The following is a 126,040-nucleotide window of genomic DNA, read 5'->3' on the forward strand; positions in this document are numbered from 1 at the left end:
CCTCACATTGCTAGGAAGGCTCATTTCTAGGAAGTTTTGTCCCATGTCACTAGTAAGGCTCATTCCTACGAAGTTATGTCCCACAAAGACAAAAAGCAGGGGGAGGAAAGAAGGGGAAAAGGAAAGGAAGAAAGAAAGAGAGAAAAGAGAAAAATATATAGGGACCTAAGCCAGGTTTATAGCAACAAAAGGAAAAGAAAACTGGAAGCTGGATCATGCTATATTATTGCCTCCTCAATTAGAGCAATTCTCTGGGCAATCATTACCCTAGCCCTTTTAGTTGTGTTTTGGCTTATTTGCAAACATATATAATAACAGCATTGTAAGCAAAAACAGGACAAAACACAAATTATTATCATTATTCCTATGATAAGCAATAGTTTCTGCCACCAAGTTCCCCAGGATCCAAACCAGCTGCTCAACCAATTGATTAGTGAGGGTTTTGAATCTGACAGGTTTGTTATCTGGGTTTTTATATCAGTCATAAGCTGGGTTACGTTCTTCAGTTCATCTGGAATGAACCCACAACATTCAGTTTTTATGATGGTGCAGGTCCCCCTTGTGCGGCCACGAGTGTATCTAAAGCCATACAGTTTTGCAGCACATCTTTTCTCATAAGCATGAGCTTATCATTTAGCAAATAGGTCCTCATGCAGCTATCATTCAGGGCCTTGGGGTGTAACTCATTAAGGCCTCTATATGCCATATAACATCTTAAATAGCTATCTGCAAGGCCACTGTGGCCAGACTGCCTCTCTTGATTCCTCCTCTCTGGGCAGGGCATCTCTGAAAAAATGGTAGCAGCCCCAGTCAGGGGCTTATAGATAAAACCCCCATCTCCCTGGGACAGAGCACCTGGGGGAAGGGGTGGCTGTGGGTGCAGCTTCAGCAGACATGAACATCCCTCTGATGGCTCTGAAGAGAGCAGAAGATCTCCCAGAACAGCATTTGAGCCATGCTAAAAGTCAGACTGCCTCCTCAAGTGGGTCCCTGACCCCCGTGTATCCTGACTGGGAGACACCTCCCAGCAGAGGTTGACAGACACCTCCTACAGGAGAGCTCTGGCTGGTATCTGATGGGTGCCCCTCTGGGATAAAGCTTCCAGAAGAAAAAATTCGCAGCAATCTTTGCTGTTCTGCAGCCTCCGCTGGTGACATCCAAGCAAATAGAGTCTGGAGTGGGCCTCTAACAAACTCCAGCAGACCTGCAGCAGAGGGGGCTGACTGTTAGAAGGAAAACTAACAGAAAGGAATAGCACTTACACTCAGAGACCCCGTCTGAAGGTCACCAACATCAAAGACCAAAGGTACGTAAATCCATGAAGATGGGAAGAAACCAGTGCAAAAAGGCTGAAAATTCCAAAAACCAGAATGCCTCTTCTCCAAACTGTCACAGCTCCTTGCTAGCAAGGGAACAAAACTGGATGAAGAAGGAATTTGACAAATTGACAGAAATAGGCTTCAGAAGGTGGGTAATAACAAACTCCTCCAAGCTAAAGGAGCATGTTCTAACCTAATTCAAGAAAGCTAAGAACTTTGAAAACAGGTTAGATGGATTGCTAACTAGAATAACCAGTTTAGAGAAGAACATAAATGACCTGATGGAGCTGAAAAACACAGCACGAGAACTTTGTGAAGCATACACAAGTATCAATAGCTGAATTGATCAAGCAAAAGAAAGAATATCAGAGATTGAAAATCAACTTAATGAAATAAAGTACGAAGACAACATTAGAAAAAAAAGAATGAAAAGGAACAAATGAAGCCTCCAAGAAATATGGGACTATGTGAAAAGACCAAATCTATGTTTGATTGCTGTACCTTAAAGTGATGGGGAGAATGGAACCAAGTTGGAAAACACTCTTCAGGATATTATCCAGGAGAATTTCCCCAACCAAGCAACATCAGCCAACATTCAAATTCAGGAAATACAGAGAACACCACAATGATACTCCTCGAGAAGAGCAACCTCAAGATACATAATAGTCAGATTCACCAAGGTTGAAATGAGGAAAAAAATGTTAAGGGCAGCCAGAGAGAAAGGTCGGGTTACCCACACAGGGAAGCCCATCAGACTAATACCGGATTTCTCAGCAGAAATCCTACAAGCCAGAAGAGAGTAGGGGCCAATATTCAACATTCTTAAAGTAAAGAATTTCCAACCCAGAATTTTATATCCAGCCAAACTAGGTTTCATATGTGAAGGAGAAATAGAATCCTTTACAGAAAAGCAAATGCTGAGAGATTATGTCACCACCAGGCCTGCCTTACAAGCTCTTGAAGGAAGCACTAAACATGGAAAGGAACAACTGGTATCAGTAACTGCAAAAACATGCCAAATTGTAAAGACCATTGATACTGTGAAGAAACTGCATCAATTAACGGGCAAAATAACCAGCTAGCATCATAATGATGGGATCAAATTCACACATAACAATATTAATCTTAAATGTAAATGGACTAAATATCCCACTTAAAAGACACAGACTGGCAAATTGAATAAAGAGTCAAGACCCATTGATGTGCTGCATTCAGGAGACCCATCTCATGTGCAAAGACACACATAGGCTCAAAATAAAGGGATGGAGGAACATTTACTAAGCAAATGGAAAGCAAAAAAAAAAAAACAAAACAAAACAAAAAAAACCAGGGGTTGCAATCCTAGTTTCTGATAAAACAGAATTTAAATCAACAAAGATCAAAAGAGACAAAGAAGGGCATTCTATAATGGTAAAGGGATCAATGCAACAAGAAGAGTTAACTATCCTAAATATATATGCACCCAATACAGGAGCACCCAGATTCATAAAGCAAGTCCTTAGAGACATACAAAGAGACTTAGACTCCCACACAATAATAGTTGGAGACTTTAACACCTCACTGTCAATATTAGACAGATCAACGACACAGAAAATTAACAAGGATATTCAGGACTTGAACTCAGCTCTGAATGAAGCAGACCTAAAAGACATCTGCAGAACTCTCCACCCCAAATCAACAGAATATACATTCTTCTCAGTACCTCATCGCACTTATTCTAATATTGACCACATAATTGGAAGGAAAACACTCCTCAGCAAATGCAAAAGAATGGAAATAATAACAGTCTCTCAGACCACAGTGCCATCAAATTAGAACTCAGGATTAAGAAACTCACTCAAAACTGCACAACTACATAGAAACTAAACAACCTGCTCCTGAACTACTACTAGGTAAATATTGAAATGAAGGCAGAAATAAAAATGTTCTTTGAAAACAATGAGACCAAAGACGCAATGTACCAGAATCTCTGGGCATATTTAAAGCAGTGGCTAAGATCAGAGCAGAACTGAAGGAGATAGAGACACAAAAAGTCCTTCAAAAAATCAGTGAATTCAGGTGCTGGCTTTTTGGAAAGATCAACAGAATAGAAAGACTGCTAGCCAGACTATAAAAGAAGAAAAGAGAGAAGAATCAAATAGATGCAATAAAAAATGATAAAAAGGATACCACCACTGATCCCACAAAAATACAAACTACCATCAGAGAATACTATAAACACTTCTATGCTAATAAACTAGAAAATCTAGAAGAAATGGATGAATTCCTGGAAATATACACCTTGCCAACTCTAAACGAGGAAGAAGTCGAATCCCTGAATAGACCAATAACAAGTTCTGAAATTGAGGCAGTAATTAATAGCCAACCAACAAATGAAGTCCAGGACCAGATGGATTCACAGCCGAATTATACCAGAGGTACTAAAAGGAGCTGGTACCATTCCTTCTGAAACTATTCAAAGCAATAGAAAAAGAGGGAATCCTCCCTAACTCATTTTATGAGGCCAGCATCATCCTGATACCAAAACCTGGCAGAAAGACAAAAACAACAAAAAATTTCAGGCCAATATACCTGAATAATATCAATGCAAAAATCCTCAATAAAATACTGGCAAACCAAATCCAGCAGCACATCAAAAAGCATATCCACCATGATCAAGTTGGCTTCATGGCTGGGATGCAAGTGTGGTTCAACATACACAAGTCAATAAATGTAATACATCACATAAACAGAACCAATGACAAAAACCACACGATTGTTTCAATAGATGCCAAAAAGGCCTTCAACAAAATTCAACACCCCTTCATGCTAAAAACTCTCAATAAACTAGGTATTAATGGACTGTATCTCAAAACAATAAGAGCTATTTTTGACAACCCCACAGCCGATATCATACTTAATGGGCAAAAAGTGGAAGCATTCCCTTTGAAAACTGGCACAAGACAAGGATGCCCTCTCTCACCACTCCTATTCAACATAGTGTTGGAATTTCTGGCCAGGGTCATCAGGCAAGAGAAAGAAATAAAACGTAATCAAACAGGAAAAGAGGAAATCAAATTGTCTCTGTTTGCAGATGACATTATTCTATTTTTAGAAAACCCCATCATCTCAGCCCAAAATCTCCTTAAGCTGATAAGCAACTTCAGCAAAGTTTCAAGATACAAAATCAATGTGCAAAAATCACAAGCATTCCTATATGCCAATAACAGACAAGCAGAGAGCCAAATCATGAGTGAACTCCCATTCCCAACTGCTACAAAGATAATAAAATACCTAGGAATACAACTTACAAGGGATGTGAAGGCCCTCTTCAAGGAGAACTACAAACCACTGCTCAAGGAAATAAGAGAGGACACAAATAAATGGAAAAACATTCCATGCTCATGGATAGGAAGAATCTATATCGTGAAAATGGCCATACTGCCCAAAGTAATTTATAGATTCAATGCTATCCTCATTAAACTACCATTGACTTTCCTCACAGAATTGGAAAAACTACTTTAAACTGCATATGGAACCAAAAAAGAGCCCACATAGCCAAGACAATCCTAAGCAAAAAGAACAAAGCTGGAGGCATCGTGCTAACTTCAAACTATACTACAAGGCTACAGTAACCAAAACAGCATGGTACTGGTACACAAACAGATATATAGACCAACAGAACAGAACAGAGCCCTCAGAAATAATGCCACACATCTACAACCGTTGGATCTTTGACAAACCTGACAAAAACAAGCAACGGGGAAAGGATTCCCTATTTAATAAATGGTGTTGGGAAAACTGGCTAGCCATATTTGGAAAACTGAAACTGGACCCCTTCCTTACACGTTATGCAAAAATTAACTCAAGATGGATTAAAGACTTAAATGTAAGACCTAAAACCATAAAAATCCTAGAAAACAAACCTAGGCAATACCATTCAGGACCTAGGCATGGGCAAAAACTTCGTGACTAAAACACCAAAAGCAATGGCAACAAAAGCCAAACTTGACAAATGAGATCTAATTAAACTAAAGAGCTTCTGCACAGCAAAAGAAACTATCATCAGGATGAACAGGCAACCTACAGAACAGGAGAAAATTTTTGCAATCTATCCATCTGACAAAGGGCTAATATCCAGAATCTACAAAGAACTTAAACAAATTTACAAGAAAAAACAAACAACCCCATCAAAAAGTGGGCAAAGGATATGAACAGACACTTCTCAAAAGAAGACATTTATGCCGCCAAGAAACAAATGATAAAAAGCTCATCCTCACTGGTCATTAGAGAAATGCAAATCAAAACCATAATGAGATACCATGTCTCCCCAGTTAGAACAGTGATCATTAAAAAGTCAGGAAACAACAGATGCTGGAGAGGACATGGAGAAATAGGAATGCTTTTACACCATTGGTGGGAATGTAAATTAGTTCAACTATTGTGGAAGACAGTGTGGCTATTCCTCAAGGATCTAGAACTAGAAAGATCATGTGACCCAGCAATCCCATTACTGGGTATATACCCAAAGGAATATAAATCATTCTACTATATATGCACAGGTATGTTTATCGTGGCCCTATTCACACTAGCAAAGACTTGGAACCAACCCAAATGCCCATCAACGATAGACAGGATAAAGAAAATGTGGCACATATACACCATGGAATACTATGCAGCCATAAAAAAGGATGAGTTCCTGTCTTTGTGGGGACATCGATGAAGCAGGAAACCATTATTCTCAGCAAACTAACACAAGAACAGAAAACCAAACACCCCATATTGTCACTCATAAGTCGGAGTTGAACAATGAGAACACATGGACACAGGGAGGGGAACATCACACACCAGGGCCTGTCGAGGGGTGGGGGGCTAGGGGAGGGATAGCACTGGGAGAAATACCTAATGCTGGGGGTATGGGTTGATGGGTGCAGCTAACCACCATGTCATGTGTATACCTATGTAACAAAACTGCATGTTCTGCACAAGTACCCCAGAACTTAAAGTATAATAAAAAAAGAAAAAGAAAAAATACCTATCTGTGGTACAAATATTGAAGCTAAATGATCATACCATTGGATTACTGAATGTATCCAATGAGATTGTACATGAAAAAGGTTTGCTGACTTGGGCAGGGTCTGAATTACTCATTCTTGTGCCCAAACATAACCTAGGGATTATTGTCCTAACCACCCCAAAGGTAACCACAGCCATAAATTAGTGCCACATAGCCAATATATCCCATTTGGAGCTAGTCAGTAAATACCTGGTTGCTGCACCTAATCAGTGGCATGCTAGTAAGTGTCTTGTAATAGGATAATGTGGTCACAATGTTCTGCAGGTATCCACCCCGTATCTCTTGTACTGTTTGGCCATAGGTCCTTGGTGTAATTTCTTTGCTCCCAGTGTAAAAGAGTATTCTGGCTGAGTTGGCCAAAAAAGGGGTGAGCCAGATAAATCCATCCCAAATTTGCATTATTCCATTTTAAAAATGGGCCATTTTGGGGGGCATGGTCACCACCTTCTGTTTTAGTTGGGGGGATGCTAAAGTGAGAGCTAATGAGCTGGTCCTTTCTATTGAAAAATTTTTCCATTGTCCCTTGTTCTTAAAAGTGTTTTTAATGGGCCAACTATATATATCCTGTTTTGTTATGCCAGCACTAAGAATACCAGACCATTTCTGTGATGTAATATATTTTTGCTAGTCTATCCTGTCCTGACCTTGGAAGGGGGATACCCACCATGGCAGGTCAGAGACACTGGAAAGAGGCATGAGTCTGCATATCCAGCAGGTATCATTTTATAATCTGCCCACATAATCCTGAGCCCATTGTAGAAACAGTTTCGTTTCATGGGCATCAGTGAGTGGCAGTGGCAAGAAGGTGTAGGGATACATGATTAATAATAGCAAAGTTGTGAAATTCATCTTAGTTACTAAAGGGTGTTAAATCAGACAAGGCAAGTGCCCTGTTTTTTATGAGACAACAGTTGACACTATATCTAGGACAATAGTTGTAATGGTTATTATAAAGTAAACATAGGTATTTCTTTATATATAGGCCTGGTCCTGTGTCTTGGGGTTAAGCAGTCCACAACAGCTGTTGTCTACTTCTAATGCTGGGTTGAAGGTTGATGTTTAGTGAACTGGAGGTGAAGGTCTTTGGTGGGAGTTGCAGTATATTCAGGAGATTGTGCCTTTTTAAGATGAGAGATGTGAATCCATGAGTCTATACCCTCTAATTTTGCAGTGCATGGATTAGTCAGCTGTGTCTGGTATGGGCCCTTCCATCGAGGTTGAAGGATGGATGTCCTTTCCAATAGACAAATGTCTATTGGATGTCTATTAGATGTCTATTAGATGTCTTTTCCAATAGACAAAATCTCAGGGTTGCAGGTTGTGATCAGGCACCTTATCTTCAGGGAATGCACTGTGAAAGAAATTCTTTACCAAATCTTAGCTTTTTTAAAGATAATAAATAAGTCCCTCACAATATTGTAATCTCCCTTGGGAAAAGTTGGGTTGATTATGTTTGTTCCCATACACATGGGCCTTCCCATTATTATTTCCTAAGGAGACAGTTGATGTTTTTCAAAAGGGGTGGATTGGAGTGTAAGCAGCACTGTGGGGGGTGCTTTGGACCAGGGGAAGTGAAATGCCTCCATGAACTTAGCCAATTACCTTTTAAGTATTCCATTGGTCCTTTCCACTAGGCCTGAGGATTGGGAATAGTGGGCACAATGGAAATGTTGAAATATGGACCAATTTTACAAATACTTTGAATAATCTGGCCAGTAGAATGAGTTCCCCTGTCACTGTTAAGTTCACAGGGGACTCTTCACCATGGGATAATTTTTTCTAGTAAGATTTTTTCCAACTGCCATGGCTGTTGCTTGCCTGCAGGGAGAAGCTTCAACCCAATGGGAAAACATGCAGACCATTACTAAAACATACTTTTAACCTTGAGATGATGGCAGCTGAATAAAATCAAGCTGCCATACCTCAAAAGTTTCAGCCAGAAGGGGAAAATGACCCTGGGCCCCATGGAGGGGACTTCCTGGGTTGTATTTGGGACAAATAACACATTGAGAGTAAACCTTTTTTCTCACTGTAAAGGATGGCTTCCAGTAATATTGTTTATACCAGGATATAATTTTATCTGGATTCTAATGGGTTAGATTATGGACATATTCCATAAGGGGCACCTGACATCCTGTTGGAATAATGAGTTTATTATTAGGTCCACACAATATTTCAGTTTCAGGAGTCAAGTATCCCCCTGCCTGTTTCCAAGTAGATTTCTCTTCTGTAGGAGCTATGCTATGGGTTTCTTTCAAGATGTTTCTAAGCATTTCAGGTTTTGTGGCCATTTCCTGGATTGGAGCTGGTGGCTTGGACGCTGCTGTTTTAGCTCTGGCATCCATCGGTTGGTTACCCCAACTTTCTGTGGTGTCTAATTTTGAGCGACCTGGAATTTTTATAATTGCCAAACGTTTTGTTTTAGAAAAGCTTCTAACAGCTCTGATACTTGTTGTCCATTTTTTATGGGCTGCCCCAAGGAGGTCAAATGTCCTCTCTCTTTCCATAGCGTCCCAAAGTCATGAGCAACCCCAAAAGCATAGCGGCTGTCAGTGTAAATATTTGCAGTCTTGTCTTTTGCCAATTGACAAGCTCTGGTCAGGGCAATCAATTCAGCCACTTGAGCTGATCTGGCTTGGGGAAGAAGACTGGCTTCAATTACCTCCAGTAAGGAAACCACAGGATATCCTGCTCTAAAATTTCCATCCTCTCCCTTTAAACAAGACCCATGTCTATACCATTCTATCTCATCATTATCCAGTGGTGTCTCCTGTAGACCTGTCCTGGGAGTGAGAAGTCAGTCCAGTCATCAGAACACAGTCATGAGGGGTTTCGTTGGAAGGGCCCAGCAAAGAGGGTAGCTGGATTAAGATTATTACAGTGGGAAATAGTAATATTTGGAGATGATTAAAGCAAAATTTCATAAGAGGCTAACTGGTTGATGGACAGATGTTGAGTATGATGAGAGTTTAGAAGGGTCTTAAGAGAATGTGGCACAAAAATGGTAAAAGGGGAACCCATAATTATTTTTTCAACAGACTTGTATGAGGGGCAATGGCTGCTATTGCTCTCACACAAGGAGGCAGCCCTTGAGCCACAGTGTCCAGCTGTGGGCTATGATAGCCTACAGGTCTCTGATGATCACCATCTTTCTGGCTCAGTACCCCAGATGCAGGACCTCCAGTTTGGTGTATGAAAAGAGAGAAAAGCAATTTGTAGTTTGAGTGCCCTAAGGCTGGGCATTAGTTTGAATTTCCATTATTTGTTGTACAGCTGATTGTCCCTCTGGAGTCCATATGATGGGATCAGGCTGTTCATTTTTTAGGTGTGATACAGGCTGTTCATTTTTTAGGTATGCATACAGAGGTTGAGCCATAAGGGAGAAATTTGGTAACCAGTTTCTACAACAGCCTGCCAGGCCCAAAAATTCTCTAAGTCGTTCCTTTGTAATGGGCATTGGGAAAGCTAAAATTCCTCTCACTCTATCATAGTTAATATTCAGTCCTTTGACCAAGATAATATGCCCCAAATACTTAACTTGCAGTAAGCATAGCTGAAGTTTGTCTTTGAATACTTTGTGTCCCTTGGGGGCTAATTGTTTGAGCAAATATAGACTAACTTCCTAAGAGAAAGATAGTGTGTCTGAAAAAAGGAGAACATCATCTACATACTGAAAGAGTGCTGAGCCCTGGGGAAAATTAAATCCTCTAGATAAGCTTTTAATATTTGGGGAAAGTAAGTGGGACTTTTTGTATACCCGTGGGGCATTACCATCTACACATATAGCCATTCTTTCCAAGTAAAGGCAAACAAATACTGGCTGCCTGGATCTACAGGAATACTAAAAAAAGGCACTGCAGAGACCCACAACTGAGAAATACTGGCTGGTAGTGGGTATAGCTGATAGAAGGGTATGTGGATTGGGGACTATTGGGTGCCTGGGTATTATGATAGTTTATTGTCCTCAATTCCTGTACAAATCTCCATCCTCTCCCACTTGGTTTCTTAACTGGGAATATAGGGCTGTTGCAGGGGCTTGTGCAAGGAATAATGAGCCCCTTTTTCAGATAATCTTGTATGATAAGAGTAATTCCCTCTATGACTTCCTGTCATAGATTATATTGTTTAAGGTTGGGTAGGTGGTTCTTCAGGTTTATCTCTACCTTTATCTGGAGTGGCTGAGAATCTTTTCCCTATATCTGTATTTGACGGAGACCATAAGTGGGAGGGGACATCCTTGAGCAAGTGTTCCACTTCTGGTGTTAACAGAAAAATTGGGTAAGCTAAAGGTAGTTTTATTGTTTTCTGCTTTTTATTCCAATGTATTCTCTTCTCTGCTAATATTTCCTCCTCTGTCTCTATTTCATTTTCCTGGTCACAAGATGATGTTTTAACATTACTAGCATTAAATTGTGGTACATTGTCAGGACGTTTTTTAATTTGGTATATTTGGTCCCCTGGCTCTAATTCTTGAAAAAGTTCACCTTTTGATGAAAAAGAGATATGGGCATTATGGATGTCGAGGAGATCATAGCCCAAAAGATTGACAGGGCCGCAGGGCATGTAAGAAACACATGGGACCTACTGAGCATGTGACACTTAGAGCCTGTGGTGGGGGAGATGAACCCAATGAAATGATAAGGTATAGGTTTTGACTCTAAACATAAAGATCATTTTATTAGACACACCCACCATGGTAATTCTTTCATTACTTTGAGGAATGGGGTTTCTAAATAAGGTGGTATTTATCAGAGATATAGTTGTGCCTGTGTCAAGGCAGTTGTAAGCTCGTGGCTTATAATTATATTAATCTCTCCAAATTTGCTTGTCAGGGTAGAATATTTGGAGAGAGGTGAAATCCCTGTACTTCCTTGGAGCACCCCTAGTCTTCCTGAGTTGCATTTTCCTGCCTTTTCTTTCATTTCAGCCCAAGACAGTACCTTTTAAGGTGTCCCAGTCTTTTACAGTAGTGATATGGCTCCGATGAATAGAGAAACACCAGGTTTTTGTCTTGAGTTGAATTGAAAAAAAACAACACGGACACATGTGGAGTGGTTTTTAAGGACTGAAGAATTTAATAGGCAAGAAAGAAGGGAGAAGGAAGAAGTTCCCCATACAGAGACAGAGGGAGGGAGGCTCCAAAGCCACAAAAGGAGACCCTGCATACAGAGGATACCAGCCAGGTATATGACGAGGCTGGAGGAGGTGATGTCTGATTTGCACAGGGCTCAGGCGATTGGTTTAACCAGTCATATTACCCACATAGCCCAAGAAAAAACTGGCCCTCCCACCCTAGGTTTTAATATGCAAATGCAGGGCTCCATGATGTTCTACACATTGGGGGATATGTGGGGGTGGCCATGCTGCCAGGCACATGTGGGGGCAAGAGCAAGAGAACAATTGTGGGAATCGCCATGTTGGGTGGACTCAGTTTCTAATGGCTGGCATTAGAAACACATCTTCCCATATGCTACCATATGACTCAAGCATCCACCCATCTTTACCTGCATAATTTCTACTTGTTCTTTGGATCTGTGCATAGAGACTGCCTACTAGGAAGCTCCCCCTGAACCCATGGCTGGGTGAGCTTAATGTATACATGTGGGTTTGTGTGTGCATGTGTTTGTTCCATTATTGTGTTCACCACATGGCATTGTAATTTTCTCTATTCTTACCTCTCTCTGAGGGACTGTGAGCTCCAGAAAGTCAGGGAGTTGGTCTTGTCCAATTTATCATTCTAAACAGTGTCTGGCACATACCAGGGGCTTACCTGTCTGCTCTGTGCTTGTGGAATAAATGGTCCTAAATTGTCAATCATCATATCATATCTTCCTAATTTGCCTGAATTCCAAGGGAGAAGCCAAGAGCAACCCAACTATGAAAAAAAAAATGTGTATCAGCAAAATCACTCTAATCTTTTAGAAACACTGTCAGAGACATTCCTCAGTGCAAGTCCCATACATACATCCAGGAAGAAGGTCTGGATTTGGTGCCCCAATTTCTGTGACGAGGCCTGACTCTGTCTTGTACTAACCATGAATTAGTGAGAGTCTTTCAAGTTCGCTAAACCTCAGTTACTTATCAATTGAGGAAGAATAGTACCTGTTCTCTCCTTACCCAAGACTAACGTTTATGGGAGTCAAATGAGGTGTATGTACAAAAATGCTTTCTTGCTCCCTAATGTTTCCCCAAATGTGAATCTGGAAAATTTCTTTCAACTCATTGAGATACAGCTGAAACTCACAGTTTCATCACTCCTTCCTTAAATGCCCAGGAATGCTTTGTCACTTCCTCCATGACTGCTCAGCATATCATATCATACCAATATTGACAGTGTTGTCCTAACATTGTGTTCATCTCCCTGCATCACTCATAACCACTCTGAAGTGGAGTGGGGCACTCTTGTTTGTCTTTGTGTTCCCCATGGCCATCAGGGTTGCAGAGTCAGAGAGAATCCACTTATTTAATATTTTAATTCATAACTAATGTATATAATGCTATGAACTTATAGGAATGTAGTTATCATTGTAGTGGAATACTCTTCTAGAGTATTTATTCTGAGTCTTATTTTTCTCTCCTTGGCTTGCTTCCCTCTCCTTGATTTCAGATTATCTCTGTGGCCAGAAATGCCAAGGATTGCCTAGTGTCTTACTACCACTTTCACAGGGTGACTTCCTTATTGACTGACCCTCAGTACTTTGAGGAATTTTATGAGAAACTGACATTAGGAAAACGTGAGTGCAAAATGATTTTGTGTTACCCTCTTTCAGAAAATTCTAACAAAAAGCGCCACTAGAATCTGGAAGAGAAAGGTACAAAAGGCCATCCTGAGTGAGGAGATCCTATCTTGGGGACCTGGGACTGGAGAAGTCAGATAGAAGAGATATTTTTCCAAAATTGAATACAAATGTAAATTGAGGTCATCTGGGATATGTCATAAGTGTTGAGACAATGGTAAAAATCCCCAAATCCTTGATTTGAGTTTCATACAATCAACTTCAAAATAAGAAGAGGAGACATTTCCTATAGAAAGACCTGGCAGTGGGGGGCATGAGATGATTTCCTGCTGGTTTGATCTAGCAGTTATTGGACTACCAGGCTGTGAAGTGTTTCACAAAAGTCATAAACTGCACAGCCACAGAGAGTGCCTTTCTTAGTCAAAGTGCACAATCTTAGACATGCTCATCTCCAGACTGGATTAGAATTAGCAGCCATGGCCCCTCATCCACTTACTAACAAGATCACACATTCCAGAGCACAAGTGAACACAGTTAGGGACACACTTCTCAAAAAAAGCAATTAACTAGAATTTACCAGGTGTCAAATCAGACTGAAAAGGATCTCAGAAGATTCACAGAATAATAGTATCTCAAGGAAACAGCAATCTTTAGAACAAAAGACTAGATGTTTACAAGGAGTGCTTTAAAATGTAATAACCATCTTCACATATTTTTAAGGGCTTTAATGAAGAAATACAGTATTTCCTTATTGCTACATTGGGCAGAACACAGACAAATCGATGAAAATGACATCGTGTCTGCCCCATTTAATGCATTTCTCTCAAATAATTAGAACTTCCATAAATGAAATTGTTGTATTGTGATGTTGAGAGCTCTCAGTTTTTGGTCAATCTGAGAGTCCCTAAGCAAGTGTCTGTCAGGGAACTAAGCAAAAGTTCTGTTCTCAGCAGGAAATTGGACCAGGTGACATGTAAAAGCCCTTCCTGGTCTTAAGAGTGAGGAGAGAGGGCAGAGAACAAAAACAATATATGCCAAAGTGTCAGGATAACAATATTTCAGAGTCCCTACTGACAATCCTTTTTGTTTGATTAAACTATTTAAGTCCCAAATTAAAAAGTACTTTGTGTTGCTCCTATGAATTTATTAAGGCCAAACCTAACCACAGCATTCATATTCTCTTGAGAAAAGAAAATGACCAAAATAAAATAAAATCTTCAACACAATTTGGTTAAAAACAGATACACGTGGAAAAATCAGATTTCAACATAAATAACAGAAAGTGATTCTCCAAAGATACTGAGTTTCTTCGGGAATATGCAGGGAATTTGCAAATCTAGAAGATATGGGCTATGTGGATCCTAAGCATGTCAAAGGAAGTTAAGGCAAGAGGAAGCTTTTAATTTCTTTTGGAACAAATATAACATTAGTTACAGGGGCTGTTGCAGGACTTGACACCAGTTCATTAGTGGAGACAGTGTTTTGGGCAAGTGTCCATGTATACCTACTCAGCTATCCTGTAACTCATGTAGCAAGCCCCAGTTTGAAAAGTCCTTTGCAAAAGCTTTTGTTGCAGACATATGTACATGAAAGTCCTTCATGGAGCCTTTGTGATAGTTCTTATCACAGGAATGTGTGCATGAAGACCCTACCTTCTGAGCCTGATGGCTTTATTTCTATATTTTTATCAGAACTTAACACAAATGACTCCATTTTAATTCTGGCAACTTTATCATTTTCCCCTTTTGATCAACATTATTCTTCAAAAGCATCACTGCTCATGCACCTTGTAATTAGGTTTGTCTCCCAGTGCTGGGATGGACCTGTTCTGATTGTTTGCCTTGTCCATGTAGGGAGAATGGCCAGCAATTCTGAGTAAGTACCAAAACCCTTTCAGTTGCATTTGAACAAGGAGGTTTTGAAGTAATATCTCTCAGGCTAAGTCTGCCTGGCATTTCTTGTTGAGTTCAATGTCATCAGTTTCAAAGGTATTGGTTATCATTTTGAAGCACTGGTCCAGCCTTACTCTGTTAAGAGTGTTGTTTCTGCAGAGGTTGAACAGGCAACAGGTAGAAAATTTTAAGGAAATAATACAAAACACCAAGAGCATAGCAAATCCAGTCTACACAATGGTTCCGAATCAAGAGCCTTAGCCAAAGAGTAACCAAATAAACAAAAGGCCACAGGGAATTAGGTGAGGCCTATGGCGGTGATTGAGCCTGTTGTCTTATTTTAGAAAACTGGGTTAACAATTCATAATTGGGTTAAATTAAAGGAGTGTCATAAAAAGGGACTATTAGGACAATTTAAAGAAAATGTTGCCAAAGTTACCCACTAGGTGTACTAGTGGGTACACTAGTTACCCACTACTAGTGATACTAGTACTAGGTGTAGCCAAAGTTACCCACTAGGTGGACTAAAGGATTTCTTAGGTCATATAAGGAACTAGATTTGGCATGACAGAGCCACAATTTTATCAAGTCACCCACAGAAGCTATGAACAATGCAATTATAACTACGCCATTATCCTGTCAAGTAAAAAAAAAAAAAAATTTGGCCTTGAAATAGATAAGAGTCTCATTGTCATATGGAGTCTTGTTCTGATACCTTGGCAAAAGCTGCCCACCGTGTGACACCATCAAATTATCACACTGGTTTACAGTTTGAATGTCTGTGGTTATGGCATTGGGCAGTTTGGTGAACTTCTGTGTGGCCCATGTTATCAGGAATAAGATTTGTTTTTAAAATTCATTTAGTTTTAGCTTCAAGGGCCTCAAGAATAGAGTGGCTCTTATTAGTGAGGTGTAGCCAGATATTGGAGGAAACGGGGAGAATTTAGGATCTGGTTCAGGCTACAGGTAGCTAACAAGGACTCAAAAATAATATACAAGGCTACAGTTTAATACCAGTTTTGTAGGTTTTTTAAAAAAGAAATATAACATTTTTCTCCACAGTTATCCCAACTTTTACCACAGATAATCAGAGTAAGACTAATTTCTTAGTAAAATAAGTTTACTTTTACCAAATTTTGCCTAATCCTTTATACTGGTGCAGCAAGAATAGTGACTGGCCACATAGAAATCCCAGATTCAAAAACCTTTTGAGGCTAGGAGACCAAACTAAAGCAGACTTCACATTTTGCCTCAGTGCCTATAAACAATTTAAGTGTGACATCCTAGTCAAAATCTTGATAATATAATCAATATTTCCAATTGTATCCTGTTATAAAGACAGCAGATTCTTATTGAATTTAAGCAAGCAACTATATTGCCATAAAATAAAAATATTCACAAAAAGTTTCCAAATTTTGGAGGGAAGGAATATGGAGAAAAAGTAAATGCTTCCAATTTTTTTCACAGAATTATACTTTACCAAATTGCTATAAACTATAGATAGCTTAACAAAGTTTCCTTAAATATGGAAAATAAAACATTTAAGTACAAGAAGACAACGTTTAAAATAAAAGTCATAAAAACATTATCTTCACCATATAGTCAATGTCATATGAATAATTTTTGCTTTGCATATTATTAATTAGCAGTTTCATTAACCTACCAGTTTCTTCTAAGAGCTTTGAAATTTTTACTTAGTCCACTGACCTTCAAGTTATTAGAAACTTGTTTATAAGAGAACTTGTTAGAGTCTTTTCCATGAATCTGATTGTAAATGCTTTTAGAAAAAAAAATCAAAATGATAACAGTGGGTGACAAAAGCTTAGAATAGTTATGGTTAAAATCTGATTAAATTTCACAGTTGACAAGGAAATTTTAGTAATTTCTATTACATACAACATTTTAAGATAATAACCAAAATTGTGACTAACAGTATCACATTAAGGCTTTGTGTCTGGGGTCACAAATGGAGACCACACCACAGCCACTGCCAGCTGCCAAATAGGTGTAGTGTTCAGCCACTGGCCTGGCATGTCCTATGGCTATGGACTACATTGCAGCCTAGAAGCAAACTGCAGTGACTAACATAACTGAAAATCCCAAATGCTGGGACTGGAACATCAAAGGGAAGCAGATCCCACTCCTGCCTGCCAAGGATGTGGTCCTGGGACCACTCACTCTTCACTCTTCACACTGAGACAGTACAGCAGTTATCACCCATCATCCAAACATTTTGCAGGGGCCTGAGGACTCCCTGACCACCCCTATCAGGGATGAAGCTTGCACCCACTATTGGAGGGCCTGAATACAGGCTTCCCTGATCTGGTTTCGTCAAGCTCCACCACCCACTACAAGATGGACAATAGGACCCAGGCCCTTAAGTGTCCCAGGGCCCAACTCACCACCTGGGACCCCCAAGTACTTCTCCTCGATTAACAAGGTCATTAATAAACCCTACTGCTATACCCACAGCTGGCTTTTACCTGCGAATGCCACTTATTGACCTGGAGGTCAACCTGCACAGCCCATTATAACATCTCCTGGCACAAGTGCACAGTGCTCAGGAATAAGACAAGCTTCTTATTATGTCTGCTATCACCATTGGCCATGCCATCGCAGCAACCCAGGAGGTAATGAGCCCACTTACCCACCCACTACACTGCTACTACAATCAACATTTGAGAAAGCCACTGAACCAAGTCTGTTTTATAGCAAAGAAAATCACAGAGTTTTAACCACCAAATGCATCCAAAAGCAAAGCCAAGTGGCCCTACTCAACATATATCATAGTCACATCCTAAAGTGAAAAAAAAAAAAATCTGCCCTGTTGAAAGTAAAGTCAAAAATAAGAACAAACCGTTTCTGCAGATGTGAAGAAATCAATGTAATAATACTGGAAGTATGAAAAAGCGAGGTGTTATGACATCTCCAGAGGAATAAGTCATGTCCTAACAATAGATCCTAATTTTTAAAAAATTCAAAATGCCAGATAACAAATTCAAAATATTGATTTTAAAGAAGCTCATGAGAAACAAGAGAAATATAAAAATCAATACAAATAAATCAGAAAATCAATTCAGGATTTAAATGAGCAGTTTACCAAGGAGATGGATAGCTTTAAAAAAAAAACCACATAAACAGAACTTCTGGAAATGAAAAATCCACCACAGGATAATATTGTTCTGATTTTGGCTCCTCCAAATGTCATGTTGAAATGTGATTCCCAATGTTGGAGGTGAGGTACGGTAGGAGGAAGTTGGATCATGTGGGCAGATCTCTCATGAATGGCTTAGCACCATCTCCTTGGTAATAATGAGTTGTTGCTCTGAGTTCACACAAAATACAGCTGTTTTAAAGTGGGTGGAACCTCTCCCCTTACCCTCATGCCTCTGCTCTTGCCATATGATGTGCCTGCTGCTGTTTTGCCCTCCACCATGTGTAAGAGTTTCCAGTGCCCTCACCAGAGGTAGATGCACCATGCTTCCTGTAAGGCCTGCAGAACTGTGAACCAATTAAACCTTTTTTCTTAATAAATTGCCCAGCCTCAGTTATTTCTTGTAACAATGCAAAGGTGGCCTAATACAAAGAAATTACAAAATACAATTGAAAACCAAGCAAAAGAGAATCTCATAACTTGAAGATAAGTCTTTTGAATAAATCCAGTCATACAAACATAAAGAAAAAGGAATAAACAAGGCTTTTGAGAACTATGGGACTACATAAAGAACCAAACTTATGAATCATTGGTATTTTCAAGAGGAAAAAAAGCAAAAAGTTTAGAAAACGTATTTAAATAAACAATTGATGAAAATTTTGCTAGTTTAGCAAGAGACTTAGACATCCAGACAGAATGAGCCCTAATGAACATTAGGAAAAATACATTGCAAGATGGACCTCACATGACACAGTTATCGGGCTGTCTGAAGTCAACGTGATGGAAAAAATCCTAAAATCAGCAAGAGAAATGCATGCATGTAGATACCCCATCAAACTAATAGTGGACTTCTCAGCAGAAACCTTATAAGTCAGAAGAGATTACAATTCTATCATTAAAGTTTTTTTTTAAAAAAACTAACAACCACAAATATTATATCCTGCCAGAATAACCTTTACAAACAAAGCAGAAATAAAATCTTTTTCAGACAAGAAAATTGCTGGGCAAATTTATTACCAATAGACTTACACTACAATAAATCCTCAAAAGTGTTCTAAACATGGAAACAAAAGATTAATATTCACCATCATAAAAATATATGAAAGTATAAAACCCACAGGTCTTATAAACCAATTACACAAAAAAGAGTAGGAGACAGAAATCAAATGACAACATGGTAGGACTCTACTAAAACACAAAGACAGAGAAAAAAAAGAATTCACCAAACAACTAGATAGCAACATTGTGACAGAAACAAAACCTCACATGTCAATATTCACCTGTATGTAAATGGTCTCAATGCTCCACTTGAAAGATATAGACTGGTGAAATAGATAAGAAAATATGTTCTAAGTATATGCTGCTTATTTAAAAAACTCACCTTACTGGTAAAGACACTTACAGACTGGAGGATGGAAAAAGATATTTCATGCAAATGGGAACCAAAAGCAAGCAGGAATAGTTATGCTTACATCAGAGAAAACAGACTTTAAATCAAAAACATTTTTTTAAAAAAAGAGAGAAAGAAGGTCAAAATAAAATACCTAGGAATATATATATATGTATGTATTTGTGTCTGGGGTCACAAATGGAGACCACACCACAGCCACTGCCAGCTGCCAAATAGGTGCAGTGTACATATATGTGTGTGTGTGTGTGTGTGTGTGTATATATATGTATATATGTATTATATATGTGTGTGTGTGTGTATATATATATATATATACATATATATATATATATATATATATGTCACCAGGCTGGAGTGCAGTGGCACAATCTTGGCTCACTGCAACCTCTGCCTCCCGGGTTCAAGCAATTCTCCTGCCTCAGCCTCCTGAGTAGCTGGGACTACAGGCACACGCCACCACGCCCGGCTAATTTTTGTGTTTTTTGTACAGACAGGGTTTCACCATGTTGGTCAGGATGGTCTCAATCTCTTGACCTCATGATACACCCACCTCTGCCTCCCAAAGTGCTGGGATTACAGGTGTGAGCCACTGCACCCAGCCTACCTAGGAATATATTTAACCAATATGGTAAAAGCCCTCTACAAGGAATACTGCAAAACACTGATGAAAAAAATTGTAGATGACACAGATAAATGGAAAAACATACCATGCTCATGGATTAGAAAATTAATATTGCTAAAATGACCATACTGCTCAAAGAAATCTACAGATTTAATGCAGCCCCTATTAAAATACCAAAGTCATTTTTCACAGAATTAGAAAAAACAACTCTAAAATTCACGTGGAACAAAAAAGAGCCCAAATAGCAAAAGCAATCCTAAGCATAAAGAACAAAGTTTGAAGTGTCACACTACCTACTCTGAAATTATACTGCAAGGTATAATTAAAAAAAAAAAGTGCTAGGATAAAAACCAACAATACAACAGAATAGAAAACTCAGAAATAAAGCCTCATATCTATAGCTAACTGATCTTTGACAAAAATCAACAAAAACATACACTGAAGAAAGGATACCCATTTCAATAAATGGTTCTGGGATAATTGAATTGCCATATACAGAAGAATGAAACTGGACCCCTATTACTCACCATATACAAAAATCTACTCATGATGTATTAAAGACTTTAAAGTAAGATCTGAAACTGTGAAAACACTAGAGGAAAGCCTAGGAAATTCTCTCTTCTTGCCATTAGTCTAGGCAAATAATTTCTTACTAAAGCCTCAAAAGCACAAGAAATCAAAACAAAAATAGGCAAATGGGACTTAATTAAACTAAAAGGCTTATGCATAACAAAAGAAATAATCAACAGAGTGAGCAGACAACCTGCAGGATGGGAGAAAATATTTGCAAAATATGCATCCAACAAGAGACTAATATCCAGAATCTGTAAGGAACTCAAACAACTCAAAAACAACAAAAAACTAATAACCCTATTAAAACATGGGCAAATGACATGAATAGACATTTTTCAAAAGTAGACATAGAAATGACCAACAAGCATATAAAACAAAACCAACATCACTAATTATCACTGAAATGCAAATTAAAACAATGGGATATCATCATACCAATCAGAATTGCTATTATTAAAAAGCTGAAAAATATCAGCTATTGCCAAGAATACAGAGGTTCTTATCTTAAGTGAAACAATTGAAACAACTCAGAAACAGAAAGTCAAATACCATTTGTTCTCACTATAATTAGGAGCTAAATATTGTGTAGGCATGTACAGAGTGTAGAGTAATAGACGTAGGAGACTTGGAAGGGTGGGAGGGTGGGAAAGGGAGTGAGATGCAAAATTACTTAATGGGTACCATGAATATTATTTGGGCAATGGTTACACTAAAAGCCCAGAGTTCACCACTGTACAATATACTTATGTAACAAAACTACACCTGTATCCATTAAATTTATACAAATAAAAAATAAAAAAAGAAGAATGTCAGACTTTTATAAATTTCACATAATCTTCACAATAATCACATCAATTACATACTCATAGAAATATAACTTTAAAGATTTAACATTAAAACAAAAATTATGACTGATGACATATTAAATTTATATGAATTTATACAATTTTTAAAGCACATATTAATAACATACCCATAAATGTAATTGAAAGAAAAAAACTAGCATCACTTATCTTTTGCATTCCATATAATTCAACATTTCAAATAACCCTTATTTACCTCAGTATCTCTCTTTCATAAAACTTTCAGAAATTCTGAGGTCCTCTGAAATATTCCAATATTAGTTCAAGTTAAAAAAAAAAAGAAGAAAAGAAAAAGCCTTAATTTAAAATTTTATGCCGAGGAAGCCTGACAAAGATGTCACAAATTTGAAAGCATTAGATTTAACAAGAACCACAAGTCACTGTGAAACCACAACAATTTATTTAACCAGAGTGATAATCAAAAGCTTTCCAAAGCAATACAGAAAGTTACATGGATGTTTGAAATTTAAAAAGCTTAACTCTTTCAAAGCCCAGTCTTTCTAAGTAATCAGAAAAGCTAATGATTGCTTTTGCTTATGGGAAGCAGTTTAGATATCTGAGAAGCCTCAAGAGGCAAAGTCTCCCTCAAGAAATAAAATTACCATTCTAAATGGACAAGACAATGTTTCCAACCTGAAATTATGAAAATTATATGGATTTCAGGAAGAAATAGAAACTGCAAAACAGAAAGAAGATGAACTGAACAAAAGTTCAGATGATGGCTGAAAAATTTAAGAAATACATTTGTGAATTAAAATAAGAAATTTTTGCAATTCTTTATGGTAAGCAGATAAATACTTCAAGAAACCCTTGTTCTAACATAGGGAACAAAAATTTAAGTTCTGTGTCAATGGATTTTTAAGTAACTAAGCTCAATCTTTATAAGGACTTACAAACAATTTTCTTCTAATTTGGATCAATTTCCTTGATCACACATATACTTCCTTTTACAAAATTCATTCTTTGCAAATTTTCCATGACACCCTTAGGCCTTCTACAACTTCATCCAAACTTCTACAGCTTGCTTAAGTCTTCCATTTTGTCCTACACTTCTTTCTTAAACAACCAGTCATATTTGAAACAAAAAAATCCTTTCTTCCTTGTCACTTTAACCTCACATTTCTTCTAATATAAAAAATTATTATCTTGTTTTTAATGTTCCTTTATCAAAACATATGCCCTCATGCTTATAACTTTCTTTGTATCTCCCCCTCCTACTTACTGATTCCTTTTTGCATTGTTTCTATGTTTTTCTATATTTACCCTTTGAATAACCTTTAAATAACTCTCAAAATTAGACAAAATTATTTATTTTTTCTCAATAAAAGAACATATTTTATGCATTATAATTTTTCTCATTTAAAATACATCTTAATTTTCTTTTTGTACACTTTGTATAGAAAATTACGCACACTGACTAGAATTCCTAACTCTTAGCAACCTTAATTTCTAGGAGAAATCTAGCAAGTAAGCAATTTTGAATTCTGTTATATACCAACAATTTATTAATATACATTTTGTAATTTTTAGAAACGTGTTTTCTCATAAAATAGTACTACAATATAGAACAGGATAAATTTATTAATAGACCCAAATATTTGTGTTCCTTTGTAATAAGAAGCCAAAAGTAGACACATTTAAACTCAACATTCAGCAATTTAGGTTTAGTGTTTTTGAGTATTTTGGAAATGATCCAGATATTTTATGAATGTCTATTGCTTAATTAAACATAACAGTAAGATCTCAAAATATATGAAAAGTTTATTCACAAATATTTATTCCCTTTATATTTGCTTAATTTATTATAACAATTAGACAGATTACTTATGAAAATTGAGATATTAGACAAAGCTAGTCATCCTTGGGAGCTATTTTCCTATTAACCATCTTTACAGCCTATAAATGTGAGAGGTTCACCTAAGGAAGAACCTTAAATATATGAATATTTTGCTGATAAACCAGAAGATAAAGCTGTTTTCATTAAACCAACAGTATCAAATTAATCTTAGTTTTCAAGAAGTTACATAAACAAAGATTATAATACTTTTAATCTGGATTTGGAATGACCTTACAGTGTTTTTCAGGGGCAAATAAAATACTGACTGACTAGCAAACCCAGGCAAAAAATGGTAATGGTATGCTAACAATTCTGAAGATATCTTTCTTTTTTTCCTAACAAATTTAAAGCCAGCTTACATATCAAAGATTTGCTAAAATCATGTGAACTTAAAAGGCACTTTGGTTCATTACTATATATTTTAACAGTTCTAAGTATTAATTTATAGAAGTTAAAGAGAAGTTTTTAAAATAAATTACAGAGGTCGATATCCTCAGCAAACTAACACAGGAACAGAAAACCAAACACCCCATGTCCTCACTTATAAGTGAGAGCTAAATGATGAAAATACATGGATATATAGAAGGAAGCAACACACACTGGGGCCTTTTGGAGGGTGGAGGGTGGACGGTGGCAAGAGGGAGAGGATCAGGAAAAATAACTAATAGGTACTAGGCTTAATACCTGGGTGATGAAATAATCTGTACAACAAATTTCCATGATGCAAGTTTACCTATGTAACAAAGCTGCCCATGTACCTCTGAACTTAAAATAATAGTTAAAAAATAGCAAAACCATAATTATTATTTTTATCAAATTGCTTAAAGCCTTTTTAAAATGAGTAAAATATTCAATTAAATGAAATATTGACATAGCTGAGGTCTCTTTATCTGCCAAAAGTCAAAAGCTGGTTTTCTAAAGAAATTGAAAAACATTTTCTCAGATTAACTGATAAATGATAAATCACAAATAAAACATTATCAGGAAGGAAAAGAGGGATATACAGCTTCTACAAACAGTAATGGGAAAGAAAATAATATTATAATGAAAGCTGAGCCAGTATTTGAAAATGTAGGCAAAATGAACAAAGTCCAAGAAATATAACTTAATAAAACTAACTGGAGAACAATTAAAAACCTAATCTTATAATCAGCTATGGAGGTTTCTATTTCCACAGATCCTCCAATACTTTACAATTATGTGACCCTTTCAACTTTGCTGATAAAAATAACTTAAAAGAATTTGCAGCTTAAAAGTTCTTATTTCAGTATAACTCAAATTGTAGTTTGGTGGTAGAGTGTAGAGTGGTGTCTGGGAGTCTTGCAAAATGTTGGACTGACAGATGCAAACATATGAGATTTTTAAAATAAATTTTGTGTAAATATTTACTTAAATATAGAATACAGAGCAGTTCTGGCTATAAGAAGAGTAAAATCAACAACGAGGTAAGCTCACTAAATGGAAATTTAATTAAGCACCAGATGAGGGGTGCAAGACCAGAAGCTCTGGAGACTGTCCTCTCATTTCCACACCCACACTGACACCACAGTGTGTTCCACTGCATCTAGCAACTATGACATTCTTTCTATGGAGCACACACACACATGCACACACACACACACCTACACACAGTGGGACATGGGAGACATTTGGTTTGGTTATAAGCCTTGTGGCTCCTTAAAATGAATTCTGCCCTCACCCAGTTCTACAGTGGGTTTGGGGAAGACACAGTAGCATGTACCTTGCCCATGGTTCAGTGGGGACAGGCTGGAATTATGCCTGTTCCCTTCTAGGAGCTGAGCTGGAATTGGAAGCCCTTTAGTTCAATTAAGGGCCCACTAGGATAATTAAGGTTAGTTGCAGAAGAGGAGCAGGGGTCCTCTACTTTGTGGTGGCTGCAGAGAGGGCTGGGACTAGATTGGAACCCGGGGGAAAACATCAGGGTCAAGTGGAGGCAAAACACGGCAGCAGGCGCAAAGTCCTCCCCTGGCATCCTCCTACTGCAGGCCTTAAGCAAGCCTAACACCCCCACTCAGTGCCTTCTGTCAGTTTTAAAAGCTCTGGACAGTCAAAAACATCCTCACCTGCTGTGCTCTTGCTTGCACAGTGTCCTGGACCTGGCACTGAGTCTTCAGGAACCTGTGTTGACTGAGGGCACCGGGACCCTGAGATACCAGGTAAGCCTCGCCAGCTTAGAATCCCACTCTGGTGTCTGTCCACCACCAGAACCTGGAAAGGGTGAGAACATTAAATGCTCATTAATCATATAAAAAACAATGGCCTAAGGTTTGGGGTCTTAGCCAGGCATGGTGTCAAGTGCTTGTAGTCGCAGCTACTCAGGAGGCTAAAGCAGGAGGATTGTTTGAATGCAGGATTTTGAGGCTGCAGTGAGCTATGATCGCACCACTGCACTTCAGCCTGCGTGACAGAGGAAAACTCTGTCTCTAAGAACAAACAAACAAAACAAAACAAAATGCCATGAGGTCTTCAGGCTTTGGGGCTCTACATTCAATCATTTATTTCACATAGAGTAGAAACTCAGGTAAGGTATGATCTGAACTTCCCACGCACCTTCAGAAGGTATTCAGTGTTCCTTGCAGAAAAGGTGGCATTAAACCAGAAACCTATCCTTGTTGGTGAGTTCACCTCATGGGCTGAGAGGATGAAGGAGATGCTGAAGGCAGGACTGTACTTTGCAATTCCATTTTGCTGGAACAGCAGGCTTAGAGCTGCCCCCAGTATGAAGGGGTCTCTCTTCCCCTGGGGACCATGCAAAGCTTTCCAGAGCTTCACCTATGGGGGAACAGGCCGGGATTCAAATCTCAGCCTTGTCACTTATTAGGTGAATGACTTCAGACCTAATTCATTATCTGCAAAACAGGTGCCTACCTTTTGTAGTTACAAGAACTAAAATAGGATTATCTGCAAACTCTTCAGCACAGATTAATCCTTCATGAATCCTTTATAGCTATTGAGTTGTTACTTTATTTAATATACAAATAAAATGTATGTATTGGTGATGAACAATATGATATTTTAAAGTATGCATACATTGTGGAATATCTAGATAGAGCTTATTGACTTACACATTATCTCACTCAACTTATTTTTGTGGTGAGAACACTTAAACCTACTTACAGCAAATTTTAATAATATATTGTTATTAACTATACTCACTGTGTTGTACAATTACCTCCTGACTAACTGAAACTTTTTATCCTTTCAGCAAATCTCTCAACACTCCCAGCCCTTAGGAACCACCACCCTAATTTCTGCTACTATTAGTTCAACATTTTTATCTCCCATATGTGATGTCATATGGTATTTTTCTTTCTATACCTGGCTTATTCCACTTAACACTCATTTGAAGAAGAAATTTCCATTACTTGGGGATGATATTCCATTGCGAAGTCTCATCATCAGGGCAGTTAGTACCCTGAAAGCAGTAAAGGAAGAGATGCCTGCAGAGGTTTCTGGAACTTCTCACCACCAAGCAGGGCTGCTGTAATTTACAAGGTTCCTTCCACAGAAGCAGGAGGAAACTCCTGAAGGCACCTCCAGACAAGGAACGTACTCACAGAGCATTTCAGCATATGAACTTTGAAGAGCAAACTTACCTATTAACTTTGACCAGAGATGCATATTAATGTTGAGCAAAGCTGCATATTAACTTTGGAATGTGATTATTCTAAATGGCTACTTCGCAATTTGAGAACAAGTTTCCATGCCACATACTTTGTATATATTAAAACAAGCAACAAATCATGGCCTCAGTTCTGTATAACATCTTCCTGAGAATCCAGCTGAAGAAGAGATCCCTTGGGTTGGCTCCAGACAGGCCAGGAGGGGTCACAGCCCTAGCAGCCCTTGACAGGTGTCAGGAACCAACAAGGCCAGGCAAGCTCTTACTCAATGGGGTTTAGCTCAGGTTTAACATTTACCTTCTGGGAGTTAAGACTCCACCTGCTGGGCTTGCCTGTCCTGCTGTCCAGCAATCTGGGCCTCTGAGCACCTTGAGTGGAGAACCCCAGGGAAGAAAGCCCTACTCAAAGCACAGGGTGTGTCTGGGAAGGGGTAGAAATTACCCACAGCAGGGCAGGGCTCTGACAAGCTCTTAATTTGTAGACGTACCCCAAACTGCAGAATGGTAGGTCACTGCTGCAGGAACCTCTAAGTTTTGCAGTCTAATTCTACCCACAATTTGATGGGCCATCGATCCTGGCATTAACAAAATTAGGTATAATACTAATTTCTGTTTTGAAGTTTAAAACAGGTAACACATAAATGCTGGAAAATGGGAAGTATGCACTTTGGTAATTATTATGACAACTGCCAAACCCAGGATGACCCACACCATTTGTGCATTGTCAGAACAGTCTCCTCATACTGACAGGGGCACTTCCACACTGGCCTCATCCTGGAGGGAACCGAGGCAGGGTGGTATCGCCTCTGACTTGAGGGAAGGAAGCTCGTTATGACCTCACCACTTCTCTAAGGCCCTGAGCTCTGGGGAACACATGGGCACCTCACACCTCCTCCTGGCATGACCTCGGTGATACTGTCCTTTCCTGCTTCCCTGCCCTTCTCTGCTGGTCCCTGTCAGTGTCCTCACTGGACTCCTGTTCCTCTCCTGAAGCCTCTTCTGCTGATTCCTCAATGAATCCCACCTCATAAAGGCAGTATCCACTTCAGCTTTGGGGACTTCACAGTCAGCCTCTACAGCACACGACAACTTCCTGAAATCCAGGAACGGCTCTATGCATATGGGCTTGTCCTGCAGGCCCTACATGGAATCATTTTTAAAACAGAGTTCCTCCTGTCCCCGCCCCAGCCCACCCTTCACAGCTGTGTGCCTGAGCAGAGCCTCTCTCACTTCCTCCACCTGGCTGACTCTGGCCCCTGTTTACCAGCTGGAAAAGAATCACTCACAGCAGATGTCCCTGCACATGAGCTACAGCTGCCTCTTGTATTTCTTTCTTTCCAATACGTCATTGGGATACCTTTTTTATACATTTCATTTTACACTCTGTTTTTAAGTGTTTACTTCACTCTTGCCTTAGAGGACTAAGAAGAGAATTAAGGGCGGTGCATAAAAATGAATAGAAAAAAAGTATTTATTATTCAGTATTATTTGCACTGACTTCTGACATGTAGCATTTCTGTTAATGCTAAATGTAGTTGTGCCCATAGAAAACCCATATGTCTCACCACATTGCAGTTATAAAATACCATTTAGGGTCTTGACTACTTCTAGGTTACAGTAGTTTTCATAGACCTGATGCTAGCTCTTATTGTTTAATAGATTTATGAGAAGAATTTGTATGACTATGTTAAGCACATTTATTTTATAATATTTTGATACTTATAATTCAATAAATTTCCTTTGAGTTCATATGTAAAATATAAATGATCATATATATATATACATACACACACCACATATATAAATATGTTTAAAACATTATTCTGATAAAGGAGTGTTAGACTTCACCAGACTACTACAGGGTTCCATGACACATAAAAGTTAAGAACCCTTGTCTTAGAACCCTGCAAATTTGGAATTGATTTTCCTCTGTAAGACAGATCTTACTTTGATTCTTTTCATTCAATGAAATGAAGTTTTGTGATACCAGGCAGAGATGAAACACAGGGCTTTTGCCTGTGTTCCTCATCAACAAAGTCGTTGATAAGGTCAACTCCTGCCCATACTTTCACCTATCTCTCCAAAGAGAAGCATCCCTGAAGTCTGAACACCCTTGATCCTGAGCTGCCCTGGCCTACCCGGGAGGGAAGGGGGCGCAGGCAGGACGCTGGTGCAAACATTTTTACAACTTTTTTCTATGGTGGGGATTGATGTGTTCTGACCCCATGAGGTATTTGACCAGAGCAACACTGTTGGCATATGAAGTCCCAATCACTATTCTCTTTACACAGTGGAAGTAAAGCCTTGTCAGAGCATCTCCCAAAAAACAGATGCCTCAAACAAAGATTTTCCAGGGTCCCGTTCTCTCTCCTGTGTGGCAGTGGGTGGAGTTTGCTCTTTCCCAGAAAGGCACTTAGATGGCTGTGTATAATTTTGGTTCACAACAATTTCCAGTCTATTTCTTCCCTCTGTCCCATGAGAAAGGGTAAAATAATTACATAGAATGGCAGAGGGTCTTGAGATTCTTCCCTAGGTTTCCCATAACTATCCACCTCCTTCCTAGTTCTTTTCCTGTAACAACTCTTTCCTCTACTCGCTGTATTTGCAAATGTTGATGCAGTGCCTGGCAAGGTGTAGATGTAAGTGAGTACATAAATGGACGGGAAATAAACCCCCAAGAGAGACAAATTGGACTTCTGGCTGTGAGAATTTGGAAATCTAGATTTTTTGCATAATTTCCCATGTTAACACTCAGAAATTCTAGGAAATATATCACAAATCTCTAGTGGATTTGTGGATTTAAGGAATGACTAAAATCAACAGAATAAAGAAAAAGATATCTCAAATTGCCAGTAAAAGGAAAGAACTAAAAACCAGAATGAAAGTGAGCAAACTGTTACTGATTGCACCTGGGTAGTGTGTGGGAAGGGGATGAGGGGCTGTTGATTGTGCAATTCCCTAGAGCAGTGTTTCTCCAACTTTAAGGTGCATTGAACCCCTGGGATTTTGCTAAAATCTGGACAGGCCAAAATTCCACATTTCCCAAAACCTCCCGAGGGACACTCTATGAGTCACACAGATCCAGGCTTGGCTGTAGTGAGCAGGTGGACACAGGAGATGAGACCTCAAACCCAAGCCATTCAGAGGTTGAAACGAAAACCCCTACATTTTGCTGGAACTCGGAAAAGGCACGCATCCTTAGTGAAAGGGTGGGCAAGGAAAAAAAACTTAATAGTGCGAGGAGAAGGCAGGATCTTGTACACAACAAGGTATATTCCTTGTTGTGTCTTTAATTTGTGTGTGTGTGTGTGTGTGTGTGTGTTTACTTTCTCAACTTCAAATGTGATGTCATTCCTCTATGATGAAGGTCTGAATGTTATAAACATCAACCTGTGATTTCCACCCTTTTGATATAAAATCTATGAATTACTCTATTTGCTGCTTCTCTTGCTCCAGGTTGTTTTGCTAGTTGAAGATGTGTTTTACAGACTCACCTCTTTGCCTCCTCCTGTCTGGTTAAACTTACTATCATCAACAATAACAGTAACACCAACACTCATAGCACTTATTTGGTAAAAGATGACATTTGATTTGTGCAAGCATTGTGCTAACCTTCTTGAATCTTTTTCTCAGGTAATTCTTTTAATAATCCTATGAGTAACAATAAATATTAGCTTCATTTACAGATGAGCAAAATTAGCCATATATAAATTAAATAGGAAGAACTTCCCTTTTGTGGTTCAAAATGGAAGCAGCTTAGAGGTTACTCATGTTCCCAAAACAAGAAAAACTGGAACTTAAAATTCATAACTCCTCTTAGATTCCTCAGAGAATCAAGGTTTCAGGGCAACCTGCTGCACCAAAAACTGGACAAACGTGAACACAGAAAAACACAGGGGAAGAAGCCCACAGCTGGAGTAAGTGCAGGAATAGAAAAACTGAAATTATAAGTGATGAATTGCTGGAGACTCAGCATACACTAGCTTAAGAATTGACCATCTCTCCAACTACTTCTATAAGCATATAGACAGCCCACAGGAGAGCTATGAGTAAATACATTCTTTCATTCAAGGAATCTTTACTGAGCACCCACAGGGAGCTAAGCACTGTGTTGGGCACCAGAGAAGAGACATTGCAGAAAAGAAAACAAAAGCCCCTGCCTTTATGCACTTAACATTAACAATAACAGGTTAACTGATAAATATGATATATCAAGTGGTGATAAACACTGTAAGAAAAAATAAAGCAGAGGAGGCTTATTATTTAGATAAAGTTGCCAGAGAAAGGCTGCCTGGGGAGGGAGGGTGGAATAAAAGATATTTAATCAGAGACTAAAAGAAGTCAGGTTATGGGAAAGCAGAGCGTTCCAGGCACAAGAAGGAGAGGTGGGAGTGGGCGGGGTGCCCCAGAACAGCCAGGAGGCCAGTGTGGCTGAAGCAGAGCAAGCAGAGGGGAGCAAGGAGCTCAGCCAGTGCAGGAAGGCATTGACATTGGGCTGGACACAAGGTCTCATGGGCACTGTAAGGACTTTGGCTTTTACTCAGAGTGAGAGTGGAAGTTACCAGAAGGCTTTACCAAAGGAAAGACATACACTGACATATGGAAAGTTGATACTTCTGATTGTTGTATGGAGAGTAACTGTAGGGAGCCAGTGTGAGGCAGGGCAGGAAGTCTTGAGGCAATTTCAGCAGTACAGGGAAAGATGCTGGAGGTTTACTGGGAGGTGACCAGGTGGTCATATAGGAAAATATTCCTTGTTTTTGAGAGGAAAGCTTGTACAAGTGGACTCCTTCAGCATCAGAGACACCTGAGGATTTGACCAGACCACAGGTTGAACTCCTTGCAATACTAAGCTGAAGAAGTACATAGTGTTCCAGATCACAGACAGACAAGGGCTCTACTAGGATCACTGTGTACCTAGTGTCACTATCACAATACACTCTTCCTGGCTTCAAGATAGTTTATTGTGTGACTGCTAATTTGTGAGATACAGCTGCACTGAAGAGTGAGGATAAATCACTAGGAAAGTGCTAAAGCTAAGCACTCCCAAGCTGGTGGTTTCCTGAACTGAGGTGGTGAGCACCACCTCACTCAGTCTCACTTCTCATGGCAGGCATATGCCCAAGCATAATGACTGGGAACATTAGAAGCTTCCATAAGAAGTCACAAGACCTATGATGCTCTTGCTGTGTATGCTCTGTTTTATGTCCTGTGTTGTTTCTCAAAGCTAAGAAAATTGAGTGTCCAGGAAAGCTACTATTTCTTGTGAATTTGACTCTCCATCTAAACTTGAAGCCTTCTTTGATTGCTGTGCAATTTTATAGGTAGATTTGACAGAGTTTGATGATGGATTGGATGTAAGATGTGAGCAAATACAGGATTTTTGACTCCAAGGTTTTTGGCATCTTTTGTTTATTTTTTAGGAGGGGATAGAGGCTAAATTTCCTGGGTTCTTACATGCTCAATCATTTTGTTTACATTTGAAATGCAAAGTGGCTGCATATAAAATTCTTCAGCTGTACTTTCTTTCTTTGAAAGTTTTGTAGACATCGCTTCACTTCCTCTGCTCCTAGGTATTAGAATAAGAAAATCTAAAACCAGCCTAGTTTTTCCTCCTCCTAAAAGACTTGTTTGTTTGTTTGTTTGTTTGTTTGTCTGTGATGGAATCTCCCTCTATTGCCCAGGCTGAAGTGTAATGGCGCAATTTCGGCTCACTGCAACCTCCACCTCCCGGGTTCAAGCGATTCTCCTGCCTCAGCCTCCTGAGTCGCTGGGATTACAGGCACCCACGGCCACGCCTGGCTAATTTTTTGTAGTTTTTAGTAGAGACGGGGTTTCATCATGTTGGCCAGGCTGGTCTTGAATCCCGACCTCAGGTGATCCACCCACCTCAGCCCCCCAAAGTGCTGGGACTACAGGTGTGAACCACCACGCTTGGCCAAAAGACTTGTTTTCCCTGGCTGGCTCCACTTAGGTTCTTGCATTGCTTTTGACATCTAGCGACGTCACCAAGACAGCATTTGGTGGTGTTCTAGCATTCTCCTCTAGGACCCCTGCAGAGAGTGCTGCTTCCATACTGAGCATGGTTTACTTCCTTGAGGATTGCATACACTTGCCCATTTCATGGCTGGAACCCCCTCTCCATCTGGACAAAACAAATTCATTCTCCAGGTTTCAGCCCAAACATCATTTCCTCCAGCAACACTACCCTGACTCCTTCCACACCCCGTGTTTTGTGTCCCTGCTTCATGCCTTCCTAACACATCTTGCTTCTGTTTCCATGATGCTCCTCTCTCGATGCAATAATTTACTCACTGGCTTTATGAACAGACTATAGATTCTGTGAAGGTGACATCCAGATGCATTTTGCTCACAGTTCATACCCAATGTCTTTCCTAAGACTAATTTATATCTAGGTTCACATGGTGTAGGTGTTAAAAAATATTTTTTGAATGAAAGAGTGAACTGCCAAAACTGTGAAATACATTTAGAGTCTATAGTAATTATTAGGACTGTTGACTTCTACAGGAACTGCTGTAAAATGAATGTCAAAACACAGAACATTAATGCATTTTGCTATTGCCCAAAAGAATAGCCATCATTCAAGTGGAGTTCAGCAACAAATCACTTCCCAAGATTTCTCATAAAGGCAGATACACATTGTCCATGATAGGGAAGGAACATTGGTGGGAAAGTTTAAACATCTGCCCAAGGCTGCTTTCAGAGCACCTCCTGCCTGCCAATGAAAGCAACTGGGGTAGGACTGCAAAGGCGAGACACAGAAAGGAACCCAAACCTTCAGGCCTCTTTGAACATGAAAGGACTGTGCGTACATTCTGCATATTGCTGTTTATTCTTAGGTTCACCTAGCCTTACATTTGCTGAAGGAGAGCTATAGTTGTAATGGTATACAAAAAGTGTATTAATTTTGTGTTCCCAACTAGGGAAATTACAAAAAACTGACACTTTGTACTGCTTCCAAAATGACTAAGCACTGCATATGACACATTCATAGGAAAAAGCCACACTGCACCTTAAAATGAAACCAGTGAGTTCATTTTACTGGGTTCTGTTGCCCAAAGTAAATGAACTATTGAGAATTTCCTTGGATTAGGAACAAGACCGCAGGTTGAGAGTGGATCAGGGTGGCCATCTCAACACTGTAGCCATCCACTGCTTTGATATGCATAGGGTCAGAATTTTCCACAGTATATTTTAAAGAATGCAAATTCTATGAGAATTCTATTTAAAAAAAAAAAGAGTTTCATGAATGGAAAATGCTTCAAACTAGAATCTTCTCTTAGGGACTCAAAATGCCTACTAATGAATTTAAGGCTCTAAGACATTCTGAAGGAAATAAATCTGTTTCACTGTGTATTTCCCAGCAAGTGCTCAAGTTCATGTCACCATGGAATCCCTTTTTCCAAGAACACTGATTAACAAACTACAGAAATGCATTTATCTAGACATTTTACTAAATGTTATTTCCTCCCGTAATTAAGAAAGAATTAACATTTATTCAATGTCAACTATAAGAAAGGCATTGAATACTGAGCGTTTATGTATTCTTGCAGTTATTATGTCCTTCTTACCCTAAATACTCTTGTTGCCTTTTTTTTTTGTCTCAATAGTTTCTTTTCTGCCAACTAATATAAGACTGATCCTGAAAGGAATCTTCTTTTTTCTTCCAAATGGGATACAGGACTTCAGTGTAGAGTGAGATTAAATGATCTGGACATACCCCAACTTAATCTCAATTTTCCAGAAGTAGTAGACTTTTATAGATATATGAAAGTTTTTCTTGCTGTAAATCTGTGGCTGATGTTGTTGAAAAACTGATCCCCAAAATGAACAAATACTATATAGAAGCCTGTTTTTTAATTATTTCTCACTGTAAAAATAAACAAGAAAATTGACGCTAGAAAGTCCCTTAAAACCATTGCTTTGATTTTTCTTCAATACAATGATCTCATTTCTAATTATACAAAATATTATTCTGAAATTTATAAATCAATATATGAGACATTACCTTTTTTTCTACTAACGTAAAAGCAATATAGTTATTAGAACATAGATTAGGAACAGACTATTTGGTGTAAATCTCAGTTCTAACAAATATTCATTGTTTTACATTTATCAAATTACTTAATCTGTAATGACCTCAGCTTTCTCATTTAGAAAACAAAAGATTACCTATTTTATGTGGTTGCCAGGAGAATTAAGTAAATAACACACATAGAGTAACTTCTTAGCAGCTTACATATGTTAGCTTTCATTGGCTTTATGTTATTCTAATTAACAGCAATAAGTACAATGGCAACCCTAACTATGAGCCATAAAACACATTTTTTTATTTTAAATAGGGTGACAATATCAGTCCCAGATTCCCGACGGCACAGATTGAGAAGAACAGTCACACTTTGGAAAAGAAGTCGAGAGTATTGAACATTGTGGAAGTGGGTGGAGTCCCTTTGCCAATATTATCAAAAGAAATGTGGGACAAAATCGATAATTTCCAAGCCAAGCCCGATGACCTTATTCTGGCAACTTACCCAAAGTCAGGTAAGTGCATCAAAATACATTCAAATGCTCTATAATTTAACCTGAAACTATTGGGTAATCTGTATTCATCAATAAAGTATGATTGGGATTAGGGGAGAAACAATTCTTTATTATGCAGATCTGTCCTTAGTATTGCAGGACATTCAGCATCTCTGGCTCCTAAGGCACCAATTCCCAATAGCAGTCTCTCCTGATGATCAAGACACATTTCTAAATGCCTTGGGAGTAAGGGAGATAATGCCACCATACCAGAACCAATGCTTAGATAAAATATAAGGTCAATAAATTGAAATAGAGATGACATTATTCAACATAAACCCTCACTCAAGGTAACTTTCTCCTAAAATAATGCCATATTCCAGGTATTAATCTATTGTCCGAGATATAAAAAATGTGATTGTCCAATTATTCAAGTTCTTGAAAGATGTAAATTGAGAATTTTCTGCTCTTAGTTGGGATTAAGTCTCATTCCAAAAAGCCCAAGGACTTGACCTTGATTAAAAATGCCTTAAACTTCTAACAATTCTCTGAAAATTCCTGACATAAATACATCCGAGTAGCAATGTGCACACCTAATGCCAGAACTTGGTTTCCAAATATCATTTCCTACCAAAAGAAAGCATGGCTATCAGGAGAACAGATGATCCCAGTCCTGAACAGGGAATGCACAAGGTGAGTCTAAGACATGCTGCTTGCTAAGGACCAAATAAATGCTCAAAAATAAATGGGGGAATGTCAGAGGAACACAAGAGCCGGTTTGAAGGAGCTCACATTGGCCAAGTTTGGGATTTTTTGAATGTCCAAAAGAATAATGTCTCTAAGTGATTGGTGAAACATTAAATTAAAAAATCCTGTCTAGCCATGACAGAGAGACTGGATTGGAAGTGTACTCCAGCCATAAAGAAACAGAAAACTGCAAAACCTCTACGAAATTACTGTTGTTCAACATTGGAGACCAATTTTCCCAGTTTTTGGCCAGAAGATACTTTCTGAATATGGTATAGCAGCAGGAAACTAAAGGAAGTCATGTCAGACTCACTGAGTTCAGGAGCCAGATGTAAGAGTTCTAGGAGCCCAAGACAGCTGCAATTTGCAGGGAGAGTACCAGAGAAAATTAAACTACACAAAGAAGCACCTCCAGATATCTATGCAAGAGAGCCCTTGAGTCTATTGCTAAATAGTAAACTGCATTAGGATAGGACTAGGCTCCATGAGGTCATGCAAGGAGCTACCAGGAAAATATCAGCCAAATAATTCCCAGAAATCACACAGCTTTGAGATGCTTTTGTGTTCCAACCAGCCTGTGATGGGCAGAATTATTATCCCTATGACTTTAGTCCTCTGTTGTCACACCTGTGCTTATTATTATTATTATTATTATTATTTTTAGAGACAGGATCTCACTGTCTGCCCAGGCTGCAGTGTAGTGGCACAATCAACATAACTCACTGCAGCCTCCTAACTCCTGGTCTCAAGTGATCCCCCAACCTCAGCCTCCCTTTTTTTCCTCTTTTTTTTTTTTTTTTTTGTTATTGGTAGAGATGGGGTTTCACTTTGCTGATCAGCTGGTCTCAAAATCTTGGCTACAAGTAATCCTCCTGCATCAGCCTCCCAAAGTGCTGGGATTATAGGCATGAGCCACCTGGCCTGGCCTGTGTTTATTTTATATTACATGTCCAAGTGATTTGGAGCTATACATAAAGTTACTAACTAGCTGACGTTAAGATAAGGAGAGTATCTTGGTTATCTGAATGAGCCCAATGGAATCACAGGAGCTCTTAAAAGTAGAAGAGGAATTCAAAGAGATTTGGCAGAGGAGAAAGTCAGGGAAATTCAAACCAGGAAGATTGGATGCATGATTACTGGCCTGATAATGAAGAGAGGCAATATTAAGGAAACAGTATCTCAGCACTACACCCAAAAGGACCTGAATTCTGTTAACAACTGGGAGCTTGAAAAAAAAACCTGAAGCCCCATAAAGATAAAGTCATCTAATTGAAGTACTATAAAAGGGAAGGGATACAAAAATATTTTAACAATTTATTGCCAAAAGTTTACCAAATTTGAGGAAAATGATGAATTTACAAATCCAAGAGGCTCAAAAAAACTTAATCAGGAGCTACTCATGAACACCAAACCTCACCCGTAATCAAATTGCTAGGAACTAATGGGAAAATATTAAAAGCAGATATAGAAAAAAAAGATACATTGCCTAAGAGGAAACAATGTTAAAAATAACCAAAGCCCTCTTTTCTAAAGCAATGCAAACAAGGAGACAGTAAATAACACCTTTAATGTGAAAATTTTTTAAAACTGTCAACTTAGGATTCTATATATTAGTAAAAATACACTTTAAAAATGAAGGTCTAACAACAACTTTCTTCAGTTAACCAAAAGCTGAGAGAATATGTTGCCAGCAGATCTGCACTAAAAACAATGTTAAAGGAATCTCCTCAGTGTGATAGAAAATGATAGTAAATGAAAACTTGGATCTGCTACACAAATGAATAAGGAATGTCAGAAATGATAATAATATGTGTCAATAAAATAAATTATTTTCCTCATTTTTAAATTTTGTAGAGATAATTAAAGCAAAATTTTTTTAATGTATTAGAGTTTATGACATATGTAGAAGTAAAATGCATGACCAAAATAAGACTCAGACTAAAAGTAAATATAAAAATGTACTGTTGCAAAATTCTTACATAACAGAGGAAATAACATATAATATCAATTTAACATAGATGGTGACAAAATAGAGATGTATACTGTAAACCCTAGGGTCCCTGCTGGAAAATTAAACAAAAAGATATTATCAAAAGCCAAATGGAATTCTAAAAAGAAGTCCATTCAAAAGAAGGCAGGAAAAGAGTAACAAATGAATAAAGATGGGAATATAGAAAACAAATAGCCTGGCAGCAAATTTAAAGCTAGTTATGCAGACAAGTATCTTAGAGATAAATTTTCTAAACACTGCAATTAAAATGAACTTCACATATAATACCACGATAAAGTGAAAGTAAAAGATGGGAAAGATATACCATGCAAATAATAATTATAAGTCAACAGAAATGACTATATAATATTAGAACAAGAATTATTACCAGAGATAAAGACAAATATTTCATAATGATAAAAGGGTCAATTTATCTAGATAAAATAATTCTAAATATCTATGTCCCAAATAACCAAGCTTCCAAATACATAAGGCAAAAAAAGTGATAATTTAAAGGAGAAAGAAGCAAGTCCACAATTATAATTAGAGATTTTAATACTCTTCACCCAGTAATTGCTGGAACAAGTGGACGAAAAATCAGTGAGAATATAGAAGACCTTACTGCTGTTATCAGCTAACTTGACTTAATAATAATTTTAGTTCCCTTTATCCAATAGCATCAGAATCTACATTCTTTTCAAGTATACATGGAATATTTTTAAATGCAGACCATAAAATTGGATTTAAAATAAGTTCTCAAATAAATCTGAAAGGACTGAAGTTATGTGCAGCATCTTCTTAGAAGAAAATATTAAATTAGAAATTAATAAAGTTATCTGAAAATCTACAAATATTTGGGAATTAAACAATATAATTCTAAATATATTACTGTAAAGGAAATTAGAAAACACTGTTAATTAAATGATAATGAAAGAATAACGATCAAAATTTGTGAGAGGCAGCTAAATCAGTGCTTAAAGAGAAACTTTGCAAAATTTTTAATTTATAAATATTTATATGTGTGTGTAGATATATGAAAGATCTAAAACAAATACTCTAAATTTCCAACATAAAAAGCTCAAAAAATTAAAGAAAAATGCAAATTGAGAACTTTCTCAACATGATAAGGAACATTTATGAAAAATCTACATCATTTAATCATTTAAGGGTAGCATAATGAATACAGAAAATACTAAGGCTAAGGCAACTATTTTCTATTAGACCTAATAGGTAAACTTAATAAGGTCACAAGAGGATGTAAAGTCAATAAACAAAAATATCTATTGTCTTTTTAATATTTTAGCAACAATTAGAACACAAAATTTTTAAAATACCATTATAATGAATAGTGTTTATAAACATGAAATACTTAGAAATAAACTTAACAGAAGCCATCCAAGATTTCTACATGAATACATTACTGATAGGAATTTTAAGACTTAAATAAGTAAAGAGGTATACCAATTCTGTGGGTCAAAAGACTCATATTGTTAAGATAAGAGTTCCAGAATTGATCTATGGATTCAATGCCATGTGAATCATAAACTGAGATATTGATTCTAAGATTTACATGAAAATGCAATTGACCTGGAGTAGCCAAAGTATTTTTATAAATAAGAGTGAAGTTGGGGCCAGGCATGGTGGCCCATGCCTATAATCCCAGCACTTTGGGAGGCTGAAGCAGGTGGATTGCTTGAGCTCAGGAGTTGGAGCCCAGCCTGGGCAACATGGAGAAACCCCATCTCCACTAAAAATACAAAAAAATTAGCCAGTCGTGGTCGTGCATGCCTGTGGTCCCAAATATATATATATATATATATATGGAAAGACTCCATTGCTTGATTTCAAGACCTTCTTCTATTCAGCTTTAGAATTCAAAACAATATGGTCTTGGCATAAGGATAGAAATAGAGAATTGAGTTCTAAATCTTGAAACAAAAGATGTATATGCAACAGAATGGAGATCCCTGAAAGTATAAAATTCACAAGTCTTATAAAACAAAAACACAATGAAGAAAAATGTCACTAGATAACAATCAACATGATGACTGGAACAATACTTCACATCTCAATATTAACGTTGAATGTAAATGGTCTAAATGCTCCATTTAAAATATACAAATTGGCAGAATGGATAAAAAATCACAAGCCAAATATCTACTGTCTTCAGGAAAGACACCTAACACACAAGGATTCTTATTGAATCAAGGTAAAGAAATGGGAAAAGATATTTTACACAAATGGAAACCAAAAGCAAGCAGGAGTAGCTATTCTTACATCAGATAAAACGGGCTTTAAAACAACAGAAAAAAGGAAGTCAAACTCTGTTAACTATACGATTTTATACCTAGAAAATTCTAAAGATTCCTCCAAAAGACTTCTAGATAAATCGGTGAAGTCTTAGATTACAAAATCAATGTACACATGTCAGTAGCACTGCTATACACCAACAACTATCAAGTTGAGAAACAAATCAAGAACTCAATCCCTTTTAAAATAGCTACAAGAAAATAATAAAACACCTAGGAATATATTTAACCAAGCATGTGAAAGATCTTTACAAGGAGAACTACAAAACACCACCAAAAGAAATCATAGATGATACAATCAAATGGAAAATACATCTCATGTTCATGGATTGGAAAAATCAATATCATGAAAAAGACTATATCGCCCAAAGTGATCCACATATTTAATGCAATTCCTGTCAAAATACCAATATCTTTTTTCACAGAATTAGAAAAAAAATCCTAAAATTCATATGGAACCAAAAAAGACCCTGAATAGCCAAAGCAATCTTAACCAAAAAGAATAAGTCTGGAGGCATCACATTACCAAACTTCGAATTATACTACAAAACCATAGTTTTGGCACTAGTATAAAAGTAGATGCATAGACCAATGGAAGAGAATGCAGAGCCCAGAAATAAAGCCAAATATTTACAACCAACTGATCTTTGACAAAGCATACAAAAACATAAACTGGGGAAAGGATATCCTATTCAGTTAATGGTGCTGGGAAAATTGGACAGCCACGTGTGCAAGAGGAAAACGATCGCTACCTCCCACCATATATAAAAATTAACTCAAGATGGATTAAGGGCTTAAATCTAAGACCTGAAGGCATAAAAATTCTAGAAAAAAACATAGAAAAAAATCTTCTGGACGTTGATCTAGGAAAAGAATTTATCAATAAAACCCCAAAATCAGATGCAACAAAAACAAAAATAAATAAATGAAACCTAATTAAACTGAAGATTTCTGCACAGCAAAAGAAATCATCGCTGGAGTAAACAGACAGCTTACAGAATGGGAGCAAATATTTGCAAATTATGAATCTGACAAAGGACTAATATCGAGAATCTACAAGGAACTCAAACAATGCAACAAGAAAAAAAATAAATAATCCCGTCTAAAAAGTGGGCAAAAGACATGAATAGACATTTCTCAAAAGAAGACATACAAATGGCCAATAAACATCCAAGAAAATGCTCAACAACACTAATCATCAAGAAAATTCAAGTTAAAACTACAATGAGTGATCATCTTACCCCAACCAGAATGGCCACTATTAAAAAGTCAAAAACCAATAGACGTTGTGGATGTGATGAAAAAGGAAGGTTTTTGCACTGCTGGTGAGAATGTAAATTAGTACAACCTCTCTGGAAAATACTATGGAAATTTCTCAAAGAACTAAAAGTAGAAGTACCATTTGATCCAGAAAACCCACTACTGAGTATCTACACCAAGGAAGAGAAGTCACTATATCAAAAAGTCACCTGCACATGTATGTTTACCACAGCACAATTCACAATTGCAAAGATATGGAACAAACCTAAGTGCCCATCAACTGATGAGTGGATAAAGAAAATGTGATATTCCTCCCAAGACTGAACCAGGAAGAAATGGAATCCCTGAACAGACCAACAATGAGCTCTGAAATTGAGTCAGTAATAAATAGCCCTATCAAGCAAAATAAGTCCAAGACCAGATGGATCCACTGCTGAATTATACCAGATGTACAAAGAGCTGGTACCATTCCTGCTGAAACTATTCCCAAAAAAATTGAGAAGGACCAACTCCTCTTCATCTCATCCTATGAGACTGGCATCATCCTGATGCCAAAACGTGGAACACACACGCAAAAAAACTTCTAGCTAATATCCTTGATGAACATTTATGCAAAAATTCTACAAAAAATACTTGCAAACTGAATTCAACAGCACATCAAAGAGCTTACTTACTAAGATCAAATAGGCTTTATCCCTGGGATGCAACGTTGGTTCAACATACGCAAACCAATAAATGTGATTCATCACATAAACAGAACTAAAGACAAAAACCACGATTATCTCAATAGATGCAGAAAAGGCTTTAGATAAAATTCAGCCCAGCTCTATGTAAAAAACACTTAATAATCTAGATATGGAAGGAACATACCTCAAAATAGTAAGAGCCATCCATGACAAACCCACAGCCAACATCATACTGAATGGGCAAAAGCTGGAAGCATTCCCCTTGAAAATTGGCAGAAGACATGAATACCCTCTCTCACCACTCCTATTCAATGTAGTATTGGAAGTCATGGCCCAGGCAATCAGGCAAGAGAAAAAAATAAAGGCACTCGAATAGGAAGAAAGGAGGTCAAACTATTTCTGTTTGCAGATGACGTGATCCTATACATAGAAAACTCCATAGTTTTAGCCCAAAATCTCCTTAAGCTGATGAACAACTTCAGCAAAGTCTCAGAATACAAAATTGATGTGCAAAAATCACTAACATTTCCATACACTAAGAGTCAATCTGAGAGTCAAATCAAGAATGCAATCCCATTCACAATCACCACAAAGAAAATAATTAAATGCCTAGAAATATAGCTAACTAAGGGAGTGAAAGATCTCTACAAGGAGAACTACAAACCACTGATCAAAGAAATCAGAGCTAAGACAAACAAAATGGAAAAACATCCCATACTCATGAATAGGAAGAATCAACATCATCAAAATGGCCATACTAACCAAAGCAATTTATAGATTTAATGCTACTCTTATTAAACTGCATTGGCATTCTTCACAGAACAAGGAAAGAAACTCTGTTAAAATTCATATGGAACCAAACAAAAAAAGCCTGAACAGCCAAGGCAATCATAAGCAAAAAGAACAAAGCTGAGGCATCATGATACCTTACTACAAACTATATTAGAGGGTTACAGTAACCAAAGCAGCATGGTACTGGTACAAAAACAGACACATAAACCCATGAAACAGAATAGAGAACCCAGAAATAAGACTGCACACCTACAACTATCTGATCTTTGACAAAGCTGACAAAAAGAAATAGGGAAAGGACTCCCTATTCAATAAATGAGGCTGGGATAACAGGCTAGCCATATGCAGAAGATTGAAACTGGACACTTTCCTTACACCGCATACAAAAATCAACTCAAGATAAAATAAAGACTTAAATCTAAAACCCAAAATTATAAAAGCCCTGGAAGACAACCTAGGCAATACCATTCTGGACTAGGAATAGACAAGGGTTTTATGACACAGACACCAAAAGCAATTGCAACAAAAGCAAACATTGACAAATAAGATTTAATTAAATGTAAAAGCTTCTGCACAGCAAAGGAAACTATCAATAGAGTAAACAGACAACCTACAGAATGGAAGAAAATTGTTGCAAACTATAAATCTGGCAAAAGTCTAATACCAAGCATTTATAAAGAACTTAAATTTACAAGAAAAAAACAAACAACCACATTAAAAAGTGGGCAGAGGACTTGAACAGACACTTTTCAAAAGAAGACATACATGTAGCCAACAAGCATATGAAAAAAGTTTAACATCACTGATCATTAGAGAAATGGAAATCAAAACCACAATGAGATGGGATGGCTGGCAAGATGGCTGAATAGGAACAGCTCCCGTCTACAGCTCCCAGCAAGATCAATGCAGAAGGTGGGTGATTTCTGCATTTCCAACTGAGGTACCTGGCTCATCTCATTGGGACTGGTTAGACAGTGGGTGCAACCCACAAAGGGCAAGCTGAAGCAAGATGGGGTGTCACCTCACCCTGGAAGTGCAAGGGGTCAGGGAACTCCCTCCCATAGCCAAGGCAAGCCGTGAGGGACTGTGCCCTGAGATTTGGTGCATTCTGGTCCAGATACTATGCTTTTTCCATGGTCTTTGCAACCTGCAGATGAAATTTCCTCGGGTTCCTAAACCACCAGGGCCCTAAGTTCCAAGCAAAAAAACTGGGCAGCTGTTTGGGCAGACACTGAGCTAGCTGCAGGACTTTTTTTTTTTTTTCATAACCCAGTGGCACCTGGAACACCAGTGAAACAGAACTGTTCACTCCCATGGAAAGGGGGCTGAAGCCAGGAAGCCAAGAGGTTTAGCTCAGCAGATCCCACCCCCACAGAGTCCAGCAAGCTAAGATCCACTGGCTTGAAATTCTCGTTCCAAGCACAGCAGTCTGAAGTCAACCTGGGATGCTTGAGCTTGGTGGCGGGAGGGACGTCCACCATTACTGAGGCTTGAGTAGGCAGTATTCCCCTCACAGTGTCAATGAAGCCACTGGGAAGTTCAAACTGGGCAGAGCCCACCACAGCTTGGCAAAGCTGCTGTGGCAAGACTGCCTCTCTAGATTCCTCCTCTCTGGGCAGGCCATCTCTGAAAGAAAGGCAGCAGCCCCAGTTAGGGGCTTATAGATAAAACTCCCATCTCCCTGGGACAGAGCACCTGGGGGAAGGTGCAGCTGTAGGCATAGCTTCAGAGACTTAAACGTTCCTGCCTGCTGGCTCTGAAGAGAGCAGCGGATCTCCCAGCACAGTGTTCGAGCTCTGCTAAGGGACAGACTGCCTCCTCAAATGGGTCCCTGACCCCTTTGTCTCCTGACTGGGAGACACCTCCCAGCAGGGATTGACAGACACCTCATACAGGAGAGCTCTGGATGGCATCTGGTGGGTGCCCTTCTGGGACAAAGCTTCCAGAGAAGGAAGAGGCAGCAATCTTTGCTGTTCTGCAGCTTCTGCTGGTGATACCTAGGCAAACAGGGTCTGAAGTGGACCTCCAGCAAACTCCAGCAGACCTGCAGCAGAGAGGTCTGACTGTTAGAAGGAAAACGATCAAACAGAAAGGAATAGCATCAACATCAACAAAAGGGACGTCCACACAGAAGCCACATTCGAAGGTCATCAATATCAAAGACCAAACGTAGATAAATCTATGAAGAGTAGGAAAAACCAGCACAAAAAGACTGGAAATTCCAAAATCCAGAATGCCTCTTCTCCTTCAAAGGATCACAGCTTCTCTCCAGCAAGGGAACAAAACGGGATGGAGAATGAGTTTGGCAAATTGGCAGAAGTAGGTTTCAGAAAGGGGGTAATAAAAAACTCCTCCGAGCTAAAGGAGCATGTTCTAACCCAATGCAAGGAAGCTAAAAACCTTGAAAAAAGGTTCGATGAATTGCTAACTAGAATAACCAGTTTAGAGTCACATAAATGACCTGATGGAGCTGAAAAACACAGCACAAGAACTTCATGAAGCATACAAAAGTATCAATAGCCGAACCAATCAAACATAAGAAAGCATATCATAGATCGAAGATCAACTTAATAAAATAAAGCATGAAGACAAGATTTAGAGAAAAAAGAATGAAAAGAAACGAACAAAGCCTCCAAGAAATATGAGACTATGTGAAAAGACCAAACCTACACTTGACTGGTGTACCTAGTAGTGACAGGGAGAGTGAAACCAAGTTGGAAAACACTCTTCAGGATATTATCCAGGAGAACCTCCTCAACCTAGCAAGACAAGCCAACATTCAAATTCAGGAAATACAGACAACACCACAAAGATACTCCTCAAGAAGAGCAACCCCAAGACACGTAATTGTCAGATTTGCCAAGGTTGAAATGAAGAAAAAAATGTTATGGGCAGCCAGAGAGAAAGGTCAGGTTACCCACAAAGGGAAGCCCATCAGACTAACAGCTGATCTCTCTGCAGAAATCCTACAAGCCAAAGAGGGTGGGGGCCAATATTCAACATTCTTAAAGAATTTTCAACCCAGAATTTTATATCCAGCCAAACTAAGCTTCATAAATGAAGGATAAATAAAATCCTTTACAGTCAAGGAAATGCTGAGAGATTTTGTCACCACAAGGCCTACCTTACAAGAGTTCCTGAAGGAAGTGCTAAACATGGAAAGAAAAAACCAGTGCCAGCTACTGCAAAAATGAACCAAATTGTATATACCATTGACACTATGAAGAAACTGCATCAACTAACATGCAAAATAACCAGCTAGCATCATAATGACAGGATCAAATTCATACATAACAATACTAACCTTAAATGTAAACAGGATTAATGCCCGAATTAAAAGACACAGACTGGCAAATTGGATAAAGAGTCAAGACCCATTGGTGTGCTGTATTCAGGAGACCTGTCTCACGTGCAAAGACACATATAGGCTCAAAATAAAGGGATGGAGGAATATTTACCAAGCAAATGGAAAGCAAAAAAATGCAGGGGTTGCTATCCTAGGCTTTGATAAAACAGACTTTAAACCAATAAAGACCAAAAAAGACAAACAAGGGCATTATAAAATGGTAAAGAGATCAATGCAATGAAAAGAGCTAACTATCCTAAATATATATGCACCCAATACAGGAGCACCCAGATTCATAAAGGAAGTTCTTGGAGACCTACAAAGAGACTTAGACTCCCACACAATAATAGTGAGAGATTTTAACACTCCACTGTCAATATTAGACAGATCAATGAGACAGAACATTGATAAGGATATTCAGGACTTGAATTCAGCTCTGGACCAAGTGGACCTTATAGACATCTACAGAACTCTCCACCCCAAATCAGCAGAATATACATTCTTCTCAGCACCACATGGCACTTATTCTAAAATCAACCACATAATTGGAAGTAAAACACTCATCAGCAAATGCAAAAAAAAAAACCAGAAATCATAACAAACAGTCTCTCAGACCACAGTGCAATCAAATTAGAACTCAGGATTAAGAAACTCACTCAAAACTGCACAACTACATGGAAACTGGACAAGCTGCTCCTGAATGACTACTGGGTAAATAACGAAATTAAAGCAGAGATAAATAAGTTCTTTGAAACCAATGAGACTAAGGACTCAACATACCAGAATCTCTGGGACGCAGCTAAAGCAGTGTTTAGAGGGAAACTTACAGCACTAAATGCCCACAGGAAAGATCTAAAATCGACACCCTAACATCACAACTAAAATAATTAGAGAAGGAAGAGCAAACAAGTTCAAAAGCTAGCAGAAGACAAGAAAAAAACTAAGATTAGAGCAGAACTGAAGGAGCTAGAGACATGAAAAACCCTTCAAAAAAATCATTTAATCCAGGAGCTGGTTTTTTGAAAAGATTAATAAAATACATAGACCACTAGACAGACTAATAAAGAAGAAAATATAGAAGAATCAAATAGACACAATAAAAAATGATAAAGAGGATATCACCACTGATCCCACAGAAATACAAACTACCATCAGAGAATTCTATAAACACCTCCCTCTATGCAAATAAACTAGAAGATCTAGAAGAAATGGATAAATTCCTGGACACATACACCCTCTCAAGTCTAAACCAGGAAGAAGTCAAATGCCTGAATACACCAATAACAAGTTCTGAAATTGAGGCAGTAATTAACAGCCTACCAATCAAAAACAGCCCAAGACCTGATGGATTCACAGCTGAATTCTACCAGAGGTACAAAGAGGAGCTAGTACCATTCCTTCTGAAACTATTCCAAACAACAGAAAAAGAGGGACTCCTCCCTAATACATTTCATGAGGCCAGCACCATCCTGATACTAAAACTTAGCAGAGACACAACCAAAAAAGGAAATTTCAGGCCAATATCCCTGATGAACATCAATACAAAAATCTTCAGTAAAATACTGGAAAACCAGCAGGACACGGTGGCTCATGCCTGTAATCCCAGCACTTTGGGAGGCTGAGGTGGGCGGATCACAAAGGCAGGAGATCAAGATCATCCTGGCTAACATAGTGAAATCCTGTCTCCCTAAAACTACAAAAAATTAGCTGGGCATGGTGGCAGGCACCTGTAGTCCCAGCTACTCAAGAGGCTGAGGCAGGAGAATGGTGAGAACCCGGGAGGCAGAGCTTGCAGTGAGCTGAGACTGTGCCACTGCACTCCAGTCTGGGTGACAGAAAAAGACTCTGCCTCAAAAAAAAAAAAAAAAAAATATGGCAAACCAAATCCAGCAGCACATCAAAAAGCTTATCCACCACGATCAAGTCAGCTTCATCCCTGGGATGCAAGTCTGGTTCAACATATGCAAATCAATAAATGTAATCCACCACATAAACAGAACCAATGACAAAAACCACATGATTATCTCATAGATACAGAAAAAGCTTTTGATAAAATACAACACCCCTTCATGCTAAAAACTCTCAATAAACTAGGTGTTGATAGAATGTATCTCAAAATAATAAGAGCTATTTATGACAAACCCACAGCGAATATCATACTGAACTGGCAAAAGCTGGAAGCATTTCCTTTGAAACCCAGCATAAGACAAAAATGCCCTCTCTCACCACTCCTATTCAACATACTATTGGAAGTTCTGGCCAGGGCAATTAAGCAAGAGAAAGAAATAAAGAGTATTCAAATAGGAAGAGAGGAAATCAAATTGCCTCTGTTTGCAGATGACATGATTGTATATTTAGAAAACCCCATCGTCTCAGCCCAAAATCTCCTTAAGCTGATAAGCAACTTCAGCAAAGTCTCAGGATACAAAATCAATGTGCAAAAATTTCAAGCACTCCTATACATCAATAATAGACAAACAGAGAGCCAAATCATGAGCGTACTCCCATTCACAGTTGCTACAAAGAGAATAAAATACCTAGGAATACAACTTACAAAGGATGTGAAGGACCTCTTCAGGGAAAACTACAAACCACTGCTCAAAGAAATAAGAGGGGACACAAACAAATGGAAAAACATTCCATGCTCATGGATAGGAAGAATCAATATCATGAAAATGGCCATACTGCCTAAAGTAATTTATAGATTCAATGCTATCCCCATCAAGCTACCATTGACTTTCTTCACATAATTAGAAAAAACTACTTTAAATTTCATATGGAACCAAAAAAGAGCAAGTATAGCCAAGACAATCCTAAGCAAAAAGAACAAACCTGGAGGCATCATGCTACCTGACTTCAAACTACACTACAAGGCTACAGTAACCAAAACAGCATGGTACTGGTCCCAAAACAGATATACACACCAATGGAACAGAACAGAGGCCTCAGAAATATCACCACACATCTACAACCATCAGATCTTTGACAAACCTGACAAAAACAAGCAATGGGGAAAGGATTCCCTATTTAATAAATAGTGTTGGGAAAACTGGCTAGCCATATGCAGAAAACTGAAACTGGACCCCTTCCTTACACCTTATAAAAAAATTAACTCAAGATGGATTAAAGACTTAAACGTTAAGACCTAAAACCATAAAAAATCTAGAAAAAACCCTAGGCAATACCATTCAGGACATAGGCATGGGCAAAGACTTCATGACTAAAACACAAAAAGCAATGGCAACAAAAGCCAAAATTGACAAATGGGATCTAATTAAACTAAAGAGCTTCTGCACAGCAAAACAAACTATCATCAGAGTGAACAGGCAACCTACAGAATGAGAGAAAATTTTTGCAATCTATCCGTCAGACAAAGGGCTAATATCCAGAATCTACAAGGAACTTAAACAAATTTACAAGAAAAAACAAACAACCCCATCAAAAAGAGGGTGAAGGATATGAACAGATACTTCTCAAAAGAAGACATTTATGCAGCCAACAAGCATATAGAAAAAAGCTCATTATCACTGGTCATTAGAGAAATGCAAATCAAAACCACAATGAGATACTATCTCACACCAGTTAGAATGACAATCATTAAAAAGTCAGGAAACAACAGATGCTGGGGAGTATGTGGAGAAATAGGAACACTTTTACACTGTTGGTGGGAGTGTAAATTAATTCAACCATTGTGGAAGACAGTGTGCTGATTCCTCAAGGATCTAGAACCAGAAATACCATTTGACCCAGGTATCCCATTACTGGGTATATACCTAAAGGATTATAAATCATTCTACTATGAAAATGCATGCACATGTATGTCTATTGCAGCACTATTCACAATAGCAAAGACATGGAACCACCCCAAATGCCCATCAATTATAGAATGGATAAAGAAAATGTTGCACATATACACCATGGAATACTATGCAGCCATATAAAAGGATGAGTTCATGTCCTTTGCAGGAACATGGATGGAGCTGGAGGCCATTATCCTTAGCAAATTAATGCAGGAACAGAAAACCAAATAACGCATGTTCTCACTTTTAAGTGGGAGCTAAATGATGAGAACTCATGGACACATAGAGGGGAATAACACACATTGGGACCTATGCGGTGAGGGTGGGTTGTGGGGAGGGAGAGAATCAGGAAGAATAGCCAGTGGATGCCGGGCTTAATGCCTGGGTGACAAAATAATCTGTACAACAAACCTCCATGACACAAGTTTACCTATATAACAAACCTTCCCATGTAGCCCTGACCTTAAAATAAAAGTTAAATTAAAAAAAGAAAATGTGGTATATATAGATATACCATGGAATTCTACTCAGCCTTAAAAAATTATAAACTAATGTATTTTGCAGCAACTTGGATGGAGCTGGAGGCCATTATTCTAAAGGAAGTAACTCAGTAATTGAAACCCAAATACCACATGTTCTCACTTATAAGTGGGAGCTAAGCTAAGGGTACAGAAAGGCATACAGATTGGCATAGTGGACATTGGACACTCAGAAGTGGGGAGGTTGGCGGTGAGGGATGAAAAACTACATATTGGGTGCAATATACATGACTCAAGTGATGGGTGCACTAAAATTCTAGACTTCACCACTGAACAATTCATCTATGTAACCAAAAATAACTTTTACCCCTAAAGCTATTGAAATTTCAAAAATTTATTGAATAAAAATAAAATATAAAATAAGAAATAATAAATTTAATTTAAAGAGAAAACAAAAACATCCTAACACTAGAAACAACTCAAATTTCCATCATGATGTGAATGAATAAACAAATGGTAGACTATCCATAAAATTAAGTACTCAACGGTAAAAAACAATGAACTACAGATGTACACAATATGGATAAATCCCAAAGTAACTACCTTGTGTGAAACAAATTAGACACAGAGTACAAACTATTTTCTTCTATTTATATGAAATTCTAGAATGTGTAAAACTAATATATCGACAGATATTAAATCAATGGTGGCCCAGAGCCAAAAGTAGGGATTACTGATTGCAAATAGACACAAGGTTCTAACCTTGACTGTGGGAATGGTTGCATGGATGTAGGCATTTGTCAAAATCCATCAAACTATACATTTAAAATAGGTTCATTCCATTGAATGTCATTTTTACCACAACGAAGCTGATTTCAAAAAATTACAGTCCATAATGAGGGTAAAAGAAGAAAGAAAAAAACTCATTTACCACCAGTGAAGATAACTATTATAAATCTCTTAGCCTGTAAATACATAATTAAGGAAAATAATCTAGAGGATTTGTAGTTCTTCTCTAGTTTATGAGAGGAAAGTTATTCTCTACATAAGATCTACAAAATAAATAGAGGAGAAATAATGGCTTTAAAAACTTAATAATTTAAACTCACATTGAAAATTCATTTTAGCAAGATCATCAATAGATCCTAAACTAATCAAATAAAACTTGAAAAGAACTGATTAGTCAAATGGTATTGAAATGTCATCACAAGTTTAATTCCTAATAGCAAATGGAAATATGAACCTTTACAATGAGAAATTTGATGGTCACCTACTTAATGCAACGATCAAAGTAGTACCACTAATAGTGGGACGATCTGACATAAACACCTCTTGGTATGATGCAAAATGAAGTACAAAGCATGGTCTGAGAAATCTCCTGGCAAAAAAATATATATATTTTATCTGAACCTAATCAGGTTCTAATTTCCATTCTATGGAAAATAAAGGAAATAGCGCAACAATTTTACATACTGTGAGGAAATAAGGAGATAAATCCAGAATGTGGAGCATAATATAAGACAGCTGGCTGATCTGTTCAAAAATCAATTGTTAAGGAGGAAAGAAAATTAATGTCATGAAGAAGAAATATGGGAGAAACAAAAATGACAACAAACGTCATTGAACCCATGAACCTTAATTGGGAAAATGACTGTAAATGACATTATTAAGCAACTGAAGAAAAGTTAATGTAGACTGAGTATTTAATGATATTTTGAAACCATTATAAATTAGATAAGATGAGAAACGTGTAGGAGATACGGTAGGAGAATGTCATCTTGGGACATGCAGCATTTTTAGGCATAAAGTGTCAAGACATCAGAAACATTCTGAAATGGTTCACTAAAGCACAGTAATGATAGATTTGAAGAGCTACAGAGAGAGAGATGAGATAGATATAGATGGATAAATGAGAGGGTAGAGAGATAAAAGTCAACAGAGCAAACTGTTCTTTAAAATTTAAATTTTGGAATGCTTTTTTTGTCATATTTTCAAAATTTTCTCTAGTTTAAATTTTTTCATAATAAAAGTCAGGAAAAAATGCTCGAAGTCCTACCACAGGCAAGTTTGTGACCCTCTCATACCTAAGGGTAGGTGTAATACAACGGAAGTTTTCTTTTATACCTCCACAACATTCATTCAATTTCAAAGGATCTCATTTTTCTGCCTTTCTTCAACTATTCAATACCTGGATTAAAAAAAACAGTCCACTAAAATTAAATAACTACTGTTAATGTTTTTAGGTACAACCTGGATGCAAGAAATTTTAGACTTGATTCGAAATGATGGTGATGTGGAGAAATGCAAAAGAGCCACTTCTACAGAGAGACACCCTTTCCTTGAACTAACATTTCGCCTTGGAGAAAAACCTGGTGAGCCATATGTAACAAGATTGAAAGGGCCTTCACTGCAAGATACCAGAGCAATGTGCAGTGTCTTGGTCAAGTGCCTCTATGGTGGCCTGAATTACCCTGTTTCTTTCTGGAGATCAATTTGGTCACCAGTCAAGAAGTCATACCCTAGATTGGGTCCTCAGAGCCTCCTGGTGTTCTGAGTGGATGGCCTTCATCTTCTCAACAAGTTATTCATTTTATTTCTTTACTTTTCCCATTTCAAAGAACTGATACACAAGACCCTTCTCTTTTTTTCCTACTTCCCGTGTTTGAATAAATGGAAAAGCCAGCAATTAGTGTTGAGCTATCATAAAATGATGGAGGTGATTTCTAAGGGAAAAGAAGGAGGATAAGTAGAAGGGGATATTCTATAGACACTCCCAGAATCAACTGTGGTAGCTAAAGAGCTTTCCTCATGGTGTAAAAGCTCAGAGAGTAAGATTAGATAAAGAAAGGCCACCTAGAAGGCTTTCAGAAGAAAGAAATGTTTACATGTTCTTGTGGATAGACAGCTATTGTCTCCAATGGAAAAATTTTTTTAACCATTCTTTAGCCTAAGTAACAAATGTAAATTCAAGGATTTCCCAAGAGTGGCAAGAATAAATGAAGAATATGACTTATTTTTCTAGATTTGGAGATAGCTCTTGAAATGCCCTCACCACGAATGATAAAAACTCACCTTCCTTCGCATCTAATGCCACCATCTATCTGGAAAGAAAACTGCAAGGTAAAAAATGCTCACTTTTCAAACTTTTCTTAGCTTGGTAATATAAATTATATAAGTGAAGAAATCCTTCAAAATACTAAAAGTGTTAATGTTTTTAGACCTGGAGTCCTTAAAATCAAAGATTACATAAATTTGAAATCTGTGAACATCCATGTTTTCTAATACTGTTTTCTCCAATCCTACTTCATGAAAACTTCTTGGTCAAATTTTCCAAAATTCAGCCTGTATTGCTACAGACTGAATCAGAGAGTGGATTGGGAGCTAGAACGGAGGGGAACACTTTAAAAATAAAACCCTGTTGCTTTGCTCTGCCAAAGTACTAGCAGATGCTCTCCTGGTCCCACAACCAAAAGTATAGGATCTACTCCTTGCCAAGGCTTCCACACCTCCGTAATCTACTTGGTAGATTAAGCTCAAAGCCTGTCCTCATTTTTATCTCCCTCACCTCTATATCTGATCTCACAAAATCCAGTTCACTTTTTCCATCCTTCTAATCTGTGCACTATACTGCACCACTACCACCTGTACCCAAGTCAGCTCACTGCTCTCTTTTGCCTCCCAGTTGCCTCTAGTCCTGCCCCCTCTAACCCCTCCCCTCTGTAACCTCGAATCTTCCTAAAACACAAATCTGACTAAGGGATTTCCCACTATAAACACTTCCACAGGTGGATGAAGATCCCTCCAAATCCTCTATATGACTTCGATGGCCTTGACAGTCTGCACCCTGCTCCAGCTCCTCCCCAGTGTCTTCCCATTCCCTGATCCTCACTACAGTCCTCCTGAAATCCTGCAAGTCCTTTCACACACAGAGCATCCCCACACCTTCCCACATGCTCCCATCTGACTCAAGCATACCCCATCTTTACCTGCATCATTCCTACTTGTTCTTTTGGTCTGTGCATAGAAACCACCTACTGGGAAGTTCCCCTGACCCCATGGCTGGGTGAGTTTCATGTATACATGTTGGCATATGTGTGTATGTTTGCCCATTCATTGTGTTCACCACACGGCATTGTAGTTTTCTCTCTTCTTATCTCTCTGATAGACTATGAGCTCCAGAAAGGCAGGGACTTGGTCTTGTCCAATTTAACATTCTAAACAGTGTCTGGCACATAGGAAGGGTTAACTTCTCTGCTCTGCACTTGTGGAATTAATGATCCTTAATTCCCAATCATCACATCACCATTCTTTTTTCCATAATATGCCTGAATTCCCAGGGAGAAGCCAAGAGCAATGCAACTAATAAAAAAATTATATATCAGCTTAACCACCCTATTCTTTCAGAAACACTGTCTGAGACATTCTCCGTACACTTCTCATTGATATATCAAGGAAGAAGCTCTGGACACAGTGCACCAATTTCTGTAACCAGTCCCAACCTCATCTTGTACTAAGCATGTATTAGTGGCAGTCCCTCAAATTCTGTAAATCTCAGTTACTTCATCATTTAAAGGATAGGACCTCTTCTCTTCTTATCTAACCCTAATATTTCTAGGAGTCAGATGAGATGGTATGTACAAGAATGATTTCTCATTCATTAATATTTTCCCAGTTGTGAAGCTGGAAATTCCTATTCACCTGTTGGGATATGGCTGAAACTCACTGTTTCCTGACCCCTTCTCTGAATGCCCAGGAATGCTTTGTCACTTCTTCCTTCTGTGACTACTCAGCATATTATATCATATTCCAACCATGATTGACAGTGCTGTCCTAATATCATGTTCATCTTCCTGCATCACTCATAACCACTCTACAGCTGGGCACTCTCGTTTGTCTTTCTCTTCCCCAAGGCCATCGGGGTTGCAGAGTCAAAGAGGATCCATTTATTTAATATTTTAGTTCGTAAATAATGCATATAATACTATGAACTTATTGGGTGTAGTTATCATTGTATTGGAACACTCTCCTAGAGTATTTCCCCTCAGTCTTATTTTACTCTCCCTGGCTTCCTTCTCTGTCCTTGATTTCAGATTATCTATGTGGCCAGAAATGCCAAGGATTGCCTCGTGTCTTACTACCACTTTCACAGGATGACTTCTTTATTGCCTGATCCTCAGAACTTTGAGGAATTTTATGAGAAATTCATGTCAGGAAAAGGTGAGTGCAAACTAATTTTGTGGTACCCTCTTTCAGGAGATTCTAAGAATAAGTGCCTCTAGAATCTGACATAGAAATGTTCCAAAGGCCATCCTGAGTGAGGAGGTCCTATCTTGGGGACCTGGGAACAAGGAAACCAAGTAGAAGAGATTATTTTTCAAAATTGGATACAAATGTAAATTGAAGTCACATGGGGCCATAAGTGTAGGGAGAAGGTAAAAAGCCCCAAATCCTTGACTTAAGTTCCAAACAATCAACTTCAAAATAAGAAGAGGAGGAATTTCCTATGGAAAGACATGGCAGTGGGAAGGCATGAGATGATATCCTGCTGGCCTGATCTGACAATGTTATTGGACTACTGAGCTGTCATGTGCAGTCAAAAATGTCATACATTGCACAGCCATAGAGAGTTCCTTTCCCATAGGTCATAGTGCACAATCTTAAACATGTTCACCTGTGGTGACTCCAAATTAGAATTAGCAGACATGACCCTTCATCTGCTTACTAACAAGATCACACCTTCCAGAACACCAGAGAACTAGTTAGAGCCACACCTTTCAAAAAAGCAAGTGGCTGGTATTGACCAGGTGTGAAATCAGACTGGCAAAGACCTGGCAAAAAGCCCTTCAAAGAAGAATATCTCATGGAAACAGCAATCTTTACACAGAGGAAGAGACTAGAGGATTACAGAAGATGATTTTTGATGTGAGAATAATTTTCACCTATCTGTACGAATTTAGTGTAGAAACATGATTATAGATCTTCATTGTCACTGCAGTGAGCAAAACGCAGACAAATGGATGAAAATTACATGTTGTCTGCTCAATTTAATGCATATCTCTCAAATAATTAGACCTTCCATAAGTGAAATGGCTGTGTTGTGATGCTGGGAACTCCTAGTCCTTGGACAATCCAACTGTCCCTGAGCAAGTGTCTGTCAGGAAACCAAGCAAAAGGACTTCTTCCCAGCAGGAATTGGGATCTGATGATACCTAACAGCTCTACCTAGTTCAAGAGTAAGCAGAGAGGGCAGATACAAAATAAATCATTGCCAAAAAGTCAGTATAACAGTATTTCAGAGCCCCTACTGACAACCCTTTTATATGATTAAATTTAATTAAATTCTAAATCAAAAAGTAGTTTGCATTGCCCCCATGAAGTCATTATAACCAGTCCTGACCACAGCATTTATAGCCTTTTCAAAAAAAAAAAAAAAAAGGAAAAAAATAAAATTACTTCCTCATGACAACTTGGTTAAAAACAAATATCTGTATAAAGATAACCCTGGAATAATACCGGTCAACAAACTTGAAAAGAGGGGAGAGTCAGAAAACACGTACCCGGAGACCTTACCATTGAGACTGAAGACTAGTCATCATGAACCCACACTCAGAGTGCACTTAGCCAAGGAACAAAGAAGGCCACATTGGGTGCCAGATATTGTGGGATCTGGCCAGCAGCCCACAATGCAATGGGGCTATTTCTTTGTTCACAGGTGGATCAGCAGGTCGAGAAATAATAGACACATGCAAGATAGTGAAAGCTGGGTCTAGGGGGTCACCGCCTTCTGGTCCTGCAATGCCGCCAATGCACTGGATATATCAGCATTATTATTAAGTTTGGTGAGGGTGGAGGTAGGTTAGTGAGGGATTTAGGGTCATTTGATTATGAGGTGAGATGGTCACATGGGGATGAAGTAATTCTTTAACATAACATCTGTATGCAGAAGTACAGTATGCAGAGATAAGAATTTACAATATAGTCTGTGGGTCAGTAATTTCTAACAGAGCCTTAAAACAGAAATATAGTCTTTCCATAACCTATGATTAGCAAGATATTAATCAGCAGTAACAGTTGCAGCAAAAGCTGGTTACAGACAATCCATAGAAACAGGACGTGAAGCTAAACAACTGGTTAAACCAGAAATTCTCAGAAGGGAGTATGCCTTCACCCTAAAGAGGCCTAGAAGAGCCATGGCAAGATGGGGGTGTTTAAAGCCCTATCTTATCCATATGAAGAGGTGCCCCTCATGCATCCATTTATAGGCTCTCCACAAGGGTCACATTCCATTCCCGGAGGCATGAACATCTGCTTTTCTGGAATAGGAATCTTGGTGATGTGAAACCTCCCTGACTGCATGTCCGTTCATAGGCTCTCTGCAGGGAGAAGGACATCATGTGCTGTTGGCTCATTCTGGCAGCCCAACCTGGCATTGTCTTTACACAATCCCGCCTGCAATTTTGTATTTACAATAATCAGGAGCATTTCATCTTTTATTCTGTAGCAATAGTTTCAGGGAGTCTCCCTACATCAGAGTTTTTATAGGCATAGTATTGGGGCATGGTAGTCCAGGATGGTCTTGGAAAAATGCAACATTTGAGCAGGAAATGCCTATCCTCAGCTAAGTCTGTGGGGTGGGGTCTCTGGTAGCCAGAGACCAGGCCCTCCTCGACCCAGCAGTTCCTTCCCCCTTTGCATAGCATTTAAAGGAACCACACTCTTTTCTACCCAGCACTAATATATCATTATTAGAAGAGATGGTTCTGAGAGGCCTTAGTGAGTGGCTGAATGACAACAGGACAGATGACCTCAGAGAGGACAGCAAGGAACATGTCATGAAAGGGAGAAATTTGGAGAGATTTAAACTCAGAGATAAAATTAGAGAAATCTAAAAAGACATTTCAATTAGTGTCTTGAAAGGGAATCAGGAATATACACAGCTCCCAATGCACAGAACAAAGTAAACTCCCTGTGGTTGTGATCATTATCTCTACCTTATTTTAGTAAGAAAAGCAGTGCTATTGTTACCCCAGGCAAAGGGGAAATAGCATCCTACCCTCTAGCCAACTGGAAGGAAGACAAACTCAATGGTAAAGAATAGATGATGAGATCTTAAGAAAAGAGACCAGCTAGTCCCTAGGGCCTGCTATGAGGTAGAAGAGAGAATGAGGATGGGGAGTCTAAACCAGCCCAGGGGGGACCCTGGGTGAAGTTTCCCCATCAACCATCACCCCTCTGACTCCATCTGGCCAGATAACTCAACCAACTGAAATACAACCTTCATGTCTAGTTGGTGATCCAGAGAGATTTCCTCTAGTACTCCTTAAAGGCATAGCAAGAAAAACAGAGATTCATTGATCACCCCTGCCTTGTCAATGCACTCAAAGACTGGTTCACAGGGCTAGTATACTTTGCAATTGGAGAAGTGACAAGCCGTAATGAGTAGAGGGCTCTGGTTCCCAGGTAATGTCAGAGTCAAAAGTAGACCTCAGAAGAGGAAAAGGAAGACAAAAGGAAAAGTGAACCTCATTTGCCTACTCAGAAATGATTCTCTAAGCAACTGAATGCTGTCAATAAAAACATTTCCTGTACCACCATTTGGACTCTCAGTGTTCATGACCAACTATACAAAAGTTGTTTCTTTCATGCAATGGGTGATAACTGCCTGGAGCAAAGCTGCTGTGCGTTTCTATTAGGTTGGTGCAAAAGTAATTGTGGTTTTCAAAAACCCCAATTTCTTTTGCACCAACCTAATACATGGAGGATTTGAGCTATTCTTCATCCTCCAGAGCCATGACTTGGCTACAGGCTGTTGAGAATCAGACAGTTCACAGATACAGAGTGCCCCACGGCCCCCCATAGAGCTTTACCCAGTGTGGCCTCCAACAAGAATGCCAGTTTTCTCACACCTTTCCCAGCAATGGATATTATCATTGCTGTTTAATTTTTGCTAATTGGAGAACCAAAAGGTTTTTCTCATTTTTATTTTGTGTGTTCTGTTTAGTTAAGTTTCTGCTATTGTACCTTATTCCTGCTTTGGAGATTCTGTGTGTGGGGCAGAGGAGTATGTGTGTGAATGTCTTGCCTGTTCATAGTCATTGACTCTGCTGTTTTGAGGTGTTTATCATGCTTCTTATCGGTTTATAAAGCATGGATATGTTTATGTATTACATATAATTGCATGCAGATATTTAATTTCCCCAATAGTCTTTGTTTATATTTTATCTTTATGCTATATTTCATAATGTAGATAATTTTGTCTTTTCTAAAATTTTATAGGATTTGTAAACAGATCCTAAAATTATTTTCTTTTATGTCTTTTGATATTTATTTCAAGACTAAGGAGGCATTCCTTCATCTATTAAGATATTTGTGGGTTAAATCTTCAATCCATTCATAGTCATATATAGTATCACACAGAGATCCAACTAAATTTTTTCTAATATTCCCAAAAACATTTATCAAATAACATCTTACTTCCCACCAATTTGGGGTTCTACTTTCATTCTTTCTAAAGTTATGAATATATATATGTTTTATCTTACACTAAGCTACTTATCTGTGACAATGCCAACCTTCAAATAAAGTAAGATCGCTTTTTCCCTTATTTTTCTTTTTCAAGTTGATTTCTATTTAGTTAAAAGAATTACTCTGTCATGCGAATTTTAGAAGATATGCACAGATTTAAAAAGAAATCACAGGCTGGGCGCGGTGGCTCACGCCTTTAATCCCAGCACTTTGGGAGGCCGAGGTGGGCAGATCACAAGATCAGGAGATCGAGACCATCCTGGCTAACATGGTGAAATTCCATCTCTACTAAAAATACAAAAAATTAGCCAGGCGAGGTGGAGGGTGCCTGTAGTCCCAGCTACTCTGGAGACTGAGGCAGAAGAATGGCATGAACCTGGGAGGTGGAGCTTGCAGTGAGCCGAGATCGCACCACTGCACTCCAGCCTGGGTGACAGAGCGAGACTCCATCTCAAAAAAAAAAAAAAGAAAGAAAGAAAGAAAGAAATTACAATTGGATTGAAATCATATTTCATTTCCAAATTATGAAATATTTTTTATTATTGATATATTTATAACAAATCTTCACTTACAATAATGGAATATTCTTGTATATGTTTATATTTTGTAAAAATTTTTCTCTATTTTTTATATTGACATAAACATATTTTGATAAATTTTCTATTTTTAATTATTGTTGCAACCATAAAAGGAATCTTCCTTCCTACTTCACATTTTCCAAGTCTTTTATTTAGCACTAGCTCAAGGAAAGTAATTTGATTATATGTGCAATTTTGCATGTGTATATATTTTATATATATGTTTTATATACACACACACATTTGTGTATGTATACTGACCATATTACCAATAGTGAATTAGTTCCAATAGCTTTCAGTTACTTTTCTTACATTTTCTTTGGACATATGTGTCTTCATTTGGGCCCCCCCAGAACCTAGAATCAGACACTAGAACAGGAATTTGTGTGTGAGTGATTTATCCAAATCTGCTCTGCAGATCTCCAGCAGAGCAGTGGGTACCTGATTTAGGACAGAAAAGGGAGAGAATGAAACTCAATCAGCTCCATAGAAGTTGACTAAATGTGAGTCCCACAAAGACACCCTGGGGAACTATGTAAAGCACAAGCTTTGGGATTTTCACACTGGAGCGTTGATAGAGGCAGGACACTTATACTCCTGTCGTCATTGCCTGAGGGTTACCCTTCCACTCACAGGCAGAGCAGGCTTCCAGAAGAAACCCCTAGACACAAAGAAAAAGATACTGGCATTTATAAGACGTCAGTGGAACACAGAGGAGCTGAGCACTTGCCAGTGTCTGCTACAGCCCCCTTTGCACCAGGGATCTGCTTGCACTTTAGGTGACATTTGCAGCCTGCCTTTCACTTTTTCAAGATCAGCAGCAATTTCTACAACAAAAACAAATCTTACAACAGGAGTGTTAATGGAACAAGCTATAGCCCCAACTGCTGCAATTTGTACTGAGCCTATAATATATACTCATCCTCTCCCTCCTCTTTTGCTCTGCTGATGCCCCCTAACTTCAGCCAGTACTTGTGCTGGGCAAGAGGGCCTGCACAGCAGCATAACACAACTTGAATCCCTGAAGAGTCTGAGCTCCCTGGTTACCTTGCCTTTGTCAGGCTGTGGTTGTTGCAATACACTACTTATGGTTAGTACTGGAAATGAAGGCACTAAGAGGAGTCCCAGTGAATCTCCCAGATCCAGACATATTCCTCACTGCCCCCATTATGTGGCACCAACTCCATCCCCTCATGGAAATCAGGGCCAGTTTCTGCCAACATAGTAACTCCTGCTTGCCTTTGCCTGCAGTTCTATAGGCAGGAGGAAGCAAAATTGACCCAAAATAACCATACTTTTAAGTTTGGTTGGGCCCCTATTGAGTCCCTTGGTAGAAAAGTTCCTCCCCTGGGCACCAGGACACCTGCTCCAGCAAAGCCTAAAGATTATAATCACAAATCCCTCAGAAACATCACAAAGGAACTAATGACTGGGCCTGTACCTACCTGCCACTTCCCCTGGCCTCCTGTAATCTACCGGTCATGGACATAGTACCATATAATGGTCATTCATTTAAAGAACGCCCTGTAACTTGAAGGAAAGCCCCTGAAACTTGTAAAGTGTTATCTCTAAGTTGGCACCACCTTAGCTAAAACTTCGAGAGTTCATTCCGTGTTCCTTAAAATGATCTGCTTCTGGATCAATTGTTCTGGGATAAGACAAAGAGGTCTTGCGTCTTAAGCACATTTTCCCACCTTCTTTGCTGTAAAGTGTCCCATTGGCGGAAGGGGATGATAATTCCGTGGGATCTCAGAGAGTAGTGCTGGCCAACACACTTCAGAGAGGAAAGGTAATCATTACTTCTCCAAAATGGAGAGTGATGCAATCAACCAGTCACTGTGTGTACAGCTGGTTCCTTCAAGAAATAGGACCATGATCAAAAGGCTCATCATCATTCCCTGCTGCTGCAAGATCAGATGTTCACAACTCGATATGCCTCTGTGAGAGACAGCCCATGCCATTGGGCTCATGTAAACATGATGATGGCTTAAGAGAGAGGCTAGCTTTGCTTAACCAAAGAGTCATTTCAGGCTGAGCATGGTGGCTTACACCTGTAATCTCAGCACTTTGAGAGGCTGAGGAAGGAGGATAGCTTGAGTCTAGAAGTTCAAAACCAACCTGCGCAACATAGTAAGACCCTGTCTCTTAAAAAACAAAACAAAAAAATGAAAGATTCCCTTCTGCTCTCTGGTTGTTCAGTGCTTCCTGTTGTAGATCCTCTTTGTTGGAATTTGCTGTGAGACACAAAAATCCACAGGATTCATTCCCACCCCTATATGGCCAAGCACGTAGCTCTGCCACTGATCTCTGTGTCTCCAGTTCATTAATTTTGCCCTTCCAGGATATCAGTCAACCAGCTGGCCCTTTATCCTGCCCAGGAGTTCATGTGTATCCTCAACTCAGGCCACTTGTTCCTCCACACAGAGAGAATGACCAGACATACTGCACATAGTTCTACTCACTCAGAGGACCTACCCTTTCCACTATCCTCCTCACCACCCCACCCACTAATATGGAAAAAGTCTATTATTGGATCTTACTGACACAAGGAACACATAGGCAGCAAATCCATCCTGATATTTCCTCCACTGTCAGATGGTCATAGGGAACTCCCCACAGGCTCCAAAGGAGGGATGTTGGTGCAATAGAGGAAAGTGTGGGTGGTGAGGAATGTGGAGTATCTCATTAATGAGCTTATGTCTTCCAGATCTGCTCAGACCTGATCCCAATGTCCATTAGTATCATAAAACAAATCACTGTTTATGCAACCTTATGATTTGGTCTAACAATTCCCATCTATGGTGAGAGGCACTAGCTGCAGAGTCAATTGGTGTCTCATATTCCAGTGCTTAATCCCTACTATGACTGAGTACTCTGCCAGGGGCTTGTTTTCAAATGGTCAGCAGTTCTCTTTAACAAACAACATGGATTTGCTTGATCCAGAACCTTAGGAGTGCACACTGTGAATCTCCTATTAGGACATGCCAGAAGCTCCACACAGCATCTTCCTCTTACATGGTTAGAAAGAGCATCTTTCTTTTCCTCTAGAGCAGTGGTCCTCAATTGGGAGTGATTTTGTCCCCATGCTCTGGAGACATTTTTTATTGTCACCACTGGGGAGATGCTATTGGCATTGGATGAAGTAGAGACCAGGAATGTTGCTAAATACCCTACAATGCAAAGTACAGACTCCCACCCCCAATGAAGAATTATTGAACTCCAATGATCAACAGTGAAAATGTTGAGAAACTCTGCTGTGGGCCCACTCCCTCTGACACAGGGATGCTTCTTACCAAGTTGAGTCAAGAGGAGGCCAATTTTGCAGCCCCAGAGTTGCTGAGGAATCAAGGGGCTCAAGGTTGTTAGGATGCCCCAGGTTTCGGAGTCCCAGTCTTTCCCTATCTGGCTCTAACTTTAGCAAAGTAGAGTCATCAGAGCTGCGCATTCCAACTCCTTTGCAGTTCTGCCACTCAATAAAATCCCAGGCTTGCTTTCCTCCAGTGTTCCCTCTAGCACAGGGAGATGAGAGTCTCCTAATTAAATGCTGCTAAAGAGGGCTTCTACTCCACATTTTCCTGGAATTACTGGGTGAAAATTTTTGGCATTTAACAACAATCAATAACCCAAAAGTCCTTATAATTAGCACTGCTATTTGTAGTTGAAGATTGCCTCTATAGAGAAAAGCTACTGATATTTTGTATTTATCTTAGATACCATCATTAACTAGAAATGAATATAAAAAATATCCCATTCACAATGGCCATAATCAAAAATTGAAAAGCAATAGATATTGGAAGGGATGTGATGAAAAGGGAGCACTTTTACACTGCTGTTCGGAATGTAAACCAGTACAACCACTATGGAAAACACTACGGAACCACTATGGAAAACCACTATGGAAAACACTATGGAGATTCCGTAAGGAACTAAAAGTAGAAATACCATTCGATCCAGCAATCCCACTACTGGGTAACTGTTGCGGGAAGTCAGGGACCCCAAATGGAGGGACCGGTTGAAGCCATGGCAGAAGAATGTGGATTGTGAAGATTTCGTGGACATTTATTAGTTCCCCAAATTAATACTCTTGTAATTTCTTATGCCTGTCTTTACTGCAATCTCTAAACATAAATTGTAAAGATTTCATGGACACTTATCACTTCCCCAATCAATACCCTTGTGATTTCCTATGCCTGCCTTTACTTTAATCTCTTAATCCTGTCAGCTGAGGATGATGTATATCGCCTCAGGACCATGTGAAAATTGTGTTAACTACACAAATTGTACAGCATGTGTGTTTGAGCAATATGAAATGTGGGCACCTTGGAAAAAAGAACAGGATAACAGCAATTGTTCAGGGAATAAGAGAGATAACCTTAAACTCTGACCACCGGTGAGCTGGGCAGAACAGAGTCATATTTCTCCTCTTTCAAAAGCAAATGGGAGAAATATCGCTGAATTCTTTTTCTCAGCATGGAACATCCCTGAGAAAGAGAATACACACCTGGAGGTATAGGCTTATAAACAGCCCCCCCAGGTGCTCCTGTCTCTTATGGTTGAGGCTGCAGAGATGAAATAGACTCCAGTCTCCCATAGCACTCCCAGGCTTATTAGGAAGAGGAAATTCCTGCCTAATAAATTTTGGGCAGACTGGTTGATCTCAAAACCCTGTCTCCTGATAAGACGTTATCAATGACAATGGTGCCTGAAACTTCATTAGCAATTTTAATTTCACCTCGGTCCTGTGGTCCTGTGATCCTGTGATCTCGCCCTGCCTCCACTTGCCTTGTGATATTCTATTACCTTGTAAAGTACTTGATGTCTGTGACCCACACCTATTCACACACTCCCTCCCCTTTTGAAACTCCCTAATAAAAACTTGCTGGTTTTTGCGGCTTGTGGGACATCACAGAACCTACTGACATGTGATGTCTCCCCCGGACACCCAGCTTTAAAATTTCTCTCTTTTGTACTCTGTCCCTTTATTTCTCAAGTTGGCCGACGCTTAGGAAAAATAGAAAAGAACCTATGTGAATATTGGGGCAGGTTCCCCAATAGGTAACTACCCAGAGGAAAAGAAGCCATTATACAAAAAAGATACTTACACACACATACTTATAGCAGCACAATTAGCAATTGCCAAAATATAGAACCAGTCCAAATGCCCACCAATGAACAAGTGGATAAAGAAATTGTGATATATATATATATACACACACACACCATGGAATACTACTGAGCCATAAAAATGAATGAAATAATGGTATTTGCAGTGACTGGATGGAATTAGAGATTATTATTCTAAGTGAAGTAACTCAGGAATGGAAAAATGAACATTGTATGTTCTCACTCCTAAGTGGGAGCTAAGCTATGAGGATGCAAAGGCATAAGAATGATACAATGAACATTGGAGACTCTGGAGAACGGGTGGGGGATGAGGGATAAAAGACTACAAATTGGGTACAATGTATACTGCTCAAGTGGTGAGCGCACCAAAATCTCAGAAATCACCATTAAAGAACCACCTGTTCCCCAAAACCCTATGGAAATTTTATATATATATGGGATATATATATACATACCCCATTCACAATAGTAACAAAAAAAGTAATACTTAGGAATGAATATAACAAAGAGATACAGAACCTACATTATTAATAAAATGTATCAAAAATGTGAAACATGATAAGAAATATCATATTCTTAAAAGAGAAAACTTAATATAAAAATGTTAACTCTTCCAAAATTTACATATAAATTTAATGTAAAGCCAAATTTACAACCAAATTATATTAAAATTATATTAAATTATTTTAAATTTTATATAGAAGTCTAAATGACTGATAATACCCAAGAAAACTTTTAAAGGGAATCTGGAGAACAGTCATTATCTTTCTAGACATTGAAACAAACTATAAACCAGAGTAATTATGGTGTTGGCACAGGAATAGATAAGTAGATAAACAGGAAAAGTTTTCAAAGTATAGGTATGTTTAGTAAATTTTTAAACAGCACTAAATTTAAGTATTGAAAAATAAATTATTTAACAAATTGTGTTAGCAAAATTGACACACCAGCTGAAAGAAATTTAAATGGGAATGTCATCTCATATCATATGCAAAAATAAATTCCAGCTGGATTAAAGCCTTAATTGTATGAATATTAAGCAATAGAAAAATTAGCAGAAAAAACAAGACACTATATGTACAAGGTAGGTTCTGGGAGAAAATTGTATTACCAAAGTAGGAAAGAAAAAGTAATAAAGGGAAAATAAAAGTAATAAAGGGAAAAGACATGTTTAAATATATTTTCAAAAATTTTAAAGATTTTTTTTGTCAAAAGCTGACATAAAAATTAATAAACATCTTTTCAGAAGTGTCTGTTCATATCCTTTGCCCATTTTTTGATGGGGTTGTTGGTTTTTTTCTTGTAAATTTCTTTAAGTTCCTTGTAGATTCTGGATATTAGACCTTTATCAGATGGGTAGACTGCAAAAATTTTCTCCCATTCTGTAGGTTGCCTGTTCACTCTGATGTTACTTTCTTGTGCTGTGCAGAAGCTCTTTAGCTTAATTAGATCTCATTTGTCTATTTTGGCTTTTGTTGCCATTGCTTTTGGTGTTTTAGTAATGAAGTCTTTGCCCATGCCTATGTCCTCAATGGTATTGCCTAGGTTTTCTGATAGGGTTTTTATAGTTTTACATTTAAGTCTTTAATCCGTCTTGAGCTAATTGTAGAAAGTGTAAGGAAGGGGTTCAGTTTCAGTTATGTGGCCAAAAAACATTTGAAAAAAAGCTCATCACCACTGATCATTAGAGAAATGCAAATCAAAACCACAATGAGATACCATCTCACACCAGGCAGAATGGTGACTATTTAAAAAGTCAAGAGACAATAGACGCTGGTCAGGCTGTGAAGAAATAGAAATGCTTTTACATTGTTGGTGGAAGTATAAATTAGTTCAACCATTGTGGAAGACAGTGTGGTGATTCCTCAAGGATCTAGAACTAGAAATACCATTTGACCCAGCAATCCCATTACTGGGTATATACCCAAAGGATAATAAATCATTCTACTATAAAGACACATGCACATGTATGTTTATTGCAGCACTATTTGCAATAGCAAAGACATGGAACCAACCCAATGCCAATCAATGATAGACTGGATAAAGAAAATGTGGCTCATATACACCATGGGATACTATGCAGCCATAAAAAAGAATGAGATCATGTTCTTTGCAGGGACATGGAGGAAGCTGGAAGCCATCATTCTCAGCAAACTAACACAGGAACAGAAAACCAAATACCGTGTGTTCTTACTCATAAGTGGGAGTTGAACAATTAGAACACATGGACACAAGGAGGGAAACAACACACACTGGGGCCTTTTGGGGGTTGGGGGGAAAGGGGAGGGAGAGCATTAAGACAAATACCTAATGCACGTGCAGCTTAAACCTAGATAATGGGTTGATAGGTGCAGTAAAACACCATGGCACATTTACACCTATATAACAAACCTGCACATTCTGCACATATATCCCAGAACTTAAAGTAAAATAAAAAGTTTAAAAAGAAAAAAAATCAATAAACAAATGATAATTAGGGAACAATATTTGCAGCTAGATAAGTTGTTATCTATATATGAACAACTGTTATAAACAAACAAGAAAAAGGTAAACATCCTAATAGAAAAATGAGCAAAAATATGAATAGGCAATACACACACACACACACACACACACACACACACCACAAGGCCAAACACAAAAACCTTATGAAGATTCTCAATCTCATCCCCAGTTATCAGAGAACTGCAAATCAAGGTAGAAATGAACAGAAATTTCTCACCAATAAAAGTAGCAAACATTTTGAAAATGCAGAGAATGACAACACACATTGTTGGCTAGGATTGGATAAAGTTGGGGAGAAGTATATTGTTCTATATTCCCAGAGAAATCTAATTTCTTTTTTTAGTGCAGAGATCACACTATTTTATTATTTTACATTGTTTTATTTTTTTCTCTCTTCTGATCATTTATATTTATTTTTTTAAATCTTATTTTAGATTCAGGAGTACACATGCAGGTTTGTTATATAACAAGTAAAATCATGTCACAGAGGTTTGTTGTCCAGATTATTTCTCACCCAAATACTAAGCCTAGTACCCAAGAGTTCTTTTTTCTGATCCTCTCCCTCCTCCCACCCTCCACACTCAGGTAGGCCCCATTGTCTGTTGTTCCCCTCTTTGTGTCCATGAGTTCTCATTGTTTAGCTCCCACTTATAAGTAATAGCATGCAGTATTTGGTTTTCTGTTCCTGCACTTGTTTTCTAAGAATAATGGCCTCCATCTCCATCCACATTCCTGCAAAAGACACAATCTTCTTCTTTTCTATGGCTGCATAGTATTCCATGGTGTATATGTACCATATTTTCTTAATCCAGTCCGTCATTGATGGGCATTTAGGTTGATTCCATGTCTTTGCTATTGTGAACAGTGCTGCAATGAACATATATGTGCATGTATCTTTGAAATAGAATGATTTATTGTCCTTCGGGTATACACCCTTTAATGGGATTACTGGGTCAAATGGCATTTCTGTTTTTAGCTCTTTGAGGAATTGCTGCACTGCTTTCCACAATGATTGAACTAATTTACACTCCCACCAAGAATATATTAAGTGTTCCCCTTTCTCCACAACCTCACTAGCATCTATCATTGTTTGATTCTTTAAAAATGGCCATTCTGACTCGTGTGACATGGTATGCCATTGTGGTTTTGATTTGCATTTCTTTAATGATCAGTGACATTTTTTCATATGCTTGTTGGCCACATGTATGTCTTCCTTTGAAAAGTGTCAGGTTCATGTCTTTAGCCCACTTTTTAATGGGGTTGTTTGTTTTTTTCTTGTTAATTTGTTTAAGTTCCTTATAGATGCTATATATTAGACCTTTGTCAGATGCATAGTTTGCAAATACTTTCTCCCATTCTGTAGGTTGTCTGTTTACTCTGTTGATAGCTTCTTTTGCATGTAGAAGCTCTTAAGTTTAATTGGACCTCATTTGTCAATTTTTGCTTTTCTTGTGATTGCTTTTGGCACCTTCATCATTAAATCTTTGCCCATTCCTATGTCCAAAATGGTATTGCCTAGGTTATCTTCCAGGGTTTTTATAGTTTGAGATTTAAAATTTAAGTCTTCAATCCATCTTGAGTTAATCTTTGTATATGGTGTAAGGAAGGGGTCCCATTTCAATCTTCTGCATACAGCTAGCCAGTTATTCCAGACTCATTTATTGAATATGGATTCTTTTCCCCATTGCTTGTTTTTGTCATATTGGTCAAAGATCAGATGGTCACAGATGTGTGGCCTTATTTCTGGGCTCTCTATTCTGTTCCATTGGTCTATGTGTCTGTTTTTGTACCACTACCATGCTGATTTGATTACTGTAGCACTGTAGTATAATTTGAAGTTGGGTAACCTGATGCCTCCAGCTTTGTTCTTTGTCTTGGCTATCTGGGCTCTCTTTTGGTTCCATATAAATTTTAAAATAGTGTTGAATCTGTAAATTGCTTTGGACAGTATAGCCATCTGAATGATATTGATTCTTCCTATTCATGAGCATGGAATGTTTTTCCGTTTGTTTCTGTCATCTCTGATTTTTTTGAGCACTGGTTTGTAATTCTCATTCTAGAGGTCTTTTATCTGCCTTGTCAGCTGTATTCCTAGGTATTGTATTCTTTTTTTGGCAACTGTGAATGGGATTGCATTCCCAATTTGGCTCTTGGCTTAGCTGTTGTTGGTGTATAGGAATGTTAGTGATTTTTGTCATTGATTTTGTATCTTGAAACTTTGCTGAAGTTGTTTGTTAGCTGAAGGAGTTTTGTACCCAAGCCTATGGGATTTTCTGCATGTAGAATCCTGTCATCTGCAAACAGGGATACTTTGACCTCCTCCTCCTCTCTTCCTATCTGAAAGACCTTTATTTCTTTCTGTTGCCAGATTTCTCTGGCCAGGACTTCCAATACTATGTTGAATAAATATGGTGAGAGATGCCATCCTTGTCTTGTGACGGTTTTCAATGCTTTCTTGAAAATACTTCCAGTTTTTGGCCATTCAGTATGATGTTGGCTGTGGGTTTGTCATAGATAGCTCATTATTTTGAAGTATGTTCCTTCAATACCTAGTTTATTGAGAGTTTTTATCATGAAGAAATGTTGAATTTTATTGAACGCCTTTTCTACATCTATTCAGATAATCATGTGGTTTTTGTCTTAGTTCTGTTTATATGATGAATCACATTTATTGATATTCATATGTTGAACCAACCTTACATTCTGGAGATGCAGGCTACTTAATCGTGGTGGATTCGCTTTTTGATGCACTGCTGTATTTGGTTTGCAAGTATTTTGTGAAGGATTTTTGCATCAGTGTTCATCTAGGATAGTGGCCTGAAGTTTTATTTTGTGTGTGTGTGTCTCTGCCAGGTTTTGGTGTCAGGGTGATGCTCGCCTTACAGAATGAATTAGGGAGGAGCCCATTCTCCTCAATTTTGGGGGATAGTTTCAATAGGAATGGTAATAAGTTTTCTTTGTACATCTGGTAGAATTCAGCTGTGAATCCTTTTTTTTCTGGGCTTTTTTTGGTTGGTAGGCTATTTAGTACTGATTCCATTTTGGAGTTCATTATTGGTCTGTTCAGGGACTTAGTTTCTTTCTTGTTCAGTCTTGGGAGGGTGTATATGTCCAGAAATTTATCCATCTCTTCTAAGTTTTCTAGTTTGTGTGCATAGAAGTGTTCATATTGTATTTCTGTGGGATCAGTGGTACCATCCTCTTTGTCATTTATAATTGTGTTATTTGGATCCTCTCTCTTTTCTTCTTTATTAGTCTAGCAGAATATTTATCTTATTAATTTTTTTCAGAAAACCAACTCCTGGGTTTGTTGATCTTTTGAATGGTTTTTCATGCCTTGAGAGAAATCTAATTTCTTATGAACCTTTTGGAAAATTGTATCTATTAAAAATAAAACATAATCAATTTGAACCATAAACCCTCCTACTACTATTGGAACTTTTCCAGGAAAAACACAGTATATACAGATATACATATAGGATGTGTGTTGCAATATGGTTTGTAGCATAGTGGCTATAATCTGTAAACTATGCAAGTGCCTATGAAAAAGGAAGGAGGTAATAAATTGTCAGACATCCTGTTTGGTTTTTCATATTTGTCTTCATTGCTCACGAGAGGTATTCCAGATAAGGAATGGATTTCTTATTAATTAACGTACTACCATATATGAATGTCATTCTCCCTCAAACCCTCTAACTCCTAACACCCAAGCTCAGACCTATACCTGCACTGACACTATGAAAGTCAGATGGAAAACCTTTCTACACAGCAGACAGATATCCCATAGGCCAAATCCCATGAGGAAACAAATGCCCTAGTTATAAATGGGAAAGAGGCACCTGTCTCCCTCTTCTCCTGAAAGGGTCTCCTCCTTAATCCAACCCTTTGCTATGTAAATAAAATCTCTCTAGGAGCAGAGAGCACCTCTGACCTAGAGATGTCACCAAGGTCTGGGGCTCATTCCTCTTTGAAATGCAAACACCTAGGAAGATAGCTACATTAGACTCCCAGGCATCCTGGGGCTTAACCTAGGGACCTATTGTAGACCATACATTTTGGCCCTCTAGGAAGAGCTAAGGAGAAGTTTTATTATCTTTTTGAAACAGAGCAATGAACTAAACAAATGGCTGCAGATCCAATCTCATTAATGCAGACAGTCTCTGGAGGCTGGAGTTTCTTACACAAGCACTGATCCATCTGGGGAAGTTTTATTTCCCCATCTGTTCACCTTATAGAATATTATTCAGCCAATAGAATATTATAGAATAGAATATTATTCAACCAACAAAATATTATTCCAACAGAGTATTATTCAGCCAATTCAAACCTAGCCAATGAGTTGGAAGGGTTACGGTTAGGGTGAGAATTTTAAAAAATGAATGAGTATGAACTATTTATCAGCTAGCTTAGCAGAATTTACACAGGGATGAAATGCAGAGTAGTGTATAAAATGTGATCTTCTTTTTGCAAAATAAACCATAAACATGTACATATACACATTACTCACATGTCAATCACCTTTGGAAATACCGTCACAGAAGCCCCCAGAAACAATGCTTCACCAGCCATCTAGGCATCCCTCAATCCAGCCAGATTGACACCTAAAACTAACTATCACAATATGTAAATATACATATTTGTAGATATATTTATAAGGATAGATGTAAAACATTTATATTTGATTATATGTATGGATGTGGAGATGTACAAATGAAGGCCACCAATATATTATTGGTGGTTTTCTTTGCATGGTGAGATTTCAAGTGATTACCACTTCTGCCTTTATATCTTGATATATTCCTAATTTTTAAGACAACATATAGTAATTACACTGTTTACGCTAGTGAAAATCTAGTATTTGCACTGTTCATAGTGTTTACTTTTATCTTTGAAAATTCCTTTACTTTGACTGCCTTGAGGTCGTGTACAGTCTGTGCAGTTCACCACAGATCCTACCATACCTACCCCCTCCTACAATAATTTTACCAGTTTGTGCTTAAAATATTTTAGTTTATTCCCTGCTGTACACATAGTTATTTTTAACTATGTGATTTCCCAAATTCAGAGAAATATGTACTAAATTCTACCATGAAACAGAAGATTTGTTAAACAATCAATTTTACTTTGTATGATTTAATGCAATGCACTTTACTATGTAAATATTCATGTTTGTTACATCTCTTGTATTAAAAACTCCAGACATGAAAAAAGATTTAAATATTTTTTAATAATATCATGGTTTGGGGTAGAAAAGACTTAATATTGAAATTTGTCATTCAATTCTCCTTAAATTAACCGAAAGTATAATGTTGTCTCAATTTCACAATTCAAATATTATTATGATTTCTTTTTTGTTGTTAATTTTTCTTTTCTGTTCTTTTTTCTGGGGAGGAGGATTCCTTTTCTTATTTTTTTAAAATATGACAAAGCAATACTTTATTAATAAACATCCAAGAATAGATAGGGAAAAAAGAAGAGTCCCACCAACTCTTCCTCACACGCTGCCTAGGACTGCCTTCTCAAACTAGTACAAACAACAGACACTGGGGACATGCAGATAAGCCTTGCCCCAGACCTCAGGAACCTCAGTCTTTACAAAAGAGTCTAGGAAATCAATTGTGGGACAGCAATTTCCTGGGGGTGGGACTCCATCTCTCAGGAAACTGTACTTTCCTCACCTAGATTGCTATTTTTAAATTTTGTTGTTGTTTATTTGCTTTTTTCCAAATACAGATTTACCTAAAATTATAGCCCTGTCACTTTCTGAGAAGTGAATTTTACTCCATGGCATTTTTCCTCTTCACTCTGCAAGGAAGGAGGAAATCAGTGGGAGGCCCCGCCAAACCCACTGCCCACAGCCCACACATCTGTTCACAGGCACCAAACGTGCTCTACCTCCTCAGGAGAAGGTAGACAATTCTTTAATCCCTTTGTAGTCACACACGATTGAGCTTATTTCCACCAATAATGAAATCCTGTAAGTCCTCCAGGTAACTAAGTGCCATGAGTCTGGCTTCCCCCTGAAAACACTTCTATTATGGAGAGTGATAAATGATCCCTGCAGTTGTCCAAGTAGTAAGTCAATACACTACAGCAGGTGTTCTCTCTGTAATTGGGCCAGCAGGTAAGGCAGCTGGGACCCTTAACTAGTTCTTTCTCTGTGGACAACTTGGGTCTGTAATATTAACCAGAGCACATGTTCTCATCACCACTATCAAAACATTTAATCCATAACATGTCCAAGGCTGAATAAATGCCAGTGAGCAATTATTTGTCTGCAGACGAGTCTCTAAGCCGGTCTCATCATTGGAATTCTTGTCCTCTACAAATGATTCTCCAACAGCAACCAGTGTGTGCTCTGTCCAGTGGAAATCAGAGTCTTGATTTTAAGAAAGAGATCTAAACCCTTCAAAGGACCCCCCTTGAGTTAGAATAAAAACCAAACTCTCTCGCAGTCCCAAAGCCTCCTTGATCTCTACCTACCTTTCGATCTCACTTGAACCACTCACCCCTGATGACCACATGGGCTCAAGTCCCCTGTTGCCTCCAGGAGCAGGTCAAGCCCCAGGTCTTAGAACTGGGACTCCCTCTGCCTGGCATTCCCTTTCCAAGGGTCTTCTCTAGCCTGGCTCTTTCAGGTCTAAATTCACCTACCTCAGAGAGCATGTTCACAACTTCTTGGTCACCACCCCATTTCTTTTCATAATGAACTATCACTTTTGTCATAGCACAGCGTCTGCTGCAATCTTGTTTATTATTTTATTATGTGTCTCCTCATACATGATTGGAAACAACCACTCCCAACAGTTAAACAGCGCCTAGCATGTAGAAAGTGTCCAGTAACTATTTGTTGAGTGGATGGATGGACGGTTGGATGGATGGATGGATGGATGGATGGCTGGCTGGGAAGCTGGATAGACAAATGAGAACCACCTGCCTACCTATAGAGTTTAGACCAAAAAAAGAAACTCCATAGTTATCTTGTTTCGAATTATCCAAGTAAGTTCCTATAGTCTGTATGTCATTCCAGAGTAACCATAGACTCACTTATGATTTTCAGATGTTGTTGTGGTTTTCTAATGACCAAAGGACACAGATTGCCATTCACATCCTTTGGTCATTTCCCCTTTAGGATTCCATCCCTACCACTGGCTGGGTCCAGTTATGGGTACCAAGGCATTTGTACATGGACAGCAAAATGAATACAATTTTTTTAAGTTTTATTGCTGATTCACAATTAAAGACACATCTTTTAGATAACTATCACTGAAATTCTGAATGTGGGCCTCAAAAGTTGATGAATATTCATAGTGTCACTGAAAGTCTGGAACATAAAATTTCTACAAACCACCAAAAAAAGAAAATGTACTATTTCTCCCACTTCACCCTTTTCTCATAGAACAAATAGAAACATGGAGCAAATTGACCTCAAATGCATAGTATTTAAAAATTCAAAGTTTTATAACTTATAGCAAGCATCTTTAGGAGATACTTGATTTAACAACATTTTTAAACGTGTTAATATACATATATATGACTTGGTGAGCTTCTAAGATTATACATTAACAGATAAAATTTTGAAGTTCAGTTTATTTTGATAATTATATATTTGCTAATTTAACTTCTTTCAAAGTCGTTGCTTCAAAATCTGGAGAGTCCAATAGACCAAATATTCTGTATATTTAAAATGAACCTCCTGGCATTGAACCTCATTAACTTCCTTTATATTAAGATCTCTCCACCATAGGAAGAATCATGTTGACCTCAACTGCCTGAGTTCCCAAATCAGCTGTGTAACTCTGGGTAGATTATTGAAGCTCTCTAGGCCTTTCATTTCTCACCTGTAAAATGGGGGCAAAAAATGATATATCTATTTGGCACAACTGTAGTAAGGATTTTTTATATCACAAAAGACAAGTAAAGCACTTAGAAATTGGGCTTAATATATATTAGCCTTTAATGAGGGTTTGCTATTTATTGTTTGGTTTATTTCATTTGGAGGTCCACAGGTTCTTTGCATGGTAACTACCATAAGTGAATAAAAATTAACAATTATCATTCATTAATGTTAAGCCATTAATTAATATTCTGAGGCCTCATATTAAGCCTCATTAATATAATAAAATATATTTAAATCCCATTTAAAATGCAAGTAGAACAAAAACATGCAAAATAACATTAGGATAAAAGTAGCTATAACTTTATGAAATAAATAAAAACAGATAGTGATTTTAGCAAATGTGCAAGATAACCATGCAGTGTGTCCACAAGGACATTTTAGAACTGTTTGAAGTATCAGGGTAATTAAACCGAACAAGTAAAACCAAATAAAAATGGTTAGCTTGCAATTATCAATAAATGAAAAAATGGAATACAAAACAACAACAAAAAAAGACTTCTATGGCATTTTAAACCTTTGATTTTAATTCCACCAGAACATTGGGTACACTATAAACCAGGGATAACTAACAGGTCTTATCTTTTGCCAATTCTTCTCAATTGAAAGTGACTCTCTGGAAAACTATGTTAAGGAGAATTCTGAGGACACATATGGTTTCATTGGGAAACAGTTCCCTATTCATTTACTGCTGTAAACTACAGGTACAAGAGGGAATGTGATGCTGCATATGACTCCTAATGCTGGCCCTTGTAATTCCAAACTTGTAATTTCAAAGTGGTTTGCCACTGCCAAGAAATAAGTGGTCATGGGACAAAACAGTTTGGAAGCAAGTGTCAGGCTATGCTGCTGGGCTGATTGGCTGGAGTTCATCACCAGGGCTTTCATTAGTTACTACCTTGATCTCCTCCTTCAGTTGTTAAGCGCTTAGATGCAACCCAATCCCTAACTTGCCTTAAGCAGGTCCTATATCAAGGGAAGAAAAGGAAAGGATTAATGCAAGAACCTCTCCACAGGCCCTCCTCTGTATGTCAGGGCTTCAGAACTCATGAACAATCCCGGAAGAAGGGACTAAAGGAAGCAAAGTCATCAAGAGTCCACAAACAGAAAACAAAGATCAAGGTCTTGAAAACTACTTTCTCTTGGAATCTTGTGAGTACTGGCTAAAAATCCTCCCACTGAATTCCCAGGGTAGATTCCTTCAAGATGAACAGATAGCAAGGTTAGGGAAGAAAGGGAAAGAGTCACTTTCTCCAGCACAAAAGAGAAAAAAAAATTTTTTTCAAAGATATGAAGGAGGAAAAAAATGTATTTCCGGCCCTTAGTCCCAAATTTCGCAAGGCCTCTGTCTGTGGTGGCCTTATTAGATTAAAGGGAAACTCTTTCCTAAATAATTAACTTAAATTCACTCTGAGCAAGTTACTACCAGGTCCTTCCCCTCCCTGCAGGTTGGGAGACATCTTGACCCACCTCCAAGTCATATGCTCCCAATTTCAATTTGTCTGTACTAAAGCAGGGCCAGGATCTTCTCAATAGCACCCACACAGACCAAGGACATGCCCAGTCCTGGGTTCTGTGGCCAAGGGTATTAACTACAGAGCCACCTTTCACTGTCTGTTCACAGGAAATTGTTTTGAAAAGAACAGAGGAGTAAACTGGCAGCAGGTTCAGGGGTCCTGGCAAGCCGGCTACAACTCCAGGGCAGGGGTGGGGAGCAAGGCCTGAGCAGAGGCTTCCATGCCTTTCCTTTGGCTGCACAAAGGATTTTCTCCTCTTAACTTACCATCCTCACAAAGGGCTCAGGCTACACAACTACAGACACTCAGATCTCACAGTCTGTATTCACAGACAGGCCTCAAAAAGCCTGTCTCAAAAGGCGACAGGAGGGCAATGCACAAGAGGTGAGTTCCAGGCACCCTGGAGCTGCAGCCCAGATAGTCATGACATTCCAAGGACAGAGGAGAGGAAAAAGGGGGGATCTTCTGCAAGTACCTGGACCTCAGATTAACCAGACCCAGAGGTTTCTTGAAAGCTTTGCCCTTCACCCCGGTAACAGGTGGATGTTTTACCGAAGGCTCCCCATGTGCTAGAGGCCCTGAGGCATGAACTTGAGCAGTGGAGACAGCACCTGTGTGCCTGGCACCAGCCAGGTAGTGGACTCTACTCTGACCTCTTCTCTGACCCTCTGCACCATCGAGGCTCCTCCTGAATAAGAACCTCAGAGCTTAGCCCCCTTCTCAGGTGGGCACTGGTAATGAGCATGGAGGGGCCAGGCCCCCAGTGATCTCCTTGAGACCACTCTACAAGGGCCTCTGCAGCAGTATTTGCTTCTGGGCCCTTCACCTTGTTTTGGAGCCCAGCAACAGTGCATGAGGACACAGAAAATGTGTAGCTTGGGATAGAAGATACATCCCTAGCCTGACAGGGCACAATCCCATCCACCAGGGCAGGTGACTGGACTGGGCATCTGCAGGGAACACTCACATGCTACTTTTCTGGGCAAGTCCTGTCTCACACTTCCCCCACAGGCTTGGCTGCGGTAGAGGCTGGGTGCAGAGGGCCTGGATCTCCCTTGGGAGCCCAACATGAAACCCTCTCCTTCCCCAAGCATGGGGGAGCTGGCCATGAGCCAATTCATTTTGCACAGACTGGGGCTGAGTCTGCAAGTAACAGTAATGACCGTGTGCCATTGGTTAGCGCTAGGAAGGAAGCAAGCTCTAACTCAAGAAGAAAAGTATGTCTTCCAAAGCCAAAATTGACAAATGGGATCTAATTAAACTAAAGAGCTTCTGCACAGCAAAAGAAACTACCATTAGAGTGAACAGGCAACCTACAAAATGGGAGAAAATTTTCGCAACCTACTCATCTGACAAAGGGCTAATATCCAGAATCTACAATGAACTCAAACAAATTTACAAGAAAAAAACAAACAACCCCATCAAAAAGTGGGCAAAGGATATGAACAGACACTTCTCAAAAGAAGACATTTATGCAGCCAAAAAACACATGAAAAACTGCTCACCATCACTGGCCATCAGAGAAATGCAAATCAAAACCACAATGAGATACCATCTCACACCAGTTAGAATGGCAATCATTAAAAAGTCAGGAAACAACAGGTACTGGAGAGGATGTGGAGAAATAGGAACACTTTCACACTGTTGGTGGGACTGTAAACTAGTTCAACCACTGTGGAAGTCAGTGTGGCGATTCCTCAGGGATCTAGAACTAGAAATACCATTTGACTCAGCCATCCCATTACTGGGTATATACCCAAAGGACTATAAATCATGCAGCTATAAAGACACATGCACACGTATGTTTACTGCGGCATTATTCACAATAGCAAAGACTTGGAACCAACCCAAATGTCCAACAATGATAGACTGGATCAAGAAAATGTGGCACATATACACCATGGAATACTACGCAGCCATAAAAAATGATGAGTTCATGTCCTTTGTAGGGACATGGATGAAATTGGAAATCATCATTCTCAGTAAACTATTGCAAGAACAAAAAACCAAACACCGCATATTCTCACTCATAGGTGGGAACTGAACAATGAGAACACATGGACACAGGAAGGGGAACATCACACTCTGGGGACTGTTGTGGGGTGGGGGGAGTGGGGAGGGATAGCATTGGGAGATATACCTAATGCTAGATGACGAGTTAGTGGGTGCAGCATACCAGCATGGCACATGTATACATATGTAACTAACCTGCACATTGTGCACATGTACCCTAAAACTTAAAGTATAATAATAATAAAAGAAAAAAAAAAGAAAAAAAAGAAATAAAATAAAATAATTAAAAAAAAAAAGAAAAGTATGTCTTCCTATCTCACAGGTGGATAAGCAAGTTCAAAGTCACTCAACAACAACAGAAATACAGCACCCACTTTGTGTTGCTTATCACCAGGCATGGAGGCATCAAGGTGACTAGATGTGGTTCCTGCAATCAGAAAGCTGAAACCCATTTATTAATAGGTTTCTAGAGCAAAGTCTGCTTAAGTGTCACTGTTTTCCTATGTCATTGAAATTGTTTTTACTAAACTTAATCTGTTTAACTTAGCTTTTTAATGAAGAAAATATTTGCTTTTTAGGTAAATGTTTTTATTTCCAGTCTAGGTGTAAGAACTTTAAAACATGTATCCAGGGAGATTCTTTCTGCCAATTTACAGAATAAGTACCTTTTTTACTTAAGCCAAAAATAATAGATTAAAAAACTTCCAGTTCTGGTAACAAAACAGATCAGGTTTCTTGAAAACCCTCCCAATATAAACACAAGGATTTCTAGATAAATACAACCTCTCCTTTTCTTTTTAAATGTGGAGCTGAGCATGGAGGGAGGAAAGGACATTCCACGGTGCCCTGAAAGAAGGGACTACAGCCCAAGGCCCAGCATTGTAACCACCCAGTGGGTTCACCTTGCCCGCTGCCTAGACAGAGCTGATTTATCAAGACATGGAAATTGCAATGGAGAAAGAGTAATTCATGCAGAGCTGGCTGTGTGGGAGACTGGAGTTTTTTTAATACTCAAATCAGTCTCCCCAGCATTTGGGGATCAGAGTTTTAAAAGATAAATTGGTAGGGTAGGGGCTTGGGAAGTGGAGAGTGCTGATTGGTCAGATTGAAGATGGAATCATAGGGGGTCGAAGTCAGTTTTTCTTGCTGTCTTTTGTTTCTGGGTGGAGTGGCAGAACTGGTTGAGCCAGATTACCAGGGTCTAGGTGGTGTCAGCTGATCCATCCAGTGCAGGGTCTGCAAAATATCTCAAGCACTGATCTTAGGTTTTACAATAGTGATGTTATCCCCTGGAGCAATTTGGGGAGGTTCAGACTCTTGGAGCCAGAGGCTGCATGACCCGCTAAACTAATTTCTAATCTTGTAGCTAATTTGTTAGTCCTGCAAAGGCATACTGGTCCCCAGGCAAGACGGGGGTCTCTTCAGGAGAGGGCTGTTATCAATTTTTTTTCAGAGTCAAACCATGAACTAGATACCATCCCAAAGTTAGTTCGGCCTATGCCCAGGAATGAACAAGGACAGCTTAAAGATTAGAAGCAAGATGGAGTCAGTTAGTTCTGATTTCTTTCACTGTCATAATTTCCTCAGTTTTAATTTTGCAAAGGCAGTTTCAGCATGGCAGGCAGGGTTGCTGGGAATGGTGAGTGCCCATCGCTGCATTTTCACTCCTGGAAGGTCAGGAGAGGAGAGCCTAAGGAAGGGAAGTAGAATTGCACAGCCCTAATCCTAGCTTGGATTTTTCAGGGGGCTCTGGAGGGGACTGTTCATCATCAGGGAGACAGTGGAGAAGCTTGACAGGGCCATCCCGGGCTGTGGGTGAACGGGAGGCTCCCCCTGGGATTTGCAACTGTGGGCCTGAGCAACAGAGCAAAGTATGCAACTCATTTACCAACCACCAAAACAATAAATGAACATAAAAATAAATCACAAGTTAGTAATATTCTGGACCACCTGGCAGGGGCAGGTTCAGAACTTCTCTGGAGAGAGAAGCCCTCAACCAGGCTGCAGAGGTTTGTGATGAACATCCTTCCTGAAAGTACACTTATCATCCAAAATGGAAACCGCACTCAGAAGGAATCAGCAGAAAGCATTAGCAGCATAGTAAAACCTCCTACAAGTTCAGGTAACAGAGTATGAATACATAGCCATTAATATTTCAAACTATAGATTAGACATAACAAAAAATGGAATCATTAGTACAGAAGAATAAATATCATCCACAAGCCTACAGCTGCAGAATGTCTTTCTGGAAAGCTAGATAAAATATTGTCTAAAGTATATCTTCTTAACTATGTTGCTGAACTGGCAAAACCGTAAGGGAAATCCGGATAAGTGAAAGAGAAATGAAAGCTCCTCAGAGGTACGGGAGGGCTCTCATTCCGACAGCCAGAGGGGCTGGGGGACAGCACACAAATCCCAAGACAACAGGAGGGGGTTCTGAGAAAAGACCAAATCTGAGAAAGCGCACCCTAAGAACTGCAGAATACAGTTCCCCTTGTTGGCATAGGTATGGGAGGAAAGAGAACAATTCTCACTGTGATTATGAAATCAGAAGCTGAATGTCACATGCATTGGCCACCCACATCGCATTATATAAGTAGTCTGACAAACGAATGAGACATTTTTCTCTTATCTTTCTCTTTAGAGAATTTTAAACCTATAGAAAAGTTGAAAAAGTGTGCAAAAAATACATTTGAACCCTCTTCTAGATTTGCCAACTTAATTTTGCTGCATTTTCAACTCAAGTTTGCTGCATGTACCCTTCCCCAAATGTAAGCATATGTGGATGTATATGTACTGTACATGCACAGGCATGTTTATAGGCCCTGTCAATGCACAAATGCTTGTATAAGACCTGTATATGCATAGGCACATGTATATGCACTGCATATACATATGTGCATGTGTGTGTCCTGTATATACGTATGTGCATGTACACACACATAAGTGTACTCTATTTCACTGAGCCATTTGAATGTAAGTTAAGGTCACTGTGACACTTTACCACTACATACTTCAGCCACTACCTCCTAAGATTGAGGACATTCTCTTGGTATCAGACCAATTAAACTTTAACCAAAAAAGCAATATTAGAAATAAAGATAGCATTTCATAATGTTAAAAGAAAAAATTCACCCAGCAGGGAAACTTTTCTGAACTGGTATGCACCCATCAACAGACTCAAAGTTATAGTGAGCAAAAATTGAGAAGATTACAAGAAATTGATCAGTTTTATAATTATTTTGGCTGTTCTATGTCCTTTTCCACTAAATAATGTATCAGACAATAAAGTAAATCTGTTGAGAATTTTAACAATGCAAGTAAACAAACATCAGCCAAGGAAAGAGGAAAGGAACTGAGTTTATCATGTAATGAATCACAACACAGTGATTAGGATAAATGAACTAAATCCACGAAGGACTCTCTCATGTAACCATAATCCCACTAAACATCATCAACGGTCACACTTCCTCAACTGTCTCAAGAGTATCTCATATAGCTTTAAAAAAAAAAAGGATCCAATCAAAGTATTTCTCTTTAGCCTCTTTTCATCTAGAATAGTCTCCAGTCTTTTTCGGTTTTTCATGGTATTAACCTTTTTGAGGAGTTCCGACCAATTGCCTTGTAAAATGTTCCACATTCTGGATTTAAATGATTGTTTCTTCTGTTTAGATTCAGATTAAGTAATTTTGGCAAAACATGGTCAAATATATTAACCAGATATTAACTAAATTAATAAATTTTTAAAAATATAAGTGAAAAATCAAAAGGATGTGTACAATATTTTTATGTCCAAATTTAACTCATAGAAATTGTTTATTATAAATAAAAATAATTAAAATTATAAAAATATGAGGATGACACACAACCAATTCAGAAGTATGATTACAATTTATTATATGATTACAATTTTTACTCTAGGGAAAGAGAAAGGGATAGCAATTGGCAAAAAGGTTTTGGCTATCTGTAGTGTTGTGTCTATTTAACTAAATAAAGCAAAATGTTAACAGCTTCTGAACTTTACTGGTACATACATAAGTGTCTGTTAGATTTCTCGCTGTTCTTTTGGTATATGTGCCTTATTTCATAATTAATAATTGAAAATATAAAACATAAACCCATAATTATTTCATTCGTTTGTGCAGTGGGATGCGGGGAGACATGTGGAAACAGACATGAGAGTCAAATCCAGCATAACCTTCCATGGTGTCTCTGCTGGATGGGAGCCGTTACCACAGATTTCCAATATTCATGTTAACATATGATTAATGCCCTTCCTGAATTTCCTTTTCTCAACGGAAGTTAGATGGGAAGTGGAGTAATTTTTCTCTCCATTGTCAGACATTTCAGCCTTGTTTGGACCAAATTCTTTGAGGAGGAAAGCAATTGATCTACTTTTGTCTGCCCTGGCCACCAGAATCTAAAGTAGGTAGGAGGCCAGCTGGCTCACGATTCACATCTGAAGAGAATATTCCTGCAATGATGAATCAAATCCACTAAGAACTTGAGAACAGCTGAATCTACTTTATGTAACAAGGACTACCTATTTCTAGCCCCAAACCACAAGGAGGAGCGTCACCACGTCCTCTGCCCACAGGGTCTGACTGTATCGCAAGTCTGGTCTGGGTCTTGTCCCACCAGCTCCTTGTCATGCTCTTGTCCACATAGACCATCCATTCTATACTGGGAAGTCTTACAGGTGCTTCAGGGATATTATCTCTACAATCTGAACTCTTTTACCAAGATGTTTTTCACGCAGTCTTTACTACAGTCCACAGTCACTTGCCGGAAGGCCCTGGGTCCAGACATTTCCAGGACTAGAGTGTATGGATGTAAGAAAGGTGACAGGACAAGTGTACCACATATTACACAATCTGGGAATTGCTTAAAATTTTTTTTTTTTTTTTTTTTTTTTTTGACGGAGTCTTGCTCTGCCACCCAGGCTGGAATGCAGTGAAGCGATCTCGGCTCACTGCACGCTCCGCCTCCTGGGTTCACGCCACTCTCCTGCCTCAGCCTCCCGAGTAGCTGGGACTGCAGGCGCCCGCCACCACGCCCAGCTAATTTTTTTGTATTTTTAGTAGACACAGGGTTTCACCGTGTTAGCCAGGATGGCCTCGATCTCCTGACCTCGTGATCCGCCTGCCTCAGCCTCCCAAAGTGCTGGGATTAGAGGCGTGAGCCACTGCACCCGCCCAATTGTTTAATTTTTAAAGTATCAATTGATTTTTTTTATCAGGGCAGAAACTTAGAATGGTTTATATACAATATTTTAAAGGGGCTCAATCTGAGTCTACTTTGGGGACTCATTTTAATTTATAACAGGGAATCAACAATGTCTTACCTCAAGTCAAAGTAGTTTTTTTAAAACATTTTGGCAATTTTTTTACGTTTTTTTGTCAATTGTGGTTATTAAGATGACAATCTAAAGGCTGTAGGAAGGTGTGAGTCATAGTTTTTCCTGACATCTTTGTAATTATCATAGTCTTTTTTGAATTAGGGAATAGACAGGTGTTAATTATAGAATATATGTCTCCCATATTTATAAGAAAGTTGGCTGGGTGCAGTGGCTCACATCTGTAATCCCAGCACTTTGAGAAGCCAAGGAGGGCGGATCACCAGAGGTCAGGAGTTCAAGACCAGCCTGGCCAATGTGGTGGGCGTCGTGGCGCACGCCTGTAGTCCCAGCTACTCCGGAGGCTGAGGCAGGAGAATCACTTGAACCTGGGAGGCAAAGGTTGCAGTGAGCCAAGATTGTGCCACTGCACTCCAGCCTAAGTAATAAAAGCAAAACTCCGTCAAAAAAAAAAAAAAGAAAGTTAATAAATCTGTTTCCCACTGTCAGTTGTACCTGGGGCTCTTATGTGGATATGATGACAGGTTGGCTAAGCCATATACATTTAACAAATTATAGGAGGAGTGAAGAATATTTAGGAAGATATATTGAAAAACATTTAGATAACATGTGACTTACACTTACATTAGGGTGGAGACCTAATATTTAAATATATTACAATTAGGCCCTATATGTAAAACGTTATTTTAGGATCCAAAGTCATGCAAATGTATAATTTTTATGAACCAACCACAACTAGTCTATGGTCCATGGTCTTTTTATTAGGAGAAAGTTACTGAAATCAGTCTATTGTCTAATTAAAGCTGTAGTTACGGCTGTTTTTAACAGGGGCTGGGGGTCAGTTAGTCAGTATCTAGTAAAGCTTCAGTTAAATTGCTTTAACACTGTTTATTTTGAGGCCAGTATTTGGCTGTTAGAGAAAAGAAAAACCTGTGGCAGGTGGAACATAGTTTACTTTGTAAGTGTAGGATTGTGTGACTTAACTCTTGCCTGGCATGGCCTTAGGTCTTGTTTATAATTTGGAATTTTATTGTTAGAAAGAGTCTGTTTTGTCAGTCTTATGACTTTTATTTAATATTAATATTGGTAAGTTGTTGTGTCTAAACCATAAAAGGGAGGGGGCATAGCAAGGTGTGTCTGACTTCCCATCCCATCATGGCTGGGGAACTAGGTTTTTAAGGTTTTTTTCCCCTGGAGTTCTGCTGGAGTTCCAAAGACAAGGCTTTGGTTAACTTGAGTTGGTGTCAGATACTGGTGTCAACATTTAAGATTTGGCAGCAGTTGGTGACTTTTTTCTTTTCTTTTTTTTTTTGAGATGAAATCTCGCTCTGCCACCCAAGTTGGAGTACAGTGGCATGATCTCAGCTCACTGTAACCTCTGCCTCCTGGGTTCAAGCAATTCTCCTGCCTAAGCCTCCCAAGTAGCTGCAATTACAGGCGTGTGCCACCACGTACAGCTAATTTTTGTATTTTTAGTAGAGACAGGATTTTACCATGTTGGCCATGGCTGGTCTCAAACTCCTGACCTTAAGTTATCCTCCTGCCTTGGCCTCCCAAAATGCTGGGATTACAGGTGTGAGCCATCATGCCCTGCCAGTTGGTGACTTTTTAGATGAAATATGTAAACTCAGGAGTCAAAACCCTGTAACTTAACGGCACAAGGATTAGTTAATAGCACCTGATAAGGACGCTTCTAAGTGGCTGGAGGTGATGATACCAGAGTCTATGATCCGACTGGAAGTTGTAAAAAGACTTTACAAGCTTGCAGTGATTAATTTTTATAGCTTTGAAAAGTCCCCAGTAATAAGTCTAGATCAGAGACTTAGTTTAGAATTTTGATTTTGAGGACATTTATTAAAGATGTTAAAAGGCTCAAACCATTTGGTTGAAACGGAATTACAGATTATTGTAAAATGACAGTCATTTATTTAACAGAGTGATAATTAAAAGACCACAAAGGCAATACAGAAGGTTAAACAAATGTGAAAACCTTAATTATTTTAAATCTCAGGTTTTTAAGTAATCAAAAACTTAATAAAGATAATAAAAAAATTATCTTGACAAAACACAAAATTATCTTGATAAAACACAAAATTATCTTGAAAAACTGGCTTTTCAAGCCAGTTATCAAAGAGGCAAAGAAAAACCTTTTGAAGTGTGACTGTTCTATTTTATGGGAAGTTGATTTAGGTAACCGGGAAGTCAAGCCTGATGAAAAAAAGTACTTGAGTTTAATCAGATGCAGGAAGAATGTGTTTAAGGTTATGAATATAGGAGGGAGATACATTACTCTTAGAAATTGTCTGAGAAGTTATTTGATTATATTGAATAATTCAGACACATTAAGAAAAGCCAAGAGTATAGAATCATGTTATACTGGAGGAAAATATTGGTTTTTTAGACCTTTAAGATAAAACATTTTAGCATCAGGCCACAAGTTAGAATTAGAGGGAAAAACTACAGGAGCTGATGTTTAAATATATTTAAACATATATACATACACACAAAGATTTAACAGCTTTTACCTTGGAACTCTTGCAATGAGACAGCATCACAAAAATCACTGGCCTATAAAAGATAGCTAGATCCAAATTATTTTTTATAAAATTGGGATCTGTCAATGGGCAATTCAGTGAAGACTGTGAACAAAAATTTTGGCTAAACTAGTTTTTATGGCAATTTGATTTTTAAAAAAACTTTTTACCCTTCAATTTTTGTTTTAAATGAGTGTTTATTGCCTACGTTTTGTTTTAAATGAGTGTTTATTGTCTACAGAACTGGTTGAACTGTATAAGAAAAACAAAATCTCCAAATAACCTTGAATTGGTGGTACTATAAAAAGTGAGTTTTATCTCAACACCAGGAGTTTAATAGCAGTAGATTCAAAGCAGGAAGGAAAAAAAAGAAAGAAAGAAATACAGAGTTTTAGAAGACTCTGTTTAATTCTATAGTTGTAGGTTAACCATTTGAGCTCTGAAGTTTTCTTGCTATAATTTGTCCATCAGTTCAAAATGTGTATAAAAATGGGCCATAATATGTAACCAGCTGGAGTCTCAGACAACCTGGCTTGCCTTTGAACTTTCTCATGTTTTTAAACATGTAAGCAAGAGTGCATAAAGATAACTGGCAGACAAATGAAAACGAACCAGTTCTCAAATTGGGTAAAAGTCCAGCAACTATTCCCCTTTCCAACAGGGTATACCAATCAAAGACAAAAACAAAGTGGCTTATTCAGAGGAAAAGCCCAAATGGAGGGGAAGGGAGTTCCTGGTTATACAAACTGGAACGATTTACCCAGTCCTGGAGTCCACTGACTCCCCCAGACACTGCTTCTGCTTGCACCAATGAAGCATTGTAGGTAGCTGATGCCACAACAGGGATAGAAGGAAGGATCCCCGAGACAAAAGTATTCTCAACAGTTGCTGGGACATCCCTGGAATCCTAGCCATGAGATCAGCTAGCCACAAGCAGATGGCACTCAACAAGTGGTTGTTGTTCTGCCTGGTAGTGTAACTCTACCAGGTAGCAGCCCTGCTGTGCTGCTACAGCCAATTGCTCCATCCGTTGGAAACCAGGAAGGATAGACCACCTGAGGCACACAGCCACATGTTGGGCTCCATAGTATTAACCAAACCCAGATTCAGCTGCCCGCCACTCGAAAGAGAAACATGAGAGACAAGAGTTGGTGGAAGGAAAAGCAGATTTTTTAAGAGAGCAAGCAAACCAAGAAGATGGCAGACTAGCATCTTAAAGTACCATCTCAAGTCACTACAAATTTTAGGCTGTTTTTATGTTAAGGGCAAGGGGAAGAAGAGAGGGTGGCAATAAAGAGGTGACTGACAATCTGAGTGCCAGCGAGGGTCTGAGGAGGTTAAGAACTTTTTTGTCTTTGGCCAGGTCACAATGCTTTTATAAATGTTTCAAAAAAACATAATTGTTAACATAGTTTTTTTAAATCCCAGAGTTAGTTTTTAAAACTACATGATTATTTTTATATATTATCTCAGTACTCCAAAATTATCTCAGCCTGCATATAAAATGAGTTAAAGTCCCCTTCAACAAAAATAGTTAGTTACATTAATTCTTTTGCTATTTCACTATTACATGACCTCCTGCCTTCCTCTTATAAGAACACTTCTGATCACATTGGGCTCACCCAGATAATGCAGGATAGTCTCCCCATCTCAAGGTTTTTTCACTCAATCACATGTGCAAAGTCCCTTTTGCCATGGAAGGTGACATATTCACAGTTTCCAGGCATCAGGATATAGACACCTTTGGGAGACATTATCGTGCCTATTGCTTCATTCTTCCCAGTGCTGTGTGATTGCAGAGGAAGTTAGTGAAAGGGCTCCTTCCTGTTCAGAGGCCAAGGTGAAGTGTGTCCCTCTGAACACACACATGGATGTCTTGGTAGTCCCCAGTGACAGGATTCAGCTGCAGCTCCACATTCCCTCAACATAGCACTGGTGGCATCTGGCCTAGGTCACAGGAGCTACAGGAGTCTGCTGAAGAAGGGGTGCTAGGGGTCATATTTCTGGTCACAGGGGCTCTGCCTAGTTCCATTCATAAAATACCACAAGGAAATATGGTTTGGTACAAAAGTGATGAACAAGTAATAGGTGTATACTTTCCAATTTATAGGATAAGCTCTTTATATATTCTGTGCTACCTCCCTGGAAGAGATAACATCTATTTGACTTTTTTTTTTTCTGAGCTAAATGAATGACTTAATCCTTTTTCTTCCAGAACATAGTGTCTAAAGTGGAAATAGAGATTTTTCCAAATGTTAACCATGCATTAAAAGACATATGGTCAACCTTAGTGGGCCGGGCGCGGTGGCTCACGCCTGTAATCCCAGCACTTTGGGAGGCCAAGGCAGGCGGATCACAAGGTCAGGAGATCAAGATCACGGTGAAACCCCGTCTCTACTAAAAATACAAAAAATTAGCCGGGCGTGGTGGCGGGCGCCTGTTGTCCCAGCTACTCAGGAGGCTGAGGCAGGAGAATGGCGTGAACCCGGGAGGCGGAGCTTGCAGTGAACCGAGATTGCGCCACTGCACTCCAGCCCGGGCGACAGGGAGAGACTCTGTCTCAAAAAAAAAAAAAAAAAAAAAAAAAAAAAAGCTCAGTGGAGTTACATTTTAGAGTGTTTTAAAGAACGAGTTGAAGATTGATTACCTAGGAGCATGGGTATAGGGACACAAAACAGGGTCATGAAAGGTCTAAGGTTGTTCAGGAGATCGAAGTAAGTTCAACGATGATGAGAAAACACAGGTCATGGGGACAAGGGAGTGATGGGAGATGAAAAGGGATGCCCATCAAGGACCAGATTCTCTCTTCTTTGAGGCTTCCTTTGGAATAGTTCATAGATCACATTTCTGCACACTTGAAAAATCATACCATCTTTTTAATATCTCAAAATCCTACCCAAACTTAGAACAACTTCTAAAAGGACTCATTAGAACATGTCTTCTGTTTAGGAGGAAGCAGTAGCACTACCAGGTACAGTGTTAACACCTGCCATGGTTGACTCCATTGGCCTGCAGAAACTTTCCACCTTTGCAATTGCTCCTTTAAGTTAATATCTACATCTCCATGGCCCTATTAAAGCTATCCTACTAGGCACTGGAAACCCATCAATTTTGTTCTTAAATGAGATCATGAATACCACAGAAAATGTGTGCTGGAAGCACATTACATATTTCTGAAACATCAATTTTTTTTTTTTTTTTCAGACGGAGTCTCACTCTGTCACCCAGGCTGGAGTATAGTGGTGCAATCTCGGCTCACTGCAACCTCCACCTCCCGTGTTCAAGCAATTCTCCTGTCTCAGCCTCCCAAGTAGCTGGGACTACAGGTGCATACCACCAAGCCTGAATAATTTTTGTATATTTAGTAGAGACAGGGTTTCACCATATTGGCCAGGCTGGTCTCGAACTCCTGACCTCGTGATCCACCCGCCTCAGCCTCCCAAAGTGCTGGGCTTACAGGCGTGAGCCACTGTGCCCAGCCTGAAGCATCAATTGTACTTGCACCTTCTGGGTAGAAGGAAATTATTTTTACATGAAACATTAATAAGTATATACTAAGATTCACTATAGTGAACTAAAGTGAACTACTATGGGAACAATGATGACATCCCAAGCTAGTTTGAATTCCTCCCCCAGCAAAGTGAAGTTCCTCCATAGCTGCCATATTGCTCTTCCACAGAGATTTGGGCAGGCTTTGAGATCTAGAGTTGTAAACATGCAGGGAAATTTCTATGTAACCCAGACCACCAGACTGAAACCTTCTCAAGATCACTGTCTTATAGAGACCCAACATGACTTAATGAAGCCTGTTCTGTGCCTTCTCCCAGCTCTGTGGTAGGCTGGGTCAGATGCAATCTAGTGGGCCCACCCCTAGCCTGCTTCAGTACTGGCTTGCATCCAACCAGTCTAAGCACTGACTGCATGAGAGCCTTCCTTTCCTTGCTCAAACTTGACAAAAGTCTGTGAACTGAGTGGCCCCTCTGTCCCTGGGCTCCACGGCAGGGCCTCTGCTTGTGGCTCAGGCCTCAGGCGTCTCTTGATGAGCCAACATAAACCAGCTCTTGGCTAAGAAATCTCCCAGGTTTGTGGTCCTCCCTAGCGTCCATCCCCATCAGAGGTGCACTTATTTCTTTACCATCTTTCTTTACCCAGAAACAAAGCTATTTGCAATTCTCAGGCTCCCACAGTTTTTACTTCTCTCACTTAAATTAACATGAAACACAGTAATGAATTCCCACTATGTGTCTCTTCTGACTCTCTCAGACAATAGTCTTTTTTAAAAAAGGACTGACTGTTCTAAGTATTAGAAATGACACAACACACCTTTGTTTTAAGCAGCTGTCCAGTCCTCCCAGTAAGATGTCCTTGGAGAAGATGAAAGAGATTCAGCTGGAGGAAAAATATCTATACCCAGAAACTAGAGAAGTGAATGGAATCCTTATGGCCAAAATGATTAGTGATAATTGGGACAAAATCTGGAATTTCCAAGCAAAACCTGATGATCTCCTCATTGCAACCTATGCAAAGGCAGGTGGGTATAAGGAAATGGCAGGAAAGGCAGATTTAGCAGAGCACTGACACCTGCAGTGAGTCTCCCAATTTAAAAATGCAGGTTTTCACCAGTGCCGGCCCTGGAAAAAATGAAAACCAGACTTGCTCATGATCTCCAATCCTCTACAATCCAAGATCTTCCTTTTATTTGGTCCCTGTAAAAGAGATTGCCAGAATCCCAAATCCCCAAAGGACTGAAAGAATTACAAAGAGCACAGAGGTTCTTACAGTAAACTTGCCAACCAGCCAGTCCTTGCTCCCATCTGCTAAGCCAGAATTAACCACAGTTCTTGCCCTTAAGAAGCTCCTTCCAGTGGAGAAGACAGATGTGGAACTGAATGCTTTCACCCCACTATAAAAAGTACTGACAGAGTTGGGGCCAAAATTTATGTGAGTATGATGGGGAAGATGTGAGAAAGGGAAGGTGGCATTTACCAGCATCTCATGAAAGGAAGAGGAGTTTGTGGGAAAAGCAAAAGTCAGAAATGGCAAAGAGCATCCTAGGCTTGTGCAGGGTGGAGGAATGGGAACATCACCACCAGCAAGACTGTGATGATGCCTCATAATCCCCATGTTATCTGAATATATAATTTCAGACAGTGTGACCAAGTGAGGTAAAGGACTTTAATGAGTTTGGGAAAGTCTCTCAGTGGTCACTTGACTCAACATGAAGAAATCCATAACCAGAAAGATTTCAGAAAAGGGTCCCTTCACCACATTTCATGGAAATGTGTTTCTGTCCTCTCTTTGGCTCCAACCTCCCCTCCTTAGCCTCACTGCCTTCTTATTAACTCAGCATTGGCTGGCCAGGGCTTTCTTAATAAACGTAGGTAGGGGCTTGCTATTAGTAGGTTTCAGTTTCTCTAGAATCTTCTGTTTGATTTGCATTGGACACTTTTCTTTGCCCAGATGTGAACGTAAACCTGTATTACCTAAGGGCAGAAATTTTGTTTTGGTTTGCATGGGAAATTATGCAGTTGGCCCCAAGGCCCTCCATCCCAAGGCCTCAATGCTTCCCCAGTCTTACTCCCCCATCTCTCCCAGCACCTCTCAACTTACTGTGAGCCCTCCTTCCTTCCCAGTGTGGAATATGCACGCCTTTGTCTTAGCTCCTGAGGCTCCTCACCTAGGATGCTGTGCCTCCTTTGTGAAGATGGACATTCTATTCCCACTTCAGCCCTTCATTTCAGAGCTACCATCCCCTTCCTCCACTGAGCCCTATTGACGCCTTCTGCAGTGAGTCCGCCCTCCTCTGAACTCCCGAAGCCCTTTACACATTTTTACAGCCCTTCCTGGAACAGTTTCTCTTTCGGTTATGTGTATGGGTCTCATGTTTCAGTTAGCATCAGGTTTGGTTGCAAGCCACAGAGACATCAAAAGTAGTAAGAAGAAAATGGATATTTGGTGGACAATTAGCTCTCTGCTTCAGTCCACCTTTTTGCCTATCCACACGTCCATTTACAGTCCTCTTCTGTATCAGTTAAGATTCTATTTGACTACAAGTGTTAGAAAACCCAAAATAACACAAAGGGAAAAGCAGTCAGGAGGCTGGTAGCCTGGGGCTGAAACAGCGGCTGCCTTGGTCATGAACCGCCCTGGTCCCTTCTAGCTTTCTGCTCCACCATCCTCAGGTGTGGCTTTTGAGTTTATGGTCCAGTATGACTGCTGGGGCTCCAACCACCACAGGCACAGTCCAAATACTAGCAAGGAGGTAGGAAGGAAGGAATAAGGTCATATTCTTTCCTTTCATGACAGGTTCCCAGAATTTACTGGCATGGCCACATTTATCTGCAAGAAATAGTAGAAAATATAACCTTTGAGCCAAACAACTATATGCCAAGTTAAAAATTGAGAATCTATTAATTTGAAAGGGAAGGGAAGAATGCATAGTAGCTATGGCAAGAAGCAGTCTCAGTCACAACTTACCTCCTCCCAAAATATTGTAAGCTTGTTAGAGCAGTTATAATGGCTAATTCATCTTTGTATCTCCGTACTTTCATTTGCTTCAATATTCAACCACGAAGCTACATTCATTAGGGACAAAGCCCCATGGTATGTACTAGGAACAAAGGAAAAAAAAAAAGAATATTTCCCTACCTCCAAAGTGCTCTTAGTGGCAAGGAAGCTAATATGTAAGCAGCCCATGATAATCAATGAGCGCAGATGGGGGCTGGTGCTCAGAGGAGAGGCCCCACCCACTCTGGGTGGCAGGCGGAAGCCCCGCTTACCTTGGGGGTCATGTGGAAGAGAGGGCGGGTGAGCTGATCCTGCTTAACACTCAGCAATTGGGAGATTAACTAAATACATGAGTAACCATGAAAATAGAATTAAATTATGCCACGAGTGGGTGAAGATGAGAATAATCAATGCTTCTAGGCACAACCTGGACACAGGAGATTGTGGACATGATCCAAAATGATGGGGATGTGCAGAAGTGCCAGAGGGCCAATACATTTGACCGCCATCCTTTCATCAAGTGGACGCTGCCCCCACCCCTCAACTCAGGTAAGTTTGCCCGAGTGAGACCTACGGGGTTGGAACCACTGTACTGGGTCAGTTTTCACCTAAGAGGAAAATCATTTCTGCAGTTAGCCTTTTAGAAACTATGTCCATAAGGAACTGGGAAGAAGTTTGAAGGGGGTTCATGTCAAAACACCTGGGGAGAAAAGTACTGCCATAAATGATTACACTTTACACCAAATGTACTAAGAAATGCAAGACATAGAAGGCACCCTTGAAGATTTTGTAATCAAGTTGGGAATAAAGGACATGTTTTTATAAAGCCAATTGTAATAAATAGTAGTTTTCACAGTAGGAGACAAGCCTTTGGTGGGAAGGCATAGACGTTAAAATCACACAGTCCAGCTTCAAATGCTGGTATGGATTTTTTATCTGGGTACCTTGAGCAAGTCATTAAGCATCTCAAAGCTTAATTTTTCTTCATTTGTAAAATAATAATACCTAATATGTATTGAAACCCTATTATTGATTGGGACAATTATTGCAGCAACATTTATTGAAAAATATTTTTTAATATTTCCTCCCATTGAATTGTCTTGACTCTTTTGCCAAAATTAATTAACTGTTTATGTATGGGTATATTTCTGGATTTTCTATTCTGCTTCTCTCCTTGATGTATCAGTCTTTATGCCAATATTACACTGTTTTATAATAATTCCTGTAGTTTTATAAGTTTTGAAATTAAGTAGAAATAAGACCTCCCCATTTCTTTCTCTCGCTTTTTTTTGTTGTTGTTGTTGCTTTAGCTATTCTAGGATCTTTGCATTTTCATATAAATTCTATAATCAAGTTGTCAGTTCCTACCAAAATCAACAGGCAAACAAAGAAACAAAAACCTTCTCATATTTTGGCTGGGATTGCATTAAATCTATACATCTATTTGGAAAGAATTAATACCCTAACAAAATTGGCTTTTCTGGCCTATGAAAGTGCTTTATGTCTCCAATTATTTAGAATGTTTTAAATACCACTCAGTAATGATTTACAGCTTTCATTATGCCTGTCACATCTTTAGTCAAATTTAATCATAAGGATTTTTATTATTTTATTAAAATATATTTTAATATTGTTGTATTTTAATTTTTATTTATATGTTGCTGATAGGTTGAAATATGTTGATTTTTTGTTGGCCCTTGTATCTTGCAACTTGACTTATTAGTTCTAGATTTTTTGTACTTTTCGATTGGAGAGTGGATTTTCTACACAATGATGTCTTCTTTAAATGAAGACAATTTTACTTCTTGCTTTCTAGTCTTGATTTCTATTATTTCTTTTTTCTTGCCTTATTTCACTATCATCTGGAGTCTCCAGTGCCGTATTGAATAGAAATAATTAGAGCAAACATTCTTGCCTTGTCCCTGATCTTAGTGGAAAAGGATTTGTTCTTTCACCATTAAGTATAATATTAGATGCAGATTTTTTTAGATATCATTTATCAGAGTGAAGAAGTTTCTTTTTATTCCTTGTTTTCACAGAGTTTTTAATAATAAACCGCTGTTGCATTTAGTCAAATGTTTTTTGACTTGGGAATTCAATTCATGTATTTAAATTCATTCTTTGTTTAGGGCTATCAATTTTTGTCTGATCATCGTGTTAAATGTACTTGTTTTTAATATGTAGTGTTTTGTTACATTTAATTTCACTACATTTTTCAGAATTTTTGTAATTTTATACCAGTGGTGTTTAGCAGAAGTTTTTAATTTCCAGATGAAAGTGCTTCTTTGGTTTTTGTCTTTGTGTTTGATTTCTAGTTTTATTGCATTGTGATAAGAGACTATTGTTTGTAAAATGCCAATGCTGTGAAATCTACTGATGTTTTACTTGTGTCTTAATATATAATTATTTTGTGAATTTTCTATGTTTGCTTGAGAAGAAAGTATATTCTCTATTACCCAAAAGATTTAATATATTATATTGTTTAAACACTTTGTATTCTTCTCTTTTTTCCAGTTGACTTATTTTGCACTGAAAGTTAAAATATCCTATTATTAATGTGTTGTGTTTGCATCTGCTGTGGTTTCTGTTTTGCATAAGTGGTTACTTGATTATGTGGTACATAGATATCCGTGGTTACTATATTTTATTAGTGTAATGGAATCTTTCACATTATGAGTTTCTTCTTTGTGTCATACATATTTGGGGTTGAATCTTAATTTATCTTATAGCATCACAATCCTTGGTTTCTTTTTTTAATTTTTAACATTTGTAGGTTCATAGTCAATGTATATATTTACAGGAAACATGAGATGTCTTAATACAGGCATACAGTGCATAATAATTACATCATGGAGAATGGGGTATCCATCTCCTCAGGCATTTATGCTTTGTGTTACAAACAATCCAACTATACTCTTTTAGTTATTTTAAAATTTACAATTAAATTGTTATTGACTATAGTCACTCTGTTGTGCTAACAAATAGTAGGTCTTATTAATTCTTTCTAACTAATTTTTGTACCCATTAACCATCCCCACATCCCCCACAAACACCCACACTACCATTCCCAGCTTCTGGTAACCATCTTCATGAGTTCAATTTAGATTTTTAGTGAGAATATGCAATGTTTGTATTTCTGTGCCTGGCTTATTTCGCTTAATACAATGATCTCCAGTTCCATCCATGTTGTTGCAAATGACAGGATCTTTTTTTATGGCTGAATAATGTTCCCTTTAAGACAACAAATTCCCTTCTGGCCCAAAGTGTGTCTATCCATTCATGTGATGGAGACTTACCTTGCTTCCAAATCTTGGCTATTGTGAACAGTGCTACAACAAACATGAGATTGCAAATATCTCTTTGATATACTGATTTCCTTTCTTTTGGGTAAATACCCAGCAGTGGGATTGCTGGATCCTGTGGCAGCTCTACATTTAGCTTTTTGAGGAATCTCCAAAGTGTTCTTTATAGTGGTTGTACTAATTTACATTGCCAACAACAGGGTAGAAAAGTTCCCTTTTCTCTGCATCCTCACCAGCATTGTTTATTGCCTGTCTTTTGAATATAAGCCATTTTTGCTAGGATGAGATGATATTTCATTATAGTTTTGATTTGGATTTCTCTGATGATCAATGATGTTGTGCACCTTTTCATATGCCTGTTTGCCATTTGTTTGTCTTCTTTTCAGAAATGTCTGTTCAAATCTTTTACTCATTTTTTGATTGGATTATTGGATTTTTTCCCATACAGTTGTTTAAGCTCCTTATATATTCTGGTTATTAATCCCTTGTCAAATGGGTAGTTTGCAAATATTTTCTCCCATTCTGTGGATTTTCTCTTCACTTTGTCGATTGTATTTTTTGCTGGGCAGGACCTTTTTAACTTGATGTGATCCCATTCGTCCATTTTTGCTTTTGTTGCCTGTGCTTATGGGGTATTACTCAAGATAATTTTGCCCAGACCAATGTCCTGAAGAGTTTTCCCAATGTTTTCTTGTAGTAGTTTCATAGTTTGAGGTCTTAGGTTTAAGTCTTTAATTCATTTTGATTTGATTTTTGTATACAGTAAGAGATAGAAGTCTAGTTTCATTTTTCTGCTTATTGATACCCAGTTTTCCCAAGCACCATTTTTTGAAGAGACTGTCTTTTCCCCAGTGTATATTCTTGGCACCTTTGTCAAAAATGGTTCACTGTAAGAGTGTGGATTTGTTTCTGGGTTCTCTATTCCATTCCATTGATCTGTGTGTCTGTTTTTATGCTAGTACCATGGTGCTTTGGTTTTTTGAAGTCAGGTAATGTGATTCCTCCAGTTTTGTTCATTTTGCTTAGGATAGCCTTGGCTCTCCTGGGTCTTCTGTGGTTCCATGTACATTTTAGGATTGTTTATTCTATTTCTGTGAAAAAATGTCATCAGTATTTTGATAGAGATTACATTGTATATATAGATTGCTTTGGGTAGTATGATCATTTTAACAATATTGATTCTTCCAATTCAGGGACACGGAATATCTTTCCACTTTTTGGTGTCTTCTTCAACTTCTTTCATCAGTATTTTATAGTTTTCATTATAAAGATCTTTCAGTTCTTTGATAAAGTTAATTCCTAGGTATTTAATTTTATTTGTAGTTATTATAATCAGGAGTACTTCTAAAATTTCTTTTTCAGATCATTCACTGTTGTCAGAAATGCTACTTATTTTTGTATGTTGATTTTGTATCCTGCTGTTACCAAATTTTTTTATCAACTCTAATAGTTCTGTGGAGTCTTTAGGATTTTCCAAATATAAGATTATATCATCTGCAAACAAGGATAATTTAACTTCTTCCTTTCCAATTTGGATGTCTTTTATTTCCTTCTCTTCTCTGATTGTTCTAGCTAAGACTTCTACTACTGTATTGAATAACTGTGGTGACAGTGGGCATCTTTGTCATGTTCCAGATTTTAGAGCAAAGGATTTCAGTTTTTCACCATTCAGTATGATACTAGCTGTGGGTCTGTCATATATGGCTTTTATTATGTTGAGGTATGTTTCTTCTATACCCAGTTTTATAAGGGTTTTCATCATGAGTTCCCACATGCTCCAGAGGTGGCATCTGGGAGCCAGAGACTACAGTCAAAAACCTTAGAAGTCTACCTGGTGTTCTATTGTACTGTGACTAAACCGGCATTCAAACCACAAGATGTAGTCCTGCCCACTCTTCCTTTCCCTTTCCAAAGGCAGAGGAGCCTCATCCCATGGCCACCGCTACCACAGGCCCATAGGGAATACTGCCAGACTACCACTGATGCTCCCTTAAGGCCCAAGGGCTCTTCAGTCAGCTTGTGGTGAATGTTGCCTGGCCTGGGACACACCCATCAGGGAAGTAGTCTCCCCTCTGCCCCAGGGAAGGTCCAGAAATGTCATCCAAGAGCCAAGTTCTGGAATTAGAGAGTCTCCAACAGCCTACTTGGTGCTGTACCCCACTGTGGCCAAGCTGGTACCTGAAGCCAGCATGTCTCAAGGTCTCATTCAAGGCCCTCAACATAGTATCTGAATGTTGCTGCTGGTTATTCAGGGCCCAAGGACTTTTCAGTTAGCAGGTGATGAATGCTGCCGGGACTCATTCTTTTTTTTTTTTTTTTTTGAGACAGAGTCTCACTCTGTCGACCAGTCTGGAGTGCAATGGTGTGATCTTGGCTCACTGCAACCCCCGCCTCCCAGATTCAAGCGATCCTCCTGCCTCAACCTCCCAAGTAGCTGAGATTACATGCGCGTGCCACCATGCCTGGCTAATTTTTGTATTTTTAGTAGAGATGGGGTTTCACCATATTGGCCAGGCTAGTCTCGAACTCCTGACCTCGTGATCCGCTTGCTTCGGTCTCCCAAAGTGCTAGGATTACAGGCATGAGCCACCATGCCTGGCCAAGACTCATTTTTAAAGATCCTTCCCTTTAAGACAGCAGATTCCCTCCTGGCCCATAGTGTGTCTAGAAATGTCTGGGAGCTAGGACCTGGAAGGGAGACTTCAAAACTCTGACCTGTGCCCTATCCTGCTGTGACTGAGCTGGTATCCAAGATGCAAGACAAACTCCACCCCACTCTTCCCACTTCTCTCCTCAAAAGGAAGTAACAGATCTCGTTTGGTCCTATGAGCTGTGCAGCCTGGAAGTAGGGGAGGGATGATGCCAGCACTCCCTTAGTCACATGGGCTGGTATCTCAGTAGGTCATATACCCCGACCAGTCCATTGTCTCTGAGCCCATTTCAGCACTAGGACTCTCCTAGGAGTGGCAGTCCTTGTGGCCTAGACTGCCTTTTGGGTTTATTTACAACCCCAAAGCACTTTGGACCTCAGTGGCAAGGCTTGCAGGAACTCAAATTCCAACCACTGGAATCAGTGATTCCCATCTGATTAGGGCTGGTTTAAATGCTCCCTCCATGGACAGGCGCCGGCTGAGTTTGGTCGGATTTTGCTTTCTGCTGTAAGAAGACAGCACTGAGTTCAATGCCTCACAATTGCTGTTCTCTCCCTACCCCAATGCACAGAAATGCTCTCAGCACCACACTGCCACTTCATGGGGGCGAAGCAGGGGTGTTGTTGGCAATTCAAGAGTCACGTTTTGTTTTGTTTTGTTTTGTTTTTAACCTCTTCAGTACCTCTTTCAGGGATACAAAGTTAAAACCAAGTACTGTGAGTGCTCATCTGATTTTTGGTTCTTATGAAGGTGCTTCTTTGGTAGAGATAGTTATTAAGGTGGCGTTCCTTGCACGGCAGAGGGGGCAGAGAGGTGGCATGATCAGTGGAGCCTTCTATTCATCATCTTGCTCTCCACAATCCTTGCTTTCTTATAGTTTTCATTCTGTTTTATATCTTTATCCATTCTTTTATTTTTACCTTATATTAGTTATTATGTTTCCGGGTATTCACTTGTACAATGCATATAGTTAGGTTTTATGAGCCAATTTGAAAAATATTAATAGGTTATTTAAACCACTCACATTTATTGATATGACTGACATGTTGGTCACAATTATGTCGTATCATCACTTGTTCAAATTACTGTTGTAAAAAGTAATATTTACTGTGTTTCCTTCCCTATTTAGTATATCCTTTTTATTTTCCTTTTTGTTTTAAAAAAGTGGGGGATTGTTTGTTTCGATGGTGTGTTTGTATTTAGAAAAGCTTGTATTTTTTTTGTAGTGGTTACTTGTGTATTATTACCCTTTACAAAACCTTAATTCCTCCTTTCTCTTACTTAACTTTTTACTATCTGATCTGCTGGTTTCAAAGGAATACTGTGACTCCCCCTATTAATTATACAACAGCAAATAATCATATTTCAAATATTAAGTTGTATTATTACTACTTTGTGGGAACCTATAAGGTTTACACATTATTCTTCTACTCTTGATCTATCCTCATTAATTTAGTTGTAATATTATATAATGTGAAATATTCACCATCGATCCTTTTTGCGAAGATTTCCAAGTCATTTATTGATTGAATGGAACCTATTCTAGCTAACTGATCAGGAAAGGCACATGTGTACTGTATTCCCTAGTCCTTGCACATTTAAACCTTTTTTTTTTTTTTGTCTATCCTTGATACTTAAAGCACAGCCTGCCTGGGGATAACATCTTTCTTTCAGATTTTCTGTCCTTAATTTCTTTAAAATGTTGATCAACAGTTTCTTTGCTTTTTATGATGTTTTCAGGAGTCTGATGCCAGTTTGGTTCTATTCACCTTCAGGATTATTTCATCTTTTGCATGAGGCATGATTTTTTTTAATCATAAAATATAATAATTTTACCATATATTTCAGAGTTGATCATTATGAATCAACTTTCCCAATACCCCATGGTTAACATATAAATTCCAGTCTTTTTCTCCAGAAAACTGTTTCAGATTACAGGTTTAAATACTAGTTTTATTCCACTGTTTTCATTTTCTTCTCAGGGACTCCAACTTCTACTAATGTTAGACCTTCTTCACCTGTCTTCAATGTCAGCCACTTGCTCTCTGAAACCTTTTACTTATTTCTTTTTCTTGTGTCATTGTCTCAATTGTTTTAGTGCTTTTCTTCAATAGCATTTATATTTTCATTTAAATCTATTCCCCATTTATCCACTTTATAATTTAATTTTTAAAGCTATTTTGCCTTTTCTTCTACTTCTTTGTTGAGTTCACTCAAATCTTTTTCACTTTCCTTTTTTGTCCACGTCTGTCCTTACTTTTTGTACTTCTGATTTCAGATTTTATTTTCATATTCTCAAATGTTTGTTTCAAGATATTTAATTTAGTTTAAAATGTTGCATTTTCATTTTCAGCTTTGTAGTTGATTTTGTGGGGATTTGATTTTTTTTATTTGACTCTTTGATCTTTATAGTAGCTTTGTGTCAATGAAATCTGTGTGTGTTTTTTTCCTATTTTTATATACTTCATGAACATAGTTTCTAGTTCAAAAACATCCTCTTCTGTCAGTTCTGCCTTCTTCTGAGCAGTTTTGTTTATAAGTATTTAGTACTGGTTAGTGGGGAGGAGAAGAAATTGGCATGCTTTTTCTTTCTCTCTTTTATGCAAAATTTTTACTTTAATTTTCTCCCTCTTGCTTCCTTCTATCCCTTTACTGCTATGCCTCCAAGGAGAACTTCCCTTTCCTTACATATCTCATTCTCCATCAGAAGCTATCTTCTCCATTACTGACACTTATGCTTTACTTGCAAACCTGTCCCCTGAAGTTGGTGCTGCACATGGCTACATCCGGCCTATATTCAGCATTTTAGCAGTTAGCATTGGACTTTCTGTTTCCAGGAATACTTCGTCTGTGCTTTATCTAAATCTTTCTTGCCTCTCTACTGTTTTTCACAAAACTTCTCTTCCTTGACTCTCCACACTCATAGACTCACTGATTTCTAATCCTGGCTTTCACATTTACTAACTTGGAAAAATGACTTGATCACTATAAGGCAGTTTTTCAACTAAAAATATTTCCCAGCACAATGCTTGCACATGTCTGATGGCTGTTGTGGTTCTTGGCCTTGAAAGTAAAAGTTGAAAGAAAATCTTGCATGCTTTAGAGCTACTGGGGCTATTACAGAGCTGTTCTCACCAACCTCAAACATCTTTATCTGCCCACACAAGCACACACCAATGCCCAACAACTAAGGGAAGTAATGTGCCTCCATAGTTTTCAATATTTCATCAGTGCTTTCCTCTACCAGAATGAGCAGTAAAGTTGTCATCAGAAAGGGAACATAGGCATAAAAATTATTATTTTAGACAGAGAACTGACTATTGGGTCAATCTGATTTCAAATGATTGGCACGGTACTAATATCGAATCTATGCAGCTGATGAGAAATGTTTGGCTGAATTGTGTGGCCTTATTTCCCAGGTCTGGATCTGGCTAACAAAATGCCTTCTCCTAGAACTCTGAAGACTCATCTGCCTATTCAGATGCTACCACCTTCCTTCTGGAAAGAAAATTCAAAGGTAAGAAGAGCCAAGTCTTCAAACCGAGTTTGATTGGCATGGCCAAATAATGTCTCTAAGTAGAAACAGTCAAAGACACTAAAAGAAAGATAGCCAGTGGAGCCATAGGGCAGATGGTGGCATTACTCCACATTCCCACACACTCCATTCTGGATTCATCTTCCTTTAAAATATTATTTTTGGGTACATATTGGGAAATTTTCAGACAAAATTATTCTGACTGTCTGCCATCTAAGCCACATTCAAAGAAGGTGATCAATGAAACAAAGCAGGTATTTCCTGAGGAAGAGTGATCTCTTAGATTGTGTCCTCTAAGGAGCTGGCAGAGTCAGACCTGAAAGAGAATTATTTGGAGGAAAACCTGTGAAAAGAGGAGTAAGACAAATAAGGATGGAGAGCAATAAGACCATGATGCAAGTCTGACCCCTATGAAGGAGAGGCAAGGAAGGAGAGTTGAAAACTCACACTACAATGCAGCCATGAGCAAGATTCATCCAAGCTGTTGGGGAGTCCTCTAGCCAAAGTCAACCATCAGAGAGTCCCATATCTCATAGACTGGGCCTGCCTTAGCATGTCTGCTGTGCTTACTCACCAGCCAAGAGCAGCCGTTTGGAAATGTGGTCTTATAAAGAGCATGGTAGTGGGTTCAGAGTACAGCAGCTGAGGCCATCCATCACTTACTTTCCACATTCAGAGATCTGAATAGCCCGTGTTCATGGCCACCATCTGGCTGCCCTGATGAGATTATGTACACCTTGGTATCCAAAATCTGCTTCTCTTCTTTTCAGGATGAGAAATATGATTTTGTCTTATTTTGGTTTGGCCCACCCTTAATACCAACTGAGAGATCGACACTCTCAGAAAGCATATCTTGTGAAGCAAGATCCTAGGAACTGTTAGACCTTTATTTCCTTCATTTTCAAAAAATATATTTTTATTTTGACACTTTCTAATTCAGATCCGATAAATGCAGTGTACATTGAATGTAGCAGGGTTTCCTTTTGATTTCTGCTTTATAAGTTAGTCTTAAATTAATGAAATGTGTAATATAAACAAAATATCGACCTATTCATTTGCAATGAAAAGTATAGCCATTCAGCAGAACCAAATGCTTGTATCAGCTAGACCAACATATCATCTGCTTGTGGGCAAGCTTCTTTGTAAACAGTTATCTGAAGATTGCTGAGAGAGTCTGTTGATGTTAAAAAGTGTTTTTCAGCTATGACAGCTGGAGAGTCTTTCAACCTTCTAGACTGAATTCACCAAGGAAACCATAACAGTCAAGTCTAACCAAGACTATCTGTCCTTGGTGCAGTGCTCAGATACACGATGCGAGTGACTGCTCTTTTTTCTGAGCTTCCATGACTCACTAGCTCTTTATTTTGTCCATCTTCTATCTCCAAATAAGGTACAATATGATTGAATAGTTTTCCAAGTATCTGCTTGCTTTGCTTCCCTGATTTGCTGATTTGCTTCCCTGAGATCATACCCAGATCACCCAGATTTGTGAAAACTTCTTGGTTTATTCCCACAGATAAATACCTTCACTAATTGTATGTTAATTTTATTCCTCAAGAACCAATATTACTTCCAAATCTTGTAGACTCATTGTCAGAAGACACACTAACACTTGGTTAGTCATCATACTAACATATTTTTGTAAAATCACGTCTTCTAAATAATGTAAACATCTCAGTGGCAGCACTTCCATTTATCCACTTAGACTTGGTGTGAATTATTTGAGTAGGAAAAGACTGTAGGGAGCTTAGTCCAAGTTTTTCATTTTATGATGGCATGGTAGGCTGAATAATAGTCACTCCAAGATACCTACATCTAATCACCAGTACCTGGGAATATTACCATATATTGCAAAATGGACTACACAGATGTGGCTAAGTTAAGGATCTTGAGATGGAGAGATTATCTTGGATTATCTTGGTCTTAAATATGCTGATATGCCAGGTGATCTGGGTATGATCTCAGGGAAGCAAATCAGCAAATCAGGGAAGCACAAGGGTATTTAAAAGATGGAAACAAGCATATCAAAGGAGGAAATAGGAGCCGTGACAACTGAAGCAAGAATTTGGAGTGATTCAATGAAGGCGTCAAGAGCCAAGGAGTACAGGTGGCCTCTAGATTCTAAAAACAAGAAAATGAATTCTCCCCAGAGCCATTAAAGGAACCAGCCTTGCTGACACCTTGACTTTAGCCCAGTGAAATCAGGCCTTTAGAACAGTGAGAGAATAAATCTACATTGTTTTAAGTCATTTGTGGTAATTTGTTACAGGAGCAATTGGAAATTAATACAGATGAATCAAGAAGTTCTCAGAAATTTTATTTGACATTGGACCCCACACCTAATGTACATCTGAATATGTTCCCTGTTTAGCCTAGGACTTCCCATTTCCATTTAGGCCTAGAAGGCAATAAGCAACTTAAGCATTAAGGAATATTACACAAAATATATGTACATAATAATAAGACTTTGCACTTGCATCATACTTTTTGACACCATAAAAGCTTTCATAAATGCTGGATAGGAAGCCAGCAGCAAGAAAGGGGGCAGAAAAACAGAGTCATGCCAGGACTGCATTCATCTGAGTGAGCAAAGATGGAAAGCAAGAACCTAGGGCAATTCACTTAGAGTAAAATAGGGCTGGATGACTGGTTGTGTTGGACACAGAAGTTCCGTAGTGAGACACAAGACAAAAATTATTGAGAAACCACTGAGAATGGTTCCTCCCCAGCCCTGCTAAGATTGCATACAGCAGGGTAGGATGGGATGGCAGCCAGAGTAATGAGGGGAGGAGGGGTCACCAGGACAAGAAGCCAAGAAGTCAGCTCCTTCTCACCAGACCATGCCTGCCCTATGAGAAGACCATCACACACAGCTCCAAAGATGGATTTAGCACTGCCTCAAGGGTCCTTCATCCTCATCAGCAAATGAATGTAGGAGTGATAATTTATCGGTAAGGCTGGGATTCATATCATGGAAATTAAACCAAATGTCTTGTTGCTTTAGCTCCTTCCAGCCTAGAACCTAGTTTAGATTCCTTGCTTAGTGAAAGCCAAGGGGAACCTTCACACACTGAAAAATATACCACATGCTATTGTCTGCATTTGTCCCTTCAAAATTCATATGTGAAATCTTAACTCCGATAGTGATAATATTAGGAGGTGGGACCTTTGAAAGGAGATTAGGCCATGAGTAGGGAACCCTCATGAATGGGATTCATGATTATAACACATGGCTGTCTTGAGGCAGCAGATCATCACCATATACCAAACCTGTCAGCACCTTTATCTTGGATTCTACAGCCTGTAGAACTGTGAGAAATAAGTTTTTGTTGTTTATGAGCTACTCAGCATGTGGTATTTTGTTATAGAACCGTGAATGGATGAAGACAACATGGGTAGCCTCCTTAACCTCCAGAAATATCACAGTTAGGGTGAATGTAGTATACACCATGCAAACAGGACACTTCTATCAGAGAAAAGGGGTGCTCTTAATGATCACGCTAAGACCACAGCCATAAACTGGAACTGCACCTAGACAAACTGGAAGAGATAGAATGCATGAACATTAAATTATTCAAATAGGAGAGTCCAAGATTCTACAAAGAGGCTTTCTAAGATTATGGTCCTCTGCATTGAATAATGATATTTCTCTGTCTTGTTTTCTCTCTGCCTCTCATTCCTCTTGCTGGCTGATTCCAGATTATCTATGTGGCTAGAAATGCCAAGGACTGTCTGGTCTCCTACTATCATTTCTCAAGAATGAATACAATGTTGCCTGACCCTGGTACATGGGAGGAATATGTTGAGACATTCAAAGCTGGAAAAGGTGAGTGGAAGAAAACTGTGAGTTCATATTTCCTTATTCATTCACCTGCTGACAGCAGAAAGGAAGATAATTTTCATTGAACAGCTATATCCATCAAGGTTTTATGAGGAAGTAGATGGCACACTCAAACTGGGTCATCTGGGAAGACTCTAACAAAGAGACTATTTACAAGGCTATGAGCAGAGTTTAAGGAAACTGACAAGGGCTAGTACAGTATTCTGGGGAGAGTACCAGCAGGGAGCCATATCTCTCCAGAGACAAAAGAGGACCCCTTGACAAGAGCTAAAGCCTTTGGTTGGGGAAGCAGTGAGCCAACAGGAAGGGCATCAGGGAAATAAACACAATGCCCTCCTCTCCTTCTGCCTCTAAATGCCTTCCTATGCCTCTTGCTGACACAGTCTAGCTATAATCCTGAGGGCAAAGGAAATCATTGACACAGTCCATGCAGGTCGCTTTGCAGGGCACCAGGCAGAGCACAAGAGGATGGAAAGTGAGTTGGCAGAGACAACAAAAAATACCCAGCGAGCCTCTCTTCCTTCTATTTATCATTGAAGAGAGTGAAGGTGCCCAAATATCCAGTACTTATAAATTTTTCACAGTAAAAGTCTTCTTTTTAAAATCAGCCTGTTCAGAAACAATATTTATTGCATAATATTGACCAATGCACTATGTGACGATGCAAGGAAAATAAAGGTGTTGAATCCCTGGCCACAAGACAATCTTTCATGGAGTAATAAGTTCAAGGTTGGAAATATAAGCCAAGGGATCCAGAATACTTTCTATCATCACCCTACTTTAAAAAAAATCCCTGCCTTCTGCAAATAAGAATTCTGCCCAAGGTCTTTGTCTTCTGGTTGTATTTATTAAATGTCCCCTTTTATTTGAAATATTCACGTTTGTTTTACAAGTTTCATGCTTGCATTGACATCTCATCTCTCTCCTTCCCCTCAGTGCTGTGGGGTTCCTGGTATGACCACGTAAAGGGATGGTGGGATGCAAAAGACCAGCACCGCATTCTCTACCTCTTCTACGAGGACATGAAGGAGGTGAGGGCAGTGCCATCTCCATCAGATCCTCCCACATCCTAGGATACATCAATCCCTATTTAGAACCTTAGTGCATGGGCTTTCATGCAGAAGAGCCTTCAGTGCAAGTCCATGACACTGTTTGCAACTCAGTTTTATCCTCAAAAGCTCTAACTACTTTTTCGGTATTCTAAATCTGCTTTGCTTTAATTCAGTTTTCAAAATATTCTTCTTCCTCAGGAAATAGCACATGCTTTATAGTTGAATCAATCTGTTGGCTCCTGGCACTTGTAAGCCAGATATCTTTATCTGCAAAATGGTATCATATCTATCTCATGAGATCATTGTAAAGATTTACACTATCATACTTGTAAAGTGTACATAGTTGTGTTCAAGAAATTTAGCGGCCGGGCGCGGTGGCTCACGCCTGTAATCCCAGCACTTTGGGAGGCCGAGGCGGGCGGATCACGAGGTCAGGAGATCGAGACCATCCTGGCTAACACGGTGAAACCCCGTCTCTACTAAAAATACAAAAAAATTAGCCGGGCGTGGTGGTGGGCGCCTGTAGTCCCAGCTACTCGGGAGGCTGAGGCAGGAGAATGGCGTGAACCCGGGAGGCGGAGCTTGCAGTGAGCCGAGATCGCGCCACTGCACTCCAGCCTGGGCGACAGAGCGAGACTCCGTCTCAAAAAAAAAAAAAAAGAAAAAAGAAATTTAGCTTCCTTCTCCCTCTTGTACACCTCAACCCCACATCATAAAGCAAAGTTTAATCCATATAAACACTGGTAGGATTAGTCCCACATATTGGGACAGTGGACTGATTTCTGAATTTCAAACCATCGTGTCTGAGTGCCTGCACAAATTCACTCTCATGACCCAGTGCATCAGCATCCTAGAATTACAAAACTAGCATCTGAGATGTCCTCAGAAATTTAATCAAAAGCTATAGCTTTCTCTCTTTCTGTATCTCTTTGATCAAAAAGATCCAAGAAATAAGGATTTATACTTCTGGGTCAACTTGAGATTCCTTTTATTCCTCCTCTTAGTGACCTTCTGTTAAGTTCATAGGTTCTTTTTGCCATCTGTTGTAGTCCAAATACTAGAGTTAGTTATACTATGCTTCACCACCAACATTGTTCCTCCTTCACACAGCCTTTCCTGTTCTCCCCCAGGAGATATCATTGCTCCTTCCCACCAAATCTCCTGGCACTCTGTCTGTACGTAGGCAGCATGTACTTTCTCAGCCAGCCTTGTGATTGTTTGTGTTTATGCTTAATTCCTTTCCTTCAAGGTAAGCCTCTTGAGGGCAGGGACAACCCTCATCTTTGTGTTGCTACAGTATCTGGGACAGTACAGTATCTGGCACTAGGAGTCACTTGAGAAATATTTTTTAAATGTGTTCAAATGATCCTTTAACTCATTTCTCTCCAAATACTGTCCAAATGGAACATCATCCCCAAGGGAAGACCCAACATGATTTGTTTGGTGTGACTGTTCCACATACAGGACCCAAAGCGGGAAATTGAGAAGATACTGAAGTTCCTGGAAAAAGACATATCAGAGGAAATTCTGAATAAAATCATCTATCACACCTCCTTTGATGTAATGAAGCAAAACCCAATGACCAACTATACCACTTTGCCCACCAGCATTATGGACCACTCCATCTCCCCTTTTATGAGGAAAGGTAGATAAGCTTTGTAGTCTAAGATGTCAAATGGAACTCTGTGGTCCCCATGGTCTGCTTAGATTTTCCAGTAATGTTTCATGCTCCATTATTTATTCTTTCCAGCAGCACCACTGTACAACCTTTGAGAGGCAAGTTGCCTGTTTCTCCTCATTCTTGGTGGGGTCCTGAGGGTGCAGGCTTACATCTCCCTGTACTCCTGCAGCAATCATTAAGATTTTGCCTTGTTTCAGGGATGCCTGGAGACTGGAAGAACTATTTTACTGTGGCCCAAAATGAAGAATTTGACAAGGATTACCAGAAGAAGATGACAGGAAGCACCCTAACCTTCCGCACAGAGATCTGAGAGCAGTCAGGGAGTCTGTCCTGGACTTTCTTACCAGATTTTTGCCATTTGAGCCTCATGATCAAGGACACTTAAAACAAAGACACCCTTCCTCCAGTCTGGAGCTGTTACACACTACCTGTAGATGATAATACTTCATCAAAATGTAACCAAATCCTGGGTAGAGTTTTTAATTAAGATACATGATCCCTCATTTAGACACCAACCACATAACGTACTCCCCTGTCCTAAGGCAAAATAAAGGCAATTTAATTCCATCACTAGTTTACAATAGTGGAATAAATAAAGAGATAAATAAGAGTAGAATTTCAATGTAAGAGAAAGTGAGCAAGAGAAGAATGAGGATGAGAAGTGGGCACTAAGGATAATGTGTGGGGGAAATGGTTTTTATTTTTAAAGGTCAGGAATGAGAGGCAGAGGATAGTCCTACTCTTGGAGATATTAGATTAGGAGGTGCAGGGGGTGGCATGAAGGATGGAATGCTGTGAGCTAGGTCTGGCTCAGGTGGCTTCAAGCTGAAATGGTCCCAAAACCAAAGAGAAAGGCCACAGGAGAGCGATAAGGAACACAAGATGAACAAGAAACTCAGCCTACTTCTGTGGCCAACACAAGGCTGGAAAGCAGAGAAAGATTTTATCTTTCAGATGGACTTCTGAGAGAGAGAGGAAGTCTTCAGTGAGCTCAAGGGAAAAATAAAATATTTGGTAACTCATGGACGTTAAGAAAAGCTTAAATTTCACATCTCTGTGGAAAATCGTTTTTTATACTTTTTTTTAAAGGGCTCTTAGCAAAACTGTCAGCATTGCCAAGTTCTTCAGCTACACTAATGATTATGTTCTTTTCCTTCTTTTTGTTAAAACCTGTACCAAGAAAATATCTGCCATCATTTTATACAAGCTATACAACGATCCATGTATTATTATTCTTTTAATGTCAAGAAGGTACATTTTGTGGGATAGGTGATCAACTTATCATTAAACCATACAACACAAAAAAATATCTACTCCACCCAGTAACAAAGTATACCCCTTTGCATTCTTTCATCTTTCCCTCCCTAGGGTAAGCATGCAAATCATTAACCACATGACAAATATCCCAGTATAGTATTTATGCAGAGTTCCGGCCTGCACTGAGGAAAGATATGGTGAACTGAACCAGCATGATTCAATAGCAAATAAATTTTTATCAGGAACACCCACACCAAATGTCTTGGGTTCATGTTCTAAGAGCTGCCTAACAATTTAGATAGCAAGCACATAATCACACAGTGACTCCCTTTGTGACTGTGATAGAAACTGGATATATGGGCAGTATTGATCAGAATATAGGCAATAGGTCTAGAGTTTACGACTAGGCAAAACTTGCTTTTCTCCCTTTATAAACTAATTTTTTTAATTTAATTGTAAAAATATATCCCATTCTTATATTCTCTATAAATTTCAGCCACAGAAAATACTTCTAGACTCCTCTTTTACAAAGCTCTGCTATGTCCTTTTAAACAATGCTAAAAGTACTATGAAGAAGAATTAATGGTTAAATTCAATCTTAAAATATCTTTGGTCCAGCTGCATAAAATAAACATGATGAAGATGACCATCCATGTATCCTAGATAATCTTGTGTTCTGATCACTTATTACATACTTACAGAGAGAGAGAGAGAGAGACTCCTAAATATACCACAGTCATAGAAGATCAAATTGTAAATGTTCAATTTACTTTGGAACTTTTCACTTAGAAGAAAATAAAAAGCAGCAATGGGAAGTTAGACTCATAAAATTTTAGGGTGAGAATTACAAGAGTCACAAAAATCACATCATTCAACAATCTTACTTTTCAGATGAGAAAACTAAGAACCAGGGAGAGAGGGATGGCCCCCACAAACAGGTCACGCAGACACAGTTAATCAGGATCCCCCGGCCCCTGGCTAGCTCCCCACACACTGCAGGAGTCACGCAGATTGCGAAAGTCTTCTCTGCAGACTTCATCTTGCACTACTCACTTCCTCTTAGCACTTGGAACAGCTTGGGTGTTCTATGGATTCTCTCTGATTACATAAGAAATTCCAAAATTTTTCTAATGGCCTATTTAGAAAAAGAAAAACAACAAAGCCTGATGGGAATCCACTTAGAAAGGCAGCTCTTCCCAGAGAGGGTCTCTGCATTAGAGCACCTTGGAGATGTCTGTGAGCAGGAGGGAGCCCACAGCAGAAACTGCCCTTCCCCAAAGCTGAGTAAAGCCCAGCTCTGCCCTCCACCCCCATCATGAGGCTTCTGGGATTTCTTTGGCCTGTAGGTACCAGGCTGACACCCCCTGCATCCTGCCCAACCTCATCACATCTCCCACAGGGCCTGCCCTAAGTGGAGTGGACCGAGCTCCCTATGCAGCCCCAAAGACTATGTTCCACTGCCCTTTTCCTCATTTTACCCCTAATAATCTAGTGTGGGTTTTGCTGTTAAGGGAACTCCAAAACATCTGAGGCAAGTTTTAGTCCATATAAACTCAAGTATGGGGAATGCCAGGAAATAAATGACAGAGAGGAGGGTTAGGGACTGTAATGAAAAACCTTAACCCTTTCTAGGTGTTGTTAAAATGATCACCTGGGAGGCCATCAGACCTTAGTGCCTCCAGTGTCCCAGATTCCTATGGAAGCAAACCAAGACCCAACTCAGTTACACTGAGGACTCAACCAGTCAGAAACCACCAATCAACCTTGGACTAGGGACTTTCCAATTATTGCTCCACTTTGACCAATTGAACATTTCCCCTATCCTGCTTCCCATTCACTCTATAAAAGTCTCCCCACACGCTCCTTCAAAGGAGCTCTGAAACATTCTGGCTTGGAGCGCCAGATTCATGAATCATTGCCTGCTCAAATAAACTCTTTAAAATGTTAACGTGTCAGAGTTTACCTCTTAACAGTTCCTATTCTATTTTTTTTCAGCTTGGTAGAATTAGAGTTCATACTAGAGGAATCTAACGATCAGTCTTCTCCAAAGAGGTTTTTCATCAGTGGAGGACCCTCCCAGCCCTTCTCCATTATCAGTGCCCTTTCTCTCTCTACATTCATGGGTCGTTGGTCTAGGCTCAAAGAGGTTGGTCTAGGCCACAGAGGTGGCCTGTGGGCCAAAAAATCCAGCCATTTAGTATGGCTGGGAGCTATGAATAAACTGTGTACTTTTAAACAGTTGTTATAAAAACAACAGAAATGACAAGAATATGTGACCCACAAAGCCTAAAATAGTTCCTATCTGGTCCTTCACAGAAACTGTTTTCTGATCCCTAGTTTAGGAGAACCCCCCAGCAGGCCTGTTCTGTAGGCAGAGGCCCTGGACGACCATCAACCCAGCCCTGCTGTAGGCACCATGGCCATACAGGCATCACTGTTGCACACCTGCTCTATGGAGAGAGGGCAGAGGAGGAGAGAAGGGAACAAAAATTGAGTAAAGCCAAATTTGGTTTTACAAATGAATAAATATTGACAAACACCCTAAGCCCAGCTGTAGCTGGAACAGAGCATACCGCAAGACCACCATGCATGGCTGGCACAAACATCCAGGCCCTGGAGTCCTCTCTTCCCTCACAGCCTGCCCCATCAGCAGTGCTTTCTCCAGTCTGTACATCTGGGCTATCTCAGCAAATCGTAATGTCTTGCCTCTCACTGGGTGCTTCAGAATCCCTCCTCAGGAAGAAGAGGCAGTGCTCCTCAGAGACCCCTTTTCATCAAGGAGGGCTAAGCATTGGGCTGAGGGCAGCAGGAGTCAGGGACCCTCCGATGGGTCTAAGATAATCAGGGGTCCTCAGCTGGCTGCAGGCCGCCCTGGAGTGCTGCGTCTTTGTTGGCAATGTGGACTGTTTCCAGCAGAGCTGTCTCCCTCAGGATCGTTGATCCTGTCAGTCTCTGGGCACCACCTTCCACCCAGGGGGCACATTGGGAGAGTAGAGGTGAAGTGGCCATCCCTCCTCTGTGGTGCCCATTCTCTTCCTTCTCGCCCTCCATCCAGCTGGCCCTGACCCATGATCAGTCTCTGCATTTCAGTGACTCCCAAGCACACTGTGGCTTCCACTTTCCTCATTCTGCAGCCTCTTCATAAGAACAATCAACCATTCATGTTCCATATTCACCATAAGCAAAGCAAGAAAGAGAGCCCTTGCCTTTCATGAGATTCTTGGTAGTCCTCCGGGAAATCTGCCTCCCCATGCAGTCTCTCTGCATGTGCCCAGGGCCACCACATCTTCTTGGGGACACACTCACATGGCCAGGTCCTGGAATTGCCTTACATTGGCAGCTGGTTCTTGGAAACCCCATGGAATGTGTCACACCAACTTCCTTCAAACCCTACCAAGCAGAACTCAGGGATTTTAGTACTTTCTGTAAATCTCTATCTGCCTTGGTTGACCATCCCTGAATTGACTCGTCTGTGCCTTAACTGGGCTTAAGTGAAGAAAGTTCAGTCAGAGCAGAGCATGGGTTGAGTTCATCGGACACAGAAAACGTGTCCGAGCTTCCTTCTACCCCAGCTGAAAAAGGCAGCCCACCTCCGTCGGCTCAAGCTGAGTTTCTGGGTCGGCTTGCGCTGGATCTTATGTGGATGAATGAGAAGGCTCCTGAAGATCCGTATTTGTGAAGATAGGGGTCCTGGGTGAGGATCGCATGGGAGTCCCAGAAATCCAGACGTCATCAGACCCTCCCAGCCTTCTTCCCAAAGAGTTCTGAGGAGCACTCCCAACAACGGGAGCCTGTGCATGGTAAAGGACCTGCCTCCCTTTGAAACTTGTAGGGGAAGTATGCCCAGCTCTCCAAGCCGAGGTCCCAGGCCACTACAGCTCTCATGCTCCTGAGGCAGGAGTTTTTCCTCCACCCACCTTCCCATCTGGAAGCACCTCCTGGGAAGTGGTGTACATATTGCGGTCCCAGGAATAAGCAGGTGGGCATAGAAGGGACCAATAGTATATGTGGGCCATGATGGCAAGGACCATAAAGTAAGTGCAGGTGCAGTTTTCAGATGGTGACCTGAACATGGCCTCCAGCCAGAAGATAAGGATCAAGAATGGTTATGCATGGCTGATAGACAGCTCTCCACCTGTTAGGTCATCCCCAGTGTGCAGCTTGATCGCTGTGGGCTTTTGGGTCATTGGGCCTCCAGGAGCAGTCATTAGCGATGTCCACTCACAGAGTTCAGCCCGAGGTACAAAGTTTAGCAGAAAAAGGTGGACTAACTGACTAGGGTTTGGTCCACCCCTGGGTTTAAAACTCCAGAGTCCAGCATGTCCCTACCCAGAAGGCCACTGGCTGCCTGCCTAAGCTCCAAACTGATGGAGAACAGCCCCAACCACCACCAGTACCCACCATGGAAATTAGGGAACAATACGAGTGCAGGGAGAGGCAGACCAGGCTGGCTTCCGACAGAAGACTCAGTGTAGAATCAGCTGCAACAGCCAAATAAAAGTTCGGATGCCCTCCCTAGCAACTCACGTGGACATGAGCCCAAGAAACTAGCACAAAACATCTCCAGTCATGCCCCTTGAGGTCCCAGGGAGCTGGAATTTGGGGGAATGCCAGGTCACACCCTGGTTGTAATCAAGCAGGAAACTGCAATCAGTCACAGCACTTTGGCATAACTACACGCCAGGCTGAATGTCCAAAGGTTGTTTGCACAGGAAAAACCTTAGGAGCATCCTGCTAGGGGCTGGTGTGCCAGGCAGACATCACTGTGAAATCCCACAGTGTGCAAGCAACCTGTGCCATCCTGTATTTGGGTTTGGGTTGCCAGAAGCAGATCCTGGTATGAGGGTTTCTGTGCAAGGGATTTATTTAAAAAGTGTTCCTAGGAGAGAATTATCAGTGTGTGGTGAGGCAGGCTGGAGAGGAAGTAGCCAAGCAAGGGTATGGACTTAGCACAGTCCTAGGTGCAGCCTGATCCTCAGGGGGCAATGCAGGGATTGTCCCTACTTGAGTCAGGGAACTGGGCTTTCCTGGGGCATGACACAGTCACTCCCTCTGAGAGGCCCCAGGGCAATGTCAGCTCCCATACCTGTGTTCTCTGAGCCTGTGCTCTCTAAGCCTCTGGGCAAAGCCACTCAGTCCCCAAGGTCCAGGCTCATAGAAGAAAGGGTAGGGGATGAGGTGAGGACTGGCAGTGGGGATCCGAGGGCATCTGGGCGGAGCACTAGGAACTCAGCTTCATTACCAGGGAGCATCAGTGAGGATGAACCCACTTTTGAATCCCACATGAAAAACCCAGCACTGTGTGAGTGCCACCAAGAACCTTGAGCTCTGTATGGTTGAAAAGCTTCCTTCTGAAGTTGGAGCTGAGTAGTTGTTGAATACAGGGTGCACACGGGGGCTGAGGATGGTGATGAACTACAGTGGTGGCACATGTGGGATTGATTGATCTGCCAGCTCAGCATTGATCTGTGAGCTCTGCCCTGGTCTTTGCCAGCCAAGCTGGAGGGCCTTCAGCCTTAAGGGAAGTCCCCCTTCTTATCCCACCACACCCTGCTGCCCTGATATGGAGAATGGCTACTTAGGTAGGAAACCCTAGAATGTGAGATGCAACATCCTAGCCCCTTTCCATGGGGCAGGGGGTATGGGTCCAAGCCAGGAGGGTCCTAGGACAGGGTGTTTCCTACTCAGGGCAGCAGGCCCTTCTGTAATTGAGAGACCCGGGGTCAGAGTCACAGAAACGAAACGAAACGAAATGAAACAGAAACAAAGATGGAACCTGAGACCCGGAAGCTGGAAAAGACACTCTGGGGAGGGCCCGAGGCATGTCTCATGACTAAAACACAACACTGAAGGCACAGGGGATGCGAAAGGAACAGGAAGAACAGGAAAAGTAAACAACCAGAAAGGATTCCTGGGAAAATGCCTGAACACTGAGCTATGATGATGACAAAACTCATAGACAGACTTGCTCCACTTAAACTAAAGGCACAAAATAATGTTTGTTTTTTGGGTATATTAAATGGATCTTTACTTAATTTCTGAAAGAAAGCTGAAAATATAAAACTGCTATACTTTTCCACCTGACATTGAATATTATAATGAAATCTCTGATTGTGATATATCGATGATAGATAGATAATAGATATAGATATATACAGACAGATGAAGAACTGTTTTTCAGTGTATTTAGCTATGTAAGTACACCTTGATGCCTGCACGCCATGGGATTTCACAGAGATGTCTGCCTGGCAATCAGCTCCCAGCAGGATGCTCCTGTCTTCTAAGGGTTTGCCTTGGCAAGAAGCCTTTGGACATTCAGCCCGGTGTGCGATTATGCCAAAGTCGATCTAAAGCTGAAAAACTACTTGGAAATAATAAAGCAATCTCAACACAAGGCTTTACATAGTGTGCCTGTGAAGGTCTGTGATCAAAAGCCTTGAATTCCAGCCTTGTTTCCGGAATGTTGTCATAAATGTTAGTCGACAATCTATAGAACTGGAAGTCTTTCATTTCTCAGGCACAGGGACCTGACTCATGCTTCTCAAGCACACTTACACCTCTGTCAACCCATCCAAAGGCATCTCACTTTAAATATATTTCTGATTAAGAGATGGGGGTTCAGGCTGGGCGCAGTGGTTCATGCCTGTAATCCTAGCACTTTGGGAGGCCGAGGCAAGCAGATCACTTGAGGCCAGGAGTTCAAGACCAGCAATGGCCAACATGGTGAAACCCCATCTCTACTAAAAGAAAAATACAAAAATTAGCTGTCTGTGGTGGTGGGCACCTGTAATCCCAGCTACTAGGGAGGCTGAGGCAGGAGAATCGCTTGAACCTGGGAGGCAGAGGTTGCAGTGAGCCGAAATAGCGCCACTGCACTCCAGCCTGGGTGACAGAGCGAGAATCCATCTCAAAAAAAAAAAAAAAAAGAGAGAGATGGGGTTCTTCGTTAAAAAAAAAAGAGAGAGAGAGAGAGAGAGAGAGATGGAATATTATAACCTTCCAACTTAGTGGGAGATGGAAATAAGAAAACACTGTAAGGATCCTTCCAACCTAGAGCCTATGAACTTGAAATGCAAATGTGAATAGATCATCTTCTCCCTTCAAAAGCTCCAAATGGAACCTCTATGTGATTTGCTCCCACATCTAATTCTTCAGTTACAAATATTCTGCAGGATTATTATGTTTTCAACTGCCTAGCAGATCTTCCCACCTCCACAAGTAATATCCCTCCATAGTACCTCAGTGTTGGAAATGTTTAAAATGACCCTCTTCATGCTGCTGCTCCTTCTCCTCCTTAACCATTTATTCCTTGTAATTTCTAATTTCCAATTGCTGTTTATGAAAACAGTATTTTATTGGGTATCTTTCCCCTTGATGTCCAGTAACTTATATACTATGATATAAAAGTAATAATACTTAAGCATTATAATTTAAAAGCAATACATCTTCTGTTACTTGATGGGGATGAGAGAAGGAAGAAAACAAGGACTTTGCTTAATATACATTTATATACACACATTCATAACAAAAAATACTCATGACAATTACAGCCCTCATTTCTGTAAACGGTTATGTGGTCATATCTGATACTTATAACTACCTTCTTCCACTACCCATTCCATATTCCTATGCTTCCTACAAACACCTCAGCTAGTCATGCATCATTACCTGGTGAGGTTACCCAAGCCTTCATCCTGAAGGATCTGGACCATAAGTAGTCCTGCCCGAATTCAGCTGTAGTTTTCCATTGAACTTAATCACAAGGCATGGTATACAAACACTCAAAGTTATCTCCTGGATTCCAGACATACTCTTGCTTGTTTCTATTGTGGAGCATGGGGGCCATGGACATTTGGGACACTTCTTCATGTAACTTACTTGTGCCTTTAGGGCCTGCTCAGGCCCAATCATGTATACATCACTTCCATTTCATGGTGAGTTGCCGCTCTGCACACTCAAGTTTATGGCTTTGTGGATTAGATAATAGTTCATGATGGGCATCTCAGGTCATACGGTAACTTGGGTGTCCATGGTTAAGCATTCAGTCTCTACCTAGGCCCAGTAGCAGGCCAAGAGCTGTCTCTCAAAAGGAAAGTAGTTATCTGTGGAAGATAGCATTGGCTTGCTCCAAAATCTTAAAGACCTGTGCTGTGATTCACCTGCCAAAGATTCCGCACAGCATCCCTGTCTGCCATTGATACCTCAAGCACCATTGGATCTGCTGGGTCATGTGGCACAAACGGCAGAACAGCTTGTGCAGCAGCCTGGACCTATTGCAGAGACTTCTGCTCTTCTGGGTCCTTCTTAAACATAATGAATTTTCAGATTGTTCAGCAAATGGGCTGATGTAAGACACACAAAGAGGAAGATGATGCCTCCAAATTCCCAAGAGGCCTACTGAGCATTGTGCCTCCTTTTTGGTAGTAGAAGGAAAAAGATGCAAGAACTTACCCTTCACATGAGAAGGGATATTTCAACATGCCCCATACCACTGGACCCTTAGAAATTTCACAGAGGCAGAAGGCCCCTGAATTTTAGTCAAATTTATTTCCTACCCTCTGACACTCAAATGTTGTACCAACAAGCCCAGAGTGGTTGCTACTTCTCGCTCACTAGGTCCAATCAGCATAATGTCATCAATAAACAGAACAGTGTAATATCTCATGGAAGAGAAAGGTAATCACATCTCTGTGAACTAAATTATGACATGGAGCTGGAGAACTGATAGACCCCCAAGGAACAATAGTGAGGCATGTTGCTGGCCTTGCCAGCTAAAAGCAAACTGTTTCTTATGAGCACTATGGACAGGCATGGAGAAAAATGAATTTACCAGATAAATAGCTACATGTCAGTTCTCAGGGATGTGTTAATTTGCTCAAGCAATGAAACAACATCTGCTGTAGCAGCTGTAATTCGAGTCACCACCTGGTTAAACTTATGATAATTCACTGTCATTCTTTAAGATCCATCTGTCACCAGTTAGAATGGTGATCATTAAAAAGTCAGGAAACAACAGGTGCTGGAGAGGATGTGGAGAAATAGGAACACTTTTACACTGTTGGTGGGACTGTAAACTAGTTCAACCATTGTGGAAGTCAGTGTGGCGATTCCTCAGGGACCTAGAACTAGAAACACCATTTGACCCAGCCATCCCATTACTGGGTATATACCCAAAGGATTATAAATCATGCTGCCATAAAGACACATGCACACGTATGTTTATTGCAGCACTATTCACAATAGCAAAGACTTGGAACCAACCTAAATGTCCAACAACAATAGACTGGATTAAGAAAATGTGGCACATATACACCATGGAATACTATGCAGCCATAAAAAATGATGAGTTCATGTCCTTTGTAGGGACATGGATGAAGCTGGAAACCATCATTCTCAGCAAACTATCGCAAGGACAAAAAACCAAACACCGCATGTTCTCATTCATAGGTGGAAATTGAACAGTGAGAACACATGGACACAGGAAGGGGAACATCACACACCAGGGACTGTTGTGGGGTAGGGGGAGGGGGGAGGGATAGCATTAGGAGATATACCTCATGCTAAATGACGAGTTAATGGGTGTGGCACACCAACATGGCACATGTATACCTATGTAACAAACCTGCACGTTGTGCACATGTACCCTAAAACTTAAAGTATAATAATAATAAAATTAAAAAACAAACAAACAAACAAAAAAGATCCATCTGTCTTCTGCACGGGCCAAACAGGAGAGCTGCATGGGGATGTGGTGGGAGTCATCATCCCTGCATCTCTCACATCCTTGATGGTGGCACTAATCTCTGCAGCCTCTCTAGAAAGGTGGATTTGCTTTTGATTTACCATTTTCCTAGGTAAAGGCAGATCTAGTGGCTGCCACTTGGCTTTTTCCACCTTAATAGCCCTCACTCCACAAGTCAAGGGAATAATGTGAGAATTCTGCCAGCTGCTAAGTATGTCTAGGCCAATTGTACATTTCAGAACTGGGGAAATACCCACAGGATGGGTTCAGGAACACACTGGACCCACTGTGAGAAGGACCTGAGCTGAATTCCATGGCTCATCTGACCGCCATAAGCCACTACTCTGACTGTGGTGGGCCACAGCGGAATTCTGGATCTCTGGAACTTAGTGTCAGTTCAGGGCCCATGTGTTTAGTAGTGCCCCAAGGGTCTGATTATTTTCTTTTCTTCAGTGCATAGTCACCCTGGTAAAAGATAATAAGTCATTTTGAGGAAGGCTGGAAGAAAGATTATAAATTTTGGTGGTGTACTGAGGCCCATCCTCAAAGAAAGCACAAACAAAAATTAAAAATAAGTAAACGGAGCTTCATCAAAATTACAGACTTTGGACTTCAAAAGATACTATCAAGAAAGTTTTAAAAAAAACTATAGAATAGATGAAAATATTCATTAATCCTATATCTGACAAGGGACTTCAGCATAAAATATAAAAAGAACTCTTACAACTCAAAATAAAAATGGACAAACAGCCCAATTTTTAAATGGGCAAACTTATATCAATCCTTCACATTTCTTTGATTTATGAAAGAAAAAATGTTGCAACATATAGAAGATCAGAGGAAGGAAAGGAGGAAGCAGAAGCTAGAAAAATCTAGATTGTCTTCATGAGCCAGACAGAGGATGGCAGAAGCTGGCCCAAGTCTGGAGCTGGCTGAAGATGAGGCAAATCTCTTTGCAGCAAAGCCCCCAAAGCATGTGGATCGTGTGGATGGATTTGTTCACTTTCTGTCTTGTCATTTAGTCTAACAACTGAGACTCAGATGAGAGCTGAGTAAAAGGTCTCAGTCAGGCCACATGAACCACCTCCACCTCCACTAATTCAAGGAAGAAGAGGTGCAAAACCCATGCCCACCTGTGTAAATGCTGCTGCAGGTTTGATAGAAAATCATGCTCAGTCACCAGCTATAGGCAATACACGTGTCTCTGTGAGCTCCACCCCCACACCTCCTCCACCACCCCTTCCATCTCCCCTGTCAATGTCTTCATTAGGAGCTTCAGTGACTTCAACTGCTCTCCACCAAGACCTCTCCCACCTCTGCCTCCACCTCCAAACACTGCCTTGGGAACTCCAGCAGTACCACCTCCTCCAGCTCCTTTCCACATTTTCCCCAGCCGTCTTCACCCAGCTCCTCCTCCAGCTGCTCCTCTACACAGCCCTCTCTGCCAGGAACTAGTGCTGTCCCAGTTCATCCACCCCACAAGACATCCAAGGCTACCTCCAGCCCCACACTACCTTCTCTGGCTCCACTTGGTATTCAACCATCATCATCTGTCACAGTTGCAGTCCTGCTCATCCTCTCTCTGGCTACATCCAACTTCACCTACTGCTGTCCCAAGTCCCCAAGCTCCATGAATGACCCCAACTCCTCCAACACAAGTTACGTCTGCTTATGAGCCAAAGTGTCATCTCCCAGCTGTACCTATAGTCTGGGTTGCCAAGAGTGTACTTCTGGAATCAGTAAGGAAAGGTGTTCAGTTACACAACGTAGAAGAGCAGGGTGTAAAGAGAGCTCACCATGAAGACATTGAAAATGATGTTGCCACCGTCCTGTCTTGCCATACTGCTGTGGAATCTAGTGATTCAGAAAATGTTTCCAAATTTGATGAAGTAGACTGGTTGGAGAAATATGCATTGATAAATATTAAAAATTCAATGTAAGTGACCTTTGTGGTTCTTGTTCTTTGAAAATGTTTGCTCATTCTAGTGTTTTACTTTATTTTCCTTATGATAAATAACTTTTCCTCCACAAATTTTTATTTCTAAGAAAAATATTTCAAACTAAATGCTTTACAAGTGGTTCATTTTCTTCCCCTAACAAAATCCAATTTGGTCAGATAAACTACTAAGTGTTGAGCGTGGACATCTGTCAGAGTAGCAGATTCAGTTTTTGGACACATTTTAATTGTACACTTCATGAATTTTAATTTAAAGAAAGCCACCGAGATTGAAAAGATTGAAATCTTGAGGGCGGCTACATCTGTTAATGAGCATTTGTCCATTTCATGATATTTTAAAAGAATAAACTGCCTTGATTACAGAATCATTCAAAAAGTATATTTAGCTTGTCGTGTTGAACTCATAAAGGAATTTTGAATTTTTATAATATTATTTTGTTTTTAAATACTTAGCTCTTAGTTGAAAGTTTTGTTGTACCCCCTTCCTCCTTATAAACTGTACTATGATGTTGCTAGCCCATAACAGTTAAAAATTTTCCACATTAAATGCTCTGACTTAAACATACATATAATTATATAACTGCTAAAAATGATTTTTGTAATGGGCAAAGAACTTGAATAGACATTTTTTCCAAAGAAGATATAAAAATGGCCAAAAGATACTCAGCTTAATGAGTCATTAAGGAAGGCAAATTAAAACCACCATGAGATGCCACTTCCTACTCATTGGGATGGCTATGATAAAAAAGGAAGATGATAACAACAGTCGGTGGAGGATGTAGAGAAATTTTATACCTCATACACCGGGAGTAGGAATGTAAAATGATGCAACTACTTGGGAAAATAGTCTGGCAGTTCCCCAAAAAGTTCAATAGAGTCACCATTTGACCCAGTAATTCCACTTCTAGGTATATACTCAAAAGAAATGAAAAGCTCTGTCCACACAAAAACTTATACATAAATGTCTATAGTGGCATTACTCCCAAAGCTAAAAGAAGGAAACAACCCAAATGTCCATCAACCGATGGAAGGATACACAAAATGTAGTATATTCCTAGAACAGAATACTATTCAGCCATAAAAGGGAATGAAGTGCGAGACAGGCTACAACATGGGTGAACCCTGAAAAGATAATGAAATTAAAATGTAAGATTGAGAATATTATGAAAGAAGCCTGTCACAAAAGACCACACACTGTATGATTCCATTTATATGAGATGTCCAGACTAGGGAAATCTACAGGGATATAAAGTAGAATTGAGATTGCTGAGGGCTGGGAGTAGGAGGCTGGAGGATGGCATCTAAAGGGCACTGCATTTTGGGAGGGCGATGAAAATGTTCTAAAATTTATTGTGGCACAACTCTGTGAATATGCCAAAAAAAACACTGAATTGTACATTTTAAGTGAGTGGGTGAATTGTATGGTGTGTGATCTAAATAAAGTTGTTACAAAAAGAAAAAAAGGTCAGCAATATGGAGCCTTCAAGATGACACTGGCAACTCACATGAGGAGAATGACCACAAAGAAGCCAGAGGTACAGGGAGGAAAAGGTTTACTGAAAGTGACTTTTACGTCAAATTCAAGAGTTTCCTCTTTATTCTAAACAGCAGAGTGGGCAAGCCAAAGCTCACTGCCTGTTTTTGTAAATAAAGTTTTATTGGAACACAGCCCCAACTATCTGTGTAATGTTGTCTGTGGCTGCTGTCACAAATCAGCGGCCGACTTGAGTAGCTGCAACTGACATCATGTGATTGGCAAAGCTTGAAGCAGTCACCACTTGGCCTCTTACAAAGAAAGCTTGCTGACCCCTGCTATGCACAGGGTGAAGCCCCTGAGATGTTTAGAAGGTATCTCTGCTGGCTACTTGCAGGGCGGTTTGATGGAGAACAAGGAGAGCACGCTTGCTCCAGTACCGTATTCTTTCTTCTCACAGGCCCCCAAAACTCCGTCAGTCTCTTTCTCTTCCCCAGAGCCGTCAGCTCCTGCTGGAACCTCCTGTCTCTCTCTCTGCTGGGGACTCCACAAAGGGAAGCATGGCCCAGCATTCCACCTCCCCCTGCCCCTAAGACTGGGGTTGCAGACCCTTTCATTTTGAGATTTTTGTATCTCATCACTATAAGGAAATAAAGAGGGAAGAAGCAAAATCCACAAGTGCTAAATTCCATAAATCATATAAAGCTCTTATTTCTTTGTTTTCTCAGTTCCTAACACAATGCCTGGTGATAAATGAATGGTGAATGAATGAATGAATGAGTGAATGAATGAATGAATGGTGATCCTTGCTAATCTACTATGGAAATCTCAGTATCTCTGTATGCCTTCTCTTTTATCTCTGAAGGGAGAGTCCTTTGTGCCCTTCTGCGTGTTTTTATAGAATTCCTAGGCTCCTCCAAGTTTCCGGCTTTCTG

At 39.4% G+C, this 126,040-nt stretch overlaps 1 protein-coding gene across 1 annotated transcript; it reads left to right on the top strand.

The window, feature by feature from the left end:
* Positions 1 to 31,618: 31,618 nt before the first annotated feature.
* On the top strand, positions 31,619 to 110,985 carry LOC100988713 (sulfotransferase 1C3-like). The gene is made up of 9 exons (XM_055108372.1): positions 31,619 to 31,741; positions 32,432 to 32,464; positions 35,471 to 35,669; positions 53,301 to 53,429; positions 54,080 to 54,177; positions 56,148 to 56,274; positions 108,879 to 108,973; positions 110,459 to 110,639; positions 110,873 to 110,985. Exons 1-9 carry the CDS (start codon positions 31,619 to 31,621, stop codon positions 110,983 to 110,985), a joined length of 1,098 nt encoding a protein of 365 aa, XP_054964347.1.
* Positions 110,986 to 126,040: the final 15,055 nt, after the last annotated feature.

This window comes from Pan paniscus, chromosome 12, assembly GCF_029289425.2.
Source record: "Pan paniscus chromosome 12, NHGRI_mPanPan1-v2.0_pri, whole genome shotgun sequence".
NCBI classification, from domain to species: Eukaryota; Metazoa; Chordata; class Mammalia; order Primates; family Hominidae; genus Pan; species Pan paniscus.

Coding starts and splice junctions, on each gene's coding strand:
- LOC100988713 (XM_055108372.1), top strand. CDS start 31,619: ATGGGCACTGTAAGGACTTTGGCTTTTACTCAGAGTGAGAGTGGAAGT. Junction 35,670..53,300: donor GGCAACTTACCCAAAGTCAG/GTAAGTGCATCA, acceptor TAATGTTTTTAG/GTACAACCTGGATGCAAGAA. Junction 54,178..56,147: donor TCTGGAAAGAAAACTGCAAG/GTAAAAAATGCT, acceptor CCTTGATTTCAG/ATTATCTATGTGGCCAGAAA.